General features: G+C 46.1%; 1 protein-coding gene across 2 annotated transcripts; it reads right to left on the reverse strand.

Annotated features, from left to right (window-relative positions):
* Positions 1-38252: 38252 nt before the first annotated feature.
* LOC144770390 (uncharacterized) lies at positions 38253-91220 on the reverse strand. Of its 2 annotated transcripts, none has more exons than XM_078654869.1 (3): positions 91089-91220; positions 75400-77705; positions 38253-38451 (listed from the first exon to the last, which is right to left on the reverse strand). In XM_078654869.1, the coding sequence occupies exon 2, from the start codon at positions 77619-77621 to the stop codon at positions 75426-75428; it is 2196 nt and encodes a 731-aa protein (XP_078510995.1). In that variant the 5' UTR covers positions 77622-77705; positions 91089-91220; the 3' UTR covers positions 38253-38451; positions 75400-75425. The 2 variants fall into 2 exon arrangements, with proteins under 2 accessions (XP_078510995.1, XP_078510996.1); XM_078654870.1 differs by having other exon boundaries at positions 91085-91216.
* Between the last annotated feature and the right edge of the window lie 52959 nt (positions 91221-144179).

Below are 144179 nucleotides of genomic sequence, written 5' to 3' on the forward strand. Positions count from 1 at the left end.
AGCTGCCCAAACCCCACCCCCAGTCCAGCAGACCATTGGCTATTCAGCTACCAGGCAAGTCGGAGCCCTCCTCTCACACCTGCCCAGGCCCCTGAAGGCCTTGCTGGGTGCACCCCAAATCATTCTCCTCCATCTTGTGAGTTGCAGCCCACATGTGCCCCAGATTGCTTTAAACAGAGTCCAGGAAGTGGTACGGAGACAGGCTAGTGCTGTCTCTTCCCAAGACAAAAAGTTGTTTAAAAACGATTTTCACTTTCTGTGTTTACTGTCTATGCCTGTGGTTGTTACAGTTAAAAATTGTAGTTTTATCCTGCCTGTAATTGCATTTTTTATCACCTGTGTTGTGTTTTAAATGTGTGGTTTTCCCTGCCCATGATTGCCTTCATTTAGTGTGTTGAATTGTGGGATTTGCAGTCCAACCTCTGTAGTTTGTCCCTCTAATTCCTTGGTGACAAATCTGTTTTCCCTCCAAATTTCTCCTTTGCTCTGTGCTTAGGCCTGTGTGCTCAAACAATGCACCCCCCGCCACCATTTTGTGTTCACAAGCCAGTGAGGCCAGCCCCCCTGCCCCCCCCTCCCTAGCTACAGGGATTTTCTACATCAGAGGGTGCTTCTGTGAGCTGTATTTACTGGGGCCTGTGCACTTCGTTTTTTGGCCAGCAGGGGGAGTAAAGCTTTATTCAAACAGTATTGTTAGATTTCGAGTTAGTGAAGCCTTTACCTGCTGAAGTCCAAAGTTGTGGATTGAGCCTGTCTGTCTCCTAGGAGAGTCTGAACAGGAGCAAGCAGCTGCCCAAACCCCACCCCCAGTCCAGCAGACCATTGGCTATTCAGCTACCAGGCAAGTCTGAGCCCTCCTCTCACACCTGCCCAGGCCCCTGAAGGCCTTGCTGGGTGCACCCCAAGTCATTCTCCTCCATCTTGTGAGTTGCAGCCCACATGTGCCCCAGATTGCTTTGAGCAGAGTCCAGGAAGTGGTAAGGAGACAGACTAGTGCTGTCTCTCCCCAAGACAAAAAGTTGTTTAAAAAACGATTTTCACTTTCTGTGTTTACTGTCTATGCCTGTGGTTGTTACAGTTAAAAATTGTAGTTTTATCCTGCCTGTAATTGCATTTTTTATCACCTGTGTTGTGTTTTAAATGTGTGGTTTTCCCTGCCCATGATTGCCTTCATTTAGTGTGTTGAATTGTGGGATTTGCAGTCCAACCTCTGTAGTTTGTCCCTCTAATTCCTTGGTGACAAATCTGTTTTCCCTCCAAATTTCTCCTTTGCTCTGTGCTTAGGCCTGTGTGCTCAAACAATGCACCCCCCGCCACCATTTTGTGTTCACAAGCCAGTGAGGCCAGCCCCCCTGACCCCCCCCCCTCCCTAGCTACAGGGATTTTCTACATCAGAGGGTGCTTCTGTGAGCTGTATTTACTGGGGCCTGTGCACTTCGTTTTTTGGCCAGCAGGGGGAGTAAAGCTTTATTCAAACAGTATTGTTAGATTTCGAGTTAGTGAAGCCTTTACCTGCTGAAGTCCAAAGTTGTGGATTGAGCCTGTCTGTCTCCTAGGAGATTCTGAACAGGAGCAAGCAGCTGCCCAAACCCCACCCCCAGTCCAGCAGACCATTGGCTATTCAGCTACCAGGCAAGTCTGAGCCCTCCTCTCACACCTGCCCAGGCCCCTGAAGGCCTTGCTGGGTGCACCCCAAATCATTCTCCTCCATCTTGTGAGTTGCAGCCCACATGTGCCCCAGATTGCTTTGAGCAGAGTCCAGGAAGTGGTAAGGAGACAGGCTAGTGCTGTCTCTTCCCAAGACAAAAAGTTGTTTAAAAACGATTTTCACTTTCTGTGTTTACTGTCTATGCCTGTGGTTGTTACAGTTAAAAATTGTAGTTTTATCCTGCCTGTAATTGCATTTTTTATCACCTGTGTTGTGTTTTAAATGTGTGGTTTTCCCTGCCCATGATTGCCTTCATTTAGTGTGTTGAATTGTGGGATTTGCAGTCCAACCTCTGTAGTTTGTCCATCTAATTCCTTGGTGACAACTCTGTTTTTCCCTCCAAATTTCTCCTTTGCTCTGTGCTTAGGCCTGTGTGCTCAAACAGTGCACCCCCCGCCACCATTTTGTGTTCACAAGCCAGTGAGGCCAGCCCCCCTGGCCCCCTCCTCCCTAGCTACAAGGATTTTCTACATCAGAGGGTGCTTCTGTGAGCTGTATTTACTGGGGCCTGTGCACTTCGTTTTTTGGCCAGCAGGGGGAGTAAAGCTTTATTCAAACAGTATTGTTAGATTTCGAGTTAGTGAAGCCTTTACCTGCTGAAGTCCAAAGTTGTGGATTGAGCCTGTCTGTCTCCTAGGAGATTCTGAACAGGAGCAAGCAGCTTCCAACTCCCTGGCCAGCAAACCTTGTCTGAGGTTGCTGGGACCTTATATGGTGTGCTGGTGGTTGGCACATGTGTACACTGATTGGTGGTTGTATCTGGTGTTTCTATTGGGTTAGGGTTAATGTCCTCATTGGTTGGGTATTTGAGGGTTCTGACTGGTTTCTCGGTCTGTGATTCATTCATTGCAGGGTTGGGACTAGGGCTAGGTTTCGGATTTCTATAGGAAGTAGGGACTAGGGCTTCCTATGTTATTGGTTGTTGGGAGTAGGGTGGGACTAGGGCTAGGGTTAGACCTTCAATTGGAAGTAGCTATTTAGTGCTTCTGGTGTGATTGGTTGTTGGACCAGGTGTCGCACTAAGAGTAGGGTTAGGCTTGCTATTGGAAGTAGGGACTAGGGCTACCTGTACCATTGGCTGCTTGGACTTGGATTGGGACTAGTGGTAGGGCTAGGGCCTTTACTGGACGTAGAGATCAGGGTTTTTGAACTGATTGGGTGCTTGGACTAGGGTTAAGATTGGCTGCAAGGTCCTGGTCTCCTATTGGTTTTAGAAGTTAGGGCTAATGTTGTGATTGGATAATGTTAGGGCTAGGGTTCCCATTGGCTGAAGGGGTCACCTGATTACTAGGGCTACAAAAAAGGCCAGGCTTAGGGCGTCTCTGCCCGGGCGTCGAGGCTAAGGGTGGAGAGGACAAGGGTAGTTGCCTGTAATGGTGGAGAGTACAAGGGTAGTTGCCTGTAAGGGTGGAGAGGACAAGGGTAGTTGCCTGTAAGGGTGGAGAGGACAAGGGTAGTTGCCTGTAAGGGTGGAGAGGACAAGGGTAGTTGCCTGTAAGGGTGGAGAGGACAAGTGTAGTTGCCTGTTTGGGCCTGTTCGAGACTGATCTGGACTAGGGACAGAAATGCTGCCCTTTTTCTCATTAAAAAAAAAAAAACCTTCACTCTTTTATCCCTCCACTATCCTTTTTTTCTATAAAAATTAACAGACCAACATGTTCACTTCTCAAATTCCATGTTCCATAGTCAACTATACTAATATACTGCCCCAATAACTGAATAACATATCTACTACTCAAATTACTTCATATTTATACTATACTAATTTTCAACCCTAATCCTTTATGGGTTCCGGAGTGGCGTGCTACTCGCCAAAAAGCGCTTCAACACCCATCAGGGGTAACAAGTGCTGTATGAATGCAAATCTTTCTTCTCCTTTTATCCATCCGCTATCCTTCTCACTCCAAGTAACAGACTAATATACACCACTGAAATTACCTCATATTTCATCTATCCTTCTGCTATAATTCCAAATCCAAATAACTGACTAACCTATCCACCACTTAAAATGTACTTGCATGTTTCACTATACTAATTCAACACTAATCCTCTGTGGGTCCCGGAGTAGCGTGCTACCCGCCGAAAAAGCGCTTCGACGCCTCGTCAGGGGTAGTAAGCGCTATATAAATGCAATTATAATACAATACAATACAATTAATCGGCAGCTCTCAAACAACAGTGAGACAAATAAGCTCTCACAGCCCAGTCAGTCCTTTTGGAAGTGTCTGAAGAGATTAATTTCACCTTGGATGATGACGGCAAAGCAGGCCTGGTTTTATTGGATCTCCTCGCCTCTTTTGATACAGTCCCACATTTCAAGCTACTTTCTGGCCGTCGGACACTGGCATTAAGGGATATGGCTTTAAAATGGCTAGCTTCCTTTCGCGAGGATAGACACTAAGAGGTACGGCTGCCACCTTTTTTCTCTAGTAAGAGTAAAGTCTTAGTGGGAGTGCCCCAGGGCTCGGCCCTTAGTCCAACCATGTTCAACATGTATTTGACACCTCTGGTCACCCTGGTTGTGTCCTTTGGGCCAAGATAGTATATTACACTAATTACACCCAGTTATACTTTACCTTTAAGAAAGATGACCCAATCATTTATGACGGCATTAAATCCAGTTTTTCTGCGGTCCTTCACTGGCTAGGTTTTATTCAACTCAAGTGCAACACAGACAAAACAGAGATTATTAGTTTCGGATACACTTCACCTTCTCCTTACACGCAAACTGAAGTAGTGAGGAATTTGAGTGTCAAGACTGACAAACGACTGACTTCACAAACCCAAGTAAATTCGGCATTTGTAACATGATTTGGTTTGCTGCGCACGGACAAAGTGTTTCTGCGAATCCTCTCCTTGCAGGTTAGGATCTCGGTTCTTCTGGCTCTGATGAGGTTTCGGCTGGATTACGCTAATGCCCTTCATGCAGGACTCCCACAATATCTACTGCAGAAACTACAAACTGTTCAGAACACTGCTGCTCACCTGGCCATACATCTACCAAGCGAGCCTCTAGCACTTCTCATCTGAAGAACTTGTATTGGCTTCCTGTCAGAAATAGGATCTTGTTTCAGACCTTGACCCTTATGCATAGGGCGCTGCCCCATTTTGATCCAGATTATCGATCTTCTAAAATCCATTTCTACTCTCCCTCTAGATTTCTGCGCTCTGCACATGGCCATCTGGCCAAACTTCAGAGGGTAAAACGAGCTAGATCAGAAGGGAGGTCCTTTTCCCTTCTAGGCCCTCAAGCTTGGAACAAATTGCCTGTGGAACTCCGCCAAGTGAATAATCATTTAGAAAGCAACTCAGGGATTGGCTTTTCACTCACTAATGAGTTCTTTCCTAATTTTTTTGACTCTTTATTTCCTTTTCAGCGCTGGAAACTCCTCAAAGTAGCCACACTTTAAAAATCCCTCCATTCATTCGTTCTAATCTGGCCCCCTTACTTCCTCCAGCCTGTACATCGTAGCAGACACTGACCAATTTTCACTGCTTGCACCAAATAGGTCACTTGACTTTGAAGACCCCACAAGCAATAGTAGCAGTGAATCCTCTGTAAGGAAGAAGAGGAAAGTTAAGTAAGGGCCTGCTCCCAGTCTGACAAAAAAAAGAGGGGACATAACCTTACACCTTAATGGCTCACATAAACCAAAGGGCTCAAGCTTGCACCAGTGAAATCCACCAATGGGCACCGCTAACAATCTGACAGACGAAGACCTAAATCCAACCTGGGATATTGTTCTGGCCAAGGTTGAATCTGTAGTGACTGCCCTAATTACTCCGTTGGCATCTAGGCTAAGCACCCTGGAGAGTGTGATCTCAGACTTATTCTCTGAACCTAATTCTTCATTGACATCTTTGGTAGCGATCTAAACACTTGCCTAGGTATCAACTAATACTTGGACCAATTCCAAAGAGTCAACCCATTCCTTGTATCAGAGTTCAGCACCCCCTATTGGTACTCGTACCCTTCCCAACGTTTCGGTGCAATCCGTAGGGGAGGTAGAGTGCACAACAATCCCAAATCGTGGCCAAGCCAGACACGGTCAGCAAGGGTGCGAGAGATCTGATGGTGGCGCTTCCCTTCCGTGTCCCCCTTAGACCACGACTCAGCACAATCCTCACTGTCCCAGTTTGAATTTACTATCCCCTGCCTGTTGCCCTTATGTGGTGGTTCTGGCTGGTGCACCATCTCTGTCTATCTGTAAGGAAGAGTCCTACCTTGAATTAAAAAATAAAGTTTATCACTGGCTAGCTCGGAATGCGGATTTTTCCATCTCTGAATATAATGACATTCTTCTAGTCAGGAGAGTGTGACAGATTGGCCGCCTGGCAAAATCAATCAAAGCGACAGTGTGGTGATTAATTGTAGACACCCAGCACTAGCTTTAAGCCAAAACAGATTCTTCCTGCTTCGCAACTTGGATGGAACTGACTGACCTTCAATGTTGGAGGAAGAAGGTGTGAAAATAGGAGCCACCAGTTCACATTAGTCTAGGCCACTGATTGTGGATGTTTCCCACCGTTTGTTGCCTGCAACTACCACTCCAATTAACTGTGGCGATTCCAGAGCTCCTGTGATTCGAGGTAGTTCTCACACTAAAATTGTTTAATGGAACCGTGCTGGACTAAAGAACAAGCTCTCATTCCCAGAGTAGGGCAAGTATATAGGTCGTTTTGCTATTTGTTTATTTCAGTAGACTTCGGCCATTATCCCCCTTTTTCACTCTGGGTATGTTAGTTTCGACCGTACTGCTTAATCTTCTGGGACAGGCCGGCCCTTGCGGGGACTTGCTATTTGGGTCAAAACTGCCTTGCAATGTGTGATCAAAGTTTGACCTTGTCTCCCCAGGTAATGTGTATTGTTCTCCATTTACCTTCAGGCGATTATTATAGCATCTATAATGTTTATTATAGGAATGTGGGTTCAAAGGCTAGTTTTCCAGCCATTGATTTGATTAATGCCCAATTGTTGTCACTCCCAGCTGGTCACTTTAGGATTATAGCAAGTGACTACAACTGTAGTTTTGAACCTCTAGGCCTTGATAGGGGAACTACAGGCGTTGGTGAGGGGCACATGGAGACGAGGTTTGGGCTATTCCAGCACTCACACCTCCCCCCCCATTCGGAAATGGTCTACTGATGCTCTCCAGCGTAATGCCTTCACCCTGAAGATTGGCCTGCGGGCGTGTAACGGGAGAACTTAGTCTGATATGGGATAGAAATATACATTTAAGGGCCAAGAGAGGTTGCGAACTGGCCAAATGGGAATCAATGTGAGCCGCAGTAAGAAACAAAGATCAACAGTTGTTCTGCCAACTATTGGCTGATAGGGGAGGGGAGACAGCCATAGAGACCTCTTGCAATATTTCTGCTACTGCCTGGGTTGGCCACTGCACACAGTTATATGCAGGTAGTATGGATAAGGACCATGCTAACCCTGTTGTGGCGGGGTCTTTTGTCTTCATGGAAGGGATAGCCCAACTAAGAACAATCCAGGTGGCAAGGATATTAGTTGTTGAGTCCCTCGGGCCAGTGGAGATTGTTGCTCTGGGGTGGGGCGTCAAAGGAAAGGTGGAGTGAATTCTCACAACAGACTGGCACTTTTAGGCCAGAGAATAGTGGTATCAGGCCCATAATCGCCAGTGAGGTCTTAGAATCGATCAACTAGATTATCCCAGGCAAAGCACCTGGGTTAGACAAGGTGCCAGGGGAACTATTTAAGGCTGATAAGGATATTTGGAGTACTTACTTTACCCTGATCTTTAATGCAATATTGAGAGGGTCTACTTGGCCCCCCCACGTGGGCTGGAGCAGAAATCATCTCGATTTTTAAGAAAGGCTTAAGATAGTTACCCTCCAACTATTGGCCTATTAGCCTGATTGATTCTTCTCAGAAACTCTTTAGCAGAATCTTGTTAGGTAACTCGCAAACCTGGATGGATGACATGGGATTGTTGACCCCTTGCAGGCAGGGTTTAGGGTGTGGACTAGTACCATAGACCAAGTGCTTCGCCTACAACTTATGGGGTCTTTGTGGACCTCCGATCAGCTTTTCACCTTGTGCCAAGGGATTGCCTGTGATAGGTCATGAATGACTGGGAGTGCCCAAGTATCTTATAGACGTCATCAGGAGGCTCCACTTAAACTATGCGAAGATCAGGTGTGGCTCCCTTGGGGAACTAACTTTACCTATTCCCATTATACGGAGTGTCAGACAAGGATGTGTCCTTGCTCAGACTGTTTTTGTTATACATAAATGACTTAGTGGCCCAGCTAGAGCTATGTAACCATGATGCCCCTAGCTTGGCTAACAGGAAGGTTCCGGCGCTTCTGTTTGCCGATGATACCCTGTTGGTTTCTAAATCTCCTATGGGTATCCAAAATCTATTAAATTAGTTTGGTGTGTTCTGTAGGCAGAGAGCCTTGGAAATTAACCTCTCCAGAACCAAGTATATAATATTCAATCTTTGCCCGTCACCTCGTTCCCATTCTGTGCTAAATGGTGTTCCCTTAGAGAGAGTCCACAAGTTTGAATATCTTGGGGCTATGCTCGGACAGCAATGTAGCTGGTTGCTGCAGATACAAAAGAATAGATTAAAACTGGAGCAGTATACTGGGGATGCAGCGAGGGCCATTCGAGTTGCTTCCCTACATCCTATTTTCCCCGTTTTGCAAATTTATATCTTGCAGGCCCTTGGAGCACCAATACATGGGGGGAATTCTGGAGCAATGCTATTGTTGGGAGTTGGAATTAGTGGAGAACAGGTTCCTTTGCTCCCTAATTAACCTCCTGTTAGCACCCCACTTGTTCCATTATGGCTATAGATGGACCATATATCCTTTGCCCACAAAGTTGCCCTGAGACCCCTGTTGTATTGGAGGCGGATATGAGCATCCACAAAATGATTGTGCTATCGGTTGGGTCTAGAAGAAATTCTGAATCTACCAAGCACTAAAGGATTCCATGGTTCCAGTTTATTAACCCCTTTCATGCTCATGACGAGCTGAGCTCGTCATGAGCTGCGCCGCTCGCATGCTCATGACGAGCTCAGCTCGTCATGTAATGTGGTGTTTTCAAAAACGCCGCACAGCGCAAAAAAAGCCGCCGCACGCATGCGGTTAAACAACGCCACACTGAAATAGTTTGTGAAAATGTATGGTCTGCCCTACAGAATGCCTGCGCATTATCATATTCCAGGCTCAAGGGAATTTATTGATGAGTGGGAGGGCTCACTCACTGCAGCCTTTCTGGAGTTCAAAGATACTTTTTGGGTTTCGCCTGCCGAAGGCTGCGCTCTGCGCAGCTTTTCGGCGCAGGCGAAATCCTTTGTTGTCAATAAGGACTTCGGGAACGTCCCCCGGCTCCCATTCGCTAGCTCCATAAATGGAGGCTAGCCATTGGGTGCCGGATCTGTCCGTCAAGGCCGGACCAGATTCGGGGGCGTTCCCGAGAATTTTTCTCTTTTTGCCACGTCATGCGGCGGTGGGCGGGGCTTTTTTTTTGGGCTCTTCGAGGTTGTTTGGGCCATTTGGCGGCCGACCGCCGACCGAGAAAGTCCAGGTGAGTGGTTCCTTTCCTGTCCCCCCTCCCGCTCTCCGTTCCTTTCCCGCCCCCACCCCCCCAACGTTCCTGCCCGCCTCCCCTCCCGTCCGTATGCCCGTTCCATTTTGTAAATGCTTGTTTATTTACTTTCTGAATAGTGCTGGTGATACGTAGGGTAAGGTCGTGTTTCTCCCCCCCCCACCCCGCTGTTCGTGTCCCCATGTCCCCCCCGCTGTTCGTGTCCCCATGTCCCCCCCCTCCGCCCCCGCTGTTCGTGTCCCCGTAGGTGCCCCCCCTCCCGTCCGTATGCCCGTTCCATTTTGTGGGAGATGAGCTACTTGTCTCTGTGATCAACCGTAAATTAGAGTTTTGCTTTTTTTTAATTGCGAATGGTTTAATTGAGCTTTTAGGCGCATCCTATGAACATACCATTCATTCTAGCAGAGGCCGCCGTCGCGCGACAGGATGCTTTTGCAAAGATGAATAACGCTAATAGCAGACGGCTCATTGCCGCCCATGCAGTCCTCGCGGCCTGTCTGCTCATCCGAAGATGGCTCGGGAGAGACCAAATGCCAGCAAGGAAGGGGGGTTCGACCCCCACCCAGACTCCAGTGATTCGGGAAGCATTAAACATGCTCCCCAGAAACAGATGCCACGTCCAGGACTCAAATGGGCAAGCAACTTGAAGGATCCTTTTAAAACCGCACGTGAAGCTTCCTGACCCATTGAGTGCAGTGGTACAGCCCAGTCTGGGGTGATATCCGAGGCTTTTCAGTGGCTGGCTGATGGTTTTTCTAGAAGGAGGGGGCCCTGCGCTGCTATCGTCCGCGGTAGAGAAAATGTAATCACCCTATACCGAAAATGTAAAGTTCAAACCATTTGAAATATTTATGACATATGCAGAAAACTATCACATTTTTTTATTATCGACTTTGCCGACATTAAGAAGATTACATTAAATTTAGAGATTCGTGGTTTCATTTCCAAGGGGTTTCATTTGCGGTTTGCTACGTAGGGTAAGGTCGTGTTTCCCTCCCCCCCCGCTGTTCGTGTCCCCATGTCCCCCCCGCTGTTCGTGTCCCCATGTCCCCCCCCGCCCCCGCTGTTCGTGTCCCCGTCCCCGTAGGTGCCCCCCCTCCCGTCCGTATGCCCGTTCCATTTTGTAAATGCTTGTTTATTTACTTTCTGAATAGTGCTGGTGATACGTAGGGTAAGGTCGTGTTCCCCCCCCCCGCTGTTCGTGTCCCCATGTCCCCCCCGCTGTTCGTGTCCCCATGTCCCCCCCCCCACCCCCGCTGTTCGTGTCCCCGTCCCCGTAGGTGCCCCCCCTCCCGTCCGTATGCCCGTTCCATTTTGTAAATGCTTGTTTATTTACTTTCTGAATAGTGCTGGTGATACGTAGGGTAAGGTCGTGTTTCCCCCCCCCGCTGTTCGTGTCCCCATGTCCCACCCGCTGTTCGTGTCCCCATGTCCCCCCCCCGCCCCCGCTGTTCGTGTCCCCGTCCCCGTAGGTGCTTGTTAAGAAATTGTCTGTGCATTTAGTCACTGATGTAGTCTGGTGTTGGATAATTTCGCTGTTAGCGCTAAACTTGCTCAGACGTCTTAATTGATCATATTGTTACGCAATTAGCCGGTGCACAATTCGCAAAGTTTGCTTTTGTGTAGTTACCTAGGAGGTTATTGATATCTTCATGTAACGACACGACACCCATAAAAAATGAAGGTTTTCATCTTGCGTTTTTAAAGGTGCGCACAGTTAGCCCCTGGGCCTCCCTAGGGGAGCCTGACAACCACCCAGGGTCTCATCCCCTGAAAGGATTTTGGGTATGCAAGACATTGCTGACAAAAGGCTTTGCGATAACCTCGGAGTGGGTGGCATTGGCTCCAACTGATGTATGAAGTGGTATCTGCAGCTTGGCCACTCTAACTGTGCAGTCGGTGCATGTGTGAAGTGTTAGCATAAGGCTAGATAAGGAGACGCAGCAAAATGTAATCCTGTCAGAGTGCTGGACTAAAGAACACACATCACCAGTCCATCTCATATCAGTTGTTTAACTCGGTTTGCCCTCGAGTTTCTTTGGTAATGTTAGAGAGGCTGATATGTGACTGTTAATACTGCAGCCGTCCTGGTGCACCTGAGCAAACAGCCGGAGTTCAGACCCCTTGAACCCAGGGATCAGTCTCTCCATACCTCAAACAATGTACAATCCTCACGGCCCCAAAGGCGCTGGTAATTATTAACAGAGGCCTACCTGTTTCTGTGGCAGGTCACTAAAGAAGGAAGGTAATAATCTATATATTTTTAAAACAAACAATCAGAAGTCTGGCTCGTCTTAACCGCCAAAAATTCATTTCTGCAGTCCCTGCATCCTGCCTGCAGCGCTGAGAAGAAAAACAAGTTAGCTGAAGAGGAGCTATCAATAGTGCAGCAGGTAAAGTGGTCCCGGGACCGAGGAGTGCTACCCAGTTTACTATCCAAGCAATGGGCAGAGAGGCCTATTTCCTGCCTGCACCAGGCCCCACGACACCTTGCTACGCCATTGCAGGTTAAGCGTTGACGGTGTGAATAAACATATTTAATTGTTTGTAGGTATATCTCATTTTTCTGTCAAGGATCCATACCAAGGCTGCCTGTCACCGTGTACACGTTTGAGAAGATGTTGGTTTCATCTCTCTTCTGTCTCTGCAGATATCTTATCTCGAATGTGCACAACTTTACATGAAATGTTCACCGTTGTTGTAGTTGTAGAGATTGCCATATAAAAGAATGGGCTCCTGTTCAGGTTGCCACACTAAATCCACACACGTTCTTCCAATGCAAAAACTATGTATATTGCTCCGAGTGGCAACTTTAGACCATCATTACAAGAATCTTGGTTAATTGTGCTTTGTGAGGTAATTGCTGTTTTTATTTATGATTTCTTTTAATGAGATCACACAAATCGCAATTCTAAGTTTCGGCAGCAATATCACTTGGTCAAGCCTGTCGACATTTGTTGGGTAAAAGGCCAAGTATTTAACAGAACATGTAGATGTTTGGTGACGTAAGCACCAGCAACTGCATTTTATTCCCCCAAAACTCTTAATTTTTTTTTTTTTTTTTTTTTTTTTTTTTTTTTGTAAGACCTTTATTCACAAAAAGCAAGTGACACAGCATGAGCCTACAACCCGGAGGCCGGCCCGCCATACCATATTGATTGTTCAAAACGTATATGTTCAGCGTTTCTTACACATATGTTTGTCGTAGGCCTCATAGCACGCTGACAGTCTGAGTCTTACATTTTACATGTCATAAACAGTAAAGGAACAACATTCCCCAACTTAAGACCTAACTGTATCCACATGCACACCCTATACAGTGAGTGAGATCGTGTCTCGATGTCCTTAGTGTAGCCCACGGTCGTCTCCAACTCTCATTCTAGACAGCACTCATTCCAGCACCCTCAGTGTATCCGCTAGTCTTCCCCGGTGTCCTGCAAGGAGTTCAGATAATTTGTTAAGAATCCCCACATGTCCTTGGGTTTCGAGTTAGCTGGTAAGTCCTCTTCGTATGTTTGGAGTCTATCTCGACATGTGGACATATCATGCAGCCACACTTTCGTGGTTGGTACCTTGCGGCTGTGCCAACATTGCGCCACCTGTCTTTTGGCTAACAACAAGGCGACGGCACAAAATTTCTTCTTCAGCGCCCTGAATTGTGGTATAATACCTAGTAGACAGATCTGCGGAGTGCATTTCACCTCATCCCCTAACATGATCGTGAGTGCGGCAGTAACCTCCGTCCAGTAATCAGCCACTCTCGCACACTGCCATGCCAGGTGTACAAAATCCGCACCTTCCCCATTACAACGCTTACATCTGTCTCCCTCCCGTAGCCCAAATTTATGCATTTTCACAGGAGTGTAATATGCTTGGTGTAAGAACTTGAAATGAATAATCCGCAGATTCCCATTTGGTGTCAGTATCTGTGTTAGTGCGCATGCGCTGCACCATTCTGTGTCTGACAATGGATTGTCCAAAAGCACATCCCATCTTGCCTTAGCCTTGTGTGTGTGCCCTGCTATATCAGTTTGTGCAGCAGTGTACAGTCGGGACACCAGGTGAGAGAGGTCTGCCGTAGTGATCAGCATTTGCAAAGGTGTTAGGGCGTCAGGTTCTGCTGGAAATGATGGGTAGTGTTCCCGCAATGCCCTCGTCAGTCTGTAGTATGTGAATCTAAACATGGGAGTCTGATTCTGAATATAGGCCAAGTCGGAAATGCCCAAAAATTTGCCTTCTTGAAACACATCAGACATTTTGTTGATCCCGACTTTGTGCAGTAGAGATATCCCCACTGTTTCGTTAGTGACCGACAAAGCCTGATGGTTCCGTAGGGGCATGTCCGGAGCATATAATGGGGTTTTGTGAGCCAATTGCCCCAGTTTGTGCCAGGCTTTGATTGTTGTGTCTACCGTGTTAATGTCTTTCGTGTGAAGCGGCGGTCGTTTGTGCGACAATATCTCAGATAGGGGGACAGGATGAGCATCCCCCTCCTCAATGGCCACGTGTGTGATAAAGGGAACCTCATGGAACCAATAGGCTGCATACTGTGCCTGAGCACAGAGGTAATACAGAAGAAAATCAGGCACCCCGAATCCGCCCTGTGCAATCGGGAGTGTTAGTGTCTGTAGATCAATCCGAGCTTGTTTACCTGCCCATATCAGCGTTAGAACCAGGGATTTTATGCGACGGAAGATCTCTGGGGGAGGTGTAATAGGTATGTTGTTAAAAAGGTACAATAACTTAGGCAGTATGTTCATTTTTACGATCGCTATACGATCAGCAATAGATAATGGTAAGTGAATCCATCTATGGACCTTGTCTTCAAGTTTGGAGAGGGCCACACCATAATTCGCGCGCAGCACTTCGTCAGGATCCCTGTGAAACATTACCCCTAGGTAGCGGATCGGGTCTCGTTGCCATTCTAGTGGGTAGTCCACTTCAAAAGAAACGGTGGCGTCAGTGAGAGGGATGAGTGAGGACTTGGACCAATTAATAGTTAATCCCGAGTGTCCCCCAAATCGGATATACTCCCGAAGCAGCGGGTTCAGATGCACCCCCGGATCCCGTACGTACAGCAGCATATCGTCTGCGTAGAGTGATATATGTAGCGGCCTGGAAACAAATTGCAATGCCGATTCCTTGTAATTTTGACGCACTATGCACGCTAGTGGTTCTAACGCCAACGCGAAGAGTAGAGGTGACAGGGGGCAGCCCTGCCTCGTACCTCGCCCAATATCGAAAGGGGCTGAAACATAGCCATTGATGCGGACCCTCGCACTCGGTGCAGTATACAGTAAGGTGATCCACTGGACAAATCTTTTAGGGAAACCCATTCTGTTGAGGATAAGTAACATATAACTCCATTCAATGGAATCGAACGCTTTCGCAGCGTCGAGTAGCACAGCCGCCGCCCTAACCGAGGGCTTCAGGTAATGTGCTAGCGCAAACAGGGATCTGGTATTGTGTGAGGTGGATCTAGTGGGAACGAATCCCGCTTGGTCCGGCAGCACTAGACGTGTCATCAGAGGGGTTAGCCTAACGGCTAGCAGTTTTGCGAGAATTTTCGAGTCCACGTTTATGAGGGATAGGGGTCTGTAGGAGTCGCAGTTCTCAGGATCCTTGGAAGGTTTGAGGAGTGCTATTATCATCGCCTCCCGCAGTGTTGGAGGGAGCGATCCGTTATCAAAGGAAGCACCATACATAGCCACCAAGTGTGGGGCAAGGATGTCAACAAATTTTTTATAAAATTCGGCTGTGTACCCGTCGGGGCCCGGCGCCTTGCCGTTGGGGAGTGAGGCGATTACCTCAGTGACTTCCTCTACTGTGATTGGCCGAGCCAGATATTCCCTGTGGGCATCCGACAGCCAGCCAATCGCCACATCATGTAAATACGCGTATGTTTCATCTGCCGTAGCTATGGGTCGAGATTGGTATAGCGCACTGTAGGAATCCACAAAGCATTGCACTATGTCCGTGGGTTGCGTACGGAGCATGCCATCCCCGGATGTGATACGGAGTATAGCCGATTGCCCCCGCCCTTCACAAATTTTACGCGCGAGCACCCTACCAGGTCTACCCCCTTCGCCAAAAGCCCTGGCTGTATGTTTGCGATCGAGGTAATTGAGTTCCGACGTCAGGAAGTCAGCATGTTCGGAGTGTAGTTCGCGCAATTTGGGTAATAGTAATACGTCCTGTGTTTGTTCGTACCGCAGTTCTAAATCCCTCATTTGGTTTTCGCAGCGGTGAATCTGGCTTCTGATGTCTTTAAGTATACCTATGGTGGTGCTAATGCAGACGCCTCTCAGAGTGGCCTTAAAGGCCTCCCATAGGAGACATGGGTCATCAGTAGTCTGTGCATTATCAGCAAAATAGTCTTTGATTGCCGTATTCACTGCGGTAGCATATATAGGGTCTGTGAGGGCCTGGGAGTTGAAACGCCATTGAAAGGGGGGGGGTGTGTAATGAGGGATATCCAGCTGCAATAGTACCGGGTTGTGGTCTGATAATGTGCGCGGAAGTACCTGCACCTTTCTCGCCCACAGAGCAACATCCTTGGACCCCAACCAATAGTCTAGTCTGGACCAGCTGTTGTGTAATGTTGTGATGTGTGTAGCGCCTGGGTCGTTCGTGTGGTGCAGTCTCCAGATATCCGCTAGCGCCAAGTCCTCTAACATGTGACCCACCATCTGTCTCGACTGTTTGTGGTGTTCTACAGATTGTGAAGAGCGGTCTAGGCCGTCCTGCAATGTCACATTCCAGTCTCCCCCGCATAGTATGTGCGTGCTCGCATGTGTCTGTAAGTGGCCCCAAACTTCACGGTAGAACTCCGGTGCATCAACATTTGGTCCGTATACATTAAGGAGAGTTATGTGTTGACCCCTCAGTGTACCCGTCACCAGCACATACCTGCCAGTGGGGTCCTGTAGTACGTGCTTCTCCTCAAAGGCGATCCCCTTCTTGAGCAATATTATCACCCCCCTTGAATAAGATGAGTATGAGGCTCTATAGGAGGAACTCGCCCATCTCGACCCCAATGTAGCGTGAGTGTTCGGCGCTAGATGTGACTCTTGCAGGAAAGCTACATCTATATTCCATCTAGTGAGGCTGGCAAATACCTGTCTAATTTTCTGAGGGCGCGAGAGACCCCGCACATTCCAAGTAAGAACGTTTAAACCGTGTCTGCCTGTGGTACTAGAACCTGTGTTCCTCAAATGACATAATACCACTCATACCTGTATTCTCCAAGAACACACCCGGAGCTAGACTCCATTCATCAAAGTCATCGTAAGTTACATTCACCACACCTTTCAGTGTATATCCGAATAACGTGTACATTTGTGATACTATCGGTCTTTCAAAACAGTCAACAACCCCCCCATCCCTCATCCCACCCACTCCAGCATACCCAACCTGCCGAAGCCATATCCCTTCAGAGCACATTCCCTTCAACCAATTAAACAACAACTTGGTGCTCATAGCATAACTCATGTCGGGTATTACCCTCATGGAGGACCGCCAGAGGCACAACTTTCACCCGGTGTACAGGTGCGGGCGATACTAGTATGAATCGGGATAGTCGCAGTGTGTGTGTCCATTAACCCTTTGGCCCTCCAACCCTTCCGCATCCCACTTTTAGACGCAGGCAGTGGAGCAGTAATACAGGAGATATAGCCATACGTAGCGATGAGCATGAACCCATGGATGGGATGTGACCTAGGAATGCTACATTAATACGCCCCCCACACATCTCCACTGTCCGGCTATATAGAGTACGATAATCAGCAACTTACAGACGCATTGCATTTTCATTTGTCCATGCCCTGCAATGTGAGATGTTACTCAACGTTCTAAGGTTTATCACCACCCACGACGTGCCAACTATCCTGAGGTGAAGCGTGGCAACAAGGCCCAGCCACGGGTAGCAGTTATTGTTCAGTGTAGGGGTGTAGTCCAGTCCTCGACAACCCCGCCCCCCCCCCTCCTGACCGATTTCCAGTGGCACATGGCAACGCATACTCCTCACCTCTGGTGGATTCGTAACCGGCCGCTTCTCGCAGTGCAGTAGTAGAACACAGCGGCCATCCGAGTGGAAGCCCTCGCCGCCGTATTGCGATGCATTCCTCATGCCGTATCAATCCGAGTCTCTATTCTGATCGTTTTGGGATGGCGATCTCGCCTCACGCTGTGCTGTCTTAACAAAGTCAAGGGCCGCTTTGGGTGTCGCCAGTATAACCGCACGTTCCTTCCATACTACTCGAAGGCGGGCAGGGTATAACATAGAGTATACAATATTCAACTCTCTCAGCTTTGCCTTCACTGTCGCGTATTCTTTGCGTGCTTGTTGAACAGCAACTGTGTGGTCGGGGTAGAACTCCAGAGTGTTGCCTTGGTGGGTGATTCTGCCCTTCTCCCTTGCAAGCCGGAGGATCGTGTCCCTGTCACGATAGTTGAGGATGCGCGCCACAATTGGTCTGGGTGTAGCACCGGGCGGCGGTTTGGGGCCTAGCGACCTGTGGGCTCTTTCCACAATGAAGATCTGCGACAGGGCTTCCGTCCCAAAGATATCCTTGCACAACCCCTCTACGTAGTGCTCCATACGGCCTGTGTTGGTCGATTCCGGCAGGCCCGCGATTCGCACGTTGTTACGCCTGGAGCGCGCTTCCAAATCCTCCTCCTTCGCTCTTATCACCTGTAGAATCCGTTCCATTCCGCTGCATTTCGTGGTGGACGTACGTGCCTCATCCTCTACAGCCGATAACCTCGTTTCGGCCTCATCCAGTCGTTCGCCATGTTTTTCTTGTCGAGCCGCCATACCATCCATCCTGCACGTCAGATTGTCCAATTTGCCATTAATATCTTGAAGATTTGATTGGATGGCCAAAAGAATCTTCTCCATGTTAGTGGTTGGCGGCGATTCTGAAGAGCCTCCGGGTTCTGCCAAATCCTCTGCAGGTTTCGACGCTCTCCTGTTGTCGAAAGTAAGTTTCTGCTGCTGCTTGTCCGGCTTCCCCATGATAGTGGCCGGTGATTGTACTTTCTTCCGTGCGGGTCCAGTCGCCCTCGTGACTCTGACCGGTGTCGCCGTGGTTCCCCGACAGCGAGAGCCCGCAGCAGCAAATGGGGACCGGTCTGCGTCCGTCCTGTGCACCACTCGTCGAATCTGCGCCAGAATGTGACGATGTTGAATTGCGTGTAGTCAGCGGCGGTCCAGGAGCAGCCCAACGTTGTCCGGGTAGCGTTGGTCACATTAGTGGGGTGCTCTGCTACGCCACCAGCCCCACAAATCACCTGCTAGCGCCCAGCGCAGAGGGAATCTACTTCTCAAGACGTGAGTGCGGGTGGGAACAGGGCGCTAGCGTGATGTCACCCCCAGACTCAGAAGCCACATGCTGGGGCGCTCTTTAGTCCTCCACTGAACATCGCAGGTCCGGCAGCGCGAGGAGCTCATCAGTAGCCCGCTAGCTTCATTACAAAGAGCCCGCCATTTCGTCAAGAGGCGCCGCCATCTTGTCAGGCATCCGGCCGGGGATAAGCTCTGCTCTGCCGGCGTTTTCACTGACAGCGGCACCTTAGAGCAGCAACGCTGAGTTGGGCAGTACTCGCTCACCTCCGGCTGTGAATTTCGGGCTATTCTGGCAGTCAGCCTCGAGCCCCGCGCTGTAGTCTCAGGCGACGTCGGTTGCTGGCGGCCATCTTGTCAGGCAGTCCCGGTCCTCTGCGCTGTAAAACGGAATATACCTTCACTGCGGGAGCGGACACCGCAGCAATACGGATCCGTTTACGCTCCCTGCCTTCCCATTTATTTTGGTATTCGCGTTGTGAGGGATGGTGGGTTTTTAGCGGCCATGGATCACATTGCGAGTGATCGCCCGGCGGAGCTGCATGTCAGGCAGCCATACCGCTGTGCGCCCCCTAGCGCCTCCCTCCCCAAAACTCTTAATTCGGTCATATTTATCATACCCGATACATTCCGATTCAGCAGAGTTAGATTTTATGAGGTGCAATAAATATCTCTATGGCCCTCGTTAGAAGCCGTCCAGTTCATTGCAAATGTATGGGAACTATGATTGCACCCGGCTTCTCTCTCTCACATTTACACTTCTCTAGGCGCAGGATACATGTATGCATATGTCTGTACTATTTTAGAAGCATTTGGAAGCACTGTTTTCTGGCTGTAAACACAGTGCTGGAATTGGCCGTGATTCATAGTTAACTTCCTACGACCCTCCCTATCCCTACACCCAATAACTCTATCCCTCCCTCGTCCTTGTATACCACGTCCACCATCCGTCCTTGGCGCCCCACCCCCCTCCCTACGACCCCCTCGTCCCTCCTTCACCCCATCTCTTTTTGCCCGCCATCCCCCATTCACAGCATAATCTGAAAAAGTGTGGGCAGAAGGTGAGGTGGGGAGCAAGAAGGGGGAAGGAAGCGAGAGAATCGGGTGCTAGAAAAGTTTACGCTATATAAAACTGCATTAAGTAAAGTAAATACTTGCACCCATTCACAGCATTATCTGAAAAAGTGTGGGCAGAAGGTGAGGTGGGGAGTTAGAAGGGGGAAGGAAGGGAGAGAATCGGGTGCTAGAAAAACTCGAGGAAGATTACTTCATATCATTTTTTACACCTCGGTTTATTTTATTTGAATTGTAACGGATCTTTGTGTAGAGTGCAGAGTAGTGAGTGTGCAGAGTAGTGAGTGTGCAGAGTAGTGAGTGTGCAGAGTAGTGAGTGTGCAGAGTAGTGAGTAGGGAGTGCTAGACAGTGCAGAGTGACTAGGGAGTGCTAGGGAGTGCAGAGTGACTAGGGAGTGCAGAGTGACTAGGGAGTGCTAGGGACTGCAGAGTGACTAGGGAGTGCTAGGGACTGCAGAGTGACTAGGGAGTGCTAGGGACTGCAGAGTGACTAGGGAGTGCTAGGGACTGCAGAGTGACTAGGGAGTGCAGAGTGACTAGGGAGTGCAGAGTGACTAGGGACTGCAAGGGAGTGCAGAGTGACTAGGGACTGCAGAGTGACTAGGGACTGCAGAGTGACTAGGGAGTGCTAGGGACTGCAGAGTGACTAGGGAGTGCTAGGGACTGCAGAGTGACTAGGGAGTGCTAGGGACTGCAGAGTGACTAGGGAGTGCTAGGGACTGCAGAGTGACTAGGGAGTGCTAGGGACTGCAGAGTGACTGCTAGGGAGTGCAGAGTGACTGCAGAGATTAAGCTAATGGCAATGTAAATGACAATGCCATTTATTTATCTGTTTTCAAAACCAACACATAAATACACATTTTGTCATTTACAATGCCAATAGCTCTAACTTTTCCAAAGGCGAAACCATTGCATTGTAAATGCTTGTTTAGGTTTTGCTAGCGCTGTGCTTGTGAAATCTATGGTTTTAATATAAACTTAAAAGGTGCTAACTTCCTGCCTCCTATCTTTTCTGACTTTTCACTGGTTCCTGTGTGTGCCACTTACTTTTCCTCCATTTCTATTGGCTGTAGCATAATTTCCTGCATTTACTGTCTGCTTCTTATCAGTTTCATGTAGCCGAAATACTGTTAACATCCGCTTTGGTGGAATTCTTTTTTAATAAAGTTTTACCTCTTTTTGCTGTTCTGTCCGTCAGCAGATTTATATAGCAACTGATGGACAGATTAAGTGATTTGCACAGAATCACAGGTGTGTGTGCCCCCGAGACTGGAACTCTGGCCACTCCACCACATCCTCTTCACTCCTGTGATACTTGTTTCCCTTTCCACTCTGTCAGCCTTTGTGAATAACATAATTACATTATTTACCCCACCTCATGACCCTTTCCCCAAAAATTTGCAGGCCACACAGAGACAGCATCTCCACAGATAATTCCTCACCACGGTGCAGATTTTTTAAGACAATCAGATGTCTGTGCGCCGTTTAAGCAAAAAAATTCTCTCCAAGACAAACTCTCCCAGTGTCACTTTAATTTTGATAAAGTGTGCGGTTTCCTCTAGCCTTAGTGTAGAGCGCAACCAATAAATGAGGTAAGGTTTTGAACACCTGCTGAGGTGGAACAATGTGCGTCTCTTTCAGAGGCGAGAAGTGACAAGCACAGAACAATCATCGTGACAAAGGTGTTCGACCCTTCAGCAATTATTTCAATGAGGTACAGAGAGAAAACCATTTAAGCTCCGTTTGCAGCTGTTTTTATTTTCAGCATTTATTATTAGTTCACAAGGCTTGCAACGCATCGCTGGTTATGCCCAGACGTGTACTGTGCCACTGGTGTCAAGCTATCCTGGCTGATGAGGGGTGAAACCCCTGAAACCGGTCCTAGTATACATGTTTCTGATCCAGGGTAGATCTGGCTTGGCAGTTCGGGCTGGACTGTTGCCATGAGGCACAGGGTCAAGACTGATTGCATATGGCCAGGTCTAAACTGGGTTGGCATGGTGAGCAAAATAATGATGGATTTAACCCAGATCTCTTGAGTGGGGGGGTCAATGTTTTGATTTGTTCTGCATTCCTTCCATCAATTGTGCGGCTTCTGCTTTCCAAGCCTCTATTTCAGCCCTGAGCCCCGCCCTCCGCAAAGCCTCAAAGTTATTTTTTATTGTGCGTGTTCAGTGGCACAAACCATGGCTTTCACGTTCGCTTCAGGCAAGATGCCTATTGCAGTTTAGCATTACTTTTTCTACTAATTGCATTACAATTGTGCTTAAACAGAACTAGCTATTCTTTTAAACATGATGTTTGTGTGAATTGATAAGCAGATGGGGCGTGGAGTACAAACAGGTCCTTAATGCTCTTGAAAGCATATTAGGCTTTTCATTAGTTAATTGTATATACGCATAGATGTAGTGTACAGTGAGCGTCACATGTGTGTTCTCGCTAATTAGCGATTGTGTAGCGCGGTTTATTAATTACAGGCAAAATTCATGCATTACCAATGCCGGCTATTGGAAGGCTACTTGGATGAGACTGAGCTGTTATTTGCGGTCACTTGATGTGAAATTTCGAATTGGGACCTTGCCACTGTGCACAGTTCCGGCGAAATGACAGCAACCTGGATCCAAGCCAGATTTGTTCTGTTCCTTTTCCGAGGCATTCGAATCTTTAGAGTATGTACTTATTGTTTAGCCCCACGCATCATGCATCTAGAAGGAAGTGGATCTTGCCTTTATGTCGCAATTTGGGCATTAGGGACTACAAGTCTGCGCTTAGGTTATCAAGAAATGATACATCACAACTGTCTCTGTGCTGCCTGCTGTTCACTCTCCAACATGTGTCGGATTCAGCAAAACAATATAATCTCCTGAATGAAGTGTTGGTTGATTTACCACTTTCAACCTGTATGAATTCTTGGTCAAAGGTGTTTTTTTATATTAGGTCGTATGTGCTTGGATGTTTTTGATGATATCAAATACAATTTATGAACTATGCTGCTACTGGGTGTATACTTTATTTTTTTGTAATTCACAATTGTTTTAAATTCTTCTGTGTTTTGAAAAATGTTTTGCACTTGTATTTGTCATTTGCCACATTGCCGAAATAAAAATGATGAAATATGCCATGACGTGGCCAGCGATGGCTGCATCATAGTGCTTATTTCCACCCACACTCTTTGACAATGTTGCCCTGCCTCCACCTTACACAAACACACACACACACACAAAAAGACACTGAGGAGACTAATAGCTCTATGCAAGGTGGCCTATTGACTTTGAAAATGCTCGTCTTCCTAACAGCAAAGCCTTCAGTGCTTTTGTTCATTTCATGCACTTTTTCCTTCCCTACAAATTCTTGCAGAACTATTGGGCAGAAATGTATCTATCCACACTTCTTCACTGGAGGGAAACCTGTTACGTCATAGGCATAGGCTTTAAGTCCCTCCCACTTCCTCAAACCCCCATTTAAACTCTACGCCCGGGCACCCAGTTCAAGGAACTCAAGGGTGCCTTTCCCATTGGGGCCTCGAAAAAGGAATCAGGCCAGAATCTTTGCTTATTCTCCTCTCCGGACTTGCTACTGAGCACCACGAACAGGCTGGTCACTCCTATGTGGACTTCGTGGCGTAAAATGACCTCCATTCGCCTGGCTCATTTAACTCTTCGTACTAAACTTATGTACAACAACAGACCATGCCATCTTTACCTCACCTTATCAGCAAGTAACTGCACGTGTGAAGGATTCCAATCTCTTCTACAGCCAAATCGCAGCAACATTAGGCATACCATGTTCCACCACACCATTCAAATTGTACACACCATGTACCATATCGGACAAACTAGAAATACCCTTTAAACCATACTATCCAATGGTGTGCGCAATAATCCAATGCAATCAGAGCACTTCATGACCAGATAGGAGGAGGGAATTTAAAATAACACATTAAGCGTGTCTAACATGAAAAAGTCACAATCAATGTAAATGTACTGTATTTCACTTATAAAGCTTTTAAAATTAAGAAACTAGGCTCAAAGCCTCACGTTTGTCATACACTGCATATTTATGGTTTCTCTCTCTGTGCAGCTTGAATTAAAATAGGATCCTCAGATATTTTTGGAAATGCTCTTGGTTCAAGCAGATTACGGTTCCATTCTGTTGTGATATAAGTTGTATTCTTCTTTATTTGTTCGTGACGTTCCTGAAAGAAGAAGCAGAGCTCGACTCTCTTGAAAAGGCCACTTCCTCTGGCTAACAGAGGTTGCATATGTCCAGTAAATACTTTATTTCAGTCAAAGACCATAAAAGCAGCATAAACTAAAAATCACATTAGATTAAAAAACAAACAATTCAGTAAATACATTCAAAGCTGAGATTTTCCAAAGGGACAAAGCCAGGATTATGCTTAGTGGTTCATCGAGTGATGGTGTACAACTGTAGCTAAAAGATATTACAGTCAACATTTTTACTCAGTGGTTGGATTCTGGTGTTTGAATAAGTATTCTAGTGCGAATGGGCCAGACTGATTTTAAAAATATGGCTACTGAGAAAACCTCACACGACCCTGTATCTGACCATCAGATGCGCAATGCTTGTTTGTATAGCATTATTCCAAGGCGTCTGCTCAAGGTAACAATCCAGTGTTTGGTATATGAGGGGCAAAAAAAAAAAAAAGAGTACTCGGGCATCTGTCTCCTAAACTGTGCCACATACCGAGCAGACAGCACTACAGTTTCTAGTACCTTCCTTCATTCATTCGTTTGTCTAGAAGGCCTCTCTGATCCCCTCTACAGAGGAGACAGATGCCCTCTAGGCATTGCCAAAGGTCTGGGGCCCCCAGTGCATGGAGTGATTCCCTGATGTAGCAAAGCCACAGCAAAATAGTGCCACTCCCTGGGGTTAAAAGAATACCCTTTAATCTATTTCTAAAACATTCCAGCTCTTAGACCAACCAGAATCTCAGCCAGTATAAAATTGGATTCAGTCTCAATAGGGCGTACGTTTAAATCCACTATATAACAAGCATTTGCAATGCAATAGGTCTCGTTTTAGGAAAGTTTGAGCTATTGGTATTGTAAATGACAAATTTTGTATTTATGTGTTGGTTTTGAAAATAGCTAAATTAATAGCTTTGTCATTTACAATTCCAATAGTTTTAACTTTGGCAAATATGACACCTATAGCATTTGTAATGCAATACATGTTGTATTTACGTGACTCAGATGTATTGATATTACAAATAGCAATGGCTTTTATCTTTTTTTTTTAATAATTAATACTTAAATGGTTTTTGAACTGGGTAGGCGGAGAACATGGCAGCCGCAGGCTAGTGCGGTGCGCGCGCTGAACGCCGAGCTCTGCACCACGGAGCTGCTCTTCCTCGTTCTGTCTCTTCCGAAGCCCTGATATGACGGAAATCACACTGCTCTTACCTGCTGGGGGTCCAGGCATGTAACCACGGTGCTGTGTGCATCTTTGTGTGAACATCGTGTCTCCGGAGCGTTTGCCTGCTCGTTTGCCTGAAGCCTGCGGTGGCCAGTGTCGGCTTGGCGTTCCTTCACTTCTCGGATGTGTCACGCTCCACGATCCCCTCCCAGCAGCTCTCCACCCCTCCAGGGCTTGTGGCACAGGGCAGCCGTGGAGCTACGTCGGGGGCGCTCGGCGAGGGGGCAGCAGAGAGGTAGGCTGGGCTGTGCAGGTTCAGGGGGGGCGGAGGTCCAGCTACTGCAGAAACAAGGTGGCGAATTCATTTTCCCTGTTCAAATTAGACGGGAGCAGGAGGCAACGACTGGAGGAGACTTAGTCTCAGTAATCGGAGAAAGGAGTTGGGAGGGGTCAATGTTTGCCCGGGGGCTCTTATGAACCAGAGGGGTGAGAAAGACAAGATAGACAAGGAAATCTCCCAGAGAGGGGGCAGTGCCAAAAATTTTAGCTCGGTAATAGGGAACCTGGAGAGGATACAAGGGGTCAGCAAAAGGCTACTACAAATCCCAGAATCCCCTATTTTAGGGACAGCTGCAGTAATTGACCCCTCTACATCCACTCTGACAGCAACTGAGCCCTTAACTTCTACTCTCAAAGATTTAGTGAAGGGGAAGGAGAAGCCAAACCAGAAATCTAAGCCAAAACCGAAAGGGAAGAGACATAAAAAACACGGTAATTCTGGTCCTCAGGGGGGCGCGAAAGCTCTGAACTCAGCATGTAACGCTGGGAAAGTAACTCCCTCTTTACGCTCTTTTTTCAAAGTACTGCCTCAGGTACTAGACTTGGCACCTGTTAATAATCTGGTTGAGAATGTCGATATAGGCACCCCCTCTGGTATTCTGCCTGCTAACAACACTGATTCGAACATCTATAGCCCCACCAGAGCCCCTGAAAATTCTGGTATATCCACTTTAGTCACTGTAATGGCTAATCCACTGTCCCCGTCGCCATCTAATACATTAGTAAACACCCTGGAGAATGACGGAGGCAAACTTCGATCCTTACAGGTGATCTACGAAGCTTAACAGTTCAGGAAGAAGAACGAGACAACCCTAATAATTTAACTAACACCGAGTCTGCATTGGAGGCTCTGGTTGCCTCGATTGCCTCAATGAGAGTTGAGATCCGCAACGACTTTTTGGTCTCTAAGGCTAACCAGAACGATATTCGGGCATCATGTGAAGCACTAGAGCGGAAAGTAGATGGCCTGGGAGAAAGAACAGAGGCACTTGAGAGCTCAGCTGGAGTAATGAAAGCTAATTTAGATGCAGCTGAGTCCAAGATTCAAACTCTACAGAGAGAAGGGGACGCAATGAAAGATAGACTGGAATCATTAGAGAATTACTCACGCAGAAACAACTTGTGCCTTTTGAAAATCCCGGAGGGAAAGGAATGTGGAGATCTCAAAGGTTTTACAGTTAAACTCCTGAAGGAATCCCTAAACCTCGAGGAGACAGTGGAGGAGTTGAATAAAGATATACAGAGAATCCATCGAGATCCTTTCCGACTAAACTCTGGCAGAACTAAACCCAGGAAAGTTCTTATAAATTTCCTGACTTACGCCTTAAAGGAGAAAATTCTGAATGTGGCACTCAATCTTAAAACTGTAAAAGGTCCTGATTTCCCTTTCGAAGTCCACTCTGATCTGTCCAAGACCACGCTTGACAGGCAGTGGGAGCTGGGCCAAAAGATGGACAAATTTAGAGCGGCTGGCGCAACAGTTCAGATGAGGTTCCCGGCGTTCTTACGTGTTCTGTATAGCAACAAGATGCATAATGTCAGATCCTCCTACGAGGCGGATGAACTTTTGGAAACTATCCGTAACCACTCTCAGGGTAAACTGTGACCAGAACCAGTAAGCCCCTTCTTTCTATTGCATTGCACCAGTACCACTGGAATCATAAAGGGGCAATATACAGGCTTATAAGGGCTACAGGAAGTTTTTAGGAAGGAAGGATGAGAATACACAGATAGGGGCATTTCTTCTACCACATTAAGAATAAAAAATTAAAAAGCAAATAAGTAAATAAATAAACAAATAAATAAACACATAAAAAAAAAAACATGAATAAACATAATAAAAGGAGAAAAAAAATGAAGCATTAGGTATAAGGCCCTGTACAGGAAAATACACAGGTAAATTCTTCTTTAGTTTCTGTAGGATGAGCACTTCGGGGTGAGGGAGGAGAAGGCGCAGTTGGCGCAAAGCCGGCCTAACATCTGGTCGGAGTAGGTATGGGAGGGTTCTCCAAGGGGGGGGGGCTGGAAGCTGGTGGGGGGTGGGGCACAAAAATTCAAAATAATCCTCAGAAGTCAGGTCCTCCAAGACTAGGCTCTTTAACAAATAAATTAATTGCCATAGGCAAGATAAATAAAGCTCAAAAAGGCAATAACTTCAATGCCGACAATAGAGAGTCAAACGCTAGGGAGGGTTGTGACAAATGACCTCAATCCAGTTTCTATCTTGGAATGTCAATGGTCTGCGCGTGCGAGGGAGAAGAGAACGTATCTTACAATATCTACGAGACTCCCCAGCGCAGATCATTGTCATCCAAGAATCACATCTTCTAAAAAGTGAGGCCAGCGAGATACTGAAAAAACAGAAGTGGATTGACAAATTCATCAGTACTGATCATAACGCCAATATAAGAGGAATTCTCTTAATTTGCAAAAAAGCTGCAAAGGTGCAGATCCTTAACTTCAACGAGGACAACAGTGGAAGATGGCTTTTAGTTAAGTTGTCTATTGATGGGTGGGTGTGTAACCTAGTTGGCTACTATGGTCCCAACATAGACGACCCATCCTTCTTAGAAATAGTCAGGAATAACTTAATGACCACCTCGGAACCTATAATATGGACAGGGGATTTCAATGTCATATTGAACCCTAAACTAGATAAATCCACCTATCACGGTAGACATAAAAGTCATCCCCCATCTAAAGCCAGGCAGTCTCTCAAAGGGATTATGGAGCAAATAGGCCTGGCAGACTTATGGAGAGAAAGGGCGGGCTCCAAACAAGGGGTATCTTTTAGGAACCTAAAATATAAACATACCTCAAGAATCGACTTTGCCTTGTTCAGTTATAGCCTTCAAAACTTTATATCCAGCATTAAGTATCTGCCCTCCCACTTATCTGACCACTCGGCACTCTTATTTACATTAAAACTCCCAGTTCAAGTCAAACATCCCTCTTGGTCATTCGACCGCACCATTTTACTGGAACCGGAGGAAGTGACATATTTAAAGATAGAAACAAGCGCATTCCTAGAAACAAACTTACGTTCAGCCTCTCTTGTTACAGTCTGGGAAGCTTTAAAAGCCTACCTGAGAGGTTGCATCACAAATAGAGCCTCGTATTTGAGGAAAGTCTATCTATCGAAAATTCAAAATCTCGAATTGGAATTAGAGAAAATCGAGCAGAGACTGGTGGTATCACCTGGGTCAATACACGATCAAAATAATCTCTCTGATCTGAGAAATCGGTTGGACAATATACTACAAGAGAGAGTAACTAAGAGGTGGGAGGCTAGCAAAATTTCAAATTTTGAATTCGGTGAAACAGCGGGCAAGATTTTGGCATGGAGGGTCAAAGCAGATCAGGCTAAAAGTCATATAAGAGGGATAAAGGCTGAAGGCGAAAATGACCTTAGAACATCAAATCAAGATATTAGTATCGCCTTTAAGGATTTTTTTGAGGAAATATACAGGGAAGATATCCCTGACAACCAACAGTTAAGAGATATATGGTTAAACCAGATTCCTTTACCATCCCTGTCACCCATACAACGTGATGGGATGGAGATGGACATCTCTGAAATAGAAGTAAGGAGGGTCATTCTGTCACTCAAACATGGTAAAGCTGCAGGTCCGGATGGACTTCCCGGGGAACTATACCGTGTCTTGGTTGACGAAATCGCCCCTACTTTAACGGTCCTCTTCAATGACAACTTGAGGGAGGGTTTCGAGCCTCCTCGATCATGGAGTGAGGCTACCATAGTATTGATTCCCAAATCTGGCAAAGACCCAACCCTATGTGGGTCATATCGCCCAATATCTCTATTGAACAGCGATTATAAGATCTTCACTTCCATCTTAGCATCTATAGTGGGCTCAGTAGTGGGGGAAATAATTCACCAGGACCAGAAGGGATTTATTAAAGGCCGCCAGCTTTCTGATCTAACGCACGACCTTGTGGGGGCAATTGACATCGCCTCAGCCTTCTCCCTCCCGCTGGCAACACGCACCTTAGACGCGGCTAAAGCCTTTGATAGGGTAAATTGGACCTACCTCAATGACGTGTTGAAGAAATTCAACTTCGGGGAGAGATTTTGTCGTACCATCAAACTTATGTACAATTCACCATCAGCCCGGCTCCTAATAAATGGTACATTGTCTGAGGCATTGGGGATTTCAAGAGGCACTAGGCAGGGTTGCCCGCTTTCCCCCCTCCTCTTCAATCTGTACATTGAACCGTTTGCAGAAGTCTTAAGACGAGATGTACTTATTCCATCTTTTAGGTTTGGAGAGTGGGAAAAGCGGGTAGCTCTTTATGCAGACGACATCCTAATCTTTACTTCAGACCCAGGGACAACATTCCCAGAGGTAACAAGGAGAGCCATAGAGTTTGGCCGTATCTCGGGCTATGAGATCAACCCAAGTAAAACCGAGATCATGACTTGGAACATTCCTGATTTACAGTTAACCGTAACCAACTCGATGAGCTATCTGGGTATTCGGATAGTCCATGACATCGACAAAATCGCCCAAGTCAATCTCGCGAGAGTCTCTAATGAACTCTTAAAATCTTGGTCTAGTATTACACTGACTGTCCTCGGCAAGATAAGTCTGATGAAGATGTCCATTCTTCCTAAATTCACTTTTATTTTTAGCACTATCCCTCTCGCTTTTGATAACGTGGCCTTGGAGAAATGCCAAAGAGAGATTAACTCTTTTGTATGGTGTTACAAATCGGCAAGAGTGGCATGGAAGAAACTGAGGAGGAGGGAAAAGGGGGGATTGTCTCTGCCTGATTTGCAGTATTATGCGTGGGCATTCCAACTGTCTTATTCAAGAATGCTCTTAAAAGTCCCAACTAATACATCTATAGGTCTCATGTTTAATGCGATGTTGACCGGAGCCGGTTTACCAACTTATGGCTATATGTTTAAATACGATGACCAGAAATACTTCAAAAAAGTTAAATTAAAAATTCTTATGTCCCAAGCGAAGACCTGGTTACATATAAGGAGGAAACTCGGATTGCCATATTACTCTAACTTTGCACCCATTTGGGAATCTCCGGGTTTGCCACTTTGTCTGGAAGACAGGCTGGCAATTCCGTTGAGAGAAGGAGGAATAGTAACATGGGGAGATCTGTTGGCAGGCGAATCATTGAGGCCTTGGGAGGAGCTACGGGACCAACTGGGCCCAGAGTTTGAGGTTTAAATTTCTACAACTAAACAGTTGGTTTAAAGCAATGAACAGGTCAGGGGCAACATTTGGGAAATGCAGCACCACTGAAGAGAAATTGGTAGGAAGACCAGGAGGGGGTAAAGAAGTCTCGCAGTGGTACTGGAGTCGGTTAGAAGAGATAGATGGAGATTTTATCCTCCCGGAACAGCTATGGGGCATAGAACTTGGGGCCCAGAGTATTGAAATCTGGCAGACATCCTGCACCCTGCTATATAAGTGTGTTAAACCAGCATGGCTTAGGCGTAACCATTTCTTTACGATACATCGAGCCTATTTTACCCCTCTAAAACTGTCTAAATTCATTCCAGGGAATGAATGCAATAAATGCAATTACATCGCAGCTTCAGACATTCACGTGTTTATAGACTGCCCTAACCTAGTGCAGTTCTGGAATGAGGTAAAAGAGACCCAGGATTCGATCCTTAACATCTCGATTTCTCTAACACTCCCCCTGATTATCTTCGGATGGGACAACAGCATAAAGGGCCATGCAAGGACATTTCTGTTTTATGCAATATTACTTGCAAGAAGAGAGATATGCAAGGTTTGGATTGAAAAAACACCACCAACATATGCAAACTGGCTAACATCTTTGTATACAACCTCTAAAACTGACATGTTGAGATCAGGTGGCTCACGTAACCGGGCGTTTTGGAACTATTTGGTTCAGTGGAAGCAATAACCGGGGTTTTTTTTTCCCCGGTCCAATGATTATGCCTTAGTAACTCCAAGAACTAGGCCCCCTCCATTTGGCTCCAAGGCTAGTTCATCTGGCGTAACACCAAGTTTGGAGTCACACCCCGTCCTCTCTTCAGGCCATCTACTGCCGAGGGTAACCAACCGCATTTTCAGGTGCAGCAGGAGGCTCGCACTCTGAGTTAACAAGTGCCTGGCAGTTGGAGGCTGAATAAGAGGAGGATCAGGCAAATGAGGATTAAAGAAAAAAATAATAATAAATTAATACTTAAATAAAAGTTATTGTAATTTATAATGGCAATAGCTTAAACTTTTGTAAATAACTTTTGTGAAGATTATGTTCAGTGTATTTTATTGTGACGAAAATCCAAGAACAGAAGTGAAATATTAACATCTTTTTGTGACATTTGTAATAAAGTTTGAAACATTGAGAGAACATATTTGAACCAGTTGTTGTTGAATGGTTGCACAGATTGATGCTGTGGTGACGCTGAGTGATGCTGTGGCGTTCAGTGATGCTGTGGTGACGCTGAGTGATGCTGTGGCGTTCAGTGATGCTGTGGCGTTCAGTGATGCTGTGGCGTTCAGTGATGCTGTGGCGTTCAGTGATGCTGTGGCGTTCAGTGATGCTGTGGCGTTCAGTGATGCTGTGGCGTTCAGTGATGCTGTGACAATCAGTGATGTTGTGGTGCCCCTGAGTGATGTTGTGGTGCCCCTGAGTGATGTTGTGGTGCCCCTGAGTGATGCTGTGGTGATGCGATAGATAGAGTGAGGGCGATGGAGTGAGGGCGGGCGAGAGATAGATAGATAGGGGGTGTAGATAGATAGGGGGTGTAGATAGATAGGGGGTGTAGATAGATAGGGGGTGTAGAGAGAGAGAGGGGGTGTAGAGAGAGAGGGGGTGTAGAGAGAGAGGGGGTGTAGAGAGAGAGGGGGTGTAGAGAGAGGGGGGTGTAGAGAGAGGGGGGTGTAGAGAGAGGGGGGAAAGAGGGGGGGTGCAGAGAGAGAGGGGGTGCAGAGAGAGAGGGGGTGTAGAGAGAGGGGGGTGGGGAGAGAGGGGGTGGGGAGAGAGGGGGTGGGGAGAGAGGGGGTGGGGAGAGAGGGGGTGTAGAGAGAGAGGGGGTGTAGAGAGCAGGGGGGTGTAGAGAGCAGGGGGGTGTAGAGAGCAGGGGGGGTGTAGAGAGCAAGGGGGTGTAGAGAGAGAGGGGGTGTAGAGAGAGAGGGGGTGTAGAGAGAGGGGGTGTAGAGAGAGGGGGTGTAGAGAGAGGGGGTGTAGAGAGAGGGGGTGTAGAGAGAGGGGGTGTAGAGAGAGGGGGTGTAGAGAGAGGGGGTGTAGAGAGGGGGGTGTAGAGAGGGGGGTGTAGAGAGGGGGGGTGTAGAGAGGGGTGGTGTAGAGAGGGGGGGTGTAGAGAGGGGGGGTGTAGAGAAGGGGGGTGTAGAGAAGGGGGGTGTAGAGAAGGGGGGTGTAGAGAAGGGGGGTGTAGAGAGGGGGGGTGTAGAGAGGGGGGGTGTAGAGAGGGGGGTGTAGAGAGGGGGGTGTAGAGAGGGGGGTGTAGAGAGGGGGGTGTAGAGAGAGGGGGTGTAGAGAGAGAGGGGGTGTAGAGAGAGAGGGGGTGTAGAGAGAGGGGGGTGTAGAGAGAGAGGGGGTGTAGAGAGAGAGGGGGTGTAGAGAGAGAGGGGGTGTAGAGAGAGAGGGGGTGTAGAGAGAGAGGGGGTAGAGAGAGAGAGGGGGTAGAGAGGAGTGTAGAGGGAGTTAAGGAGGTCCTTTATCTAAAGTGACTTATTCATTACACGTCCTTAATTTACCAAGAAAATGTGAGAATATGTCTTTACATTACCATACATTGAAAACGTCTTAAAGTATGTGCTTGCAACAAAGTCTAAACAGATCAGTGGCCTGTTTGCTCACACTACAGATTTTACGTTTAGTCCGGATCAAAAGCAGCTGGGGTGTTGTGTGTAAACACCAAGCTCTTGGCATTGCACGGAGGGGGGCGTGTGAGCGAATTTCTTTGAAGTGTGAGAATTCCTTTGAAGTGTGAGTGTAACAACAAGCTCTCGGAATTGCGTGGAGGGGGGCGGGTGATCGAATTTCTTTGAAGTGTGAGAATTCCTTTGAAGTGTGAGTGTGGAGAGAGGCTCACAGGCTGCCGTTCGATGTGCACGCGCCTACACACATGCACTGTAGGCAATCCGCCTGCTTGGTAGAATTTTTTAATGCCCTTTTACAAAAGTCTCACTGAGAACGCATGCGCGTTATCACAGCGAGACCTAAAAAAAACCGGGGTGGGAGTCTAAGTGCTGTTCTCAGAAACTTGTTTTCGGCAATACCAAACGGGTTAACATTGCTATAGCCCCATAGTTCAGAGCCACAGGTAGCATAGCTGCGGCTTGGCTCTCCAAATCTCCAACAGTGGGGACAAAGGATGAACACATGTGTTCCTATCAAAACTCAACGTGGTTAATTAGGAATCTACTCTTGGCGACCTGGCTGTTCCAAGAGCTGGTGTTGGAGAGGCAAATACCCAAATAATCAAAGTCTGAGACTCGCTCTAAATTGACTCCCCCTAGTCTAACTGTTCCTCGAAATTGTCCATGGGTGGATAGCCATGAATTTGATTTTATCAGCATTTATTGCTAGCCCATTAGTGGTACAAAATAAATCTTTCTAGCAATAATTACAGGCCTTTGGGGGTTTTTGACACCAGAAGGATGTCATCAGCGAATAGTAATGACGGGATTTTAACACCACCCAAGACCGGAGAGTCGTTTACGCACCACATTTGGAATTCAACCCATCTGTTAATAAAAAGAAGAAAAAGTGTTGGCGCAAGGACGCATCCTTGCCTTACACCCTTATCTACAGAAATATGATCAGTAAATTCACACTCTTGGCCCCATCTGACTTGGGCATAATTTCCAGAGTGCAGTCTCACAATTATTTCCAGTAGCGCAAGAGAGATTTTCATGTCCCTCAGGGCAGCCCAAAGTTTGTCTCCGGGAACCATATCGAAGGCAACTTTGAAGTCCACAAATGCTACGTAAAGGCTCCCTCCATTAAAGTCTATCATTTTCCACCTCAGCATCAAGAACCTAAAGACCTGATCAATGGTGCTTATTTTAGTGCTGAACACAGCCTGGAATGGGGACAGAATGTTATTGTCCTCCAGCCACATGTTAAGGTGGTTCAGGACTTGTTTGCAAAAGATCTTCTGGGCTAGATCTATCAGGCTTATTGGCCGGTAGTTAGCCGGGCTGCTCTCGCATCTTTCTTACTTTTAGGGACTATTATTGCTCCCTTCCAGGAGTCAGGGATGGGTGCACCTGCCGCGATGGAATTACAAACGTGGTTTAAATATGGTGCCCAGATTTCAGGTACGGATTTAAACAAGTCCCTGGGAATTCCATATTGCCCAGGAGCCTTACCAGATTTTAATTCAGGTTATGTTATGTTAATAGATTTGTAAAGTGCATGGCTGCTCCAGCAATGGCGCCTCCCAACGCTAGGCCCAGAAGCAACACTGCAGAGTGGAGACAGGGCACAGCAGCTAGACCGGGAGGAGTCAGGTTATTATGGTCTTTCTAAAAGCCACGTGATTCTGAATGCTCCTGATGGTCACAGCGAGGGTGTTCCAAAGGGCTGACGCCATCGCCCTAAAAAAAGCACCCACAAGCTCTTGCGACTCGGGGGTAGAGGTAGGGGGAGGGGTAAGGGCACATGCTAGGTGCAGGTCCATGGAGCGCAGCATATGGGGCCGTATATATGGCGAGAGAAGATCAGACAAGATAGGAGGAGCTTGGTGGGTGAAGACATTGTGCACGATACACAAGGTCTTGAAATGGATTCTCTTGTTCACCAGCAGCCAGTGTATTTTGGGAATGAGTTTTGACATTGAACAAAATTTAGGGTGAGCGAAGAGAGTACATGCTGCCTCATTTTGAACCCTCTGCCAATGCTGTATTCCAGATTTGTTTGCACCCAGAGACAGGGAATTGCAATAATCCAATCTGGACAAAATTGTAGACTGGATAATGATCTGGTGTGTTTGTGGGTCAACGGCTTAAGTCCGCGCAGAAGCCCAAAACAAACCCCTGCCACTGCTTTTGTTTGAGCTTCAAAGGAGAAGGCACTGCCAACCCATACGCCCAGGTTTTTCACAGCCTCCTTGGGTGAGGGTTCAGACCCAAGCACATCGGGCCACCACTGTTCTGCTCATAAACAAGTGTCTTTTCCCCAACAACAGAATTTCAGATTTGCTGGTATTAAGCTGCAGGCAATTTGCCGGCATCCAGTCCGCTACAGCCAGCATATTCTCATGAAATTTGATTAAGTTCTGGTTAGAATTTTTGGAAAAGGAAATTACCAGCGGAGTATCGTCAGTATAAGATACAAATGACAGTCCTCTGTTTTTGTCACCACAGCAAGGGGTTGTATATAGATATTAAAAAGCAGCGGGCTCAGCATCGATCCCTGCGGTACTCCATGATTGACAGCATATTCATGAGAGCAGTAAGAGGGTGCAGTAACCTGAAATGATCTGCCATCCAAAAATGATGTGACCCAGGCTAGTAAAGCACCTACAATACCCATTTCCTGCAAGCGCCACTGTAGGATCTTGTGAGACACCTTGTCAAACGCAGCGCTGAGGTAGAGTAGGATCAGGGCTGAGGTGTTTTCCTCATCTAAAGAGCTCCGTAGGTGTTCTGTGAGGAGTCCAGTATCTCGTTGGACTCTATGTATTTTATTAGCATGGAATTAACAAAGGATTCAGTGGCCTTAGCCAGTAAGGGGAGCCGAGAGATGGGGCGATAATTTTCAGGTTTAGATACGTCCAGAGGTCTCTTCAACAGCAGGGTAACTTTGGCATGCTTCCATGCAACAGGAACTGTAACCGAAGCCAGATAGATTAATCAACTCACAACACACAAGCAGAAGTAGTTCTTTGAATTCGTGAAACTAGTCAGGTTTCATAGGGTCAGCTGGGGAGCCAGATTGACTTTTATTGCAGAGGGTGCCTACCACTCCCAAAGATAATGACGGGAAGGAGAGTAATGAGCAAACTGTGGTGCTTGTCCCTTCCACACACCTTACACTGCCCCTCGTGATTAATAAGTTTTTATAAATGTTATGTACCTTGTTAATGAAATAGATGGCCAACTCGTCACACTGAGTATTTGAGATGATGGAAGGTTCGGCTACTGAGTTAGGTTTCTTCAGGTCATTAAGAAGGGAGAAGATGGTCTTCATAGGGTTACTACTATCTTTGATATTAGATGCAAAATAATCAGCCCTGAACTTCCGTATTAGCTTGTGATAAGCTGTGATGGATGCGCGATACTGTCCTTTTACGTCTGGATCGTAGGAGCATCTCAAAGCACTTTCTAAAACCGTGTCGTTTTTTTTCGCAAGGGTCAGCGACTCATTTAAACCAGGTGTTGGTCAGAGTTATTTTCCTGTGGGTAAGCTTAGCGAGATGCAGCTATCAAGGGCAAGTAGAAGCCAAGTCAGACAGATCATTCACTGCCTCTATGTTGGGGGGCAGCTGGGGCTTCTGTGCTAGCAAAAGGTCACTAAAATGGTCCACAACCAGTTTATGCCATGGGCATTTCATAGTAGGATGAGTACGAAACTGCTGTGGTTGACCATGACAGCATATAGACACAGAAATGAATGGACTGTTGAGTTTCTCTCAATGTGAAAACTATAGATTTGTTTGAGAGTCCGAGCCAGGACCCGGATGGATCTCAGCCCGGGTTTGGTTTGATCATTTGGCAAGGGCTCTTGGGTGGGTGCGTCCCACTCTGAGTAGGTTGGTTTACCCTTGGTATAAAGGGATTCAAAATGGGCCACCCAATCCATGGGCAAAATTTTGATTTCAGGTTTTTTTCGGTCCGTGTGGCTTTTAGGGCATCCTCCCAAATTACCGAGTCCCAGGTTGTTTTATTTCGACAGGTTTACCTGTTTATGACTGCCCCCAATAGTTAAAAGCAAGGGGAAGTGGTCACTCATATCTTTTCTCAACTCTCATGTCAATCAGTGCTGCCCAAGAATAAAGACGGAGAAAAAGTAATCAATAATATTTCTATAAAGAACCCTTCTGAAAGTAGGATGCCTCTTTAGGTCGGAGGGAGTACATTGCATATGTCATTTCACAAGTGCATTTGTTTGCTATACACTCGTTTTTAAGGGTAAAGGTTACTGCTATAATTATTCATGCAGGATGGTGTTCTTATTTTCCATGTGATGTGTTTTCTGTTTTACTATTGGATGCTGTGATGTATCTTTTGTTTCACACCATGGTAAGAGTTCAATTTCTCCATTTGAAAAGGTATAAAAACATGATGTATTTGGGATGTGAGGCTTCATCCTTTGGGACTCGTACATTCCTGATCAATCGAATTAGCACTTTCAGTGGTAAAAAGCGCCAGCAGCATGCAGCAACTGGCCAACAAGAAATCACTTTAGGAGTATGGGAAAAGCTACATAAACACCAATACATCTAAAAAGCACAAAACACATTGTTTTGCATGGGGGCAGTTAAAACTAGAACAAGTCACTTTTAGTAAAAGTGAACTGTGAATTCTGACCCAAGAACAGGTTCAGGAAAATACTCTGCGAGAACCTATACACATACTGGGCAAATATTAATATGCTATGAAGCTCACTGTGTACTGGATCTGGAACCTCAATGAGGTCAGGGGAAAAATACGGACTTGGGGCTTTTATTTGCTTTGTCATGTGCAATGAACAAGTGCTAGTTAAAAAAAATATATATATACTAATAGTGACGGCTGTTTCATTTTAAAACTGATCCAACCCTATAATACCCAACTGACCTTCAATTGTGTTTTCTGTAGTTCAATACTGAAAAAAAGAAAATACGAAGGATCTACAAGGTTTTAATAATGTATTTATTTGAAAACAGTTACTGGACACGTAAACAGCTCAGCCACCAGGCATTCCTGAGATCGTGTCGCTTAAACGGTCGGTGCATTATCAACTTCAGAAAGTATTGTGGTCTCCACACACACCCTGGTAAAGCAACAGTCTTCCACTCCTTTAGGTGTTTTGGCATCAATAATGCAGATTCTGTGGAGACATCACAAAACAAAGAGTAAGACTGCAAAGCAAGCAACAACTGGGAATAGTCATTTATCCCATGGTGCACATTCCCATTGGTAGCAGGAAAGAATAAGGGCTGGAGCAATTAAAGGCTAGCTTTAAAGGTTGATGGGCCCCACCTCCATCTTCAGCTCCTGGGGAATTATGACAACAGACAGAGGGGCAAAATAAATAGAAAGCATGGGAAAGAAATAGACAGGAAAAATAAACAGAAGGGAGTGGAGGCTCGTTTGAATTTTTTTCCATGGCTGATTTTGGTTTCCAAACTGTCCCAGTGAGAAGGTACAAAACATCAGAGGCAAATTATTACCCAACACGCACTGACTTCACGCACTGACTTCAAGCCCCCCTTTTAACCCCACACATTCTTTTTAATTCACCAACCACAAAACCATTTCAATTGCACCTCAAAGGACATGGAATGCATATGCGCCGGTCATTGGACTACACAAATATGACGAATAACATGCTATATTTCAAGTGAATGGGCTATAGCTGGTGGAAGGCAAATAATGTGATGCTGCATGGATCAGGAGAACAAACTTCTAGGGCACTTGGAAAATAGCTGAAAGAGTTAACACGTTGGAAATAGTAAGTTCTTACTCTGCAGTATGGAGGAGTCGGGTCTAAAGCTGAATCTTACATAGTAAAACCTTATAAAAGGCATCATTCCTTAAATAGGTCATAGAAGTCATTGAAGAGGATAGCCTATGGATAGCAGGGTCACAGAATGAATCATTTAAACAATACAAACCAGATACATGGTACCTGATAGAAACAGTAGTGCCTTACTGTAAGAACACCTCCCCGTGGGATAGCAGGTGGTGGCCCTCCAAGCTCAGACCGACCCCCACACCACGCCCGCAACCTCTGCATAATCCTCGACATCTAACTCACCAGGAAGTGCCAAATCAACACAGACCCCTCCTCGAACTTCCACACCCTTCACATGCTCTGGAAAATCTTCAAATACATCCCGGTCAACACCAGGAAAACCATCACCTAAGCCCTCATCAATAGCTGTCTCGACTACAGGAACACTCTGTCAGAATCACCACACAACTCCTCAAGAGACTCCAGGCCATACAGTACACAGCAGCTAGACTCCGCCTCAATCTCCCCAAAAGCACCCACAAAACACGCCCCACCTCAGAACCTCCACTGACTCCCCATCCAGAAGAGATGCCGGTTCAAGCTCCTAACACACACCTACCAAACTCTACACAACTAGGACCCAGCCTACATCGACCACCGTGTGAAATTCCGCTAACCGGCCAAACACATGCGCTCCACCTCGCAGCGGAGGCCGTGCCATCTCCTTTCTCGCCACGAAAGCCTGGAACAATCTGCCATTTCACCTACGAACATCTCCCTCGCTGGAGAACTCAAGACCTTGGCTTTTCAAATGAGGCCGTCCATACCTCAGTACCCAGATACCCTCAGGGAGGAGCAGCGCTTTACAACAGTGAGTGATTGATTGTAAGCGTTGACTGATGCTTATGGATGTATGAGGTTACAACGCATACTTTTACCACGCCTACCATTACCACGCAATTTTTACAACGCAGAATCCATTACAACGAAGTACCATTACCACGCATGTATTTACAACGCATATACTTTTACAACGCATACAATTACAACGTAAGTATTGGTAAGTATATAATATTTTTTACAATTTAATTTAATTAAAATTAATATAATGTAATTTAATTTAATCAATTTAATTTAATGTAATTTAAATTTAATTATATTTAATTTTTACCCTGTACCCTTTTACCCAAAAACTCAAAACTGACCCTGAACCCTAAAAATACCCCTTTGCCCAAAAACTCAAAACTGACCCTAAACCCTAAAAATACCCCTTTACCCAAAAACTGACCCTGAACCCTAAAAATACCCCTTTACCCAAAAAACTGAAAACTGACCCTGAACCCTAAAAATACCCTTTTACCCAAAAACTGAAAACTGACCCTAAAAATACCCCTTTACCCAAAAACTGAAAACTGACCCTGAACCCTAAAAATACCCCTTTACCCAAAAACTGAAAACTGACCCTGAACCCTAAAAATACCCCTTTACCCAAAAACTGAAAACTGACCCTGAACCCTAAAAAGACCCCTTTACCCAAAAAACTGAAAACTGACCCTGAACCCTAAAAATACCCTTTTACCCAAAAACTGAAAACTGACCCTGAACCCTAAAAATACCCCTTTACCCAAAAACCCAAATAATATTTTTAATAAAATAATATACTTACCAATACTTACGTTGTAATGGTATGCGTTGTAAAAGTACCTGCGTTGTAAATACATGTGTGGTAATGGTATGCGTTGTAATGGATCCTGCGTTGTAAAAAATGCGTGGTAATGGTAGGTCGTTGTAAAAGTTGCGTTGTAAAGGTTGTATACCCTGGCTTATGCACCGATCATGGTTGGTAAGGATTTGCAGGAGAAGTCATTCTGTAATGCTTTCCACAAACAGGCTCCTGAAAACATTTTCCTTTTGCAAATGATTACAATGACGTGTTTGTGTATGGTTCTTCATACCACACTTTTGCTTTTTCCAAGCATTGTAAATAACAGGATTTATTATTACCCAGTTTAGAGGACGGATGAGCAAAATGAAAATGTGGCTCACTTACTGGTGAGAATCCATGGAAAAGGTTCAGTTAATTGTCTCTCCTGCTTTTGCCTTGGCACCACCATATTTAAATGAATTCCAACAGAACTGTGTGTTGTACCTAAACCTGGTTTCCTAGCACATTGCGTTTTGTGTCAAAGGCCAGATTCTTCCCAGAACTATTGGACAAGCACCTCTGCCATTAATTCTAATCTGCCATTACAATTCTGCCAAGCCTGACAAAGTATGCTTATCTGAATTATTAGTCACAACTCACTATAGGCTAATATCATTGGCATTGAGGCTCTGCATCTCTAGCACAGAGGTCATGTTTCCACACTAAAGTGTTTTACATGGAAACCCATATTACAGACTATCTATAAAAGCTGGCCAGAGAAGGCTAATGCAGCACAGTAACTGCGCAGGTGTTACGACAAGGTTAAACAAAGGTCCATGGTAGATTCAGGTCATATTTTCAGGTTATCCACATAACATCGCCACTGTAGTTACCTCCACCCCCTCCAGAAACCCTCAGCAGAGACAAAGATCCTAGGCAACTACTGTGGGCAAAAGTACTGGACGAGATGATAAATCCCTTGTCGCCCACCTCCTCAACACCAACCAATTCAGATTTACGCACACCACCGTAAAGAAACCACCCTCCTTGCCCCCCAAAAAAGACATTGAAATGATCATGGACAGAGAGGATACTGCAGCCCGCAGATGTTTCCACAGCCTTCTACACAGTCTCTTAACTAACAACTGCACAAAGCCGGCACCCAAGGTACAGCACTTTGCTGGGTTTGCTCCTTCCTGATAGACCGCACCCAGTCGGTCAGGCTAGCCCCCTTCACCTCAGATGCCATAAATTTGATCTGCAGAGTTTCACAAGGACACTCACTTAGCTCCACTCTGTTTAACACCTCCACAACCTAACTCGTCAGCATCATACACCCCCAAGGAATCCACATTATATCCTATGCTGAAGATACCCAGCGCATACTTTCCTCTTCTGACAAGACACCAAACACATGGACCAATTTCTACACCTCCATAATGGAAGTCACCAGATGGATGACAACCAACTGCCTCAATCTCAACACAGAAAAGACCCCAACTGCTGGCCTAACGAACACAGACACAAACCCCTCCCAGCAAACCACACACAGAACCTCTGAATAGTAGAGTAGAACCTTGGAATAGACCACTGACTCACCATGATCAGCCAAGCAAATGCAGTTTCCATTTCCTGCTGCCCCACACTCAAAAAGTTCTTAAAATGGCTCACCATCAACGCTTTCACAACTCATCGCTGGACTGCAACAACAAATTATGCTGGAATCAACGTTCAGTTGACCAGAAGACTCCAGACCATACAAAACTCTGTGGCCAGGCTCTCCCTCAACCTCTAACCCCTCATTTACATCTCCGTCCAACAACCAAATACTCTTAAAACATGCACACATGCAAAGCCTTAGACAACATTGGCCCCAAGTACCTCAACATTTACATAAATTTAACAAATGTACTAGACACCACTGCTCAACCGGACTCCTACTGACTAACTCCCTCCTACACAGAGACAGACAGACAGAGATTCGGCAGTCATGACTTCTACCTCACACCTAAAACCTGGGATGACCTGCCCTGAACATCTGAGACACCCCTCTTCAGTTGTTTGATTACGCAAAATACTGAAAACCTGGCTCTTCAGCTAGCCCCAACCAGAATTAGGCCTATATAATGCCTACTTCAGCGCTAGGATTCCCTCCTGGGTGGGATGTGCACTATGCAAATGCATATAGCATAACAAAATCTACAATGAACTATTTGGAAATGAATTACATAGTCAACAATTATCCAGACAATCTGCTATGGTGCCCCTCATTCGAGAGATGTGTAGTTTTCTATTGATATGCCTTCAGTAGGTATTTTGGTGTCAATGAAGCATAGTGGGTCGAAAAGAGAGTGAGTGAGATTTTTTTTTCAAGCTGCGCCACCTGACCTCATACTGGCCCGAGTGTATTTTACTTTAAACATCTCTAGCCGAGTCCTCCTTTTGTGCCTTTAATGCTGTTTAGGGCTCAGCCCATCTCTAGGTGGCACGCTTTGCCAGGGTCGCTTTAGCTATTTCTGTATCAGGTCAAGTTACCTCTGAGTGGTGAGCTCCGTGAGGACACCTGGTGGGGATTTGTAGAGTCACCTCAGTGTGTTGCTTAGAATGGCTAGGGTGATATATGGTGACCCAAATGCCTCCTTTTGCTGTGGGTTGCTCGGATAGAGCAAAAGATTTTGTTAGGTGGTTCAATGGACATAGTGAGGCATATAGCAGTAGGATGATCGGTAAAAGCAGAAATAATATGGTGGAAGCCCTCATACAAATGTGTTGTATGGGGCTGGAAGATTTGATAAAGCCGGGTGTTCAAGCAGTCTTGTATTCAGAGTTGCACTAGGACACCCGAGAGGTCTGTGGAGCGAATAGCAGCCCCAGTGATAACATACTCACCCCTTCCACACACCCCACTGTTTAAAGTAAGAAAAACAAGTGAGGACTCATTGGGTGGTTCAGGAGGATAGATGAAGAGAGTAGCCAGAAAGCTGCAGAGTATAACAGGGGCTAAGCAGGACACCAGGTCATAGGCTGTTGAGGTTTTACCTGCTGTTGGGTCATTGCTGTGGGGAGAGCAAAGCAGAGCTTCTAGTGCGTAGTGATGGCCAACAAGTGGTGCCACAGTTGAGAAGTGTGCTACTGCGGCAGCAGCACAGGAAGGCCTTTAATGTTCATTTTAGTGAACAGAGGGTGAGGATGTAGCAGAAGCAGTTTATGAAGGGGAGTAAGGAGAGAGAAGACTTATCAAGGATGATGTGACAGGCAGTAATGCTAGCAGAGGATGTTGAATGCATAGACAGGGGGGAATGTTGAGAGAAGGAGAAATGGGGGAGGGGAACATTATTTAGTGATGGCTAAAGGATGTCCAAGTAAAAGGACAGGTAACCACCTTGTGTGGAAGGAAACTGGGTGGTGTGGTAGCTGTGTTGACCTCTTCAGTTATAGCTAAAGGGGATCGGTGTTAGGGGCATGTCTGCTAGCAGCCTGGTGACTTAGATGGCATCCACTGGGCAGGATGGTAGTACTTGGTAGGATATGAGGCAGTTACAGTGCCAGGCAGGCTGGGACACTCGAAGACTGCATTGGGTGGGAAGGTGCTCTGTAGAGATTTTGTAGCCGACTTCTCAAATTTTAAGTGGAGGACAGGAGGAAGGCCATCACAGGATACTGTCAAAAGGTGGGTACAACATTTTTCTCAATTGAAGGGGATGCAAGGAGCCTATTTTATTACAGGGTTCAAGAGACACAGGTTTCATGCAAAGAAAGGAAGTTATGAAGGGGTACACAAAGGCAGCTGCAGGTTGGGTAACAGAAAGAGCCTACACTGAAACAATGTATTATTTTTGTGCAGATGGGGGCGTGGAGAGAAGCATATGGGTTGGGAGAGGTCTGGTGGTTTTTGAGGTAGAGGGGCATTTTAATGGTGGCAAGTACATGTTGGATAGATGAGTGGGTATTGGACATGAGTCAGTGGGCAATAACGATAAGAAAGAAGTGGAAGAGTATGTTATTGACAAATGTAGTGATGGTGTCAAGAATGGTGAAGAGAGAAGGAAGAAAGAAACGTTTGGATAAGCCCAAGAAGTTGCCACATACGCTGGTTACTAATTTATTCGGTACGCATTTAATGGCAGTGACAAAAGAGAATTTGTAAAGAGGAACATATGGAAGACATTAAGCTGTTGCACAGGGAAGTGGGGAGAAGGGAAGGGTTTATAAAGAGGGGTTACCCAGGTGCCCTTAGTTGCCTATTAAGATTGGCTTTTGGACTGCAGTATCTTTGATATACGCTAGAGTGTACTGTGAGAAATTTCTACCAAGAGGTGTGGGATTGTTTAAATATATCACCCTCATTCGTGAGTCACAGATTATATTCTGGGGTATGATTTGGGTATGTTATAAGGAGGAGGTTGATTCGGGTTACCAGAGATTCAGAGAGAAAATGGGAAGAGCTTTATACAGACTTGTGGTTACAGTGGATGGCGCCACCTAGGCCTGCAACAACGACTTACGTTGCAAGTGGGCTGTCTGTGTTGTATCAGACCTTAGAGGACGGCCCACCCCAAGCATGTCTGGTTGTTGGGTGGTGTGTCAAAAGGCCAGTTTCTGCAAGAGGCAGCGCTTTGGGTATACAACAGGAGTGGGGCTTTTAACAGGGACAAGTGCATATTTAGACAGGAATGGGTGAAATACAGTTCAAAACATCCAGTTACCCAGTGATTCAGTCATGTTGGTGGTGGTGCCAAGGTATGCAAGGGTTAAAGTGGCAGCCAAAGCAAGGTATGAGATGGGTTTTGCATGGCTCAATGAGAAAAGTCTTGTACAGCATGTAAAATTCATGTACCGCAGTACTGGGTGAGTTTAATCCAAACATCAAGGAGAGGGAAGAGGGAGAGAATTTAGGACCAGCTGATGAACACCCAAATGTGTTGGTAGGAAGTTGCGCAAAGTAGGTTAAAGAAGGGAAAATGGAAGGCCCTTTTGAATGCTGACCTTTGAGGATGTAATAATTTGTCCAATAGTTGTGATTACAAAAAATGCAAAGGGGGAGTTTGATCTGATTCAGTATTTGTCATGGCAGAAAGGCCAGTCAGTTATTGATTTAACTTCTGAGAAGTGGAGATTCATGCACTTTCCTACAGTGGCAATCATTAGATTTGCAGAGCAAGGGACCTGGATGGCTAAGTGGAATCTCAAATCCGCCTTGCGTTTGTCATTCGTGCACCAGAATCATTGGTTGTTGGGTTTGCAGTTTCAGGTGCAGATTTATGTACAAAAAGATTTGCCTATGGGTGATTTGATTTCCTGTTCATTGTTTGAGAGATTTAGCATATTCTTGCAATGGGTGTTCACATTTCCAACTGGTTTCACAACAATTACACATTACTTGGATGATTCTTCTTTACTGGTACAAGCATGTAGTCTCCTGGGGGGGTTTAAAGGCAATTTAGTTTTTGATTCAGGAATTAGGGATTCCCATGATTCCAGAACCGACTGAGGATCGGACTACAACATTTTGTAGAATTGAGATGTATACAGTTTGGTTGGAAGTGAAACAATAAAAAGTTTTTGAAGGTTTATTGGTGTGCAAGAAAGTGAAAGTCCCCACGTTATTCACACGATGTATTATTGGCCTAACAAGTTTTCTAGGCCAGTGTGATAATGATGCACCCAGGCTGGCAAACAGGAGGGTTCCTGCCTTCATGTTTGCCAACAATACTTTACTCCTCTCTAAATCACCAATGGGTTTCCAAAAATTGCTGGATCATTTCGAGTGTTTATGCAAGCAGAATTTGGAGATTATTGTGGGACATCATTCGACTGTGTGCGCACGTTCTTGCATTTGGGTATTACCCAGTGTAGATTAAAAATGCAACAAGCAGTTGGAGGAATAACTAAATTGTAGCTAAGCTCACAGTTCCAAGCTATTTTGCTGGCAAATCAAATCTACAACCATCAGGCCTTTGGGACAGCAGAGCTGTGGGGGCACGTGGATGCGACTCCTCTAGTCACAGTAGAAAATAGATGTATGCGCCAGTTGGTAGATGCACCAATAAGCATCTACCTGCTCCCACTCAGGATGGACCTTGGGCTTAGAATGCTCTCTGAAAAGATTGGTCTGCATCCCATACTATACTGGAGGAGAATTTGGGCTACTCCAGAGCTGTGTTACTATCGCCAGGGCTTAGAGTAAATATTATGCCTCTCTGGTTTGTGTGATATACCCTGGCTGAAATATGTGAAAGCTACACTGATAGGGTAAGAAAGCGGATAGAATGCCCTGGTGAGGCTGGTGCGATTCCTACAACACAAATCAAATCAGGCTACTGGGAACATAAAGAGGATCATGTACATGCTCAGACGAAATTCAGCTCACTAGCTGATGCATTTCTCACAGTTAAGGGCTCCTTCTCAAAGGAGGACATTCTGAATGAGATAGAGCCATCATTAGCCAGACGTCTTTATTTGCAACTTCGGTACAGGACATTGCCCCTCCATTCTTTTACGGCAAAATGGGCACGAGCACCCAAGGTTAAGGATTGGTGGTGCTCATCAAGTCGATACTGGATGGGAATGTGGAGAGTCAGGCAAAAATGTGTGCTTTCTCTGGGAAATAAGCCTCCAGTGATTTATCCAATGTGCCATATGTTTATCTTTTGTTTTAATATTTATAGTTAGAGTTTCAGAAGACACAAACTTGAATGTTCGTATGAAGTTTTACATCATTTTGAACAGGCTTTAATGATGTCAATTGCGGACAGATTTTCAAGGGAATTTTAAGGTCTTGAAAGATTGTACCCAGAGATTCTTAAGGGAACTAAAACGCCTCGACAGATTGCTCTTTTACATAGTTGTATGTAATGATTTGTTTTATGTACTTTTATGGCCATTGTACCAAAATAAAGATTTTTGAAATGATAGCAACGCTGATGCAGATTCTGTTGGGTCACCTATATATTTTTTTCTTTTTGCCTTATTCGCCTCTGACCCCAGCTTACAAGTGATGTGCAGTTTGCCACTGTCACTTACTATGTTGAGGTAGGGTTTTTATAGATGGGGTACTGCCCCAACCTTGTTCGCCCGCCTACCAGTGGCTCCCCGACTATCTACCAGTTTCGCTGACCTCTAGTTGTTAAGGAGAGGGTGGTCGTACTCTCCCCTGATCTTAAGGGACAAGTATTGTAGCTGGCGTTCCGCCTTAGATCACCGTTATCTATGCCCCCGTGATATCGGCAGAGTCCAGCACAAACTGAGAGTATCCAATAAGGCTTAATCATAGGACAAAAGGGGATTTGGTAGACAAAAAAGGTGGTGTAGAGTACTAATCATAATGGTCACCTACATTTAGCATATAGTCTGTTCAGAGTAGGAAGGTCCTTTTGTAGGACACTGGGTTTGGCATAGTCATGAACATGTCTACCACATCAAAATGTTAGGCTTTCAGCAGGGTTAACGGCACACTTGAGTGTCCTTTTTGAACATTTCAATGGCATGACTGTTACATTTGGGAGAAGAAGCAGAATGGAAAGTGCAATTGTTTTTCAGATGTGGAAGTATGATCTGGTTTTGCAACCGTCTAGTAATCTAGTAAGGAAAGTGGTGTGCAGAGCAATGGACAGAGGATCAGGAAACGGGTGACTTTTTACAATCCCGGTAGAAACTTAAGATCGTCACACCAACATCTGATTAGATTTAAGGCAAACATGTGAGAATCTTAACTTACACCAACTAGTACTACAGCCAACCCATCAAGGAGGGGGCACGTCTTAGATCTCCTGTTTGCTAATCAGACCGAGACTGAGGTAGTTTATATTCTGCCTCAAAGTTGGACTGACCACTCTCTAATTCACTTTACATGGCGGCTGCCAGCTGAACGGCCGTGGCTCGGCTCCCCTCGTGAGATGTCTTTTTAGTTAGTTTTGCTGTTCCTGCTATGTAATGCATAAGAAGGTATCGCTCGAAAATCGTTTGAAAATCTGGTAAACCCCCATAACCCCCCCCCCCATTACCTGTTATGCTGTTGGAGCGTGTTGTGTCAGATCCTGGACCCCCGTACAGCGAGGAGAGTAGTCTGGGCGGAGAAGGAGACGGCAGTTGCGGCCGGCGCTGGGTGGAAGCAGCTCGAGCGCGAAGGAGACGCTACTCGGCTCTCTTCCTGTTCCAGGTCGCGGGAGGCAGCGACGGAGGTAGCGTTGGCCTGTCTGCAAATGCGGCGGAGGCAGCGGAGTGAGTTTTTGCTCTGCCCTCGCAGCGGACGCCAGCACCGAGGTAGGGAGTCGCCATTCTTTTCTCTCCATCAGAGGCCATATTGTGGGGAGGACCTGCAGGAGGGGGAGGACCTGCAGGAGAGTGCGGACCCTGGAGAAATCTACTGTGCTTGAAGAAAGGGGGGTGAGTCTTAGAGGCTTCGGACAGATGGATGGATGCAGAGGGAAGGTTTAGTATTGGTAGTTTTGCTGGACTGGACGGTCCTAGAAGCACGAAGTGGCACTGCCAAAGGAGGTCCTGGCCTTTAAAGACAATAGGTATGCCCTCCGTGCCAGGTCAGTTTTTGATCCTTTAAACGAAAAACCGGTCTACCTTCCACGTGTCTCCCCCCACACCCCCCCTGTTTCAGAAGTAAGGGTTTGCACCAGACGAGGCAAAACCAAAGGGTGCAACGCTTATGAAGGCGTTGTGTCTAAAATCAAAAAGGGAGATATTGCTGGTAAAAGAAAAGGAAAGGGTAAGAAGGGATCTCCTCCTAAGATAAAAGTTACCCCTTCACTTTAAACTTTTTATAAAGTTATGTCTACCAGTACCATCTCAACAACCCCCACCCAACCAAAACATGTAGGTGATACCGTAGAAAATGTAAGTCAGGGGGGTCCTAATACTGCCAATATCATAAGTCCAGCAAATGAAGAGGCGAGGGATCAGCAAGTAGCTACATCCCCGATAATGATACATTCAGCTGTAAATCTATCAAATAAATATTCAGTTTCGGCAAGCAACAACCCAGGAAGTTCCTCTATGGAGCTGTTTGGTGCTGGTAATTTAGAACAACTAGGAGCTGTAGAGGATAATGGTACTACCAATAATGGTGTAGCAGATATAACAAGAAAATCTGATGCAGCTTCCTCCACTCTGGCGGATATACTTTTGGCAATGAAGGATGAAATAGCCTGCAGATTTACAGTCTCCGAAAATAATCATGCAGAGATGACCAGTAGATTCCTAACCTCAGAGGCCAACCAGGCAGCAATTTAGGCCTCCTGTGAAATACTAACAAAAAGATTAGATGAAGTCACATTAAGAACTGAGACCATGGAGAAAGAAATCCCGAAGATAAAGGACTCTATGCGATCAACCGAAGTGGAGGTAGCCAAATTATCGGCTCAGAATAGAGAATTAAAAGAGGACATTGAAAGCTTAGAAAATCATTCTCGGCGGAATAACGTAAGGCTTTTAAACGTTCCTGAAGAATTGGAGGGGTCTGATCTTAAGGGGTTTGTAATTTCTTTGTTAAAAGGGGCAGTCCTGAAAGAAGCGCGAGAAGTGGACCTAGTACATGAAATCCAAAGGGTGCATCGTGATTCCTTCAGAAGCTAAGCAAAAACCAAGGAAGATTTTGGTCAATTTTCTAACGTACTCAGTTAAAGAGCAGATCCTGTCCTCCACCCTAAAAGAAGGTTCCAACTCTTTCAATAGTTCTAATCCCTTCTCCTTTCAAATTAGATCAGATATTTCTCATGTAACCACTACTAGACAGTGGAAGTTGGGGAAAAAGGCTGGAAGAGCTGAATAGTATGGGGGCCAAGACACAGCTGACTTCCCTGCACTGCTTTGTGTGATGTGGAACAATCGCATGTACCAGATAAAATCAGGCGAGGAAGCTGATGCCCTCATTGTAAAGATTAAGGAGGAGCAGGGGGTTAAAAAGTGAAAAAGCTTTTGACTGTATTGTACAGGTACTAGCAGGAACTCAGTAAAATTAGGATTTTGCATCTCGGGGGAAGGAGGAGCCAAATAGGCTTTGACTTTTGGAAGGGAGGGTTCCTCAAGGGAAGAGGGGGCATAGGCACAGGGGGTGCGGGGAAGGGGGCGAGGGAAGGCACACAGGTGGGGAGCATCGAGTAAAAAAAAAAAAAAAAAATCTCATCTCACCTTAGTTTGTAAAGCATCATGCCAAGATGAGGAGTTAGCCATACAGGTAGATTGGGAAGATGGCAGGAGTCTAAGGGATAGAAGGACCATCTTTACCTCTTGGAACGTGAATGGATTGAGGTGCCCTCGGAGGCAAAGGCTAATCCTTAAATATCTGGAATTATCCACTGCCCACGTTTGTTTATTGCAAGAGACACATCTGAGAAAGTTACAAATGGGGGTGGGGTCGCACACTACTCAGACACCGGCGGTGTCGCCCCTAAGGACTCTGGTCAATGTAGTAAAGTGTTCGCGATGCATCATCTTTCGATCTTCTGCCATCTTCGCTGTCTTCGCCATCCCTGGACACGTGTTTCGGGGTATTACCCCTCATCAGCAGGGATAGGCCGTGTACTGGGGTTGCCGATGGCTGCCAATATCTGCCAGGTATAGTACCACTCAGGCGCGGGATCCCAGGCTCGTCAGCCCGCTGCTCAAGGGAGCTTTAAAGTACAAATGGGGGTGGGGTCGCACACTACTCACACACCGGCGGTGTCGCCCCTAAGGACTCTGGTCAATGTAGTAAAGTGTTCGCGATGCATCATCTTTCGATCTTCTGCTATCTTCGCTGTCTTCGCCATCCCTGGGATCCCGCACCTACGCGCCCGAGTGGTACTATACCTGGCAGATATTGGCAGCCATCGGCAACCCCAGTACACGGCCTATCCCTGCTGATGAGGGGTAACACCCCGAAACACGTGTCCAGAGATGGCGAAGATAGCAGAAGATCGAAAGATGATGCATCGCGAACACTTTACTACATTGACCAGAGTCCTTAGGGGCGACACCGCCGGTGTGTGAGTAGTGTGCGACCCCACCCCCATTTGTAACTTTAAAGCTCCCGTGAGCAGTGGGCTGACGAGCCTGGGATCCCGCACCTACGCGCCTGAGTGGTACTATACCTGGCAGATATTGGCAGCCATCGGCAACCCCAGTACACGGCCTAACCCTGCTGATGAGGGGTAATACCCCGAAACACGTGTCCAGAGATGGCGAAGACAGCGAAGATAGCAGAAGATCGAAAGATGATGCATCGCAAACACTTTACTACATTGACCAGAGTCCTTAGGGGCGACACCGCCGGTGTGTGAGTAGTGTGCGACCCCACCCCCATTTGTAACTTTAAAGCTCCCGTGAGCAGTGGGCTGACGAGCCTGGGATCCCGCACCTACGCGCCTGAGTGGTACTATACCTGGCAGATATTGGCAGCCATCGGCAACCCCAGTACACGGCCTATCCCTGCTGATGAGGGGTAATACCCCGAAACACGTGTCCAGGGATGGCGAAGACAGCGAAGAAAGCAGAAGATCGAAAGATGATGCATCGCGAACACTTTACTACATTGACCAGAGTCCTTAGGCGCGACACCGCCGGTGTGTGAGTAGTGTGCGACCCCACCCCCATTTGTAACATCTGAGAAAGTTGTTGTTACATTTTTTCCAAAGTCCCTTGGATAAAATGTTTCAGAGTGTCGCATCAGACGTCTCATAGCAGGGGGTGGCAATACTGGTAAATCATGGCGCATTATGCTCCATTAAAAAAAACACAGACTCCTCTGGGAGGTGGTTAGTGGCTCAAATTACATTAAATAACACTGACTTAGTGTGTGCCTCGTTTTATTGGTCCTAATATTGACGATTCAACCTATATACTTAAGCTGCAATCACATGCACGCCGCAGCCACATCTCCGGACACCTGAGAGACCTGCACTAGCTCCCGGTCAACAAGAGAATCACCTTCCGGCTCCTCACCCACGCACACAAAGCCCTACACAACCAAGGCCCAGGATACATCAACAGCCGCCTCAACTTCTACGCTCCCAAACGCCAGCTTCGATCGACCAGCCACGCCCTCGCCGCCGTCCCTCGCATCCGAAGAGCCACCACAGGAGGAAGGTCCTTCTCCTACCTGGCCGCCAAGACTTGGAACTCCCTTCCGACCCACCTACGCCTGACCCAAGACCACCTCGCCTTCAGGAAGCAACTCAAGACCTGGCTGTTCGAGCAGTAGCGGACCCCCCCAGCGCCTTGAGACCCTCCGGGTGAGTAGTGCGCTATATAAATGCTTTGATTGATTGATTGATTGAATACGGACATTGGAGCCACCTCCTTATATTTTAGGTGGGGATTTTAATGTCCTATTGGACCCCTCAAAAGACAGTTCTAATATGAGCCATTATATAGGTGCCCCAAAGGTATGTCGCGTATTATTAAACCTGATCCAAGATTTAGATCTGACCGATGTATGGAGAGCTCTGAAGGGCAAACAACAGGGCTTTACGTTTTATAGTAAGAAATACCGTCACTCCTCTAGGATCGATTATGTCTTTACTGATAGACAGTTCTCGAATGACAGAGGGGATTACCGTTATGCCAAGCCACCTTTCAGACCATGCACCATTGCAGTTTATTTTTCAGAATAAAGGGTTGCAGTTAGTCAAGATGGACGCTAAATAGGGCCATGCTTCTCGACCCTGAAGTTAATGAGACTATGAAGTCTTTCACTTTAGAATTTTTTTCCCTTAAATATGGGATCTTCAACTATGGATTTTATATGGGATGCATACAAGGCATGCCTAAGGGGGAGGCTACAGGGCATCATATGCTCCAAGAATAGGACAGAGGCCGGGGTACTAAAAAATATTGAGGAAAGAATAAGTCAGTTAGAGAAGGACAGAAATGCCTTAAACAATGGGGGACTCAGAGCATCTTTCGCAAGTTCTGCAGGACCTGGACGAGGCACAACAGGAGTATAGAGGAAAATTGGATGCAAGGTGTAGAGCGCAATGGGACGCTAGAAATATGCAAAATTTTGAGTATGGGGAAAAAGCAGGAGCTTTACTGGCATGGAAAGCCAGAGTTGACCGTACCAGAAACGACATTAAAGATCTGATCGTAAATGGTAATGGAGAGACATCAAGTAAAAATGAGGACATGCAAACCTGCCTTCTTTCGCTGTTCTCAGACCTCTATTAAGAGGATTTGGCTCCATCCCCGTGTTCCATCTGCTCATGGTTGAGCAATAAACTGCTGCCCTCTTTTACCGAGGAGGGTAGGAACAGCTTAGATGCTCCTATTACTTTGGAGGAAATCACAGAGCAGATTAAAAAATCTAAGAATAAAAAAGCTGCTGGCTCGGTATATAAGCATCTTGCAGAAGAGGGGTCTCCCGTTTTGGGCACTATTTTTAGGTCTCGCGACCTATCGATGCGCGTCAGCGCATCGAGCGGAGCGAGAATTCAAGACGGCAAAATCCTCGTGAAACTAAGGGCTTTCAGCTGGCGTTTTGTTTACGTTCACGTGAACCACGTGACAGCAAGCTCCTTCGTGCACGAGCTTGCCTGAGCCTTCTGCCTATCAGCCTGCCAGTTCTCCTCCCCTAATTATTCACTTCACTCCCACATCAAAGCCTCAGCCTCCCTCCCCCCGTCCCGCCCCCCGCTTCACGGCCAGGCCATCTGTTCCCTGCCAGACCTCGCCACCAATTTGCTGCCTGCAGTCAGAGCTTGTTGAATTTATTTTTTTCTTCTCACTATCCGCCTGCTTAGCAGTGAATAATTGCTTATCCGAGTGCTGTAACTGTTTAGATCGATAACATTTTAAATTACTGGTGCACTAATCACACGCTACGCCCTTCTCCAACCAACGAGACACATTCTCTGAGCAACTTTATAATAATTCCCTCAAACAAACATGCAATGGAATGAATAGGGCGGCAATAAGAAATGTGTTAAAAAGGCGAAACAGTTTTTTTACGTTCCTTTCGCATGATGGGAGCACCACACCTAAAGACAGTAGCCATCCAGCCAGCCCACCCACCCCCACCACCAATTAAACACGGACTTGTTAGGCCGGCCTTATAGCTTCCGTCTGCATGTTTTTACTATGAACACTTTCTGGCAACATGTGAACTGCACCGAGGCCAGTTTTCAGGGTCGCATAACGTCATATTTCAAAACACGAAGGCACCTGTAAGTGCCCCCGTTCCAAATACATTGGGTATAATCAACACAACGCCCGACCCAACAGCTTGTCGAGACAGAAATGACGCACCCTTTTCACACTCAGCAACTTGCAAATAAGTGCACATCTGAATTAAACTGCAAGTCGACGGTGGCAGCCCGTTACAGTACAAACGCACAATGGCCAGCAATGAAATATTCATTCTTGAGAAAACTACATGCGCTGTGTTCACCACTCTGTACCATGCCGGATGCAGTTAAAGGGGAGACAGCCAGCAAAGATCTTCAGGGCGTTTTTTTTCCTTTTCTTCTGCAGCTGTAATTTGCCAGCCGTGAATTTGAGATGACTTCCGACATTCTACGTAGTTAAGAATCATTTTAGCTGTCATGTCGTGTTAATGTGGAAAAAAGCATTAACGGCATTGTGATGCAGCATTGCCGGGCATACTCGGCGAGCACCGGTCAAGAATTTCCTCTCAAAGGCAGAGGCACGATTTCGCATACTCCAAGAGCAGATATTGCTAACAGCCACTAGCATTTCAATCCATTTTGTAAGAAGAGAAACTGGACACTACCAATCATTTAAAACACATAGTGCCTTCTCTATAGGTAATTAAAAACAACAAGCATTGGCATTGCCAATAGGTCTCGCTTGTGGGACCTTATAAGTATTTAGTTTTGCAGCACAATATCCTTGTTGCATAATCGGATATTGTGCTGCAAAACTAAATACTTATAAGGTCCCACAAGCGAGACCTATTGGCAATGCCAATGCTTGTTTATTCTGTATACTGTCTTGCTGGTAGAGTACCCAACTCGTGGAAGGAGGCAACAATCGTTCTGATTTCAAATCCAGGCACGGATCCTTTAAGGGCAGATTCATATCGGTTAATCTCCCTGCTAAATGCCGATTATAAGATCTCTATGAGCATTTTCTCCCCTTTGGGAGATTGGAAAAATTGGTTCCCAAGCTGATACATACAGATAAGGTTTTGTGGCTGGAAGGTGCATCCAGGAGCAGACATCTGTTAATAGGCAATATAGATCTAGCCATTCAGAGATCTGAACCCTTGGCCGTAGTCGCATTAGACGCAGCCAAGGCGTTCGATAGTCTGCTGGGTATACCTTTGGGAGGTTTCGGAGGTAATGGGATTCGGTCCCATATTCATTCAAACCGTATGAAATTGCTATCAGGGAGCCTCTGCGCGGATTCTCTTAAACGGTCTATTAACACCAAGTATTAATATCCAGGGAGGAATTAGGCAGGGGTGTCCTATCTCCCCTCTTTTATTTAATATCTATATAGAACCCTTGGCGCAAGCTATAAGGTTAAATGAATCAATCTGCCCCTATAGGTCTGAACATTATAGCTCTAAATTAGCTCTGTATGCAGATGACCTAATATTATATACAAGCGACCCGGAGGTGGCAATTCCCCGTTTTTTTGTTTTTTTTGGGTTGAGTGTCTATGTCAGGCTATGAGGTTAATAGATTAAAAACAGAGCTTATGTTTCGGAATTTGGAGCAGTGGAGGGGACCAGTTAGTACAGAGTTTAGATATCTGGGGATTTATATTGTTAAAGATCTGGAAACAATTCCTCAGATTAATCTAAACAGAGTGACCAAAGAAATAGACCGTCTTTTTAGTAGATGGAGAAATCTCCCCTTAACCATTTACGGGAAAATCAATCTGGTAAAGATGGTCATTCTTCCAAAGCCTTCCTATCTATCTATTTAGCACTATACCTCTAACCTTCTCGAAAAAGAGCATTAGTAAGGTACAGAGCAAGATTGGGAGCTTTGTGTGGGAGGACAAGGGGGTCCGACTGGCATGGAAAAAACTCAGACGTAGACTAATCGAAGGTGGGATGGCCGTTCCTGACATCGGCCTGTAAGCAGTAGCACTTCAGTTTAAGAGCATCCGGATGCTACTTGTGAAACCCGATGAGTCAGCCCGGGGTAGGCTGCTGGGAGAGATGGGGAGCGCTGAAGGAGGAGGAGGAGGAGGCGAGGCTTTTTTGTACAAGTTTGGGTCCCCCACATTCTTTAAACGAGTACGCCTGAAGGTTTTGAGGGCAGCTCTGGAATTGTGGCACAGGGCGAGACTCAGTTGGGGGGGATAGGCTACTATTCGGACCTCGCACCCGTCTGGGAATCCCCCGGAAATCCGGAGTGCCTGAGAGACAGTCTGGCATTGCCTATAAAGAGGGCAGGTATTAACACCTAGATCGATCTGGCAGATTCCGAAGGAGTACACCCCTGGGAATATCTGAGAGCTAAGATAGGTATAGGACTATCCAGATTTAAATACTTACAGCTAGTGTCTTGGTATGATGCAGATAGGGTGGAAGTAAGGGGAAATGGGGTGATTGAGAGGCTGTGTCAATCTGCTCTCCCAATCAAGAAGGAAATCTCGATATGGTATCACCACCTACTAGAAGCTGAAGGTCTAGAGAGATTCCTTCCTTAGAGGCGGTGTGGAACCGAACCCCCTTCGAATCCTCAGTAGAGTCCCTTTTTGAGCTATTATTAAAGACACTATATAAGTATATAAAACCTGCTTGCCTGAAAAAGAATAATTTTTTTGTCATTAATAGACTATTATACCCCTGCAAGGATAACCAAGTTCGCTTTAGTACTTCCTCCTAAATGTTCAAGATGTCACACACTTCTAGCTAATGACCTCCACGTCTTTGAGTGTTCAGAATTCGAATCCTTCTGGAAAGAGGTGGGGGACTCACTTCAGGACATTTTTAAAACCAGGATTGATGTTAATCTTCCCTTAGTCTTATTCGGAGATGATGGTTTCTTCTTCAAGACAGCCTCTCAGTTGCACAGAGGTCTTTTTGTTATATAGGATTCTGTTGGTGCGGAGAGAGATCTGTAAGAAATGGAAAGATCCCCTCCCACCAAAAAGAGAGGACTGGCTTTAAGCCTCATTTGCTATGGCCTGGCTAGAATATGAAGGCGTAGAGGATAAGTCATTAAACATCTGGCATCCTTTTATGAGCGGGACGCAGCCTAAGATTAATCTAGCTGGTCTTATGATTACACCAAGTCCCGTACAAAAGGGGATGGGTCGGGTGACCCAAGCGTGTGTGGTAAGCAGAGAGGCCCTCAGTTCGTGAAAACAGCTTCATAAGATCCGCAGAGGCTTAAAACGTGAGATGAGGATCTAAAAAAATAAAGAATTACGATACCCAGGTTGGAGGATAATAACAACCGGTCGGTGACCTATCAAAATGGAAGAGAGTGGGCCAAGTTAGTAAAAAACAGGATATAGTCGACATTCCCGAACCAGAATCTTTTTTCCCCTACTGTCTCTGTGGAAAAAATTATCAAACATACTGTAATTACATAGCTGGAACCCATGACCTATTAGTTTCAGTAAAAAGACAAAAGAATAGGAAAAAAAAGCCTCAGCCCCTTGGTATAATGAGGAGCTGAAATTACTGCTGATAACATGTAAGAAGGCTGAGAGAAAATGGAGAAGGTCATACTCAGAGCTGGATACGAAAGAACTGAAATGGCCCGATACAAGGAGTCTATCTCTTGGTCAAAAGCAGGCTTTTATGCCAAATCCGTTTTGCAAGCACCAAACAGCGCAAAAGCCCGTACAAGCAACACGGTGATTGCATCGTAAAAACTTTGCGATGAGATTGCTTGAAGAAATAATTACTAAAATTGTTGGAGATCTTCATCCCAGCAACACCAGTGGCCAGGAAGATTCACCTTGGAAGTCAGGTGAAGAATCCCAGGTAGATTCTTCCCTGGAGTACTTTCAAGCTCTTATGGAGGATTCCTTTAATAACCTCGCCCAAAGTGTTTCCTAAGGCTCTCCTTTAGACCCTCTCCCACACAGAATTTGGAAGGAATTTGGGCAAGAAACCCTCCCCTGGATACGGCAGATTTGCTGTCAGTCCTTGGAAGATGGAGTGGTACCAGAGGTATGGATGTAGGTAGTAGTGACCCCCTGCTCAAGAAATCCTCTCTGGACCCTACAATTTAAGCAAATTTTAGATCTTATTCCTTCCTGCCATATCCGATTAAAAGCTTAGAAAATGCAGTTAGCAAAACTTTGTCATGCTATCTTGAGGATAATCGTCTGCTGGATTGGGACCAGTTCGGTTTTCGTCCAGGACGGTGTACTGAGACAGCTTTTGCAACCGTAAAGGACAATCAACGAATGGGCGCCGACAATGGGAATTCCACTGTTCTAGTGTTACTGGACATGTCGGCCGCATTAGACACGGTGAGCCATACAGTACTGCTGGAAAGACTGAAAAATATAGGGGTGAAAGATGGGCCTTGCAGTGGCTGCAATCCTATCTGACAGGGAGACAACAGGCTGTGACCATGACACCGTTCACTTGTAGTAAGTCTCCAGTGCACCAGAGGGTGCCGCATGGCTCTGCGATTAGCCCTATTCTTTTTAATATCTTTCTGCGCCCTCTGTTCCCCATTATTAAATCCTTCGGAATTGACCTGGTCAACTATGCTGATGGCACCCAATTGGTGTTCTCCCTGGAAGGGAAATAAGCGGGGTCCATGGATACGTTCCAGGAATGTATGCGCCAGACTGCTAGCTGGCTCAGGAAAAATTCCTTGCAATTCAATGGGGGAAAAACAGAGGTGGTATTCTGCTCCACTACCAGAATGTCTCAACATCTACCGCTGGAGTTCAAGCTTGCCCTAGAGGATGAACCCCTGGTTCCGGTCAAAACGGTGCTTAGTTTGGGGGTCGTGGTGGATGATAATCTCCAAATGGAGTCACAGGCTAACAAAATAGCTAGTGCCCGTTTTTCCCTGATGCGCATGCTATGGCAGATTCTTCTGTTACTGCCTAGGGATACTCGATCTCTTGTAGTGAGGAGTATTATTCTGAGCAGACTGGACTACTGCAACCCCCTGTATTTGGGAGCACCACAATCTTGCAGGGATTGCAGAGTCCAGTCTATGGCAGCAAAGCTGGTGTTAAATAGGCAGCATCGGTCCTCTACGGCATTGGCCTTGAGAGATCTTCATTGGCTGCCCATTAAGGAAAGAGTCTGTTTTAAACTCTTTGTGTTGTGTTTAGAGTAGTCCATGACTTGGGCCCAGTCCCATTGCAGGAGAAATTTACCAGGTATAAGCCCAAGATGCAGCTTTGCTCCTCTAGTGCAAATCTGCTAATGACTACCAGATTTTAGAAATCCAGGATGGGGGGGGGGGGGGCAGACCTTTTGGTGTGGCTGCTGCACACCTATGGAATGAGTTGCTCCAGCAGATCAGGCAGGCCAATTCTCTGACCTGCTTTAGGAAGAGTCTGAAAACCTGGCTGTTTCCCTGGGTTAAACACTAGGCCTTCCCACTGATAAATTGGTCTGTTCCTGTGGTGGCTATCTTCCATGTCTAAGCTACAGGATGCCCGTAGGGTGACAGTGCGCTATATAAGTTTTCAATACAATACAATTACTGTGCCCAAATTCGCTTGCTCTCGCAGAGGGGGCTGCACCTTTCAGGTGTAGGTGGCTCGCAATTGGAATGGGATGCCAATAACACTCAGACAGACTACCCACCTATTGTTCTTTAGGAAACAACTTAAAACCTGGCTGTTTCAACAATAATCTATCGGTCGAGTCTGCCCTGGAAGCCGGTTCTCGCACGTACTGCCTTAGCACCGGGACACTCTGTTGAGTAGCTGCGTGCTCTACAAGTATTAAATAACATAACAATAACAAGAGCAATGCATTTGGGATTTTTTTTTCCCACTGTAGGTGGTGTTGGCTTGGTGACAAGTATTTCAAGCATAGAAATGTGACTTTTAATGCAGATAGATACTATGGCAGTGGTGGTGGAAATTGTAAACCGGCAGTCTCAGAGATGTGCGAATTTCGCAGCTATTGCGTTTCTTCGAGTTTGGTTGCTTGCAATACAATATTATCTTTCACGTGCATCATGTGTCAGAGGTTAACAATGATGCTGCAGCCGTGTTCTTATTCGCTGAGTGGATGTTTCATGGTCCAGCTCCAGAAGCAGACATTTTCAAGATGCTGTTCCACAGGAGCTCTGGGAAACAGGCAATGAGGGGGATGCGGCAGATTGAACATTTGTTGGTACCATGTGGCAGAAGGTATTGTAGACAAGCGTTACTTGAATTCATGGCTAGCTGTGCAAGGTAAGGATGGTGAGCTGGGGGCAGTTAAAAAAGTGCAGGGAAGAGATTGCTGCCTTCATCATATTAACCCCTTGCGTGCTACCTCCCTAGTGCTGCCGTTGGCCAACGGCCGATGCAGCCCCGCCCACTCTTCAGAATGCCCGCACCGCTTAAGGCGTTACTGATCGAAAAAGGTTTTTCCAATGATAATAACAGCAGGTAGGAAGACAGACATAGCCAAACAGCAAGTTCTTTTGAGGCTAGAAGCTTTTGGCGGGCAAGATTGGGAAGAGACTTTTGGAAGCTGGGTAACAGTCACCAGGTGTCTCACCTTTGACTCTGCCCCCACATTCTATGTCGCTGCTCACAATGATCACTGGGTCATTAAAATACGCTTTGCTGTAGATTTGCTTTTCGCATTATGCTGGTCTTAGCTGTACACTGTGGCATTTAGGTCTTCCTCATTATTTGGACAGGCGTAGCATTAGTCCATTGAGGCAAAACGTGGTGGTAAAAGAGGATGCAACTGAGGTGTGGCTGGAGAAGAGAGAAAAAATATCTAAATAAATCAAACAGATCACATAGAAGGTAGGTTTAGTTGCACGTCTGTAGGATAAGTTTGAATTTCCAGTCAGGTTCTGCCACCGTTTTTTGAAGATGAATTTAGGTTTCAACACTTGGGTTTATATATACAAATGGTACCCAAATATCAGGTTCTTTGAGTTTTACATTGGGTTGTTGCTAAGTTGGGTGTGCTAGTGGGAGGCTGGAAAACCTATGCAGAATTACAGCAGTTTGGCACACACTGTTAGGATTTGGGTAGAAACAGAATTGGTTCTCAGCAGAGCAACTACAAAGGGTGGGCGGGTGGAAGTGGGGCTGCTACAAGAGATATCAGACCAGTATGGGAGCTTGACATGCACTAGCTTCTTGTTGTTGCATTAATGCAAAGGAATTCACTACGGTCTGGATTTTCAGCCAATCAGTTTTTAAATAGGCTGTCAGACTGGCGGAGCTGTGCGGTTTTGGGAAGACCTTGGGTTTTTGCAGATTCTCTGGTTCAAGCATAATGGTGACGGGGTGGGTTAGGAGATAGGGTCTCCTTCTCCTGATGTTGGCAGATATATTTAAAAGGAGGGGGAGAGTGCCCCGACACCGTAGCAATAAATCTTGCTAAGAATTATCTTGTTCTGTTGCAGCAGACAGAGACACAGACAGGTGAAACTTTTGTGAGCTAGCATGACCATAGTTGGGCAGAGCAAACACCTTGCAGGATTTACTTAGCCTGAGGGAAAAACACTTAGTCCATCGATAAGGCCAACCTTAACATGAATAAGGAAATGTGGGGATTTAACAGGGAAGGATGGGATTTAGAGGATCAGGCATTAGTAGCAGCATTTTGACATGTTCAGTATTTCCAGGAAGACTGGGTGCATCTTTTTTGGGGAATGGAACTTCATTTGTTGGAACTGAAGAAAAGAAAGAAGTTGTGTTGCTAAGGGGAAAAGTTAGATGTTCAGTGAAAGTAAACTGGAGAGAGATTTGCTAGTAGGTAGGGGGGGAACAAAACACCTCAGAAGAGGACTTTTTTGAGTGGCAGAATTTGGTGTTCACTACCTTGGATCTCACTACTGAGCGAACAGGTGGATTAACTTGATGCGGGTAAGGAGTTTGACGGATGTGAGAAGAACGAGATACGATTTTAAAAAGAGCAGAAATTGCGAGCAGAAATTGCAAACAAAAGAAACGCAGGAAGGAGGACGGAGTCGAGAGAGGTAAAGTCTGATTGCAGTTATGGGATGGGAAGTTTTAGACTGCATTACGTCACACTAGAAGTTTCATGGGACATAAGGGTGGAGATTTTAGTGAGAAAAACTATCTGTTTAAAGGAGGTTGTATACAGTCTGTCCAGTTTTGGGCCAAGGTGTTTTTAGTAACATGCTCAATGCCCTATGAGCAGATTTCCGATTCCGGAGCAGAGTGGAACGCAGGAAGAGCGGAGCGGAGAGGAGCTGGTGGCTGGTTTCTCAGATTGCTGGATTGCGGCTAGTGGGGGCAGTTCTCGGTTTGTCTCAGTTCTGTGGAGTCGCTGGGATTTTGAGGTGCGCGAGGACCGTGAGAGCATTGGGTGAGGAGCGTGTGGTGGCGGACGCCGTGCCCCTGCTCCCTTCTGTTCTTGGCAGCGCTTTGTCCCCGACGACCCAGCTGACCTTGAGCCAAGCCGACCTGTCCTGACCTGGTAAAAGGAATTGCGCCGTGTACAACGAGGCAGTGTACGGTGCCCGGTGCTGAGAAGTGGAATAGCGGGAAGGATGACTCTAACACTTAGGTCCTGCCCGGTCCTGCTGAAGCAGCGGATTGGCGGTAGACCGGGGGGTTAACTGTGAGGAGTGGAGCTTAGCAGAGCCAGAGCAACCAGTAAACCGGTAAATAAAGGAGGTATGTTCTGATTAACAGTTATTAACAGCCATTGCCACTAATACTGAGGAAAACACGGAACACCGAACAGTTATTGCTCCTCCCCTCCCCATGCCCCCGCGGAAGCGGTTCGGTGGTCTCTCACTACTTGAGTTCGAGACAGAGCGCAGCTCGCGGTGTGGCTCAGGGGTATTGTGAGGAGGGGCGGGTGGCTTGACTGCGGCAGAGCTGTGCAACCAATGCTTTAATTAACCCACTGCTTGTTCTACTCCGGGTTGGGATAGCTGCCTTTCATTGAAAAGCTACAGTGGAGCTTGGAGGAGGACGATGATATCAAGTCGGTTTACTACCTAGAACTAACCTCGGATTATTCTCGCATCCCTCCCATTGGTTTAGAACTGGGATTATTTACATTGTGATGTACATTAGAAATTTATAAAGTAATAATTGGCTCCAAATACAAACAAACTAGGCAGTACAACTAGTTTGGCCACACACGCCCTCCGGACACAAACACCTCAGAGACACCGCAAAAGGAGCAAAGGAAAAGACCAAAAAAGAGCCAAAATCCCCAAAAACAAAATAGAGGACAAAACTGAATACAAATCCAGGGGCAGGCGGAAGCATTTTTACTTCAGTCACTGCGGCAGGTTAATACCAGGTCTGTGCTGTGGTGCAGTAGAAAACTGACTGACATATTCAAGAGCAAAAACGCGCACTCTATACAAATTATGAAGTCAGGATGTGAGAGAGCAACACTTCCATTAACAAAAAGGAAAAAGAAATCCCAAAGATCAACTGCAAAAAACAACAAAGCAAATTCAGAGGGTACGGCACAGCCTTTAATCGCACCAGTGTACAGAATGTTTGCAAAATCAATCAGCATACCAAATAAGTTTAACTTTTTAATAGATTCTGCGGACGCAATGTTATCCCATCAAGATGAGCGGAAAGGATGGGATCACTGGTTACCAGCGCCAATCCCATCATCTATTCAAGCAGGGGCTTGAAACTCGAAGAATGATCAAATTAATTTAGAGTCCACAATTTTAACTGGGCCCCAGCAGGTCCAAGAACATAAAGAACAAATGGACCAATCATGGGGGTCTATCAAGGACCAGGACCTTCTGATGAACGGAGACCTCTCACTACAACGGGACAAACATTCTACTGAAACTCCTGCTAAATAAATGCTACAAAATTCTCAAGAGCAATTTCATCATCACTAGAGCCCAACAACCAATTGAGGTAGATGTAAAAATCAACAAGCCCTCCTCAAACCCCACACAACACGTGGATCAACATGTGGATATAATTGTAATGGATACCAAAACACAAACACCAACCTATACAGTACCGTCACCTAGCACACAAAACATCGTAACAAACGAGGGACCAGGAGGGAAAAATCAAGATGGAGAGGGAGCTGAAGCCCACAGTAGGCTGGTTCAAAAGTCGGAACATACGTTTCCAAATAGTAAAGATAACATACTAATTCACCCAATTCATCTAACAGTCGAAAGTGAAGCTTTTCCCACTAACACCCCGGCAAGGGTCAACATCGGCCAAAATACTGATATTTCACACCCAGAAGCAACTATAGACGCAGGAACAATATGGGATATTTTCTTTAAAACATCTCAACTTACACTGGAAGCACTGAATTACCAATCCAATAAGATAAATGTCCAAGTGGACTTGCTTAACAACAATATCAGGGATTGATCAAAAATTAGCTAACTTGAACAAGCTGATAACACGAGCCCAAGAATATGCAACCTCCTTAAACACAGACTGAGCCTGTGGGCCAACAATTGACAAATTGGTATCAATCCCATAAATGCTTACTACCCTTATTGAGGATCTAAAATTACAATCAGCTCAAACAGTACGTAATAGAATAATAGTGACAAATAAGCAAATCACCCAAGAAAACATCACAAAAAAGGACTGTACAAATTTAATCACAAACAGACTTGGAACCAATAACCACTAATCAAACAATAGAAACTAGAGGAATCCCTGATAAGGAAAAGAACCAGGAAATTCCAAACAGTAACACGGATTCAAAGTTTTCACGGCTTACGAAGAAAAACCAAAAAAAACAATTAAAGCGCCAAAAGTCTACACAAATTAGAAGGAGCAGGGGTCAGTCCACGCATGTCTCTACAGAGGTTACAATTAATTCCCCTCCAAATCAGGAATGGCGAGTATCAAATAAACTATACCCAAAAACAAAATAAATCCTCGGGTTTAGGCGTTCATATAGAAAAGGTTACATCAAACCCACCAGTGTTTCAGGAATTAATATCCACTGAAAACGGTGGAGCAACAAAGAAAATTGTACAAATAATAAATGAAAAACTGTTGGGGATAAAATGGAATACAGGTTGCTTAAGGAAACAATGGGCGAAGGATTAAAAATAAATAAATAAATAAATAAATCAAAAAGCTGTGTTCACTAACACTGACAATGCACTAGGCGAGACACAGTGCAAAGAACCACACCCTGAACCTCTGTCAGGCACAACACCAACCTCAATCCTCGCTAGAAATAGGTGTAAAACAATTCTTCAACCGCAGTCCAAATCGAAGGGGAGACGGGATACACTGAACAGGGGGAACTTACTACGGCTCCTTCAACAAATAACCAAACAGTCTCACATAAAAAGTGAGGATATACTTTGTGTTCAATTTGAACCAAAAGACGAAGACATCAGTAAAGAAGACACCATAGTGACCTGTCTAAACCAACATACGTCTGAAGCTGTGCTTAGAGAAAAAAAGATATTTTTAAAAGTTGGGGTATTGGTGTAAGTGCACCAGAACAAGAAAAGTACCATTCAATTCTACTGGAGCCGGTAAACACAACAAACCGTACAACGATCGTGAAAGAGCACCCATAAGGGATACTGCGAGGCACATCAAAAATACATTTGGACAAAAACTATAAGAAATTAACCATATCAGTTAGGAGACAGGAGGATATGACCATAAGTAGGATTGTAAAAGACGATGGGCTACTGAAAATGCAAAGGAACAAATCAATTTAATAGGATAAGCCGAGAGTTACAAAGAGCCACTATTCATTCCTGATGTCCAAGTGGTCACATTAGACACCCTATGGAATCAACAAGGGCCGCTTACCGCAAAACCGATATCAGAAACGTCCAGTGCACCCTACATTAATCACAAATCCCTTTCCAACCTCAGAATCATCTCTTGGAATGTGGCAGGAATACGTAAAGCTCTTAAACACGAAACAGCCAAAAAAAACTGCAGGAAGGAGACATCGTATGCCTACAAGACACCTGGGCCCACAGATTATGTACACCTAGAAGGCTATGCTGGTTATCATAAACTAGCAACCAAACACAATCGGTTTGGTAGACTTTCGGGTGGTATCTCGATTTACGTAAAACATCTAAAACAGATAACAGTAAAAAGGGTAAAAATTGAGTCAGATGTGTTACAGGCACTCTTAATAGATGGAGAAAGGGACAGAGATGATAGTGCCCCAATCCCAGTTATAAACCTATATCTAAACGCATATCGAATGCTACTAAAAATATTATAACCTTAATAACCTTAATAAAGAAAATTTTACATTCTAATGTGCTATCGGCCAAAGTGATTGTAGGAGACTTTAATCTGCACCACCTGGGAACATATAAGAATGACAGGTTGGGTCTAACCATCAACGAAAGAGTTTGATTCCTTTTTGCAAAATTATGACTTAAAGTGCGCCAGTGAAACTTGGAAACCTCTGGATTCCAAGCACTCTGGTACTTCCACATTTAAGAACTGTTCCACAATTGATTACATATTTCTATACAGCCTACTCATTCATAAAATTGTCAACTTTTAAGTTAAAATACACGAAACTAGCAGCCACAAAATTGTTGCAGATGGAACTAAACTCTAGCATTACACAGAGGGAACAAGCAGCTGTGGTATCCCACTCAACAGGGATTGGAGAACATACATTAGTTAGAAGGCTAAAATGGAACAAGCATCAGGCAAGGCTGCTTTAATGCAAGAAAAAAAAGAAAAACAAGAGTGCAAAGATAAGCATCCTGGAAATCAACCTAGTATGGAACATTGGACAAGGTGGACTGGAGCTCCAAAAACTATACTAGTCAACAACCATAAAGTCACCCCACATGGAACTACAATGTACACCTCACGACTTAGACATAACAACATAAAACTAACCCCAATAATACATAAGCTAAAGAGGGCAAAAAGAGTACACAAAATTGCAGGAACCCAAGAAACAAGGGAGAGGTGTAAAGACTTATCTAAAAAGCTCAGATATCTGCTATGGTCACTTAAACAAGATAAAATAGAGAAAGATCGGGTAATAATACACGATCTCTCAAAACCACACAACACCAGCTTTGGCAATTCATAGCAAACCTGGAGAAAGTTAAAGTAGATAGGCGTAACTCTGTACATGCAGATGCTTGGCTAAGACACGTCGCTACAATCTATATTGAAAAAGCTGTCTCCATAGACCCTGACAGCTCTGAGGTCCGTCCCTCGTATAGTGCAGATACAGACGAGGAGGCCCAAGTGGAAATCATGGGTAAAGATAAAGATTGTACCGCAGTCAAACAGGTAATAAAAAGGATAAGAAAAGATGGAGCACCCGGGCCCCACGGTCTTCCAGGAGCTATCTATAGAGAAGATCCAGTATATTGGGGAAAAATGTTATCGAAACGGTTCATCGAATGTAGACTGAAAGCAAAAGTGCCTAACTCATGGCGAGGGTCTTTTTTACATCCAATTTTCAGGAGAGGAGACAACACAGACCCAAAATTTTTTAGATTCATTGCCCTCTTGGACATTGAAGGAAAAGCCTACGCTAGCAACTTACTGAATTAATTAAATAGATGGATTAAAGAGAACGAAATCGTCCCCCACTATGAAAACCGGATTTCGTAAAGGCTGATCCACAACTGATAACATTGTGGCCATGTCGTACTTAAGCCAGGAAGCAAACTGCAAAAATAATGAATCGTTCTTTGCATGCTTAGTTGACTACTTAGCTGCCTTTGATGGGGTGCAAATATTACAATATGCAGACAACTTAGTGGTAATGGACCACACAAAAATCAGGCTACAAAGGGGCCTAGACACACTCAATAAGTATAATGAAAGAAATGAGCTTATAATAAACGCTCAACACGAAAGTAGTTACTTTTCGGTCATTTTCTATAAAAAACTTTACTGAAATGGTATGTGGGCAAAGAAATCATCACTATGATCGTACAACTACCTCGGGTGCTGGCTAAGTGAAACGGGTAAAGCAACACTGCATCTGCACAAAATGAAGGCCAGAGCACAGTCAACAACTTTTTCCCTATGCAAACTAAATGAGTTAATGCATAGGCCAACGACAGCCCCTATCAGAAAAGTAATACAAGCAAAAATGAGGGCGCCTGCAGGTTATGCACAGCAGGCATTTCCAGGCAAAATGGAAGCAATGTTGGACAAAGCAAAATGCCTGGCCTACAAACACATTTTCAAACTTCTTAAATACACTCGCAACAGCCTAATTCGTTTGGAAATCGGACGGAGGTAAAGAATGCCTGGGAATGCACGCAAAGTACTACTATCAAGTTTTAACAGCCCCAGCCGGAAGTTTAAAGAGCATGCTGAAGCCAATCTATGGAGGGTCAATCAACCCGCGGCAAGGTTACATGGAAAAAGCAGTGGAAATGTTGGGTTTGGCAATTGAAAACTGGCATGAAGGGTCGATAAATTATCTGGCCATTTAAAAAAAAAATCAATTAATGAACAATATTTCCAACTGTAGCGGAACATGTAACAGGAAGAGGTCCACCAGGGCTGTTATCAAATGCAGGGCATAAAATCCAACCCTATTTTAATCAAGCCCTGGGAAGGAAAGCACTCAAAAACATATGGGCCAGATTAGTGCCCCTCCCAATTAAAGAATAAAACCCTGGCTGAAAGTCCCTTGAAAACAAAATCAGATGTAGAATTTGCAACTTCAAAAATGAATCTCTGCTACACTTGATTTGTTGCTATACCGGTATGCTTCAGCCCAGTCAGAACCTTTTAAAAGAAATATGGCTGCGTAACGGCGTTCGGACAGTAAAAGAAGCCGTCTCGGTACTCTTTTCCTGCACTCTACCGTCAGACTTGGCCAGGTTTGGGAGATACATGGCCGAGCTCCGACTCAGGCTTATGGAAGAATGAGGGGCCAGGCAATATGAAAGTCAATCTGGTTTATTAAATAATTTGTCTCCAGGAACCAGCTTGTGAAGACGTCATTTTAACTATTAAATTTTAGAACTCTCATGAAATTTTGCAAAAATGTTGAACTAGCAAGCTCTCGTCGTTTTACTAATGTGTACATTTATCTTTTTATTATGTTTTGATAGTGCTCTATGTAAACGCTTTTTTTTTCTCTTCTCTTTATTCTATGAATACTTTTTTAAGCAATGGTTGTTCCAACTTTCCTTTTAATTGTATGTAAGCTGTGTTGCAAATGGTTTTAAGTAACTGTGCAATATAAATAAAAACATGCATTCATTCAAAATGTGATAATCACCAGTTTAAGCCTTTTTCCACATCACCCATGTTCACTGCATCAGTATCTGCATTAGCTCCCAGTTCAGATTCACACTGAAAGAGGTTTGTGACTGCGAGCTGGAAACAGGAATCGCAGTAAGTAACTGCAGTAAATTAGTCAGTCATATTTGAGAGATATATATGAGAGCTACTCAGCAGTGAATGATGCAATACTAATATTCATAGCTCAGTCAAGCCACTAACAAAAATACACGAGATATGGGGAGATGTTGAAAATGTGTGGGTAGCAAGATCATGAATAGATTGGGAATAAGGAAGATGCCTGCACAGATGAAGCTGCCCTTGCACATTAGTGCCAATCAGTAATAACAGAAGTGTTCAGGTCGGACAGAAAGCCCGGTAAGAACAAATAGAAGGGGAAAGCCCACAAACATCACCTTGTTCACGTCAAGGAGCATGCATCAAAACCCGTTGAGACAATTATCACTTCTCAGGGACGCCGGCTGGGGGTTTTGGGCAAAAGACAACAATTTTATCTCTCCTCCTGATAAATTAACAACGGGTACACAGACATTGGCCACCCTGGAAGCCAAAGTGTAAACATTTGACACAAAAAGGGGTTACACATGAAAATGGCAAAGTTGAACATGAGCTGAAGGCAGTGATAAAGGAAACGGGCAAGGACAGACAATGGATTAGTTGAAGAATAAGGTTTAACTTTAAAAAGCTGAGTTCCCAGATTCTCTATGAGGAATGAACAAACATTTTAGATCAGAGTGCATCAGTCCCACATTGCCAGGTTCTACAATGTCAAAAAAGAGCGAGTACAGAAATAAGATTTCACCATCACATGAAGAGTTTAGTATCATGGTAAAGTCCGAATACCAAAACTTCTTTTAAGTACACAAACAATTTTCCTGGACTGGCCCTCCTGAAACAGAAGGGTAGAAGCTCGAACAAGACTAAAAGGATTATAGCTAAAGATAGCAGGCGGACCTGTTGCAGCCAGGAACAGAGTTACAAAAAGGAAAAAAATAGATATTCTGGGGAAATTAGGGCATGGGAAATTAATTGAAAAAGATGCAAGGAGCATAACACACAACATGGGATAGCGAACCCTAACATGGGATTAAATCTAAGCCTAGAAACTGGCAAAAAGGTACCTCGCCCATTGTTCTTAAAAACAAATTGAACATAGTATTGCCAGCAAAGTATGACGCCCAGAACATGTAACTTAAAAAGTAGAGCTAGTATCGCTTCTAGTTTAAGTCTGTTGGCTTTCAATTCTCCAAGTGTTTTTATAATATTGCATTTGGAGACAGGTTTATACCTTTCATAGAACAATCTTCCAAAACTCACAAATTAAGAACAGAATATCTTGTAATGATTATAGAGTTTTAGTTTATAAAATGTTTTCACTTGGCAACAGTATAGAAAATTCTGCTCTCCTAAAAAGGTGGAAACTGATCTAATTTCATTATGCACAGTCTTTGGGGTGAGCAAGTGCATAAATCACCATGGTTCTTGTGCATAAGCACAAGCGGTGATAAATGCAAACACAAAAAGTACAACATATTCACATTTATTTACAAAAATGCTAAATTACACCCTTAGTCCTCAGTTAGACCACTGCCTGCATCCATTGGAGTGTTCTAAAATACACTACAATAAATATCAAGAATCAATGACCATAAAAGAGAAAGTGTGGAGCATCGTTCCGCTACAACATAAATCCGAAGACAAGGGTCTGGCTGCAAAAGCAGGACATGCAGACCTGGCTGCGCTTACATTTCACAGGTTGCCTCTGAATAAAGGCAGTGTGATCAAGCTGGGGGAGTAGTGGAACTTTCTGCAGTAGCTGGGTATAAGGAAACCAAAATCTTATGCACTCACCAAGTCATTGAAAGTGAATTCCCAACTATGGTTATGTTTTGTAGTAATGGAGCCCCTTTAGCATTCTAGGAGATGAACATCCTTGAAAACTCTCCCATTAAAGATCGATAATTCCACTGGAAGTAAGACAGCACTTCTTAGAATGACAATGGTATAGGTTTACAGGTTCCCAATCCCGTACATCTAAACTCATCACAGCGAATGTCTGAGCTGGTTTAAAGTTGCTTTGACACAACGTAACAAGAGGCCCCACCTCAGACCTGATGTGATTGCTTCAGAATATAAATATATATGTAAATATTGTAAAGACAGCATAATGGATTTTGGTCCCCACATTGGGAATGAGTCTGGAATCTTTACAGAAAATACATTATTTAGCTAGAGTTGGAGGTTTAGGGCTAGTAACTGCAGTGGAACTGGATGCCACATCATTGGAACTGTTAATGGAGCTAGAATTATTCAGTTCTTATAAATTGATGAATTACTTTAGAAACTACTACAACATTGAGCTATGCATACTAAGAAACATTCAGATGAGATCAATACAGAAATATTTTAAGGATTATACCATTGGCAAGAAGACGGAGTGACTTCAGCTGCATTCAAATAACGTTTTGATGACGTTTAATTTCACACATGCAATTTCGATGGGGTTTTTGCGAGTGTTCACAAACTTTGCCCACATAGCAATAGTAACCACTCACAAACAAGCTAGAGTACCTGTTTTTATAACTGCTGTATTTTTGGACTGATTGTGTTATTATATGAAGGTTGATATTTTTGTAACAAATGGTTTTGGAACTATGAGACTTATTAGCGTCCTCCTGAAGGCCAAAACACAATTATACTTAATGGTTGAAACATCTTTTTGAATGAACATTTTCAAAACTTGATTACCTAAATTGATGCAATGTATTTTGAGGCCCCTTTTTTTTTTAATCTGTTTTTAAATTCACTATTTAAGATGGTGGTTGGATTATAAGATACAGTAATAGTGTTTGGATCATGGCAAGTTGTGAAAAATAAGAGGTCAAGATCTGACAATGGATGTAACTCATAATGGAATAAGCGTTGTGATCAGTATATAAGCACACACCTCAGGAATCATTTAGAGGTTGTGCAAATTTAACAAAACTAGGATGTTTGTCTTGATATCATAATGCAGTGTACAAAGTACTTCTTGTAAATTTTGAATATTTATTTAGGACACAAATACCTATTATTATCCCACAGGACGAAGGATAACATTCACCTCTTTGTTGTTACATTTTCTAAGCATATACACTACCCTCTGAAAGAACGGCAAAGCTGGGCCCCTAAGTGTCAAGGTGGGCAGGGCATAGGGCACTACAACCAAAATATAATAAACATGGATTGACTTACACTGGACCACTCATATGTTCAAGGGAACCCTCGGACGGTCATTGTATAACAATTGGAAGGTGTCTAACGATAGCAAGCAAGGGAACTGTTCTAAATACTAGAATATTGATGCTACACATAAGCCATTTATGGATTAAGGGTCTAAAATGTTTTCATTTAAGTGCATAAAGAAAAAGTATATGTAATACTGTTTTAAAACAAATGATATTTGTCTTACTGGCGGAGGGCAACACGCATGACTGGACGTTTTAAAGAGGCAGTTGTAGAACCTAAACAATAGTACTTTGCCGTCTCTTCTAATACCCTCAACACAAAGTCAAATGGATGGTGGTACAGAGAGGAACCGAAGAGAAAAGGAATACACATGATAGCAATATAGTGCTCTTCCCCTAAAAAAAAAACTGTTTTGTCGGACGAAGTTATGTATTACTGGTAATCACAACGCCTTACCTTCTGACTCCAAGGCATGTGTTTTGAAGGAGTAGAAAATGAGAAAAAAAGGAGGGCAAAGGACCCAGTGACACAGTTACAGAGCAATCTTCTAAAACTAGTCCTAGGATGTACTCAAATGCAAACACCTCTTATGGTAAACAGAGTTCCTGGCTCTTTTAAGCAGAGCTCTGCCCTTTTTAGATATCTAAACCACCAGATATCTGGGTGTTGACATCTATTGGTAGATGTTTGTCACTCAAACCTAAGTTTATCACCTTCAAAAAAGGCAAACAGCTTACCATCTTCAAAGCTTCTGAAATTTATGGATTTGCCATTTCCTTTAACAGATATTCACAAATAATGAAAATATCTGTTTTACCTTATTATGTGAGATCAAAGTGGTAGACTACTAGAAGTTCAGAGTATCTGCACATTGAACTTGAACACTGTGGTTGTGATGCATTGGTCATCACACAGGATATATATGTGAATGTCGAAGTATAAACGAAGAGCAGTTCACAAGTTAACGGAACCTGTGTTATAAGGCATTAGAAAGGAAAGTCAAATACCCTGCTGCCCACTCAGAATTCTCGAGAGAATGGATTGCGAATTTGCACATTAAAAGTTAATTTGGTCTTTCAAACCGATTAATATGTTTTGGGAATTTTACCTCAAAATAACAAGAATTAATGTTTTGAAACAGAGGCTGTTACAATCGCCCCTAACTTCGCAGCCACTGCTTTGCTACCGATTTCGGTCTTCGAAACGGAGCGTTCATTTACTTTCCTGATGAGGTATATTAATCCAGACAGCAGAGCCTCTTCCACAACTCAGTTATTCTACAGAATGAGAAGACATGAGTATGGTTTATCTGCTGCTGGTAGGCAGCGTTATTAAGTCATAAAAGGCATACAGTAAGTTGGGTAAAGCAATTACCTAAACGTCAGGTGCAGGAAACATACTCAAGGTTTGCAACCTGCCGTCCGAACAAATCACATTATTAGCATATATTTATCTTGATGGTGTTCGACGCGGTCTGTGTATTTTTAGGTGTGTTGTGTTAAAGTATCCTATAGACGAAGTTCCCAATTGACAGAGTTTCTACAGGGGACAGCATTGTCTGGATATACAACATCTAATATGGGATTGTAGTTTCTGACGTACAGTTGTGCAATTTCATAATTTATCGGGTGAGCTAGCAGAAAGATATTAGGTGGTTTCAATGAAGAAATGATTACCTACTTCTATAGGTTTTCAGTCTACTGTAATATGTTCACCTTTGTAAATACATTCTCTGAAAACCTTCAATTTGTCGGAATGATCCCAGTTACCAAGTCTTTGTCATAAATGACTTGCACTTAATTTCTTGTTCAAAGCCATAGTGAAATTGGATCAACTTTCGCATTTCTGCACCAAACATCGATATCGCTGTTCCCAGAACAAGGCCGAGTGTAGACTGTAAACAAAAGTTTGAAAGGGATTCTAAAGATAAATGGGTACACAAATGCTCCACTACAAACATGCCCAACTCTACATTCAGTTCCTCTGAGCACTACAGCTGGCCACTTACCAGACTATATCAGAAGCAGAAATTAACCAGAAGAGGGCTGCTGCTCTCACCTGGTACAATCATGTAATAACCACCTTACGTCCACTCACAACGAGATGCAACTAACGGGTTGATAAGAAGTTTTAGTAGCTGGCCAACCTACCCCTGTTACGGATTATGGGACCTTCTTTATCCGAGAAGTTGATGAACAGTCTTCATGTGCCGGCCCACCCTGCGTTTCTCCAGGAAGGTCTTCCCACATAGTGTACATTTGTGAGGCCGTTCTCTGAAGTGAACACGTTTGTGTTTGGAGAAGTTGGAGGAGTTATTGAATCGTTTCTGGCATACTTCACATTGGAAGGGCTTCTCACCAGTGTGGATACGCTGGTGGGTGGACAGGGCTGAAGACTGAGTGAAGGCCTTGCCACACACCCTGCAGACAAAGGGCCGCTCCCCTGTGTGGACCCGCAAGTGTTCTTTCAAGTCAGTTGCCCTCTTGAAACGCTTTGGGCAGACAAAGCAAATGTACGGTTTATATTCTGCAATGGGATTTTGGGGAACAACAAGGCACATTTTATTTGGAGGCATTTCATTCTGTTTCAAACATTCAAATGTTTGGTTGGCTATTCTTTCCTGCTCAGTCACAGACACTGCCGGTTTGGGTACAGAGCTACTTTCCTTAGTAACTAAAGACTCTTCAATGTTTTTCAGAGTACAGGTAGTATCCGCCTGGTAGTTTCCTCTGCAAGCACTTGCTACAACTTCTCCATAAAGTCCTATGAGCACCCCTTGTAAACTGCAATCTCTCCTGTCCGACAACTCTGCAGCTTTGCCATCATCTGTGGCTGGTACATTTTCCTGACGTAAGGAAGGGCATTTCAATAACTGCCTATTGTCAACTGTTGAATGCATTGTTCTGTTTTTTTGGCCATCCCAAGTACTCAAATTCTTCTTTCTTAGTTGTGATGCATTAATACCATCTATGTTTTTCAGTCCAAGAGAATTAATAAGCTTTTGCTGTAACAAGATCTCTTTACTCGTGTTAGGGATAACAAGACTTAGGCTGTGTTCCTTTGCACCATAAGGTACTAGTTTGTAATCCACTTGAGGTTGATGGTATCCAGCCTCTCTTTGAGATTCAATAGGTTTTCTTAAGAACACCAGTGGCTTCCCTTCTGATCCTAAAGCATCAAGTTGTTCTTCGACAGCATTCATTAGGTGGGTTGTGTTTGCGTGGTCCATGAAGGAGGCATCATCCACATTAGATGCATCATGGGAGGCCTTTTTTCCTACCACGTCACCTACTTCCTCAACTCGCTCACTTTTTAGCAGTAGGTCAACACTGTTCAGCGCACCCTCCTGGCCTGCTAAATCTGTAGTCTGTTCTATGGGCAGTTCAATTCCGTTTATATACCTCAGAGGTTGCGTCTGTGGAATTGGTACCCTTGCCTCCACAAACGTGTTTTCCAGAACGTTTTTAAACACGTGGATACGCTGATGCTTCTTGAAGTTGGAAGAGTTGTTGAAGCTCTTGCCACATGTTTCGCAGCAGAAAGGGCGCTCGCCGGTATGGATGCGCATATGGCCAGTCAGCACAGAGGACTGAGTGAAGTTCTTCCCACAAATCCCACACACATAGGGACGCACACCAGTGTGGATCCGCTCATGGTCCCGCAGATCAGAGCCACGTTTGAAACATTTTGCACAGAAAGAACATGTGTATGGCTTCTCAGACAGATACTGGTCCTCATCCTCAGTCTTGATTTCCATTTTGCAGTCTGTTCCATGACCACTGTGCTCCTTCCGTCCGTGAAGCTGCCTATGCTTGAAGAAGATGGAAGCATCATTGAAGGATATATCACATATGTCACATTTGTACGGTTTTTCACCCGTGTGAGTGCGTTTGTGAGTGACTAAGGAGGATGACTGGGTAAAAGACTTGTCACAATAGTGACACCTGTACGGCCGCTCCCCAGTATGGACATTGTAATGGTCTTTTAAATTGGATGTACATTGAAACCGACGGCTGCAAATCTGGCACTGGAAGCGGCTCTTGGTTCCATGCATGTGCTCATGGAACATAAGTTCAGAAACATACTGAAATGTCTCAAAGCAGACCGGGCACTGGAGATCACCTTCCAATATAGGAGACACTGGTTGGACAACAGATTCTTCCAACTCCTCTTTGACCTTTACCATCTTGATATCATGGGCTTCCAATTTTTCATGAAAATTAGTTGCTGCTTTATTTTCATATTTTAAACTTAGCCCTTGGTGCATCCCATGTTTTTCGTGTCTTGGCAGACGCAGCACGTGCTTGGGGAGGCTAACAGGACAAAGCTCTAACTTAGTCTCCTTTTCTTCCACGGTTCTGTGGGCGAACATAGCAAACGGAGTCGATGCAATCACTCTGCGTCCACTCCAGCCTCTAGAGCTCCTTACAGAGTGACAATGTGTTTTCTGCTACATCTGGTTTCAACAGAAAGAGAATAGAAAAGGTGTTTAATAAACATGCAGCTTAAAAAATAATATGGTATCCAACTTTACTCTTAATCTACAGCACAGGGGACCTGTATTGCAGGATTCTTTTTATTGTACCAAAAGTGATTCCATCATGACCAATTAAACACTTCTAGATCACAAAATGTATTATTGAAATCAAGCCCAAGCATTCCAAATTCATACATGAATCATTCAATAGTCCTTGGTGAGGGGGATTCCTTTTAGAGCCCAGAAGTTCCTAGTTAAACCTTCCTCCTGGTTTATATTTCCTTGTTTTAAAGAAATCCTCTCCTCCCAGCCATTTCTCAAAATCATCAACTATGATCTCAGTTACAGCAGCCTTTAAATTAAACATGCAACTCCAGCTTGAATTACAACTAAAGCCTCCACCCCCGAAATTAACTTAAAGTTATTCTTCAGGTGAGCATGCATCAGCATTCCTGACTATTTGCATATTTTGGTTGAAGGGGATAGGGGAGATGGCGTCTCAAGAGGACCAGGTAGTCAAACACTACTTTGCCGTTTACCCTTTTTTCTCAGTGTAAAAACTCTGCATGGTGGTCCCTCATCTATGGATGCCTGGGACAATAGCAGATGTAAGCATGGGAAAAAACCAGAGACATCTCATCAAACATGGCTTACCCAGATCCAACTCTCCCATGCGCTGCTAGCCCTGACGCGGTTTTGTCTCTTTGTGCTTTGTTTGTGCTTTTCTCCTCTTGACTTGTTCACCTCACTGTGCTTTTCTCCTCATTTGTTCATCGCTTTGATTGTGCTTTTCTCCAGCTGACCCCCATTTCTCCTGTTTTCTCCTCTTTGCTATGTTTTTTTATCCTGTCTCTATTGTTTCTCACTCCCGCTCGTTTACCGATCATTACTGACCATTTTTACCGCTTCCTATCAAGCCCCACCCAGCACTCCTCCCTCCTCCCAGGACCTACTTAAGAGGACGCTGCAGCGCGGCTACACCACCGGTGTGCCAAAGGCAAGCCCATCTGCACCCGTCTGTGTCTGGAACCCGCCCAGCGCCAGGACCCCTGGCCCACCCTCAAATATGACTACTCTGTTCTCCGCACCCTGAACACCAGGCGCATCAGCAATCACTGCTGTCATGGCGTACTGCACTCTATGCCAGGAGCATTTTCCTGCACCAGATGCACCTCCTCCTGCACCAGCACAACCACCATTACATTGCAGAGCACCACACCAACCTCTTACCACTCAACATCAGAAGCGACCCACTGACTACATTGCCTACTCCTCAATACACACTCTATTTGAAAGCACACCATTGAGTTATGGGTCGCATCCCTATCCTCGCACCAGATATAGTCTTCCTCACCGAGACCTAGCTCAACTCTGCATCCACCCCAGCCATCGCTACAGCGATTCCAGACAGATATAAAATCACTCACCAGGACTGCACAAAGAAGCTGGGAAGATGAATACCCATTACCACAAAGAGACCATACAGTGCACCACCACTACCACCAACTCAATGGAACACCTCAACTTCAAGCTCCATACAGGCAACAAGACAAGCATCAGAGGCAACCTTGCTTAACCAAACTCCCAGGCCTACGCTCCAGTTTCTGCAAGACCATCGTAGACTTCATTGCGCCCCTCGCCCTGGACTCCAAGGACTACATCTTCCTCAGCAACCTCAACTTACACCTTGACGACAACACTATCACCCACCCCCTCGACGTTATGAGCAGCCTAGGACTGACAAAAATCATATGCGATCCCACACACGAGGACACCTGCTGGATCCCATTTTAACCTCCAGTACGTGTATCAAATAGATCCATGCCACAAACCTCACATGGACCGACCACTCCATCACCCACTTTAGCATCTCCAGCCACTGCACCATCACCCAAAAGATGGCCAGCCCCGGCTCCCCGCACCAGGATAAAACCTGGGGGCGCGAGGTCAGAAAGCGGCAATTGGGAAGGGGTACAGGCCAATGGTGTCCCCTTTCGCCTTTATTGTTCGCCCTGGCCATAGAGCCCTTCGCGGTCCGGGTCAGGACTGACATGGAACAGTGGGGAATTAGAGTGAGTGACACAAGTCATTATTTCCCTATATGCGGACGACGCCCTGTTTTATTCGGCTTCTCCCTGGGACGCACTGCCAGTACTGCTGCACCAGCTAGACAGGTTTGGAGAGGTCTCTGGATTACGACTTAACCGCGGTAATCCCTGATCTTTCCGTTGGCGGGACTGGCCTCAGTGCACCTGGGGGATCTACCAGACCTCGGGCTGTGCTGGGAACAGACAGGGTTACCTTGGGATACAGGGGGCCCCGACGGACAAACAGGCGCTAGCCCGGAATGTAGACCGCATAATTACGTCTCTACAGCAGTCTGTGACATTTTGGAACACTCTTGCACTCTCATTGATGGGCAGGCTGGCCATCTCTAAGATGGTGATGCTTCCAAGGACACTATACGTGCTCCAGAACTCACTATGTCCGTTGCTGCCACGAGTTTTCAAAACTCTCAACATGTTACTCACGTCCCTGCTCTGGGTGGGCCGGCGCAGTAGGGTAGCTCTCAACACTATCAGCAGCTATGAGGAGGGCGGTCTGGAAGCTCCACGCTTCGACCTATATTATTACGCGGCCCATCTACAACATGCGGCACGTTGGCTCACAGACACAGACAATTGGGAGAAAAGCCTTCTCACTGACAGGGTAGACACCCAGACGCAGCAGGAAGCACTGATGCGGGGCAGGGGGTCAGACACATCTCTTCCCTATACTGTGCGACACACAGCCGGTATATGGCAACGGTGTGTTGAGAAGGTCTTAAGAAGGGCACCCTTTCACAGGAAGCTCACGATCTGGATACTGGCCCCCTTCATAGACATACATGTCCTTTCAACCTTGGAGGGAGGGTAGATGTGAAGTTCTTGCCGACCTTTTTCTCCAACGAGACCTTCATCAATTACGAACAGGCGGAAGAGCCAATGGACAGGGCCAATTCTTACACTTCCGGGGAATTCAGGATGTGGTGAAAATCACCTGGCCTCAGTACCCGGACATTCCACCACCGACGCACACCCTAGATATCCTACTTTCATGCAGTACAGGTCGCAAATTGATTTCTCTCCTCTACAAAGCTATTAAACAGGATTCCACCCCTCCGGTACTGCCATCTCTGGCTGCCTGGGAGAAGGATCTCACTACCCAGCTGAAAGAGACAATGGGCACGCATAGGCTCTCTCACACGCACGGTTTCCTGCAACGCCAGGTTTAAGTTGACGCACTTTAACTTATTACATCACACCTATCTAACCCCGGTATCCCTGAAACGCATCTAGTGACAGGGGAGATAGATGCCCTAGATGTGCCGCAGAGAAAGCGTGCTTTTTACACTTGGCATGGGATTGTCCAATGGTCAGGCAGTTTTGGGTGGGGGTGGTGGGAAGGATTGTTGCAGTCAGAGGCCTTCAGATGATGCCTGAACCCTTGCATTGTTTACTTGCATTAGTCCGGAAGCCCAAGAAAAATAAACTCCCATATAAGCTCCTAGAATTAATGCTGGTGCTCACTAGGTGCAGGGTAGCTATAACTTGGATGGGGCAAAGGGCCCCAGAAGTGCCCATCTGGCTCAAAGATGTCCGTCAATGGTCCCTGGCCAAAGAAGCCCACATGAAACTCACCCGAAGGGACGAGAAGCTGTAAGAAGACCTAATGGCTTCACGTGACATGTGTACCTCTGGGCTGGCGGAGGGGGAGCCCTACTCGCATGATACAACTGACAGTGACGAGAGTGGGTTAGATATAGACAGTGGGTCTAATCCCAGCGGGGAGCGAGAGGGCCGATCCCGGTAATGTAAGCATTGGAATTGAGTGCCATGTCCGGTTTCCTTCCTCACTGTACTATACTTGCAAATGATTTTCTTTCCCCATTGTACCTTCCCTCCTGATGCTGTCTTCTGCACTACGTGCCATTAATAATGTCAAGTATGGGGGAGGAGCTACGCTAGCAATCAAGATGGCCGTGTAAGCTCCCGGCTCCTCCGACTTCCGCCAGCAGCTCGAATATCCTGTTATTAATCCTGAACTCGCACCAGATTCCCGTGGTCATGAAGTTTTTCTGCTTCTAAAAGTGCAATCCCGAGTTTACTATCTTATCGGACGACGATGATACACCGTGTTTCTATTCTCAGCCTAACAATGTGTGGAAGCCGGGGCCTCGATTTCTAGCCTATCCGGGTTAGAGTTGATCAACATCAGCCGCGGGACCTGGACTGAGCCCGGTCTCCCGAAGTGTGCTGTCAATTGTTGATTTTTGGTGACGATACGGTGTACGGTCTACACTGAGGACACACTAGCATGCCGCACCGTCTGCCGTGGTCGGGGGTCCGGCGCCCGGAGACCCGGTTACCTTCCCGGGGTGGACGGGCTGGGGCCCTCGCTAACGGCGAAGGTGTCGATTTTGCAGTAAGAGGAGCGCCCACTGTTACATCGGATTTGCGTGGCCTGTTACCCCGGAGTAGCCGGCCTCCGGGGTTCAAGTCCTGCTCTATCGCTTACTGAGAGGGGATGGGGCGGACGGAAGGCACGCCATCGCTGCAGGCCGTCCTGGCCGCCATTGGGGCGCTCCATTCGCACACCATCGCTGTGCTCCGGACACTGATTGTGAAAGTGGATGGGACCTTGGGACCGGACGACGATTCTTCGTCAAGTTTTCAGCTAGCTGTGGTACCAGTGGTGCACTGTACGCCTGAGATAGAGGACCCCGTGCGGAACCCGGATTTAATGAGCTTTGTCGGTTCCCAATTAACAATCAGCAAGCCCGTGATTATCGCTAGCGTCCTCTGCTCGATCCTGCTGCCGCCTAATACATATATTGACGGTCTTCTGTGCAGTAACAAGTTCATCAGTGACTATTGGAGATACTCGCAATTCTTGGACACCTTTCCTTGCTCGATTAGAGGACATCGTGAACTTTTATCCTGTTTTCGATCCTGCAACACTGACATGAACTTTGATGAACGCTTTGCCTTTTCCAGCAAGATGGCGGTTCGAGTGAAAAAGTTTCTTACGAAAGACCGTACTGGCCAGGGCTGAACTTGACTGCTTGGGTTTGACAAAATAGCTTTCTTACATGCCGGGATTGTGCCTATAATGTGACAGGAGTTGGGTGGTTATTTGCTAAACTCTCCCGATTGGTCTGTATATTTTGCTGAATATTGTTCGACTATGCCTCGGGGTGGTCGCTTCTGGCGGGAGGTATGGGAGACCGGGGGTGTATTTGCTTTCTCTTCCTCCACTCTATCTTCTCTCCTTCTTTTAGGGCAAGTTCTTGGGCGACAGGCACGCTGCTAGTGGGGTTAGGCCGTAGCCATTGCAGGGGTGCAGGGTGGGGGGGTTTATTTTGCCTTTGTTTTGTTCTATGGCTCCTTTTTTTCTTTTCTTTTTCCTTTTCACGAGAGGTGGGCTGTTTATCCTTCACTGATTCTTTATTCATTTGGGTGTCTACACTGGCTTTAATTATCCTATATCATTGAGGACGGGGTCTTGCGGTTGGGATTGTTTTAGATTGTCTACTATAATGGTTCATCCTTTTTCTCCAATATGCGTAATCAAGATGACGTCATATGTTTCTCGTTGCATTGAGTATTTGCCTGAATAATTCCCCCACCTGTCCCTGTTCTGTATTTTATAGTATGACACCTGATATCTGTAATGCCTCCTCTTGCTTTATTACTATAATAAAAAATATATAAAAAAAAAATATGTCAAGTATATGCCTACATACGCTGATCTAAGGCCAACTTGTTTTTTTTGTATTTGCAATATGTAAACTGAAAAATAAAGTTTAAAAAAAAGAGATGGCCAGCGCTCCCCCATCGCAGCTGGAGCAAAGTTTATGAGACCCGTTGAATGGATACCCTCAACACCTCCAACCCAGCCACCACCACCAGCCTGGAACAGGAAATGAAGAACTTTAATGCCTGGATCACCAACTGCACAGACAGCTTTGCCCCCATCAAGAGCAACAAAAAACAGAAGATCCTCCAAAATGGTCAGCTGGCACTCCCAAGAACTCAGAACATCAAAAAAATGACAGCAAATAGCTGGAGAGAAGATGGTGCACCAGCAAGGAAACCCCCGACAAGGCAGCCGACGAGGTAGCCTTCAAGGCCTCCCTCAAAATCTACCACCACTTGCTGAGGTAAATAAAGAAGACAGCCCTAGCCACATGCTTCGAAACCAGCACCAATAACAGCAAGGAACTTTTCAAAATCATTAAGGAGTTGTCCAACCCAGCTGCCAGCAACCCAGCTGCCAGCAAAAACAACATCACACACTCACAAGAGTTCTGCGACAACCTCGCCGATTACTCCCATGACAAGATCGCAACCATATACAGAAACTTCTAACCCCAACCAACACCAATGGATTTCCTTGACTGTTACATCCTTCCTGCAACAGACATGAACCACAGACTGACCACTTGGAACCAGCTCTCTACCCAGGACACTGCTTCCATCATGAACTCTATCCATTCAGGAGCTCCCACAGACTGATGCCTGCACCACATCTTCAGCCTCAGAAACCAAAGAATCAGCCAGGAACTCACCACCCTGCTCAACACCTCAATCACCACTGCAACATTTCCTGATGACTGGAAACCCACCAAAGTCAGACCACTACTCAAACCCTCCGCCAATCCCAGTGAACTCAAAAACTAGAGGCCAATCTCATTGCTTTCATTCCCAGCCAAGGTACTGGAAAAAGACTACCAACAGGCAACTGACACACCTACACCTCCCAAACCGGTATCCTTAGCAATCACAGAACCTAGACCGCCCTGCTCACAGCCACTAACGACATCCAAACCCTCCTCGACCAAGGAGACAGCAGCTATTATCCTTCTTGACCTCTCAGCAGCCTTCCAACACTGTATCCCACCACACGCTAATTAAAGACTACACCACATTTGCAGCAAAGGTTTCGCACTAAGATGGATCACCGCCTTCCACAATGGAAGGAGGCAGAGGGTCCGCCTACCACCTTTCACCTCCAAACCCAAGGTTATCGTATGTGGGGTCCCCCAGGGCTCTTCCCTCAACCCTACGCTCTTCCAACGCATAAATGGCTCCACTGGCTAATATAGTCAGATCCAATGATCTCAACATAAAATCCTACGCAGGCGACATCCAACTCATCCTCTCACTCATCGATGATCCTACCATCACCAGGACCAACTTCCACAGATGCATGACAAGTGTTGATAACTGAATGAAGAACAACTGCTTGAAGCTGAACACAGACAAGACGGAACACTGATCTTAGGCAGCAACCCATGGAACAACTCCTGGAGACCCCAGATCTGGGACCTGTACCCGGAAACATCAGCGATAACAAGCTCACCATGAAATAACAGTTCAACGCGGTCTCCTCCGCCTGCTTCCTCACTCTGCGCATGCTAAGGAAGATCTTCAAATGACTACTCCTGCACACAATGCCGTGACACAGGCCCTTAACACCTCCTGACTGGACTATGGCATCGTCCTCTATGTAGGAATCACTGCACACCTCCTACAGACTTCAAACCATTCAGCCAGACTCATCCTCGACCTCCTCTGATGAACCCACATCACACCCCATCTCAGGCAACTCCACTGGCTCCACGTACAGAAAAGATGCCAATTCAAGCTGCTGACCCATGCACACACAACTCTACACAACCAAGACCCGCCTACATTAATCAATGCCTGAACTATTACCAACCATCGATAAGCTTACCTCTTATCGCCTTATAACTTGCCCACATACCTGGCATCCACAAAGCAGAAGTGGCGAACGCTCCTTCTCCTACATCGCTACAAATGCCTGGAACAGCCTCCCCATGCAGCTCTGGACCGTCACTTCAATTCCGACGGGCCCTCAAGACCCAGCTGTTCGAATTAAGCTTCCGGGGCCTGCACATGCTATATACCCTATCGGGTGATTAGCAGCGCTATAAAAATCCTGATTGATTGATGCCTAACGGATGGATTTCCCCACAGAGAGATTTATTTATTTATTCTTTTGAAATGTTATATACAGCGGACTTTACATTTGGTTAACAAATATCAACTTTTGTGAGAAACCCATAGAAACATTTAAAAACACATTTATCTAGTCAAGTTGGAATACACACTGACCAAAAAAAAAAAAATAATAATGTGAATCAGAAAACAAGTAATTTCATAGAGACAATGATGGGCTTCCCTGGTGAGGTGATTAATTAGACTTATTAGCAATGTGTAATTTGCTAGGAAGAGATTGGGTAATTTTTGAGCAAGGCGTATGGATTTAAAGATCTCAGCAGTGGCAAGTCAGCACTGCAGTGCGAGTTTATAGTGAAATTCAATCAGTAGCATAAGAATTATTTAATTCCTTTCTTGTATTTTGGGATTTCCAGCACAAGTTGTTTGTCTCTGGGATTTCAGTTTCGTACTAGGATGTTCTGTTTCTTTACTAGTTAGGTTGGGGCGTTATGTCAGGATTTATAGGTTATGAACACCATCCTGAGTAAGAAGCGTTTCCCCATTGGAAGAGAGCCAGAGATCTTGGTTAGATATTGGGTTTTTGTTATTTTACAAATTTTTCATTAAGGCATTGATCCACATAAGGAAGATTTTGTAAGGACTGTCCACATTTAGTGGAAACAATAGAAACAATCCAAGAGTACCTCTTTATGTGTTCAAAGCCAACATTGCAAAGACCTGCTAAACTCATGGACAAAATACCAGAGCCTTCACAGTTCCTCTGCTCTTTCCCGCAGCAGACAGTGCCTTTAAAATCATAGAAGAGTGGGTATGAGGAGACCAGCACTAAAACCTAATGTTAGAATAGAGGCATCTTCAATATCAGGAACAAAACAATTGTTTCCAACTTTTGAGGGCATCCTGGGCAAATGGCATTGTCCCAAGCCCACTTACACATGTCATCACCGTGCCCTTCTTGAAAAAACGAAGAGCAGACTCATGATTATTGACCTTAGTGGTCATCCCGCCCACCTTCCACAACCTAGCAAGATCTAGAAAGGAGGAACAAAGCCTGTTACAATAAACAAATCTTCCAGCTGCAAAATTAACAGTTGCGGTTCAGAGACATAAGCAATGTTAGAATACAGGAACTTTAGAGGTAATAGCCTCAGCGAAGGGTGGCAATCCACTTTAAGACTCCTCAAACTCTGAGATGCATACAATATGGTACTCCTCAAAAGACAGAAATAATGTGACTAAGAATGCAGAATGGATTTAAAATAGGTCTGTTTCTTCCTCCCCAACCTAAGCCACATAGCACCAATTGGTTCTATGGAATTGTCATTAGGTAGGAGGCCATGAGAAGTGGGCTAGTCAGCAAATAAATGGGCACATCAGAGCCAAAGTAAGCAGGGGTCTGGCATGACCCAAGCATTTATAAAAAGTAAGTGTTTACTTACAGAAATTCAGAAAGAATATGCCTCCACCCAGAATACCATGGATGATCCATTGAGTGAACAAATAACACTGAATAAACGTTTACTATTATTAATATCCATGTAGATCCATTATTTTCGTTTTAATATATGGATTTTGCAATCCCTGTAAAAACCGGTCTCTAATTCCTTTTATAATAGGCGACTTGTGACGCACCCAGTCACCTATTATCAAGAAAGAACATAACCACTCAACTGTATTAACCTATCAGTTTGGTTCTGACATCAGAATACCTGCTTCTAAGAGGGAAGGCAGGTCAGGTCATGTAACATAATTAAAGCAACTGTCTAAAGAAGGAATCGGAAGCATGGTTTTAATCGGTTCTGTGTTTCTGGCAGTACAGTGATAAGCAGAAAGGAGATATTTATGGCAACATGTTAATATTTTGTACTCCTTAGGTAATTATGGAATAGTAATCTTTCTAATGCGCTTTTTTTCTTTCAATTATGAAACTGATTCTATTATCTTTTTGCAACAATTATCCAACAGCTTTTTTGATGTGTTTAATTTTGCACTAGAGATTTCCTTATTATTCTTTAGGTTTGCAAACATGCTCTTTTATTCCTATGAAAGAGCTACTATGCACCAAGGATTTAAGACGTTTCTGGGAAAGGTGATTCAGTGATCGCATATTATAAGAAATAAAGTACCCCCTGCCGTATGTAAGGATATTGAAAGCCATGTCAGCGTTCCGTAAACTTATAAAGTAACTCTGCCTTTGGTCTCCTTTCTCCATGCGGTCACGAGGCTCCTCGTTGACTTGTAACATCTTTATAATGTACAGCAGAGGGTACTTTATCCTACACTTTTGAAAAGTAATTTGACATATATAACCTTGAACCCTATTAGCGTATTTTTAAGAACGGAGAATACGTATTCCCAAAAGCTCCAGCTCTAGAAAATAACTATTGCAATCATCAATTTGCCACAAACCGTGGAAGGGCAGAATCGACAGAGGATGGGTTTAGCTGCATCACTTCTCTTCGTTGTCTTGGCATTTTCTACAATTAGGAAAGAAGAGGTTTTATAAACTTTTTCCAGTTGTTTTTTTTTTGTTGTAAACTGCTTCACGCGAGAGAATCGGCTCCAATGGCAATAAACGCTTCTCCCTCTCACATCTCACAATCCCTAGCCCCTCCACAACACTTTACCAGAACACGTCTTTATTTATCTACGCTGCACTTCATCCCTACACGCAACCCAACAGAGGACACTAAATCCAGACACATTTCCCGGAGAATGACCTAAAAACCTTGGCCCAATCGCAAGTTCTCTCTAGACTTGACTATTGTAATTCTCTTCTGACTGGCTTTCCCAAATCTCACCTCTCCCCCCTCAAATCCGTCCTCCATTCGGCAGCTCGCTTCGTTTCAGGGTCCAAACGAAGTGACCACATCACTCCTATCCTGTCTTGTCTTCTCTCCGATGGCTTCCCATCGAGGCTAGAGCTATCTACAAAACAGCGTGCATCACCCACAAAGCTTTGCACTCTTCCTCCCCTCACTATCTGGCGAATAAACTTAAACTGTCGGGAGGCTCAAGACCTTCTCGGAATGCGGAAAAGTTCCTTTTTGAACCCCTCTCCTTCAAAAGAGAAAAATGGTTGGCACAATCGTTCTCAGGTAATGCGGTGAGAACCTGGAACTCGCTTCCTCCTTCGCTCCGTGCCGTCACTTCCATCCAGATCTTCAAAGCGGACCTCAAATCTCTTTTAGTCCAAAGACACTTTCAGAACTAATTCCCTCCTTTTCAGACCCCGCCAGGAAGTGCTTTAGTCATTGTAAATTTGTCACATATGTTTATATTTATGCTTGTACATCCTGTGCTTGCTGCGTTTGAAATTGTGTTCCTTTTGCCTGCGTTGTTTTGATTCTATGGCCTGCTATTGTTCGCCAGGAAGTTCTTTAGTCATTGTAAAATTTGTCATATTTATTCTTACTTTTGCTTGTACAGTCTGTTCATGCTGTGCTTGAGATGGTGTGCCTTTTGCCTGCGTAGCTTCGACTCTATGGCATGCTATTTTTGTTTGTTCTATTCCTGCAACAGTTCTCTTATGTAACGTAACTGGTTCTATTGTACAGTGCTCTGACACCTTCGGGTAAAGTCCGCGCTTTATAAAAATGCATTAAATAAATGCCCAGCGTACACTCTATCCCAGCCATTCAGACATATCTAGTATACCGCAAACCGCTCCACCCAGGTCAAACAGGATTACTTTAGAAGCCATCCCAGAGTCATTGGAGGATCATCCAACTACCTTAGAAGTCATTTACACATCATCAGACATCATCAAGCTCTTGAAGTCATCAGCAAGCTGCAGAAGCTCAGCCTGAGGATTTGAGGATGACTTGAAAATGATTATCTGATGACTCTAGTGGGTGTCATTATTGGTGATGATTAAAGGATGACTTGAAAAGGAGTACCTGATGACTATAGTAGGTGTCATTATTCATGATGATTTAAGGAGGACGTGAAAATTAGTATCTGCTGACTTCAGAGGTGTCATTATTCCTGATCTGAGGATGACTTGTAAATGACTCTCCGATAACTTTACAAGATGACATTGTTCCTGATGACTTTGGGGTGATTTGAAAATAAGCATCTGAATACTTCAAAGGTACTATTGTGTTTTCAATAAGATGTTTTTGCGTCTGGTGATTTTAACAAGAATTGTTTGTCTATTTAAAGAGCACGTCCACCACTTTGGTTTCAGTTCTCCAGAAAAATGCAAACTGTTGGATGATTGCACAATGAATTGCAGATAAACGTCTGACCTCCTGCAGCTGGGAGCCCCACAACCCAAACACACCCTGAACCCCCAAATTAACCCTTGCACCCCAAAACTCAAACACACCCTGAACCCCAATATTAACCCTTGCACCCCAAAACCCAAACACACCCTGAACCCCAATATTAACCCTGGCACCCCAAAACCCAAACACACCCTGAACCCCCAAATTAACCCTTGCACCCCAAAACCCAAACACACCCTAAACCCTAAAATCAACCCTGGCACCCCAAAATCCAAACACACCCTAAACCCTAAAATTAACCCTGACACCCCAAAAGCCAAACACACCCTGAACCCCCAAATTAACCCTTGCACCCCAAACACACCCTAAACCCTAAAATTAACCCTGGCACCCCAAAACCCAAACACACCCTAAACACTAAAATTAACCCTGGCACCCCAAAACCCAAACACACCCTGAACCCCCAAATTAACCCTTGCACCCCAAACCCAAACACACCCTAAACCCTAATATTAACCCTTGTACTCTAAAACCCAAACACACCCTAACACTAACCCTGGCACCCCAAAACCCAAACACAACCTGAACGCCCAAATTAACCCTTGCACCCCAAAACCCAAACACACCCTAAACCCTAATATTAACCCTTGTACCCTAAAACCCAAACACACCCTAAACCCTAAAATTAACCCTCGCACCCCAAACCTAAACATGCTCTAAACCCTTAAATTACACCTGGCCCCCCACAACACAAACCCACCCTCAACCCTAAAATGACCATGTACGCCCTAAAATCCAAAAGCCCTACAAACCCCCAAACTTTTTATGAATGCGGAATGCCGGGAGGCGCTGCTGTGATATGATACTTTCTGTACCCCCAGGCTGCACTTCCTTCATAGAGTATTTCCATAAACACATAGTTTAGTGGAATCCGATTGTTAGATTCTTTAAACAACTGCGGACAGACCTGCTCATGGCCCGAGGAATAGGTCTTGCAAAGGAAAACAAGCGTTGTCGTCATGGTGACTGCCGAATTCACTCCATCACAATACTAAAATACATTTTTAAAAAGCAGCTGCCTCGAACACAATGCCAAAATCACCTACTGTAAACCATCAGTCTGCCGGCTGGCTGGGACTCGAACCGCAGATCCTCAATGCAGAGCAGCTCGCTCACCTTTTCTTCCTTTAGCAAAAGTCTACGCACATCCGGGAGCGCCGGAAGTGACGTCATTGTTCTGCGGCAAGAACGAAGACTGGCGTGAGTGCAATGGCCATTAAAGGGACAGATGGATTGGCATCGGTCTCTTTATTTTTCCAACTCCACTTCCTTCGTCGATTCCAGCGTATACTCAGGTAAGTGCTGCAGCTGTTAAAAAAGAGCAGCATCGATCCTCCGCTCTCGGTCCCAGCTGCTCAATTTCCGTCCCAGACCAGCTTCCTCATTTTTCGGAAAGCACGAGTTTTCATTAAGGGGGCAAATTCAGACGCAGCTCCCTGCATGTGTGTGCTTCGTACGTGTTATAATGAATTCCTGCGTTGCAATGTGTGTGTATTATGTGTGTTTGATGTTTGTCTGTATCAGCCTGCCTGCTTGTTTAATATGCACCTTTTGTGTTTGAGCATGTGTATTTTTGTGTATTTTTGTGTATGTGTGACGTAGTGCGTGCCTGTGTAAGTTGTGGAAAATTGCAAAAAGCCTAAAAAATGTGTTTTACAGCAAGTTCTTCGCCGTAAGGAAAAATAAATTACTGCCCGGATATTGTAGGTCCCATGTTGGTTCCAAGTGCACCTGCGTGTATTCAAGATTCTCGACCAAATGGAACAGTTTTCGATCTACTGAAAAGTTGTCAATCAAAGAAGGCTAAACACATTTATTTATGTGAATATTGTATATTGTTGAGCATTACTTGTGTCCTTGCAACTTGTAGTGAGCCTTCATTACTAAATGAATGTGTGCTCTATTGTTGAATCCTGGTCACGTTCCCCAAGCTGTGTAGTGTGCAGAGCAGCACATCTTCTAAAACACTGGCAGTTTTCATGGATGCGTTTCAAAGCATAAGGATAAATGCTTCAAATAACTTAGCCGTTGTAATGCTGGTTCTTTATTTTGTTTGCTATTTGTGTAATTGAAAGGCCTGGTTGCCTGTGGCGATTGAGGTTTACGCCCTATTTAGGAAACGTAGTCCGACGCATTCCAACATCTTGCAATATCTACTTTCGCAAAAAAGGCTATCATTCTGGTTTCGTTCCATGTGCATGCAATGTTTTTAACTCGTTTGTATATATTATTGAGACCGGGCCAATTACGTATTCCCTGTTTGCGCTAATTTACCTTGACCGCTAAGATCTCTGTAAAAATGAAGCCGGTCTTGTTACATCTGCCACTATCGATCCCAGCCATATATTATCCAGTTACAACCTGACCTACTGCTAAAGTACTGAGGCAGAGGGATCGAGCCCTGAGATAAATCACATTAATATTTCCTATTTTCTCTCTCTCTCTCTCTCTCTCTCTCTCTCTCTCTCTCTCTCTCTCTCTCTCTCTCTCTCTCTCTCTCTCTCTCTCTCTCTCTCTCTCTCTCTCTCTCTCTCTCTCTCGCCTTCTCTTTCTCTCTCTCTCTCTCTCGCCTTCTCTCTCTCTCTCTCTCTCTCTCTCGCCTTCTCTTTCTCTCTCTCTCTCTCGCCTTCTTTCTCTCTCTCTCTCTCTCTCTCGCCTTCTTTCTCTCTCTCTCTCTCTCTCTCGCCTTCTCTTTCTCTCTCTCTCTCTCGCCTTCTTTCTCTCTCTCTCTCGCCTTCTTTCTCTCTCTCTCTCTCTCGCCTTCTTTCTCTCTCTCTCTCTCTCGCCTTCTTTCTCTCTCTCTCTCTCTCGCCTTCTCTCTCTATTTCGCCTTCTCTTTCGCCCTCTCGCCTTCTCTCTCTCTCTCCTTCTCTCGTTCGCCTTCTCTCTCTCGCTCGCCTTCTCTTTCTCTCTCGCCTTCTCTTTCTCTCTCGCCTTCTCTTTCTCTCTCGCCTTCTCTTTCTCTCTCGCCTTCTCTTTCTCTCTCGCCTTCTCTCTTTCTCTCTCGCCTTCTCTTTCTCTCTCGCCTTCTCTCTTTCTCTCTCGCCTTCTCTCTTTCTCTCTCGCCTTCTCTCTTTCTCTCTCGCCTTCTCTCTTTCTCTCTCGCCTTCTCTCTTTCTCTCTCGCCTTCTCTCTTTCTCTCTCGCCTTCTCTTTCTCTCTCGCCTTCTCGCCTTCTCTCTTTCTCTCTCGCCTTCTCTCTCGCCTTCTCGCCTTCTCTCTCTCTTTCTCGCCTTCTCTCTCTCACCTTCTCTTTCTCCCCCTCTCTCTCTCGCCTTCTCTTTCTCCCCCCCCCCCCCCCCCCCCCCTTGCGCGCTCTCTCCCTTCTCGCATTCAACTGCCTCGGATCATGTGTTAAATATTTATAAGGTGGAAGCACGCACAAGTTGCAGTAACGCGTGCCTTCCCCATTGATTGAGATCTTATAAGAGGTTTCCCCATGCCCTCTTCTCGTTTGAACTGCGGGTACTGCATGTGTCAACGAGGTATGGGATCCCTTATGTTAAATTGCATCTCTTACCAAACTTCCAAACACCTCTGGCAAAACACTTATAAGGTCCCCGAGGGAATGGCTATGCCAATGCTTTTGCTTTATGTATTTGCCATTGTAATGCCTTTTGTTTCATTTATAAAGCCATTACATATTGCACAATTAACATACAATACTACTAGCAAAGCTAATATCTTTAGCTTAATAAAAGGTGAAACCTATTGCATTTTTAACGCTTGTCCTTTCATGTTGGGGTGCCGGTGGGCAGAGGGTTGCAAAAAACACAGTTGATGGACAGAATGTAGAACAATGTCATACATTCACCCCAGTACAAGGATCTGGGCCTAAATCCATCGTTTTTTGCACTCCACACCACCCTGGATTAGACACTGGCTATATGCAAATCAGCTCTGACCCTGTGCCTCATGGGAACAGTCCAGTCCGAACTACCAAGCCATGTCTTTTCCAGACCGGAATCAAGCATCCAAGGACCGGTTTCTGGCTATCAGCCTTCATCAGCCTGGATAGCTTGACTCCAGTGGTGTGGAGAGCCTGGGACTCACGTCTGAGCATACCCAGCCCACTTGGGGTGAAAATTGCAAAAAACACAGTTGATGGACAGAATGTAGAACAATGTCATACATTCACCCCAGTACAAGGATCTGGGCCTAAATCCATCGTTTTTTGCACTCCACACCACCCTGGATTAGACTCTGGCTATATGCAAATCAGCTCTGACCCTGTGCCTCCCTGTGGGCAGAGGGTAGCAGGCATCTGACTCTCTATGCATCTGCGGGGATAGGTAACTTGATTTCCCGTCACAAACCCCAGTGTGAAAGTTCACTTATTGATAGTTCTTCTATTTCTCTCATAATGCCTCTACTTTGCTATTACTATTTGTCCTGAGCAGCAAGACCTAAGCATACACTCTGGCTCTCCAAAAATAAAGTTGATATTAGGTAATTTCCTCAATGGCCTTCAGTGCATGCCCAAACACTTCTTTGTAGTCCACAATCTAGGCATATTAGATAGAAATTGCACCAGGTCAGTGTACTTTTTGGGGTGCTTTTCTCCAATTAAATCTGTTTAATCAGTTTGATATGCTTTGTATTTTACCTCTGAAACTTAAACCACACACAAACTAATTCCTGATTTTTATATCTAGCAGGACATAATCATGGCTTCATTCAACGTCCTGTTTTTCACTTGCGATCATTCTGTGTGTGTTCGAAAAGATGGTGACTTCCTGCTTTTGGACAATCCCGGGGAAGTTCTTTGTAGATGAAGCTGGTTGGCCAATCACCGAAGAGAGAGATTTTAAAGCTATGATTCTGTTCCAATCATCTGGTAAGCACAATAAGTAAACCTTTATAATAAGTTTGCAACGGCAGGATAACGGTACAAATTACCAACCTGTTTCAGTAAAACCTACATTTGTGATTAATTAATCCAATAATGGACAGTAAAAATGAACATGCATGTCCCCACATATGCCTTGGATTGCTCTCCAGAGACAAATGTAACACTTATGAAAAGGACTGAAACGTTTAGCTTGTGGCACTACTATAAGGCAGCTATTTTTGGATAAACTATTTTCAGGAGGTTCAAGTTCAGGCTTACAATGTGTACTGTCTATTAAGGAAAACTTACTTACTTGGTTATGGATAGATTGTACATTTGTCCTTTATTATCAATACCTCTTTATTTATATATTATGGCTAGAGCGTGAAGATATATTGCAAGTGGTCAATGTGTTCTTTTCTGTTTTGAAGTTTATATGTAAATATATATTTTTTTCTCTTGCTTTTTTTTTAGTGAAGAAACAATGTCTAATGATTCAGGATATTTTTCAAGAGATAATTGCAAGCTATTCTGGCACAACAGAGGGTCTAAAACAGGTGTTACTTCAAAGGGCACTGGAGAAAAAGCAGATGTTAATGGACTGTGGCAATCGGGGAAGCGCTGGTAGACTTAAGAGGGTGTTACGCGAACTACAAGAGGAAGAAATTGCAGAGAAAAGAGGCAAGGACAAAAAAGCCAAGCAGAGTGGACTGGATTATATAAGAGTTGGTAACAAAGCTCATGCTGAAAGCACAACTTCTCAGCCTGGTGATGCAAGTTCGTGGATGAATTTGCAGAAACTTGAAAACATGGCCCTTTTAGCAGGGATGGCTAGTGTCCTTCATCAAAAATCCACAACTAAAAATGACGCATCAGACCGTGAAAATGAACTTGTCTTGGAGTCCCCGCTTAAATCCAAATATCAAGGACAAAAACATGCCTCCCTTTCACCACGTCATCCTAGAGTAATCAACACTCATTCTGAAAATATAATGGGGCCATTCTGATGTAATCAATAGCCATCCTGAAGCTGTCATAGGATCATCCAGGAATAATCCACACTCATCCAGAAATTGTCATGGGATCATTCCAGAGTAATCCACTTCCATCCTGGAGCGGTTATAGGATCATCCTGGAATAATTGACAGTCATCCTTAAATTAGCTAGAACCCATCCTGGAGTAATTCTCCCTCATCCTGAAGTTGTCAATTAGTATTCGTGGAGTTGTAAAAGGTAATCACTCCCTGCCAGTAGAAATCATCAGAACACCATCCTACTGTAGTTTTTGTGATGAGTCTAGGCACAACAGAGGGTCTAAAACATTTACATTTTTTGTCCTACAGGCATACTTCAGGATGGCTTGAGATGTCTTCCCCAGATAATTGCAGGAATAGCCTGACTAATCATCAGATGAGTCCAGAATGACTCCAGGATGATCTTCCCTTTTGACATGGGGCATGCAATTTGCTTTCCACCAGTTACATTTATAATGAGATAATTCCGAAAATTAAACGGAGTTCCCATTTGAAGATTACCACGGCATGCCATGAAGTGGATCCTATCACAAAACGCCACTTAATATCGTTCTAATTGTAGGTAAAGTGCCTTCGCCATGATTTTTCCATGACCTGCGTGCGGTATCTTCCCTCCCCCATGCACCTTCGAGCCATCGCTCCCTACCTCACCTGTCTTGGTGCACCACCGGGTCAGCCCCGGTGTCTCCTCCCGGATCCATGCGGCTAGTCACCTGACAACTTTGAGATAACTCAGTGCAGATCCTCTACATAGGGGCAGCCATATTCAGCCGCCCATCCCCCCCCACCCCCCTAAGGTAGGCCGCCCCTTTAAGTCTTAAAGGGATGGTGCGTTTAGCAACTGTTATGACAAACGTCGCTGCCATCTTGGGTCTGGTGGAAAGAGCTTCAAATAATGAAATTACCTATCTTTAGCATAGTTTAAGACGGGTACTCCGAGCGCAGTGTTTCGAACTGATTTATGTATAGCTTCCGTCCTTTGATGCAATTGTATCTCTTCAAAGGCAAGGTAAACGTTATCCAAATGTGGTTTTACCACAAATGTTAAATTTTGCAGAAACAGTCGCATGTGGAAATAGGGATCATACATGCTAACAATTTATTTTAAAAGTAGGATGTTTTGAAAACAAAAAAAGGGAATAGACATTTCTTGAAGTCGAGGAAATTTTGGGAGGGAGACATGTAGAATAAAGTCATTTGTGAGCTAAAAAATCTGGAAGCTTCCGCCAGATTCGGGTCTTTTTGTATGTACAGGGAGCTACTGTGATGTTGAGCGGACCACCCAAAATGCTTGCTTCTGCAGGTACACACCTTAAACACAATCAATATCACTGGCTCAGAGCGGATCAGCTTCGATTATTTATCCTATCCCCTTGGACGTGCCAGGCCGAGGGTTGCAGGCCGTGTCACTACGCATATAGTAGAGCCCGAGTGGCTCAGTACATCCCTTCCCACTTATAGTGAGCAGCTCGTACTGAATTAGCATGGTCCCAAAGTCGTTGATTGGGTTAGAGCCCCAGGTTAGAGCGCTGGGCTGCCCCCTAGGGTTTGTTCACATTAGGAGGGTATCAGGTCAGTGTCCTGGATTTTGGCAATGATGATCCGGGACTGGGGTTAGGCCGATACCGGGGCCCAGCGTCAGGAATGCCCCCTTTTCCTTCCCTCCGGGTTCCCTGGCTGTGGCAGGAGCACCTCCCTTTCCTTCACCACTGACTGGGCTGTCAGACGGCCACTTTCCTGAACCACAAGATATTTTCGAGAGACCGTCTCTTCTCTTCGGTGGGTAGATGTCAGAGTTCCTTGGAGCTCACCCACTGCCCATTTCCCCCCTCGTAAATGGTGTTGGGAATTTCCATCCTGGATGTCTGTCCCTGATTAGGACTTGGGGCCAGATGTACGACGGATTTTTGCATGTGCAAATTGCTTTTAGACCCGTTTGTGCAAATGGCTTTTAGACCCGTTTGCGCATTCAAAAAACCTGTGGCCCATGTACTAACTCTATTTTGCTTGTTGCAAAATAAATAGGGACTCGCAAAATAGGGTTAGCGATTCGTTATTAGGAAGGGATTTTCTGAGGGCATCCCTTCCAAATAGCGAGTCTGAACCCTATGTAAGGATGTTTTACGACTGCAATTGCGGTTGCAAAACACTCGCAGTTTACCACCCTCTTCAAGAGGGTGATAAACCATTTGCAAACAGGAAGGGATCCCCAGGGGACCACTTCCCCTTGTAAATGGGTACACAAACATTTTTTCAGAGCAGGCAGTGGTCCCAGGGACCACTACCTGCCCTTAAAAAAATAAAACCAAAACGTTTCATTTGTATTTTTTTAAACGCATCGCATTTTTCTTTAAGAAAAACTGGCTGCATTTAAAAAAACTACTTTATTTTAAAGCAGTCCCAGACATGGAGGTCTGCTGACCCCAGCAGGCCACCATCGCTGGGAGTGCCAGCCATTCCCAATGGGGTCTCAAATTGCGATACCCTCATTAATATGCCTGAGGCATGCAATTTGGGGCCCATATTGGGAATAGCAAACAGTGTCTCAGACACTGTTGTACATTGGCAATTGTGACTCCCAATTCGGCGCAATTTGCGACTCACAATTGCCAATGGTTGTACATCTCACCCTTGGTCCCCAACTGCCATGTCAAAACCTTAGGACCGCTTAGCCTAGTTGATTTTCTCGTTGGTTTTCTTCCTGCGCTCTTAAGTGCCAATGGGGTTGAAACTGTGCAGACCCCATCGGGATGCTATCCCTGAGCAGCCTTCCCAGCATCACAGAGGGGGTAGCACAGTGATTAGTGAGTGTGATGTGATGTGTTTCTGTACATGTGCAGCAAGTAGTAGAGACACCATTTCAGGTTGAAATAAGGTCTCCAGACCCTTATGAGGATTGAAAGATGATTTATTGAAGAATCAACTGGCCCACGACACGGCACGTCCTGTTCAACTGAATCCCAACCGGGCAACTGCTCGAATGGGAATCCATAAGAACACACATGCAATGAAGGTGGTGCATAATCAAATACTAACATGTTTATACATCAACAGGCGTGCCGAGCGAGCCTGCTTGGCCTGAGCATACTTCATGTGGCATTTAACATACTGTTAGGGTATCAGTTGTTGAAACAAAACCATGGTACATCCATTTAGAGTGATAGTCTATAAGTACTATCGTATATCTCATGGATTCTGGTAATGAGGAAAAAGGACCTGAAAAATGGAATCCTATTTTTTCCCAAGCCTGATCTGGAAATGGAGTGGGAAACAATGGAGCTTGTCAGACAACAAACATTCAGGGCAGCGGTCAATCAAAGACTTAACTTGGGACCCCAAAGTTGGCCACCAATAATGTTTTGTTTTTCATGCTTGTCTTGGTACTTACTAAATGACCATCATGAGCTTGAGCTACAATGATAGTACATAGCTTTGAAGGTGGTACGAAAAGATCTACTCTAAGCAAAATGTGTTTTACAGGGACAGTTCATCAGTGACCTGAGCGAAAAAAAATTCCACTCCCCTTGAAGATTCCTTATCTTAGGCCATCCCTTGACTGTTTATTCTATACCTTTATTCAAAATAGTGTCTTCCTCAAAAGACTTGACCCAGTCTTGCTCGCTTACTATTGATTTGTAATCAGAAATGGCATCAACCAAAGCCACACATTCCACTTCATCTAACAAAGATAGATCCTCCTTACACTCGAGCGGCATGCATGACAAGCAATCTGCACCGAAAGTATTCCCACCTGGGATGTAACTAATGGTGAAATTATATTCTTGCAAAAAATGTGTAAAATTATCATGGACCAGTGAACAAGAAGTTTGTTTTAAGTCAATTAAAACTGAACTCTCTTCTGCCAATGTTCTCACTCCATTTGATACCAAACGTTTGTCAATTTTAATGGTTGACGCTAGTGGAATTGGTCTGGGTGCTGTACTTTTCCAACGGCATGGGAATGAGGAAAAGACCATTGCTTTTGCCTCCAGGCCTTTAACTATGTCAGAATCCAATTATTCCGTAATTGAACGTGAGGCTCTTGCTGCTGTGTGGGGCACCTATTATTTCAGGACATACTTATGGGGCACTCGGTTCGTGTTGCGTTCTGATCACAAACCCTTAGTAAATATTTTGGCTCCTGGTGGTACTAGCAAGGGCTCACCCAGATTGGCACGGTTGGCATCACGTCTACAAGACTTTCAGTTTGATATGCAGTTTTTTCAAGGTTGGAAAAATATTCAGGCTGACTGTTTGTCTCGGTTGCCCATTCAGTCCAGTGTGAGTGAGACGTCATTGTCAGCATCTCTGGATGACTGTGCGATTGCTTTTACACAGGATGTTTTGTTTCTTTGTGCTGAGTCATTCTCGCTTGATGAGTGGTCTAAGGGAATGGAAACTGATGTTGTTTTAAATCAGGTTGTGAATCTCATCATTAAGGGGTCAAGAAGGGAGAGTGCTGTTGAGCCCTCCGTCAGGCCCTACACTAGGGTCCTGGATGAGTTGTCTCTTTCAGACAACAATGTATTGATGCGAGGTGACAGGTTTATTCCTCCTTTTTCACTCAGGAAAAAAATACTTGATATAGCTCATGAGGGACATCTAGGCCAGACTCTCACCCAACGAAGAGTTAAAGAGAATTTTTGGTGGCCCTCCATTGATGCTGTGGAGTGTGTGGTGCAGTGTTGTTTTTGTAAAGAGGGTGAGAAACGCTTGAAAGTGATTGGTTCTCAGAATGAAGGTAATATATCTTTTGAGAATTTTCCTTGGCACACAGTGTCTAGATTTTATTGGGCCTATGAATGAGTTGCCGTTCAGTCAGCGTTTTGCTATAGTAATCATTGACTGTTTTTCAAAGTGGCTCACGGTTCGGTTTGTCAAAGATATCAATACTGACTCTACTATCAACTTTTTGAGAAGTGTGTTTTTGGATGAGGGTTTTCCTTCTGTGTTAATAACGGACAATGGCACACAATTAACCTCTGTGAAAATAGTTTCATTCTTAAAAGAGTGTGGGATTCGTCATCATCGAACCAGTTTATATAACCCACAAAGTAATGGAATGTGTGAGAGGGTCAATAGGTTAATTAAGGGGATAATACAGATGTCTGTTGAGTTTGGTTGTTTTTCTAACGATAAGGTTCAAGAACTTGTTTGGGCCTATCGTTCAACTCCCCACAAACATGACTGTAAGTCTCCTTTTGAATTGATGCGTGGTTGTACTCATGTAACTAAGTTAACACCTTCTTGGTTAAGGAATCAGGACAAGGTTTCCCCAGTGAAGTCTTCTTTGGATGGCTCTTCTTCATCAATTTGTGTGGGGGACTTGGTCAAAGTGAAGCCGGGGAGGTTTTCTAAGGGTCTCTCGAAGTTTAGAGGTTCTTTTTCTGTAAAGCGTGTTTTTCCTCATTGTGTTCTTCTTGACAATGGTGAGTGGTGGAATTTCAGAAGGGTAGCTTTGTACAAGAGGCTGGGCAATATGGATGTGAAGACTGCTACTCTACCTTCTTCTGTTTCCTCCAGTAATGGTTACATGTTATCTGCCCAGTGGGACTTGAATTCTTGTTCTCAAACCAGTGTAAGGGGGGAGGTAGGTAGTGGTGATACTTCTTCTTCTTCCTTTTCCGGGAGTGATGTCTCTATGCCTACACCTTCATGCTCTGGTGACACTGTCACTTCTTCTACACCTTTGTTTTCCAATGAAACTATCTCTGCAAATGAATTTACTTCTAGAAATGTTAGATTTCGTCGTCCACCTGTACATCTCAATGATTATGTTCAATAGTTTTATTTGCATTTTTACTTTATGGAATTAAGGGAGGGAGATATGTTGTAAATAGCTTCATTGTGTTTAGTCTGTCTTCACTGTTACTTACCTGGAACTTTAGTATTTTCCTGATGTTATAATTCTAGTTAAGAATTCCACCTTGGTCAGTTGGTGCTTGGCCAGATGGTGTTATGCTGTTTATCCTGTGCTGCGAATAAACTTGTACCTGACAAGTCTCTTCCTGCTTGAATCCTCGTTCATTCTTTACTACACTTGCACTTTTCTAATTATACAGTAATACCGTTATCAAATAAAGTGACCAATACCTGCCAGTGGATTTTATTGTGTACATCAAGACCTTTGGCAAAAGTTAAAATATTGTCTTGATACGCCTGCACACCAATCATGTTCCCAAACAAGTTGTCCATGAGCTATTGGAACAGGCTGGCGGCAGATGTCAATCCAAAGAGAAGTCTGAGATATTTGTATACTCCGTAAGGGATAACAAAAGTGGTTCGCTCTTGCGACTCAGGGTACAGTGCAACCTGGTGATATGCCGACCTCAGGTCATTGGTGGACAACAAATAGGCCCCACCTATGCTGGCCAGTAAACTTGTATTTTAGGCAAAGGGTGGCAATCCACTATAATATTTGTGTTGAGTGCGCGCAAGTCAGCACATAATCTGATATCACCAGTCCTTTTGCGTATAACGACTATGGGAGCCACCCACTGAGAGGAATCAGTGGTTTGTATAATTCCTTGATTGACCAACTCATCAAGATTGTTTTTCAACTCTTCTCTGGTGCTCAAAGGGACGGGGTGAATCTTGTGTGCGACAGGTTGTGCATTGGGGACTAATTTAATCTTGTGTTCAAAACCTTGAATCCTACCCACACATTTTGAAAATAAATGTTTGAAGTCTGCAAGAAAGGAATCAATTGATTCTTGGGTACAATTATTAATGTGTGAGATGGGTATTTTTAGGCATTGCCCCCAGAACCTCTGGATTGTCTGAACCAGGAACTAACAATATGGCCATTCTAGCCAAAATATGCCACCCCACTATGTTTCTACTATTGACAGCCACATATACTTTGGTGACGATGTCCCTACCAAGGCACAAACATTTTGCTTTAAAATAGCCCAGGATATCTATATGTTGCTCACCAAAAGCTTTTGGATTAACATCTGTTGGAGAAAGTAAGAAGTCAGAACTCCAAGTTCATATAATGTAGAGTCACGTAAAATAGTTATGGGCAACCCTAAATCGGCCATAACGCTCAACCTTGTACTGTCAACCATAATTTCACATAATGGACCTTTAGAAGGCAGTTCTATTGTATTACATTCTAATGTTGGGATAACATTGTTAAGTGAGGAAGCACAATCTACTACATCTACATTTCTTACTTTTGCAACAGGTTTCGCACTTCTGCACACATTGGAAATTACTGAATTGTTTGCAAAGAATACATTTCTTACAGATGGCGGTACCGTTAGGAAAATTACTAAGGTGAGTTTTAGACCCACACCTGCAGCAATAGCCAACAAACCTTTTGTTAAATGTGTGAAATGGGTATTTTAGGCATTTTCCCCAGAACCACTGGATTGTCTGAACCAGGAACTAACAATATGGCCTTTCCAGCCAAAACCTGCCACCCCACTATGTTTCTACCATTAACAGCCACATATACTTTGGTGACTATGTCCCTACCAAGGTACAAAACCTTTGCTTTAAAATAGTCCAGCATATCTATATCTTGCTCACTGAAAGCTTTTGGATTAACATCTGTTGAGAAAGTAAGAAGTTAGAACTCCAATATTCGTAAAATGTAGAGTCACGTAAAATAGTTATGGGCGACCCCAAATCGGCCATAACACTGAACCTTGTACTATCAACCATAATTTCACATAATGGACCTTTAGAAGGCAATTCTATTGTTTTACATTCTGATGCTACTCAGTTCGGTTTCAGACCCCGCCACTCCACGGAATCGGCTCTGCTTATGGCTGTTGAGACCATCAGACAGGGAGTGGACGAGGGCCAAACCATTGCCCTGATCCTCCTGGATCTGAGCGCAGCATTCGACACTGTAGCACACTACACCTTGCTACAGTGTCTGAATGAGGGTGGGATCTCTGGTGCTGCGCTGAAATGGATCCAATCCTTCCTGACTGATCGGGGTTTCCAGGTTAGGCAGGGGGACTGTTACTCCAGTGTGATTAGTTTGGGTCAGGGCGTACCGCAGGGTTCGTCCCTGAGCCCAACTCTATTCAATCTGTACGTCTCTCCGGTAGCAACTATAGTTGAGCGCTATGGGCTGCGTATTGTGTCCTACACAGATGACACGCAGCTGGTCATCTCCCTATCGCGTGCGCCCGGTCTTGCTGCAGCCAGCTTCAGAGCTTGTATGCAGGAGCTCGCTCCTGGATGTCGACCAACTGCCTGAGGCTAAATGGCAGCAAGACAGAGGTGCTCGTGGTGGGGGGAGGCCCGACTGTGTGGTCATCTGCGTGGTGGCCTTCCTGTCTGGGTCCGGTTCCCACGCCATGTCAGCAAGCAAAAAATTTGGGCATATGGCTCGATGCTACAGGCAGCAGGAGAGAGGGTCTGGAGCAGGGAGGAGCAAGTCTACAGGCAGAGGATAATGCTATTTCAACTAACTGAGCCAGAGATATTGCAAAGGTACAGGCTACAACCCCACACCGTCCTGGACTTGATCAGGGACCTGCACCTACTGTTGGAGCACCCAACCCCAAGGGCGCACACAATCCCACCCCATTTGCAGGTGCTCTGTCGCCTACACCTGCTTGCATCTGGGAGTTACCAGAGTGTGATTGCTGCAGTAGGTGGGGTGTCCCAGAGCTGCCTGTCCCGTTTCTTCAGGAAGTTCCTAGAGGCCATGATGCAGAGAATGCATCATTACATCAGCTTCCCTGAAAATCATGCGGAACTGCTCAAGACCAAGACTGACTTTTATTAAATTGCACATTTCCCACATGTCATCGGCTGTATTGATGGCACCCACATCCCAATATGCCCACCTGCTGCCACAGAGTACATTTACAGAAACAGGAAGTCAACCCAAACAATCAATGTACAGGTAATCTGTGATGCCAAGTACATTATCACGGACATAGTGGCCAAGTTCCCAGGAAGTACCCACGACTCCTACATCTTTCAGAACAGTGGGATCTACACACGCCTGACAGCGGGGGAATTTGGCGAAGGATACCTGTTGGGTAAAACACTGTGTGACACTCCCTTGATAGATATTGCAGATGTATGTGTATGTGTGCATGTGAGTAATGGCTTTCTCATTTACAAATAGGGGATAGTGCATATGCGTCCGCTCTTTCATCCTGACACCCTACCTCAACTCTTCAACCCCCAGCCAGAGACGATACAACGTGGCACACAAATCAACAAGGAACATTGTGGAGCGCACCTTTGGGCTGTTAAAAAGCAGGTTCCGCTGCCTCCACAAAAGTGGAGGGGCACGGCAGTACTCATCCATTATCTGCTGTAAGATGATTGCAACTTGTGCAATGTTGCACAACCTTAATACTAAGAAGGGCACCGAGGTGGAATTGAGCGACTATGAGGACCATGATGATGAACATGCACTGCCTGAACCCAACACAGCAGGAGTTGCGACACCAACAGATGGCAGACACAGACGGGCAGAGATCACACGCAACTACTTTTAAGTAAAGAGACACCGACAGGTGGAGTATGCACCCAACGTAGTTTAATATTTGGCACTACGCAGGTACTCAAAAGTACAAATGTGCAACACAAATGTAATCCATTCAATAATGGTAGTCCTGAGTCACTTCCCCATTTACTGTACAAGTCATTTCCGCACACGCCTACCAGTGCCAGATGTAAGTGGTTGGCTCTCTTCACTGGGTGTTTGGGCTGTTGGCTCACCATGGCGCCTGCTGCTCCTCCGTGTCTCAACAACAAGGGGGATTGTCATGCTGCTCCTACTGGTGCTTTCCTCACTTTCCGGTACATCCAGAGCTGCAGTTTGTGCTGTCAGTGCATTAATCAGCACCTCTACAGCACTGGTCACCCTAGCAATGCCCCTAGACACCTCATTGCTGTTGTGTGTGAGTCCCTCTTGCATATTGATGCATCGTCTGCATAGCAGGGAAGTGGCTGTGGCTAGGCGGTTCATTGCCTTACTTTGTTGCTGCGCATGCTGCCTCTCCTTGCGCCTTGCTGACATGTCCTGGTCCAGTTTACTGCACAGAAGCTGCACTGATTGTGTCATGTCCCGCATCCCTGCAGCCATCTCCTTGCTCACATCAACCAGTTCTCTGATGCCCTTTCCCTATGTCTTCCACATTTGTGTTCAGGGTCCTCATCTGGCGTTGCACAGACTGGATGTCCTTCCCCTGCATCCTTTGAATCTTGACTAACCCTGGGCGTAGTGGGGCTCCACGGAGCTACGCGAAGTGGGCGCAAAACTATGCCCACCCGCGCACTCCGCGTAGCCCCACTCCGCGCCGCCGCCTCCCTCCCAAAATACTGAAATAAAAGGATAGAAAGCGTTTAAAAACACTTACCTTGTCTGCCGCGTCCCCGGGGCTCCCTCTCGCCGTCCCGCGATTCGCGCCGCCACCGATTCGGATACTATTGCGCGGGCGCCCGCGCATTCCTCATGAGAAATGCGCATGCGCGGCCGCCCGCGCATGCGCATTAGTATCCGAAATGGCGGCGCGAATCGAGGGACGGCGAGAGGGAGCCCCGGGGACGCGGCGGACAAGGTAAGTGTTTTTAAAAGCTTTTTATCCGTTTTTTAAAAATATATAGGGAGGGAGGCGGGTGGCGGCCGGCTACGCACCGTCTGCGGAGCGCGCGTAGTGCCGCCTGGCTACGCCCGCTGCGCAAAATGCGTAGGAGACGGCACCACGTGCACTCTTGCTCGTTTTTAGGTCTCGCGACCTATCGGAGCGAGAATTCAAGCGGCGAAAACATCATGAAACCACCAGCTTTTTGCTGGCGTTTTCATGCAGTTCATGTGAACCACGTGTTAAAACATGAACGCGCATCAGCCTCCCTCCATTTGCCGCAGAGCACATCAAAGGGCTTCGCCCAGCGTGCGCTCTGCGGCTTCTCGGCTTCTCCTCCCCTAATTACGCCGCACACAGCCTTCCTTGCATTTCTCCTCCCCCTCCCCAGCCAGCTTCCCCCAGGCCGTGTTCCCTCATCCCTCGCACCCCCTCCTGTTTTTTTCTTTACTTGTGAGCCTATTTTGGTTTTCCGTGTATTTTGTTTGGTTTCCCTTTCGTCCCTTTCGTTTCTTTTTTATTTTACCCAACTTCACACTACAAAGAAACAAACAATCACAGACGTCATAATTGTTAGCAAGATGCAAGCAGAAGTACCCAACTCCGAGTTCACTACTTTAGTCCTCAGGACACCAAGCAGCGGCCACTTATCTACACCTCGAGCGCACGCATAGCTAACTATCTATACGTCATATACCTTGCAACGTTATTCATTCCCACAAAAGCACTCTGGGCTTGCATAGTCGATTTCATAATCAAGTTCCTTCTTCTAAATGCGCACAGAACGACATGAGTCACCACCCCCAAGCTATCCCCTTTAATTTGGACTTTGAAAGCAGTCCCTCTAGCACTCGGACATGGGGCAACTGCGGACGATTAAAAAGGGATCGGCCCACAGTGCAAGATGAATGCTGAAACGACAAGCCAGGCCCCGGAGGATCAGCAGATGAAGAGCCACGAGGCATCTGTCAGCCATCTTCCGAGTTCCTCGGTCTACCGGTGCGGGGCCACCCCACGGTACTGATGGGAATGACAGGCAGGCCGTGGGCGCAGGGGCTCACTCAAGCGAGGGGTACAAGGAGGGAGCCGTCACACAACCCCAAGCAGCTGATGGGGGGGATGGCACGCAAGGGCTGATGTAGAAGCAACCTAGATCAGGGAGTGGTAGACCCTAACACAGGCTATAAGGAAATGGTCCTCAGGTCATACCACCTCTTTTTCGGGTCATCTATGTCCCTTGGAGTCACTCCTACAGCATTCACCTTTGCTTGTATTTCCAGCCAAAACTTCCGTTTGGCAGATTCAGCCATAGATAGGGACAGCTTGCCAAACTATTTCTGGTGTTCCTTCACCACCTCCTCCACGAGGAACTGCAGCTCCATGGTGCTAAATTTAATTTGCCTCTTCCTCTCTGGCTGTTCCTTTTTACTGGTGTTTGCCATTTTCAAAGTTTTAAAGCACAAACGTTTTCCTGTGGCTCAGGGACTCAGCTCAGCTCTCACAGCCTCTCCAGAAGCTTCTAATTACTTGCAGCTGCCTGTGTAGCCACTTCCTGGTGGTAGCACCTGATTGGCTGCCTACTTAAGTTTCACTTTTATTTGCTTTCGGTAAATACCGAATGGCAGATTCCGAATTTTACCGAATCGGTAAAAAATACAGAATTTTTAACCTACATTGCATTTACTGATTCTGAAATACCGAATCGGTAAAATTCAGTATTTTAGAGTCGGTAAATTGCAATTACCTTCATCTAGCCCCAAGCTCCTTAACCAAAAATCGACACTTTTCCTTGGACAGTCATACCTTTAGCGCTCAAGATAATTAGAACTGTCAAGTACAGCTATATGTTCCATGACACTACTTTCAAATACAAGAATATCACCCTGAAACGCTTGCACACCCTTGACGCCTTTAAATAAAGAGTCCATCAACTTTTGAAAAACACTAGCCGCAGAAGCTAAACCAAATGACAATCTTAATAACGTAAAAGTGTCAAAGGGTGCAACAAACGTAATCAGTTCCTGCGATCTAGGAGTTAGTACTATCTGATGGTATGCTGACTTGAGGTCGATAATAGAAAAGAAGGTGGCATCACCAATTTCTATTAACATTTCCTGAATTTTAAGTAAAGGATGGCAATCCACAACAAGCGACCTCAAGTCTGCACATAAACACAAATTTCCAATTTTTTCTTGGTCAAACCTATAGCCTTAACCCATTCAGATGAATCAACAGATTGAATTATGCCATTGTTACATGTTTCGTCTAAAAGTGTCCTCCACTGATCTCTGACACTTAAGTGGAGCAGACCTGACCTTTCCACACAGGAACAGCATTAGATTTGAGGTTAATGATATGAACTACACCTTTAACACAACCCACTCTTTCTTCAAAACACTTTTGTGTTTCACAAGAATGTCAGTGATATCACAAGCACACTTCTCATCAGACAATTTATGCAAGAGGTTGATCACTTCCCGGTTTAAGAATGGCACCTAACGTAGCTAAATCCTGCCAACCCACCAGGTAGCGACCTTTTTATGCAAAATATATTTTGGTAACAATCTTGCGACAAAGAAAACTTAATTGTTCCATAAAATAACCTAACATCGCAATATCATGTTCCTCCAAAATCTTTAGGATGTACATCTGTGTAAAACAATGACCTACTAAAAATGAAATATCCGACAAAATTGTGATAGGCGAACCAGAGTCTGCCATTATCTCCAAATCAATATCACCAAGAAGTGCGACACCAAATGGAGCCCTGAAAGAAGAAAAGGTACAATTCAAATTATCATGAACAGTTATCACAAGATTGTCCTCTCGGAACTCCTCAGGTGCTGACTGAGCATTAACCCTGACTAACAGATTAGAGATTCTACTATACGATCTGCATGCCCTTTGAAAATGTCCCTGTTAGAATTGGGGGTCTCTAGTTGGCAGAGGTAGGTACCTTTGACCAAATAGGGACCCTTGCTTCTAGTCAGGGTAAGAGGCTACACTTCTAAAATAACCCCTGCTCACCCCCTTGGTAGCTTGGCACGAGCAGACAGGATTATCTCAGAGGCAGTGTGTAGACAGGCTTATCTCAGAGGCAGTATGTAAAGCATTTGTGAACACATACAGTATTAGTCAAAACACTACAAATGGACACCACACCAGTTTAGAAGAATAAGTAATCTTTATCAGACTTAACACAAGACCAATCAACAAAAATCCACAATGCTGTACTCCAAATAAGTCTTTAAAATGGTAGAAATAGCTTAGTTCACTTTAGATTGTAAATGCAACACTTTACTCTCAGAGTACCTGGGATGCGTAATGCAAAACGAACAAAAGGGTCGCAGGTAAGGTGATGCTCCATTCCTTACACTCAGGGGAGTGGATGCGTCGGTTCCTTACTGCTGCGCTGGGGAGTATAGGCTCGCTTCCTTACTGTGTGGGGAGTTGATGCGCCGGTTTCTTACTGCGATCCGATGCAATGACGCTCCGGTGCGATTTGACAAAAAAATGGCGACCTGGTTACAGTGCGACAACGTAGATGCAATGCATGCCCAACCGCTGTGTGGCAACTCGATGAACTTCTGAGCCGCGACTGGCCCTGCGACTTGCTTCTCCGGTGATGCAACGTCAACCTCTGCGGCGGCGACACGTTTCTTTGGTGATGCGCGCGCTTTGGTGATGTGAAGATGACAGTGGCAGCAGCGGCACACTCCTTCGGCGATGCGACAGCAACTGCTGGGCAGCAACACGCTTCTCTTCTTTGAGTCGCGCTTCCAGCACCCAGCGACACAGTCTCTTGGAAGGCCCAGCACAACAGCAGGCACTTCTATTCCCAGCAAGGGAATTCAGGTGGGAGCTGGTGGTGAATTCTTGTATCCCTGAGACTACAGGCAGGAGGAAGCACAGGTCAATCCCTTGGAGATTCTTCTTCAAGATGATGTAAGCTCACTCAGTCCTTTTTCTCCTTTCTTTGGCAATGAAGCAACCACTGCAGGCCAACCCCCAAACACACAGCACAGGGGTAGTCTCCGCCTTCAGCTTCTCCGGTTCTTCTCTTTAGCAAAGGGTCGTCTTGATTCCCTGAAGAGATCTAAAGTTCTGGGGTCTGGGTCCCCCTTTTTATACTCATAAACCCTTTGTCTCTGAAGGCAGAAAGTGTCTGTACCTATTCCAAACCAGTTTTGGGTGTATTCTGCCAGTGCACAACTTCTTCTTCTTCACCACTCCTCATGCAGATAGGTCTAGTCAGCATTGTGGAGACACCCCAGCCCCTGTCGCTCACAAACCAGACATGGAATACACAACCTAGCAGAGGCAGGCTTGGATGGTTAGGCAAGAAAATACCTACTTCCTAAAAGTGGTATTTTCAAATACAGAATGTTAGAACCAACTTCACTAAAAGATGTATTTTATCATTCTGAGTTCAGGCATACTAAACTTGAATTTCTACCTAGTTCCCTGAGTCAGTTAGGATTATAGGATGTTATAATCAAACTGCCCATTCTCGCCTATGGGAACAGGTAGCCTTGCAATAGTGAAAAACAAAATTGGCTGTAATTCAATATCAGGACATGCCACACACATCAGGGCATGTCCTACCTTTTACATACAATGCACCCTGCCCTTGGGCCTACCTTAGGGGTGACTAACATTTAGAAAAGGGAAGGTTTAGGGACTGGCAATTGTTTGCACTTGCCAAGTCAACATGGCAGTCACAGGCTGCACACAGACTCTGCAATGGCAGGCCTGAGTCATAGGTTACAAGCTGCTCCGGTGGGTGGCATGCTGCAAGCCCACCAGCAGCATTTGATTTACAGGCCCTGGGCACACGCGGTGCACTGTACTAGGGTCTGACAAGTAAACCAAATAAGCCAATCATGGAGTCACTAATCCATTACAATATTTTACATTAGGAAGCGCTTGCACTTTGGCACTGATTAGCAGTGGCTAAGTGCCCAAAGCATCTAGACCAGCAAAAACACAGGAGGCAACAGCAAAAAAAAATGGAAGGGAGGCCCGCGCCAATGGTTCCAGGTCTAACACATGTCCCCTCTGTGAGAAGTTAGCCTGGTATATGATTTCCACTATTCTAGTGGGCACCTTGCACCAGTCTAAACGACCCTTATTGATGGTGGTTGTAAAGTCAACCTTATAGACAAGCTATCCTAGTGGTAGCATGGACCAGCAGTCTTAGGCTCAAACTTCAGAGAGCATGTGAAGCCAGCTGTTTTACCATATATAATCTCTTGAATACCAAATGAAAGGACACCACACAAGGTATATATCAAATATATATGTATTTATTTCTAACACAACCCCTCTGAACTCTTTATGAGGTCAGAGATCGAAATACATCACAAGTTACTCATTGAGTATACTATAAGTTGCACAAATACAATTCTGCCCTAGGGGCCTCACGAACCATATACTAAGTAAGTGGTATAAGGACCACTTCAGGAATAGTGAATATGCCTAGGGATTCACTGGGGCTACACTACAGAACCAAAGGTTAGGAAGTAGGAGACCCACGGGCGACGCGTGCAGTGTGGGAACACAGTCGCGAGTTACCATAGAGTTACAATGGGAACGTAAAAGTTACAAAGTAGTTGATTAAGGACATTTCCGGATGGACTACGGTAAAACCCTTTTAAACTAGGACACTTTGAGAGTCAACACCCACGGGAGAACCGGAGTACTCGAGTTACCTCACCCAGGGAAGCCGGGTGCATAGGTGTCTTTTCGTGTCGGGTTTTGTCGCTATTTCCTATGGAGAGCTGCAAAGAAGTGCTGCAGGCGACCAGGAGAAAAGTGTCCGGGTGGATCCAAGGGTGGATCGAAGATGTGAAGAACCTGAAAGCAGAGGGGACAGAGTCTGGGTCACTAGCCAGTGACCAGGAAGGAACCAGGCGATGTCGAGATGCAATCAGGTGAAGAGGTGAAGTTGTCTCTGAAGCCACGAGGACAAGGAGGCGTTGACGATGACCAGGAGCTGGATACGAGCTTTCCCTTGAAGGATCTAGTTGACTGCGGTGTCGGTATCCGGATTGGGCCCAACAAGCCTTGGCAAACGCAATCCACGCAGGAAGGGAAGATGGGCTTCAGTTCAGACCAGCAAGGTCTGGGGAGCTTCTCCTTTGCAGGGAAGTTGGAGCAAGCCTGGAGCAACCAGGAAAGCGGTGTAGTTTCAAAAGAAAGTCTTCGGAGGGCTAACTAGCCAACGGGCTAGCAACCGGGAAGATGCGTCGAGCTGAAATGCAAGGGCAGGCCACACGCGGCACTCGTGGAGTGTGGAGGGCTGAGCTTTGGTGCAAATGGTGCTCGCGTCTAGGGCTTCTCAAACCCCAATGCACAACTGCAAGGGTGCCTTGGTAGTTGCACTGTTTAGAAAAGTGCAGGTAGTCCAGGGTGTCCAGTCCCACGTCTCTCGTGTCCGCCACGGGTCTCAGCTTTGCTGTGAATGTGGTTCGGATTCGGAGAAGTCTAGAAGTCCAGTTCCTGAGTCATTGAGTCTATGGGTTGCGGCAGGAGCGTCGACAAAGCAAACCAGCAAGTTACTGGTAGTGCCTGTTTGCACAGGGTGGTCACTCCTTGACCACAAGGGAGATGTCTTCAGTCTTCTAGTCGGTATAGAAAGTCGAAGGTCCAAGAGTTTCATTTCAGAGTTTCAGTCCAGGATAATCTAATGTCTCTAGACACAGCTCCTATCTTTATACTGATTTTAGGGGCTGGATTACCTGCTAGGTCCCTCCTATGGGTGGACCCTGAGAAGGGGGTGGTTACACCCCTCTCCCTTTGTCTAGTTCTGCGCCAGAGCGGGGCTGGAGTGCAACAGCAACTGGTTTGAACCGGGCTATTCGTGGAGCACCTTGTGTGCCACAGGCAGTGTCTGGAAAAGCATCTTTCCATTCAACCCACCCTGCCCCAATACACTACAGGCTGTCTGGGGAGGTGCTAGCACCTCCCTCGACAGGAAACCTATTGTCCAAGCCTCCCTTGCTGGAGTTTCGTCCAGCTGCAGGAGGTTTAAATTTAACCGGGTATAGCAGTAACTACATGTCTTCTCCCTCTAGAAGGGTGGAATGATTGGCGGGGGATAGTATTCCAAAGTGTTTGACACCTTACACAACATGTTTTGATAAAGCCAAACCAAAGTTAGCATTAACCGCGAGGATTATAATGCACTTAAGAGTATATGGTATGGCTATATCATAGAACAGCTATAAGGACATGGTTCCGAAAGCTGCAGAGGGGCTCAGCTCATGCTAGGGTACCCTCTCACATAAAACCAAGCACTCTGCCTCCAGGATTGTTAAGGCCTGCCATAGGAGTAGCTTATAGGTTACTATGTGTCTATATATAAGGGAGATGTAGATATACTATATCTAAGTATGGGGTGAGTACTCCACCATACCCAAGCTGAGTGATCAGCCTGTGGTGTCAGTTTGGATGGCCAGCCAGGGGTGGCATAATACATGCTGCAGCCCCTGGTAGGCCTTGGATGCACATATGCCCTGGTTACCTATGGTACACTATACAGGGGCTCTCAAAGGTGACCCAATACCCAATCAGGCATGTACCTAAAGTACATGGTATCAATTTAGAGAGAGAACAGCTGGGCTGTGGGTCTGATTAGCAGGCCCACAGCCACACTAAAGTCGAAAAACCAGAGAATCACAGCAAAAAGTGGGGGTGACCATAGGAAGCAGACCCTACTCTCCTACACCTGAAAATGTGGGGGGAACTACCTTACCTCTTGGGAGTTCTCATCACTAAGGCGGAAAAATCTGGACAGACCATCATCATTGGCGTGTTCTGTACCAGGGCGGTGTACCACTTTGAAGTCCATCACCTCAACAGCTTTGGATTCTCACCCCTCATCTGCATCAACCATCTGAGGGGCCTGTGGTCTGGCTGAACCCGGAAGTGAGTCCCAAACAAGTATGATCTCAACTTCTTCAGTGCCCAGACCACAGCAAATGCCTCGCGCTCAATCCCACTCCACCTCTGTTCCTGGGGAAGTAACCTACTGATGAAGGCTACAGGTTGGTCTAGGCCTTCCTCATTTATCTGTGAAAGAACAGCCCCTACACCATGGTCTGAATCGTCTGTTTGGACAATAAACTCTTTTGAGAAGTTGGGTGCCAGGAGCAAGGGTGCTATGCACATGGCAGTCTTCAGTCCAGTTCACTTTCTTGGGCTGCTTCCTGGAAGTCAGCTCTGTCAAGGGTGCAACAATTCTGCCATACCCCTTGACAAGCCTCCTGTAGTACCCAGTGAGTCCTAAAATGGCTCTAACTTCTGCCTGGGTCTTGGGGGGTACCCAAGCCAGGATGATCTCAATCTTTGGCTGTAGGGCGCCACCTGGCCGCTCCCAACCTTGTCCCAAGTACATCACAGAACCCTGCCCGATCTGGCACTTACTCGCCTTGAATGTGAGGCCTGCTCTCCGAGCGCCATCAACATATCCCAAAGGTGGCGCAGATGTTCTTCCCAACTGGTCCTGAACACTGCAATGTCATCCAGGTAGGCGGCACTGAAATCTTCCAGTCCAGCCAACACCTGGTTGACCAACCTCTGAAAGGTGCCAGGGGCATTCTTCATTCCAAAGGGCATAACCCGGAATTGGTAGTGCCCATGTGGTGTGGAGAATGCTGACCTCTCCTTTGCCCCATCAGCCAAGGCGATCTTCCAGTACCCAGACGTAAAATCAAACGTGCTGAGGTACCGGGCAGCCCCTAACCGATCAATGAGCTCATCAGCTCTGGGGATGGGTTGCGCATCAGTCCTGGTGACTAAATTGAGTCCTCGGTAGTCCACACAGAACCGGAGTTCGGGCGTGGCACCAAGTGCGGCAACCTTTGGGACCAAGACCACTGGGCTGTTAGAGGACTCAGTCACCCCCAATGCAAAACTCTTGGAGACCTCCTCCTTGATGCAAGCTCTCACCCTGTCAGTCACTCTGTACGTTTTGTTCTTAACAGGAGGACTGTCCCCAGTGTCAACATCGTGGACGCACCAGTCAGTGACACTAGGGGTCAGGGAACTGTCCCACCAGTTGGCGACAGTTCTCCTGCTGCTCAGGAGTCAGGGAGTTAGAGAGGTTTCCACCCTCCAATGACCCATCTTGCTCCTTGACACACAGGAGGTCAGGAAGAGGCTGTCTCCTCTTCCATACCAGCATCTGTGGCTAGGAGCATGCCCACTTCGGACCTCTCCAAGTGGGGCTTCAGGCCATTGACATGCAGGACCCGCAAAGGGTTGCTGGCGGATCGCAAGTCCACCAAGTAGGTGACATCACTCTTGCGCTCCACCACCTCAAAGGGTCTGGTCCACTTATCTTGGAGCGCACAGGGCTCCACTGGGGCCATGAACCACACTTTCTGACCAGGCTGAAGCTCAATCAGAGTGGCATTCTGATCGTACCACCGCTTCATCTGCTCCTGGCTGGCTTCCAGATTTGCCTGAGCGAGTTGCCTGAAACGGTGGGTTTGGTTTCTGAAGGCCAGCATGTAGCTATATACATCCTGGGGAGATTTCCTGGGAGCTTCCTCCCAGCCTTCCTTCACCGAACTCAGGGGTCCTTTTACCGGGTGTCCATAGAGAAGTTCAAAGGGGCTGAACCCTAGGGACTTCTGTGGCACCTCTCGGTAAGCAAAGAGAAGGCATGGCAAGAGGACGTCCCACTTATGCCTCATGGGTTCCTCAAGACCCGTAATCATGCCTTTAAGGGTCCGGTTGAATCTCTCAACCAGCCCATTATCTTGGGGGGTGTTAAGGAGTGGTGAACTTGTATGTTACACCGCACTCCTGCCACAGGGACGTCATATACTTGGAAATGAAGTTTGTATCCCGGTCTGACACCACCTCTCTGGGGAACCGTACGCCGGAGAAAAGCCCCATCAATGCACGACCCACCACGGGGGCCGTCACTGACTGGAGAGGGATGGCTTCCTGTTACTGGGTGACATGGTCTACCAAGACCAGGATGAACCTGTTGCCCATGGCTGTCTTGGAATTCAGAGGCCCCACAATGTCAATGTCCACCCTTTCAAAGGGTGCGCTGACCACAGGGAATGGCTGGAGTGGAGCCTTGTGCTTCCTCGCACTCTTTCCACTTGCCTGGCAGGTCTGGCAGGTCCTGCAATGAGTGTCTGAACTCTTGGGCATTTGAGGCCAATAAAAGTGGGTGACAAGCCTTTGAAAGATCTTGTCCTGACCCAAATATCCTGCCAAAGGCACATCATGAGCCAGGCCCAGTAGGAAGGCTCTGAAGCGCTGGGGTACCCCAGAACATGGGCTGACCCATGCTCAGCAATCTTAGTCTCACTATACAGGAGACTATTCTCCCAGTAGATCCAATGTGATCCAGACTGATTACCTGCTGCCTGGTTTGTGGCATGTTGCCGCAAACCCACAAGAGAAGGGCACTTGTTCTGCTCCTCACAGAACTCTTCCCTGGAGGGGCCTCCTTCTTGCTGCCAATGGGACAGCTCAGGCAGGTCTCCCAGTTCAGCATTCTGCTCCCCTGTAGGTTCCAGAGCATCACCCTTGAGATCTGCCTCCTCCCGGACCATGGGAACTTCAGGGGCCAGTTTCTCTCACCCCCTATCTCTTCTCTTTAAGGCAGGTACCTGGGCCACTATATCAGGCTCTAGGTCCTCTTGAACATGCTTACTGGGTGCCTTGGACCGTGTGGTCACACACGCCCACACAGGCAGACCCAACATCTCCAAATGAGCACTTCGCTCCACCTTAGCCCAAGGGGAGTTCTCCAAATCGTTACCCAACAGACAGTCAACAGGCATGGCAGGCCTCACAGCTACTTAAAGAGTACCAGAGACCCCCCACTCAAAGGGAACCTGTGCCACCTTGCAGTGGCTCTCTGTGTTGTCAGCAGCAACAACTGGGTAAAATGCATTGGGGACCACCTGCTATTCAGACACCAGCCGACAACTGACAGCTGTCACACTGGCTCCGGTGTCTCTAAGAGCCTCCACTCTATGGCCATTGATGGTCACCCACTGCCTGTACTTTATAGTGTTAACAGGCAGCTTGGTCCTGGGGACCACCTCACAGTCTCCTAAAGAGACAAGGGACATCTCTGCGGGACCCCACCCACCTTGGTCACCAATCTCCTCCCCCAGGGCTACACTAGCCATCTGCCGGTGTGGTGCACTCATGGGTGCGGTTTTCCCATACAGGGGACATCTAGCATCATAAGAACAGTGGCCCTCTTGACCGCACTTGAAGCATGTCTTAGGCCCCCTCTGAAAAGGCTTGTCTTGTCTGTGGAAGTCCTTGCCTTCTTCTCAGGGCGAGGCTAGGAATCCTTCCCTTGGTTCCCTTGGGGATTACTTTGGGGCCCTTTCTGGAACTCCCTCTGTTTACCCTTGTCCCCCCACTCCTCTGCTGGGGAACCCTGCCCACCTTTGGCGAAGTCTTCCACATGACCCTTGTGGACCCGGGTGCTCACCCAGTGGTCCGCTTCCTCAGCAAGCTTCCTAGGATTAGCCAGCTTACTATCAATCGGGTGCTGGCGTAGCTCTGGAAACAATTATTGGCCAGTGCTCCCACGCAAACAAATCATAGAGTGACTCAAAATTATCCACTTTGCTACCCTTCACCCAACCATCCAATTCCTAAACCTTTGTCTGTACAACTCTGAGGTCAAACCATACCTGGACATTAGGACTCCCTTCATTTTTTTTTTGTTTGAATATGTTTATTATATTTTGTCATTATACAACAGTACACATATGCAAGCATAGCAAGTAAAAGACGCTGTTACTTAAGTCATGAAGTCCCAGAGTTTGTAGACCATCCCCCCCACACAGAAGCATGGCGGGAAGGAGCAAACTATATCGGTGCACAGGTAGACCGCATAACAAAGTGGGAATGCAATAGCTGTTGTGTATTACATTTACGTTCAGTAATGGCAGTGCCCAGTAGCGGCGTAAAAGAACTGCTGCATTGTGTCTGCATACCTTAGACTCATTTCGTATAGCGCTCAAAGCATACCAAGACCGGAGTAACAGAGCTAGTATCGACATTGGCAACATCTTACACATTTCAAAATTTGCATTAGAAAACTATTAACTATACCAAACAATTCCAGATATATAGGAAACCATAAACCAGGTGGTGTCTGTCATTAGACATGGGTGTGTGTGTGGAGCTGGAGGTGCGGAGAGGAGTGTCATTCAAATGTGTCATAACAACAGAAATGTAATATTCGTAGGAGTCTGCACCCGTGCAGCGGGGTGCGAGGGAAGTGCCGCGGAGAGGGGGGGGGGGCAGGGAGGAGGGAGAAAGAGGAGGGGGGGGGAAGGGAGGAGGGAGAAAGAGGAGGGGGGGAAGGCTGGGAGCAAGAGGAACATTGGATGCGTCACAGGTAAATATGGTGTAAACACTCACTCAATACCATTCCGCAGGCACTCTCGGTGGTAGGCCACCAGGACACCATCCCACTCCAACGCAATAGGGTACATCCGGAGACCCGCCGTCTCCTCCCGGTGCAATGCCACGCTCTCAGCTCTCGCCCAAGCATCCAGCGAGCGACGCCACTGCACCGCTTGGGGGGGCAGACCATGTTTCCAACGCCTGGTAATGAGACGTTTCGCCGTTATCAGGCCCAGATCCCAAAATCTCACTTGGACTCTTGTCTGCTTCGTCCTTTTAAATAGCCCCAACAGACAAGCTTCCCATGTGTGTGGTAAGGTACCTCCCGTCGCCCCCGCCAAGACAGTCGACACTGCGGTCCAATATGGCTGTAGTAGATTGCAGGACCAGAGGACATGTAGGAACTGTGCGTCCACTAGCCCGCATTTAGGGCATCCTGTCGTGAGTCCAAAGTAGCGATTAATGTTATCCGGGGACAGGTACGCTCGATGGAGCACATAGTACTGTATGATCTTGAAGAGCGCATTACGTGGGACATATAGAGCTCCAGTTAGCACCCCCGCCCACTCCTTGTCTGTCCAGTCCCGTCCTCTATCAGCCGCCCATTTATCACGTAGGCGCTGAGGGGAGAATTGAGTGTGCGTGTGCAACGCTTGGGCAATCCAATGTACAAGGTGAGAGCCATGTCCCATCACGTGTAAGTATTGAATGAGTAGGTGTATTGGCGGTTCCTCCGTCAGCGGTCCCCAGGCATTCGTCAGCGTGTGTAGCAGCTTCGCATATGTCAGGAACTGTCCTGCCGGCAGTCCAGTGCTGGCTGTCAGTGCCTCGAAAGGGAGCAACGCACCCTCCTCGAACAGGTCGCCCAAGCTCTCCAAGTCTGCCGCTCCCCAGCTGTCCAGCAGAGGCGCCGCAAGCATCCCGGATCCCCAAGGCGTGCCCAGCAATGGTAGGTTAGGCGCGTATGGTGTCACCGCAGCAGTGAGTTTCAGGCTTCTTAAGAAGCATCTTCTCGCCACCTCAAGGTGGAGTTGGGTTTGAACAGGCGGCTTAGCCAAAGGGTGAAACAACGCATGCACCTTCGGAACCGTCAGGATAGTCGTCATCGTGGCCGTATCACACAAGTTACGTCCACTCAGCCAGTAGGCTACCCATTGCAGCTGTGCAGCCAGGTAATACAACTCGTGATTGGGAACCGACAGCCCACCACTATCTGCCGCGGCATATAGGGTTTTTAAAGCTACCCTGGGGCGACCTTTGTTCCAAATCAGTCGCCTATGTATAGTCTCTAGCTTGCGAAAGGTGCGAACCGGCACATATACCTGCAGGTTCGCATAATAGTACAGTAGCCGAGGCAAAACAACCGCTTTCGCCAGGGCAATACGGCTGGGCACACTCAGCGGGAGAGTATTCCAGAAGGAAACCTGCGCCGTAATCGAAGAAATCGCTCTCGTAAGGTTGCCTTCCAGGAGGTCCGCGGGGTTACGGTACACATGGACTCCTAGATAACGGAACACTGTGGGGTACCAGAGGAGCCGCTCGCCCATTACCATGACGTCGCACTCCGGTACATCTGCTGCAAAAGAGTACACCCCCGACTTTGCCCAATTGACGCGCAACCCCGACATTTCACCAAAGCTGCTGAAAATGTCCGTGAGCGCTCGAGGGAAGCAGGTCAGGTCCCTGACATAGAGTAATAGATCATCGGCATAAAGCGACACCGAATGCATCCCATCCATCAACGGGATCCCCCAATTCTGGCCAGAAGTGCGCAATTGCGCCGCCAGTGGCTCCATCATGAGCGCAAAAATCAGGGGGGAGAGGGGACATCCCTGTCTCGTGCCCCTGCGGAGACGAATCCGATCTGAGAAAAGCTTGTTCGTTCGAACCCGCACCACTGGTGCAGAGTAAAGGAGTTCCACCAGGTGGAGGTAGGCTGCGCCCAGCCCAAATTTCTCCAGCACCAGCGCTAGGTAGGGCCACTCCACGGAATCGAACGCCTTTTCGAGATCAAGGATCACGCACCCCGAATGGGGCCACTGGGTCACCGCCAGATTCTGTACCCTATTGTAAGACGTGCTGCGGGTAGGGACAAACCCGTTTTGGTCCGCGTGCACTAGGGTCGGGCCCAGTGGTGCCAGCCTCTGGGCCAACGCTGATGCCAGAATTTTATAGTCCGTGTTAAGGAGGGCAAGTGGCCTGTACGACCCCATATGCATATGCAATGCATCCTTGCCTGGTTTCAAGAGGGAGATCACATTGGCTTCGTTGAGGGACGAAGGAAGTACTGCATCCCGTACCGCCGCCCCATACACACGCAACAGTTCGGGAATGAGAATGGTGGAATACGCCTTATAAAACTCCGCCGGTAGACCATCAGGCCCGGGGGACTTACCATTCGAAAGGGAGTATATTACAGCTCGGATTTCTTCTGCAGTGAACGGCGCACCCAATTCCTCACTCTGCGCATTAGTGGCCGTCGGCAATAGGACGCCTGATAAATACTCAGCAATCTCCACTGCGGTGACCCTCAGGCGAGTACAATACAAGGATCTGTAGTGACTCGAGAATGCCTCGTGGATGGCCCTCTGAGTGTAGACTACCTCCCCCTGTGTAGTGCAGATCGACATCACCGGCAACGCTTGGGCGTCTCTCCTGACCAGCCAGGACAGAAGCTTGCCAGCTTTATCACCAGCATGATGCACGTCTAACCCAACATCCAGGACACAATTATAGTCGCCCCCCAGTAGAAGCGGTACCCCTGGCCATGCCGCAATCGCCGCCGATAAGTGTGTGAGGAAGCGTCCGTGGTCGACATTGGGAGCGTAAATAGATGCCCGGGCAATGTGTTGACCGTCTAGGTTGCCCTGAAGGAAAACATATCTGCCGTCCTTATCAATGTTGCTATGTGTCATGGCAAAAGGGTCCCCCGGGCGAATCCATATGAGAGCCCCACGCGTGAAGGCCGAGTAACCTGTAGCATATATTTGCCCCCTCCAGCGTCGGCGCAGTGTATGTGTCTCCGGTTCCGTCAGGTGTGTCTCTTGCAATAGCGCTATCTGCACCTGGTGCCGCTTGAGGTACGAGTACACCTGATAGCGACGTGAGGGGGTGTGCATACCGCGTACATTCCAAGTGCAAAATTTAACCACAGCCATTACTACATTTCTTCCCCTCCACCCAGCGCCCCCACCCACCCGCTGCACCACAAACTATGACCCACCATTGTAGATCGACACAGAACATCACACACTGTGCCCAGTAAATCGCATCAGCTCTCCTGCACACATTAGGGGGAGGGGAACATTGCACCAGACCTGTAACAGCAAAAAACATAATAACAATGCCAAAAGGTCGACTGCAAACCATGCCGTCGTCCATACGCTCTAATGAGCACTAACTGTTCGTGAGTTCTATAAGAAAGAAGGGGGGGTTCACTAAGCACGAATTTTAAATGCACTTATGATACATACAGTACTGTCATGGGCTCTCCACCCATGCCACAGGCGTCCAATATCACACAGCCCAGCGTCTGTAGAGGTGCACTGGTCCAGGCATCAATAAGGCGGCAATGATCCCGCAGCCGCTGCAGACAGGTCACATGTGAAGACGTACCACCGTGGGGTAGCACAGCCACATCCCCCGTTGAGACCCTCAAGAAACAAGGCCCCCAGTACTCATGGGCCAACAGTCCGCCCAGCAATCAGGGCCAGTATGTCCGAAGCCAGACTTCTACCCTGTGTCTATCAGGACAACATCAGAGTCATTCCGGACTACAATAATTTCAGGGGCACTTAAGTCGCAGGAAAGCGTCGTACTCCTCATTGTAGCTGTCAGTGAGCCTGTAACAGTCTTAATTCAGTAAATCAGCTGTCTGTGGTGTGACATCCGGGAGTTCAACTGATACCTGTGAGTCCGGCAGGCCATATATATATTCATCATCACTCCCCACGGCACTAGGACTGGCACCCTCGGCCAGGGCGTCCGGTTGCGAACCGCTAATTTCCACCACTCTACGGATAGCTTCCTGCTGCTCCTCGTTGCGGTGCTCAGGGGTAGGGCCAATGTTCGCCTCAGGATGCACCGAGCGCACCGTCGAGTGTCGTCTGCGCCTGCTACGTCGAACACCTCCTCCACGACGGGATCTCATGGGTGGGCCACCCTGATCCGGGACAACTCCAGAGTCCAGCCAGGTCTCAGCAGCCTCCGGGGTGTTGAAGAAGTACGTTTTATCCTGTGCTACAACTCGTAGGCGGGCAGGGAATAATAGGGAGTATTTGAGTGCCATGCGGCGGAGTCGCTGCTTGACGTCCAGAAAAGAGTGCCGCTGTACCTGAATTGTATAGTCCGGGAAGAACATAATTGTGGCGTTGTCCACCCTGACCTCCCCTAACTTCCTGACCTCCCGCAGGACAGTGTCCCGATCTCTATAGTTCAGCACTCGGATGAGCATGGGCCGAGGATTGGAGCCCTCAGGGGGGGGGGGTTTAGAGGGCACGCGGCGAGCGCGCTCTATCACAAAGTGTTGCGAGAGGGTACCCTCCGGGAGAATGTCCCTGATCCACCTCTCCACGTGTTCCGGCGCCTCCCGGGGCTCCCACCGTTCCGGCAGACCCACGATGCGGATGTTGTTCCGTCTTGCCCGCCCTTCCGCGTCTTCCGCTCGATCCTCCAGGAAATCCACCCTGTTGAGGAGATTCTGTACGTGCTTATCCATCTGGGATATTTTGGGCGTCGGGTCCGTTACCGTGGTCTCCAGCGCCGTCGTCCTCTCGGATAGTTTTTTATGGTCTGCTCGGAGATGCGTCATGTTTATGGCCACGCTATCAATTTTAGACTCCAGAGAGGCGCAGGTTTGTTGCATCGATTCCTCAAGCCGTTCCATGGCCGCCAGCATTGTGTCCAGCTTGGAGGCAGTGTGATCCGTCTCCACCTGCTTCGCCATTTTTCCCTTCGCCTGTGTGTTGCCTGTCACAGCTCCCCCCGACATGAGCAGTCGCGACGTGGCCTGCTGGTCGAGCAATGTAAAGAGACCCACTGCAGCATAAGGGGCGCAGGGCTCGGTGGAAGGGGGACGGTGCAGAGCAGGCCCAAGCAGTCAAGACAGGTACACCCTCAGGGCCACATAGATCCCCCGATGGTCTCGTGAATATCACTGTCCCACTCAAGTAGTCCGTAGCTATGATAGCACGCTGCGCGCGTGAGCAAGCGCCGTGGGCAGGGCAAGATGCGGGCAAGGTCCGTTGCTACCCCCACTCAACGGCGCGACAGGGCAGGGTCCAGCTGCCAGGACAAATCAGGGCCAGCGGCACGCCGCCAGGGGTACCTCCGCAGCAGGCCAAGCCTTCAGGTGTCTTCCGGGTAGCACGAGCTCTCAGCCCCCTCCCCTGTGCTGGTCGCAACAAGGGCTTAACAAGACATCACAAGCACTGGAAGTCAATGGGGGGCAGGGGGGGAGTGCCGCGACTCACCAGCCTTCTCATCTCGCTCAGGTCCGGCCCACACAACACCTTAGTACCTCCGAGTTGCCAGTGTCCACTGCTCGCCACCGTCGCCACGTAGGGTCCCCAGTTGGTGTCGCGCCGGTCTCGCTCGTCCCCAGTGTCCCACGCCGGCGCCAGCTCCAGCACGCAGGCCTCACCCCCAGTCCCGGACAGTCTCTCCTCGTAGCGACTAATGTCCCAGGCGTCCAGCCCTGCACCACATTACTAGCAGGTCCGTGGGGGCAGGGGGGCTGATTAGGCGTTTCTCACCGTGTTTCCCCCAGTTCGCCGCCTGCAATCGACTACCACCTTCAGCTCTGGGCCCGCAAAGTAGGCCGCATCCCCGGGCTCAGTTGGGTACTAAAGCCGGCATCAGGGGCCACCGGCCTCCGGGTCCGTCGATGGTGGGCCGGGACGGCCAACACCCGGGCAGCCAGGAAGGCACCCCGATGGGGCCCTCAGAGAAGCCTCCGGCCGCACCACTGGGTCGCTGCAGCGAGGGGGGGGGGGCCACTGCCACACAGACCCGGGCACCGGGGAACCACAATCCAGCAGGGCCGGTCCCGTTCCGCCGCACCAAGTTCAATAGCGGCTCCCTCGGGGAAGACAAAGGGCAGGTCCCACGGCGCCCAGCCGCTGCCAGGGGGCACAAAACAGCAGTTCGCTCCGGTGGGCCCAGAGGGCCGGCTGGATCCCCGGTCTCGCCCAGCTCCGCACGCCACTCCGCAGCGAGGGCCAGTCAGGCAGGGAGCGCTCGTCGTCACCAGAACGGCCCCGAGCAAGTCAGCCTTTCCAAACTCCGGCAGTCAGCAGGGAAGTTCTTGATAGGCACTCGACAGTAGTCGCAAGGTGTGGCGGGCAAAAACTACGGATAAATGGCCTGTGGCAGGGGAGTCTCTCTCGGAGCTCTACCCAGGCACGTCTGTCGCCATTGCGCGCTTAGCCACGCCCCCCATTAGGACTCCCTTCATGTGGGTACAGGACACCTGCTCCTCTGTAGGTAAATCTAACAATGTGTCCCGCCCATCAGCAAAATAACGATTGATTACTCCCAGATCTGTGACGGGGTGTGAATGTTTTGCCATTGTGCAGCATTCCGTCCATCATCTTGTGTGTTTTGCTGTTCACCCTATGTGGGAAGGGTATGCCCAGACGTGGGACCGGTGCTCACTAAGCCAATGGAGTCAAGCTATCCTGGCTGAAGACGGCTTATAGCCAGAAACCGGTCCTAGGATGCTTGATTCCGGTCCAGGAAAGACATGGCTTGGCAGTTCGGTCTGGACTGTTCCCATGAGGCACAGGGTCAAGACTGATCTGCATATGGCCATGTCTGAACTGGGGTGTCTTGGTGAGCAAAATAACAATTGATTAAACCCAGATCTGTGACTGGGGGTGAATGTTTTGCCATTGTGCAACATTCTGTCCATCATCTTGTGTGTTTTTCTGTTCACCCTATGTGGGAAGGGTATGCCCAGACGTGGGTCCCATGCTCACTAAGCCACTGGAGTCAAGCTATCCTGGCTGAAGACAGCTGATACCCAGAAACCGGTCCTAGGATGCTTGATTCCGGTCCAGGAAAGACTTGACAGTTCGGTCTGGACTGTTCCCATGAGGCACAGGGTCAAGACTGATTTGCATATGGCCATGTCTGAGGGTGGCTTGGTGAACAAAATAACGATGGATTAAACCCATATCTGTGACTGGGGGTGACTGTTTTGCCATTGTGCAACATTCCGTCCATCATCTTGTGTGTTTTGCTCATCACTAACAAAGCGGCCCACAACCCCGCTCCCCAATCCTTCTCAGGGACCCGGTGGGCCAACATTGCAGCTTCATAAGCCTTAAACCATTGACGAATATCCTCATGTTTGTGGAAATCCTAAACTACTTCCTTGGGGATGTAGGCCCTTGCTTCTACAGGCACTGGTGGTGTGCTGCCACCAGAGGCAGAAACCTCTAAACTTTTAGCTTTGAGTTCCAATTCCCTCAACACTCTCTCATGTTCAAGATGCATTTTCTTTTCCTGTAAGGCTAACTTCTTCATTTCTAATTCCATCCCAATATGTTGAGCTTGGCTAGCTCCTACTTGTGCACTCTCTCCTTCTCCCTGTCCTCCAGCTCTCCTGAGGACAGGACCTTGGAAGAAACACTGCTGCCCGCCCTGGAAGGTACTTTTTCCCTGGTTGGGCCCAATGGCCCCTTAAGCTGCCCATCTAAATTCTCTGCCTCCTCCACCAGCTCTTCAGGATGCTCACTGGCATTCCTAGATTCTACCCAGGCCCTCAGCTCCTTTCCTGGTGAGGCCTTTCACAGAGATTCTAAATTTCTTGCACAGAGCCTTGAGGTTTTGCACATTGTAGGTATCAATCCTCTCCTCTTCCAATTCAATGTCAACAGATGCAATGGAAGTTCTCAAGAATCAAAAATAAAAATGTCTACCAAAATGTATGTGGTCACGTTATGGTCTGAACTCACTAGTAGTGTACACTAATCACTGTATATGAGTCACAAATGCAAGTCCAAATCCGCACCGCTGACCACCAAAGTTAGGATTGGGGGTCTCTAGTTGGCAGAGATAGGTACCTTTGACCAAATAAGGACCCTTGCTTCTAGTCAGGGTAAGAGGCTACACTTCTAAAATAACCCCTGCTCACCCCCTTGGTAGCTTGGCATGATCAGACTAGCTTATCTCAGAGGCAGTGTGTAAAGCTTTTGTGAGCACATACAGTAATGCAGTGAACACACAACAAATGGACACCACACCAGTTTAGAAAAATAAGTAATCTTTACTAGACTTAACACAAGACCAAACGACATAAATCCACAATACTGTACTCCAAATAAGTCTTTAAAATGGTAGAAATAGCTTAGTTTACTTTAGATTGTAAATGCGACATTTTAGTCTCGCAGTACCTGGGATGCGTAACGCAAAACGAACAAAAGGGTCGCAGGGAACATGATGCTCCGTTTCTTACACTCAGGGGAGTGGATGCGTCGGTTCCTTACTGCTGCGCTGGGGAGTTGAGACTCGCTTCCTTACTGTGTGGGGAGTTGACGCACCGGTTTTTTACTGCGATCCGATGACGCTCCGGTGCGACGCGACAAACAAATGGAGACTTGGTTATGGTGCGACAACGCAAATGCGATGCTCGAATGCCCGTCAGCCTTGCAGCAACTCGATGAACTTCTGAGCCGCGACAGGCCCTGCGACACGCTTCTCCGGTGATGCAACGACGACCTCTGCGGCGGAGTCACGCTTCTCCGGTGATGCGACGCGCTTTTGTGATGTGAAGGCGACAGCGGCGGCATGCTTCTTCGGCGATGCAATAGCAACTGCTGCGGCGGCGACGTGCTTCTCTTCATTGAGTCGCGCTTCCAGCTCCCAGTGACACGCATTATCTTGGAAGGCCCAGCACAACAGCAGGCACTTCAATTCCCGGCAAGGGAATTCAAGGGGGAGCTGGTGGTGAAGTCTTGTATCCCTGAGACCTCAGACAGGAGGCAAGCACAGTTCAAGCCCTTGTAGATTCTTCTTCAAGATGATGAAAGCACACTCAGTCCTTTCTTTGGCAATGAAGCAATGACTGTAGGTCAACCCCTAAACACACAGCACAGAGGTAGTCTCCTCCTTCCGCTTCTCTGGTTCTTCTCCTCAGCAAAGGGTTGTCTTGATTCCCAGAAGTGATCTAAAGTTCTGGGGTCTGGGTCCCCCTTTTAATACTCATAAATCCTATGTCTCTGAAGGCAGAGAGTGTCTGTACCTAGTCCAAACCAGTTCTGGGTGCATTCTGCCAGTGCACAACTTCCTTTGTCAGTGTGGGCCAGGGTCATCAGACACACCTCCGGGGGTGGAGCCAGCATTGTGGAAGGCAGGCACAGCCCTATTCAGGCCCAGGTGCTACTCTTCCCACCACTCCTCATGCAGATAGGTCTATTCAGCCTTGTGCTGACTCACACTACTGTCTCCTGGAGCCACCCCAGCCCCTGTCGCTCACAAACCAGACATGGAATACACAACCTAGCAGATGCATGCTTGGATGGTTAGGCAAGAAAATACCTATTTCCTAAAAGTGGTATTTTCAAACACAGAATGTTAAAACCAACTTCACTAAACGATCTATTTTATCATTCTGAGTTCAGGCATGAATTTCTACCTAGTTCCCTGAGTCAGTTAGGATTATAAGATGTTATAATCAAATGGCCCATTCTGGTCTATGGGAACAGGTAGACTTGCAATAGTGTAAAACCAAATTGGCTGTAATTCACAATCAGGACATGCCACACAAATCAGGGCATGTCCTACCTTTTACATACAATGCACCCCTGCCTTTGGGCCTACCTCAGGGGTGACTAACATGTAGAAAAGGGAAGGTTTGGGGACTAGCAAATGTGTGCACTTGCCAAGTCGACATGGTAGCCCTAGGCTGCACACAGGCTCTGCAATGGCAGGTCTGAGCCATAGGTTACAAGCGGCTCCGGTGGTTGGCACGAACAGTGCAGCAAGACCACCAGCTGCTTTGATTTACAGGCGCTGGGCACACGCGGTGCACTGTACTAGGGTCTGACAAGTAAACCAAATAAGCCAATCATGGAGTCACTAATCCATTGCAATACTTTACAATAGGGAGTACTTGCACTTTGACACTGATTAGCAGTGGCAAAGTGTTCAAAGCATCTAGACCAGCAAATCATAGCAAAAACACAGGAGGCAACAGCAAAATAAAATGGAAGAAAACCCAGGCCAATGGTGTCAGGTCTAACAGTTCAATTTTTCCTGCACTTGTTGGATCTTTGGTTGATGGTAGGACAACTAGGATTGTTTCCAATATGGTGTTTATAATCACATCAATAACAACTGAGCCTTCTTGGAGTAAGCATGTTGATTTTAGTTTTACCATTCTGCCAACTTTGATTAGTAATGTCACAAACCGGACCACTGTTAAAATCAGATCCTGAAATTACTTTAGTGAAAATTGTTGAGCGTTCAATACATTTCGCAATATAAATAGCTTAATTGAGTGTGGGATTCCTGCAAGCACGCAACCGTTCCTGTATTTTCTTGCTACAACAGTGAAAAATAAATTGATCACGTAAATATGTATCAAAATTCACACTTGGCTGCTAAAATGCGCAAATATTTTAAATGTATCCCTCAATCGTTTCATCAACCAGTTTTTTTCAATTAAAGAAACTGTGCCTTTCTATCATAATGTTAGGTTGATCCGAAAACCTCTTTTCCAATCTCTTAATGGCCTCGGTATATTCATCCTAAGGTATAAATTGTCCAGTGGGAGGCTCAGAGTCTGGAAGATTGTCAAAAATCTCTTGGCCCTCATTACCAAACAAACCAAATAACAAAAATGTCTTCCTTTCATCAAAATAACATTTTCCATCAATAGCCACAAAGTAATTTTCAAAAGATCTAAACCATTAGTGCCATTTAAGTGCAGGTTGGCCATGGTTGTTGAAGGAAAAGCAACATTTGCAAGGGATGTCCAAAAAAAGCCATGTCTCACAAAATATTTTTTTGAAAAGAATCACCCACCTTATGGCAATACAAAGTCAAATGTCAAACTTCACTTTGGATAAAAATAGACTTTGAGTAAAATTCACTTAGGAAATTCGCGTTGAAAGAAGTCTGGAATTTAGATGCTTCCCTGAATCCTTTAAAACATGTAGATGTTTATTTATTTAAAGTTTTGTATAGCGTGAACATGACCCAAACGTGTATCAGAGCGCTTTACATATGGGTTACGGAAGACATAGGTAAGTAGATGTGGGAGAACAATAGAGAAATATACATCAAGTACATAATGACATATTAGCTGTGGGAGAAAAATAGAGAAATATACAGCAAGTACATCATGACCAATTAGCCGGCGAACAATGAGTCCGTATCATATGCCAGGTAGACGATTGTCCAAAAAGAGTGGAGTCCAAAATGAGAAAAGCTTTTAGTTCACCGCAGTGCTCAGGAGAAGAGCTTTCACTTCTGTTTTGAAGGCAAATGTTGAACGAATCAGTCTTGTTTCCACCGGTAGGGAGTTCCAGATTTTTGGGGCAATACCAGAGAATGAACAATTGCAGGTTTTCATTTGTTAGGCTTGAGCAGCAATGTGCTGGTGCTCCTTGAGGGACGGGAGCCGCCAGATAGTTCGAGCTTATTTGTCAGGTAAAGAGGAGTGTTGAAGTGTATTACTCTGTGGGTCCTACATCCAATTTTTAACTGGATCCTTGACTGAAACGGATGCCAATTTAGCGATTTCAGATCTGAGAGATGTGGTTAGCTTTCTTGGAACCAGTGATGAGTCTAGTCACAGCATTCAGAGATGCTCTGAGGGGGGCTAAACTGAGTTAAGGTAGCCCGCATAGAGTGGCACTGCCGTATTCTAGTCTTGAGATGACTAGTGCTTGCACTGCAGAATTGAAGTCTTCTTGGGGAAGGTAGGGTTTGAGTTTTCTTAGTATGCTCAGATGGAAGTTCGCTCCTTTGATAGATGCTATGATGCGGTCTTGCATGTTTAGGTTTTTATCTAGTACAAGACTAGATACTGAGCAGAAAGTAAAAATCCCAATTTAATATGGCAGCACGACAGAATAACAGTGCCCACGGCTGAACAAAGGAGTTACTAGGTAACGCTGGTACTGAAATTGACACCATAGGAGATCAGCGCGTAAAATGTTGCAGGAGGTTACTAAGTAACGCTGATGCTATGACAACTGCATACCGTGAAAGTGTGTTCAGCTGCAGCGCGCTATCGGGTACCAACTGCGTTTAAACAATAACAAACAAAATGCGCAGTCCTTACTACAGCTCCAAATATCCATAACACTCGCTACAAAGTACAAAATCTGCTGCAATGGAATTTACCAAACAAATGTTGAAGAAGGCTTGTCCACAAAATGCTTCGGTGGGCTGCTGTGACGTGAAGAAAAACAACCTTGAGGGAAACACAGGTTCGCCAGTCTTCACCAATAGAATATTGTATCCAATGAGCATGCTAAGCAATTCACGGTCTTCAAGGTTTTATTTTTGTCATGAAATTAATAGCCCACGAAGAGCAAGTAGGAGCCATAGATCTTTCTGCCATCCAGTAAGTGGAATACAATGTGGAATGCCTCACAGAACACACCAAGAACTATAGCAACAGACCACAGTGGTGCTCAATTAACAGTATAAAAACGATCAGTAACAGCATTAATGTCATTTAAAAACTAGTAAGATATACATGCTACATTTAATACAATATATATATACCCCTTAGTGTAAAAGCATACAATACAACACAGCCTCACCTTCTGGATCGCGGTCATGGTCAGTAAGTCCATGACAGGATATCTGTAGTACCCATCCACCACTACCATGGTGAGCCAACCATTAGGTAAACTCTCAAAGTCAAGACTAGCTTTGGTTCATAGTGCCTCAGCAGCCTCTTCCTTGGCTATGGGCGCTGTAGGGCTTGACCCTTCCTTAAGCTGGCATGACAGCAGCTCCTCACCGCCTCCTCTATGAGTGTGTCCAGCCCTATCAACCACACCTTCTCGCAAATGCGGGATTTGGGTATTTTCTACTCCTTGGCTGTTGCCATGAGCCAGCTTGATTGTCCCCTGTGGCACCTAGTTTGTCCCCGACTCTCCAGACCTCGGACAACATGGCTTCGTCAGCCGGTTCCCACTGGTAAGTGTACTGAATGAGCATCTTCCACATGTTATTCAATAAAGCTTCCACCACCCTCTAAAGTCAATTATCCTTCATTGTTGGTCTTTGGATGTCAGACAGGGTAATCCCTTGGAGGCAAGCACCGTGAATTATCATTTGTATGTATTCTTCTGATGTATTTCAAGTTCCTTTGCTCTCTGTCCGGGCCAGACAGGTGTTGAGATGGAAGGTCTTAGCTCAAGAGTTTTACACCACGACTGCCCACCTTTAGGTCCACGGAGGCAGATGTACAAATAAGCTGACCTGGGGTTCGTGATCTGTGATCGATTAAAACACTTTTCCATGCAGGTCCAAATGAAAATGGTTGCACCATCACTTGATGGCCAGCCCTCCCTTTCAGTTTGCAAGTAACACTCCTTGGTGGCTATGTGAGGCAAGCTGCAAAAGCCATTAGAGTCCACAGTCCAGGCTCTGGCTCTTGTATTAGGGCTTGCCCCAGTCACACAGGACTGACATCCAGAAGGAGTTCTGTGGACTTTTACGAGTTGAAGTACGCCATCATCGGATTGATCAGTAGGGCATTTTTTATGTTGTTTTGTCTCTTCCGGAGCACCCAGCTCCCACTTGGCCACTGTCTTGCTAAGGGCATGCAGGGGTTCTGATAATGTTGCTAGTTTCTGTAGAAATCTCCCGCAGTATGTCACCATCCTAAGAAAACGGTGAACTTCTGTGGCATTTTGTGGGGCCAGTACATTATTGATGGCCTCTGATTTCCCTGGAACTACACGCAGTCCGTCCTTTGAGAGGAAATACTAAAGTAATTCAATATGGGACTCAAAGAATGAGCATTTTCCCCCCTGTGCAGGGTGAGACCATATTTGCTGAGGCACTGCAGTGTGTCCCGAAGGAAGTGATGATGGTTTGCAAGGGTTGCTGAATATATGAGAATGTAATTGCTTATATTTTGGACCCCCTCTAGTCCCAAAATTGTTTCTCGGATGGTGTTGTGGAACATTTCGGCTGTTGAGATCCCAAAATTCAACCTCTTGTAGCACTATTGCCCCAGGTGGGTTGAAAATGTGGTGATGTATCTTGTCAGCATGGAGCACAATAAGTGGGCGCTTGCATGGCAGGCAGGACGGCGGCACACACCCCTGAGAGAGCTGAGCTGGACAGGTAGTACAGTGCAGCTCTAGTGTGTCAAGCCTGGTGCCGGTCTTTGCAGAGGAGCCACCAAGTAGGGCGATTAAGGTCAGACTCAGGGTTGGATGTTCATAAGGTGCTCTGCTCACGTCGTTAGTGTTTTGATGAGTGGCCCGGCCTACTGTATCTGTGCGCTGCAGCAGGAACACATACCACACAACGTACATCACTCTTTGGACTAGCCCTGAGCGGCACAGCTCCCGTTTATTAATCCCTTCGGCTCCGCCCAGCCAGGGGCTGCATGCTGTGATCACTCTGCATAGGGAATAGCCCAAGAGGCTCATTATAGCAACACATTTGTACCATTTGCTCCGGGGTCTAAGTGACCCCTCTGGTCTCTAGTGTTTGTGAATGCTGGGACTATGTTTGACGACCATCATTCTTGTTAGAATTAGAACATTCAAATGTTGATGGCTCCATTGATGACAATGAAGTTGCTTGTGTCTAACAGTTATCGGTATACATCTTCTGCTCCAACATTCCAATGCTTATGTTTTGTTCCTGTTTAACACTAGTGGAATAGTCTTTGCCACTTTCACCGGCTTGACACTGCCTTCGCCTCCTCCTGTAAGCCATTTATTAACAGAGATCTTTTCTGGTTACCCCTTACTATTTAAGCCAATCTGTTCCAATAAGTCAATCTAGTTTAAACACTGAAAATTTTAAACCCCCTTGAATGCTTAATTTCTCTGTCCTCTACACCTTTACCCTGGTTGGCTTATTATATGTAATCAATTAATTTATGAATGTTCTCACATTTCCCTTTTTTTAAATGTGATACTCTGTTATAGCACTTGTAAGAATTGTTTCCCCTTTTCTTCCCCCTTCTCCCTTCCTACCCTTCTTACCCTCTTCACCCCTATAAAAATTTAAAATAGCTTTTGTTGTTCTAAATAGTACTAGCCATATTTACATTTATGTTACCTATTGCTCATTTAAATTTTGTTTCACTACGTTATGTTATGTTATGTTAGGAGAGCTTGTATAGCACATAGCTTCCCCAGTCATGGGGCTTCCCAGCACTGAGCCCGTAACAGAGGTACATCAACTATGTACACCAAAAGGAAACGGTTAAGGAGTAAAGCTAGTTAGTAAAAAAAAGCCAGGTCTTGAGCAGTTTTCTAAAGTGCCAATGGTTCTGGCTTTTCATGATAGAAAGAAGTTGTTTGTTCCACAAAATAGGGGCTAAAGCTCGGAAAGAGCAGCTTCCTTCTCTTGCCTTCTTGACTCGAGAAACAATGGGCAAGTTAAGCTTGGCCAATTAGAGCAGTCTGGATTTTAGATAAGGTTATATAAGATTGTTAAGGATGGGAGCCCCCTGGGAGTGAAGAATCTTGTGGGCTATGCACAGTGTCTTAAAGTGTACTTGCTTGTCCACAGTGAGCCAGTACAGCTGATGGAGAAGCCAGAGGCGGAGCAAAATTTTGGGAGGGAAAAGAGCAACCTTGTCACTGCATTTTGGGCAATCTGAAGTCTTTTCATGGCTGCTTTATTTTCGCTCATAGGTATATGACATTACAGTAATCGAGGAGGGGCAGAATTAGAGCTTGGATTATGGTCTGGCTGGTGTGAGGGTAGAAAAAGCCAAGGATGAGTTTAAGGCTTCTCAGGAGACCAAAACAGGTACCAGTCAGTGGTTTGGCTTGGGCCTCGAAGGCAAGAGTATCGTCCATCCATACTCCCAGGTTTTTAATAACTGGTATGGGCTTGGGGGTGGCTGGCCTCCAGTGGTCTCCCCAGGAGTGAGAGTGATTACCTAACAAAAGAATTTCAGTCTTGTTGGCATTTAATATCAAGCAGTTTTTATTCATCAATGTATCATTCCTTTCCGAAAATTGCCCATGTCTTGCTTTGCGTTCTTAGAGAGTGAAAGAATCAGCTGGGTATCGTCGGCATACGATACCAACGCAAGCCCAAATGATTTTTCTGCCTATGCAAGTGGTTGGATATAGATGTTAAGCAAGGTAGGGCTCAGAGAAGAACCGTGGGGACTCCATAGTGCAAGGATTGCTGGTGGGATACAAAAGGAGGAGAGATTACCTGAAAAGAGCACTGCCTCAAAAAAGAGGAGGACCAGGTCAGAGCTGACCCTCGTATTTTGATGTTATATAAGCGCTGTAGTAGTGTTTTATGTGTGACCGTGTCGAACAAGGCGCTTCAGTCTAGCAGGATTAAGGCCGATGACCTGCTCTCATCCAGCGTACTGCAGAGTTTCTCTGTTACTGCTAAAATGGCAGATTCTATACTGTGGACAGGCCTAAAGCCATTTTGAGATATATCCAGAATATGGTGTTCTTCCAGAAACCCTGACAGAATGCTATTGACATGTTTCTCCATTACCTTGGCCAGGAAAGGTAAAAGGGAGATGGGGCGATAATTTTCCGGCTGGTGGGATCCACAGAGGGTTTTTTAAGCAAGGGAATTACTTTGGCATGCTTCCATGAGCAAGTCACTCAGGCAGATGTTAAAGAAAGATTAATTGTTTCTACGAAGGATGGGAATAAAAGATTCAGAAGTTTTAGAAAGAGCTGTGGTCTGATGGGGTCATTGGGAGAGCCTTATTTAACTTGGCTGCAAAGGCTTGTAAAGAGGACAAGCTGAGGAGAGGTAGAGTACTCAGTGAGGCTTAGGACTGATGTTCTCTGATGAAGCACTACAGTCCAACAGATCAGAAGTCATGTTAGGTAAAAAATGAAAGTACATTTCCTCAGTTTTGCCCTTAAAATAGTCTGCTAGCTTGTCTCATTGTTCGTTTGAGGCTTCTATATGTTTACCTGATAGAACTGGCTTCAATAGGCTGTTGACTAAATTGAAAAGTTCTTCGGCAGGGTTGTTGCTGTAACGGATATTAGCAAGAAACAGAAAGGTAGTAGTGTTCCCTGACAGGGAAATGTCTGCACGTTCGTTAGACAATCTAAGGTAAAAAAGTAGAGAAAGATTGAAATATAGGTATCCTACTTGGAGTATTCAGTACGGGTGCTTAATTTGCCCTAAACACCTACTACCTAACGGTGTTGTCAGCACACCTAGATGTGCATCCAGTACAAGAAAAGAAATAGGGCTTTTACAGCACACCACTTATCATTATTCAGTCATATGCTTGTATGTCACATCTGTGTGTATGAATAACCCCGTTAACTCAACTTTAGAGACAGTTTCAACAATAATAATCCAAAATAGAAAATCCAGAACAGTCAGTCGTCTTACTGTTAGGTAGCCTTTATTCCAAAACGAGTATTTCCGTAAATAAAACTCCCAGCACACGACTTACAGACACTTGTTACGTCTTTTCAAAAGACTTTTTCAAGGCTGGAATGTCACGATATACACTAATAAATAAACTGTACACATATATACATTTATACAGGACAACATAAATATTTACATTATTTTACACGTAGTTCTGTTGTACAAATTGTATTAGTGAACAATACTAATCTATATGTAAACACATATATATATTATGAGATAAACCACATAACACATATGACAATATCACACCTTAACTTAAGAAAGGGCCTAAACGTTAATATATACATATCGTCATGGAATCTTTGTTGAGAACACAGAAGGTATTTTAAAAACAACACAGGATGCCCAAGTGAAATCAAGAGTTGTGAAAAATGATGAATAAACTCTTGAGTATATAGTTGAGGTAGAGAGCATCAAGGTAATGATATACACCCGAACGAACCAAAAAATAAAAACACCTACGAAGTTGGTGAAAAATGTCGAATAAACAAATAACCCATCATAAAAATAGTACGTATCATCATAGAGATCAGGACCATGTAGGGACCAAGCCTGGTCACACATACATCGAAACAGAGGGCATGATTTGTACTGTATGTGATAATAACAATATTCTGAACTAGATTAGGGGTTGGTCAGCAGGAAGTCGATCTACTGCGACTACATGCACTTGACAACAGTCTTAGCCTGTATTACACTGACATTTTCCTGTTCTTCACTTTCTATCTCTTATCTGTTGCATACCTAACACTTGTATTGGGTGCTTTTGGACAAAGGTTTGGTCCATGTGATGGTTGTGTCTGGATGAGTCCTGGCGCCATCATGTGTCTTTTACCCTATTGTGGACATCCATAAAGTTACTTAATGGGGAATCAACGGGTGGTGAACTAGTATTTCTTTTGATATCGGCAATCGAGATACAACATATTATTGGCTCACATAGTTCAAGGCTTCTGTTTTAATTACATTGGAATGTATTGGCGTCACACCTTTATCCAACTGTGTTCGCACTATAGAACTCCTCCTGAGTTGGGAATTCCAACATGGCCGCCAGGTTAGATGCGGTCTAGGGGAAAATATCAATTGCTGAATACTTTTATTTTATTTATTTATTTATTTTAAAGGTTTTATATAGCGCTGGCTGGACCCAAGAGTATCAGAGCACTTTACAAGTTACATATTAGATTCAGTTAAAATATAGCATTTGAGTACTTGAAATAATAAAATGGACAATTAGCACATGTGGTGGAGAATTTGGAAGGTGCAAAACATGGAAGATCAAGGTTAAACAGCAGATCGAAGATAATAGAGAGGGAGTGATGGGATAGAACAGTATAAGGCACAGTGGGAGTAGAATATTAGGGTCAGAGTAAAATTAGGAGCCCCAGTATTTGTTAAGAAGGAGCAGCTCGAGATCTTTTTTGAAGCAGGGGTAGGAGGGGTTACAGTGTAGCTCTTTAGGGAGAGCATTCCAGACAGAGGGTGCATTTCCAGAGAAAGAGCGAGATTGTATAGTTTTGTTTTTTAGTAGAGGAGGGACAAGGATAAGAGCGTTTGTGCTCCTCTGTGGTCTGGTGCAGCCCGCTTTGTGGAGTTCATCGGAGAGGTAAGATGGGGAATTTTGATGGAGGGCTTTGTGGGTAATGCAAGCAGTTTTATAGGTGGTTCTGCCTTCAATCGGGAACCATTTGAGATCCTTGAGAATGGGGGAGATGTGGTCAAGTTGTTTGCAGCCAGTGATCAGTCTGGCAGCAAGGTTGAGAACGGATTTGATAGGGGCAAGCTGGACTTTAGGAGTTCCTGCACAAGTGGCATTACTGTAATCAATTCTGGATAGTACCAATGATTGCACTACCATTTTAAAGTCATCGGTTGGGATGAAGGGTTTGATTTTTTTGAGGTGCTGCAGTATGAAGAGAGCACCTTTGGTTGAGTTTTTTATGTGGGGGGTGAGGCTGAGGTTCTGATCAATGCTGATGCCGTGGGATTTGACAGAGTTAGAGACGGAGAGAGAGCAATTGAGGGCTTTGATGTCAGAGATCCAGTGAAGAATGGGGAGCGGGTTGCTTTTGGGAGAGAAAAGAATGATTTCAGGTTTTTTAGGGTTAAGTTTGAGGTGGTTTTGATGGAATCATAGTTGGATCTTAGACAAGGTATCGTTGAGATGTAGGACGTCGGCATGGGATTTGATCTTATAGTAAAGTTGGGTGTCGTCGGCATAGAGGTGGTAACCGGTTTTCGCTTGTTTGAGGATGAGGGTGAGGGGTTCCATGAAGAGGCTGAATAGGGTGGGAGAGGTAATGGAGCCCTGGGGGACGCCCATGGTGACAGGAAGAGGGTTGGAAAGGCAACTGCTGATTTTATTTGTTGTGTTCTATGTTGAAAGAAGGAAGTGAACCACTTAAGAACAGTTCAGTCAAAGCCGAAACTGACTTTGAGTGTGTAGGGCAGCATGGTTAACAGTATCAAAGGCAGCGGAGAGATCAAGAAGAATGAGACGGGAGGCTTCACCTTTGTCTAGGGAACGATGGATGTCGTCAGTGATGTTGAGCATGGCTGTTTCAGTGCTACAGCCCTTTCGGAAACCTGATTGAGAGGCATTTAAGAGGTTGAATGAGTTGATGTGATTATCCAGCTGGCGCAGGGCCCATTTTTCCAGGACCTTAGATAAAAAGGAAGGTTAGAGATAGGGCGTAGGTTATTTAAGTCATTTGGATCGGCTGAAGTGTTTTTAATAATGGGGGTAATTTGACCTATTTGGAGGGATGCAGGAGCCATACCGGTGGCTAGGGAGGAGTTGATGATGGAGGTCCAATATGGGGCGATGATGTGTTTTAGATCTAGAGCTAGATGGGCCGGGATAGGATCTCTGGTATGTGAGGAAGGTTTTAACTTGGAGATAATGCTAAGGATATCATTCTTCAGAAATAGGACTGATGTTAATCCAGGAAGCATTGTTCTTTAGCTGGGGATCATTCTGGAGGGGTACCGCGAAGGTTGAGTTGAGCAGCGTCTGGGGGGGGGATACAAGGAGAAAGTTAGGGAGCGGAGGAAGGTTATATGGGGCGGTGGAACGGCGAAGGATAGGTCAATCTTGATTTTGTCTAAGAAGAAGCTAGTGATTTCCTCACATCTTTCAACTGAAACCGGAAGATTGGAGGGGGGCTGAAGTAGTTTGGTTTTTAACAATGTTAAATAGTTCTCTCGGTCGATTTTTTTTGCCCGGTCAAGTTGAGAGCAGAAGAAGGTTGCCTTTTCGTTAAAGATATTTTTTTTGTAGCTGGCCCTAGCGGCACTGAGGTAGTAAGATTAGAGGAGGAGGGCTGTTGCCTCCAAGTGCGTTCGGACTGTCTGAGAGCTCGCCTTTCATTGTTAAGGTCGGCGTTGAACCAGGATTTGGTTGGTTTGCTTTTTCGTAGTTTGAGTTTGGCTGGAGCGATTTGGTCCAGGACCTCGGCGATGGATCTGTTGTAATGTTCTGTAAGGTCATTAGTGCTGTGGGGGAGAGGAGTAAGTCGTAGGTGGGCTTTAATTTTATTCTCTAGCTCACCCGGGGGGATAAGGTGAAGATTTCTGGTTAGTTTCATTTGTTTAGTTGTTTTAGAAAGGGGGGGACATGGAGTTGTTGATCATGAAGAGGATGAGGTGGTGATCGGACCAGTCAATGGGGATAATGTTGGAGAGAACAGCCAGGTCCTTGTTGGTGATGACCGCATCAAGGGTGGCACCTTTGTTGTGTGTTGGAGAATTGCAAAGTTCTGATATCAGGTAGGTCATTAATAAGGTTGAACGAGGGGTAATCAGTTTTATTCCAGTGGAGGTTGAAGTCCCCCTGGAAGAGGTTACAAGAGTTGGTGACAACTGATTGGATATGAAGGTCGGATAATTCTTCGACAAAGGAGAGAGGATCGCCAGGCGGGTGGTAAATATTATGCAACCGAATCGGGGGGTAGCCCTGAATAGTGAGATCAGCACTCAGATATTCAAAAGTAGATAGGTCAGGGTGCGGGACAGGTGTGAGTAGAAGTTCATCTTTATAAATTATGGCGAGGCCCCCACCAATTTTGATAAGCCTATCTTTTCTGAGGATGGAATAACCTGGGGGTGCGAGAAGATCTAGGATAGAGGTGGAGTGGTCATTGAGCCATGTTTCCGTCAGAAATGCGATGTCGATGCTTTCACTGAGTATGGTCTCCACGATTTCCGTAGCATGGCAGGAAGATGAGCGGCAGTTGACCAGCATGCAGTTGAGGGGTTTGTAGTCAGTCATTTTAATGGGGGAACAGGAGTGAATGGTGGTGAGTTGTTTAGGAGGTCTGGGCGAAGCAGGGGAGGGCGGGATCCTACTTGTTCCAAGGATCACAGGGATAGATGAATGAGGTGAGAGAGAATTTGTAGTCAGTGTGGAGACGAGGTGGTTAGAATTGAGGTCAGGAAGGACAGGGGGACATGGTTCAAGAAATGGGGTGGGAGGATGCCCCAGGAAATGGTCGAGAGTGTGGGGGAAATGGAATGAATACCGGGGGACTATCTGTGAACCGCCAGGCGAGGCTTTAACCCCGAGGGTAGTCCATGATGGTAGAGAGACTTGCCAATATGTTTGGGTTCGGAACTGGGGGGGATGGGGAGGGAGGGGAGGATGAGGAGAGTGGGGATTTCGGAAGCAGGGACGTGAACAATATTGAATGACTTTGTACTGTACACGGTGTCTTAAGAATGTATTCTGTCGAACTGTATTCTGTTTAATATTACAATGGAGATGACTGTAGTTAATGGATGTATGTACAATCCTGGAACTGGAATGAAAAAAAAAAGTAAAAAAAAAAGAAAGAAAAAAAAAGAAATGGGGTGGTGTGCTATGGCGTTCACTGCAGGGCGACTCGGATGAGGAGTTTTTGATAGGGGGGTAGCCCCTTGGATGAGGGGTGCAGGGTTCGTTGGTATGAAGTCCTGGGGGTAGGTGTGACGGGAGAGATTCATTGAGGCAACGTGAGTTACCTGGTGGGGAGTTGAACGGCAGTTGGTCAACGTGCAGTTAAGGGGTTTGGGGTCAGTCGTTTTTGTGGGGGAACAGGGGTGGATAGTGGTGAGTTGTTGTGGAGGTCTGGGTGAAGCAGGGATAGATGAATGAGGTGGGAGAGACTTTGTGGTCAGCGTGGAGGCGAGGTGGTTTAACTTGAAGCCAGGGAGAACAGGGGAGGGGAGATGGTTCAAGAAGAGGGGTGGTACGCTAGAGCAGTTACTGCTGGGCGAAACGGGTGAGGAGATTACGGTAAGGGGAGTAGCCCCATGATTGTGGGGTGATGGAGTAACTCTGACTATTGAGGTGGGAGAGGTCTCGTCACTTATACAACTTTAAGCCAATTTGTTTTGACATCAGAAGGATACATTGGCTACACGTCATTGTCGTGTTCCGTCTGACCGCGGCATATACTTTTGATGACAACTACATGTGACTATTGGGTCGAGAAAGTCTTTGTTGATTATGCTAATTTCCAGCCCTTTTCTAAGTCTGTATGAGCATACTTTTGCTGTAAAGCGCTATGCTCCTTAGCTGTATTTTACGTGATTCCGGACCAATACTAGTTGCCCTTCAGACTTTCACTCACTTCGGAGTCACGTGACCGGCAGGGCAGGAGAGTTTTCTCCATTTAACCAGCGTTATGGCGTTTGTACGTTGTACTCGGTGTTGGAGGGACTTACGTTTTACTGCGGGCTACGCTACCCAGGAGGTAAGTGAAATACGGCAGAGTTGCTGAGGACGTCTGTTTGTTATTCTTAGCTTTACTGTTGTGTACCGTATTTTCCGGCGTATAAGACGACCCGGCGTATAAGACGACCCCCTACTTTGCTTGATAAAATGTAGGTTTCATGCTATACTCGCCGTATAAGACTACCCCCACTTACTCGCATCCAAGATCAGCCCCTCGCTGATTTTGTTGGGGCCGTGGCATAGTTTTGTTTTCTAATCCGAGGATGTGTGTGGTCGCACATCTTTAGTTGTGACAAGGCTCCTTGCATTCTATGACTTAGAGGTACCGTAAGTACGTCCACACTACTTGTGATTGTGAATACTCGATCTGGCTCTTAGCACGAAACCTGATCGCTACTTGGCATGTCTTTTTATTTACTGAAGTGCCTCTTAGCACGAAACCTGATCGCTACTTGGCATGTCTTTTAATTTACTGAAGTGCCCGGCAGCCATGGCTGTATGGTATCTAAGTTAGATGCACAGTTGCTGCGAGTCTCTGAATGGAGCTATCACGAGCAAGTGATCACTACCAATCAGCCCCTCGCCAAACAATGCCTTGTGGAATGGAAAAAAAAACACGTGTTCTGATGCAGAAGCAGTCTGACACCTTCAGGAGTAGTCCGCGCTATTGAAAAACCCATAAAAACAAACGGTCTAATTTGGCATCTGGCGTATAAGACGACCCCCGACTTTCCAAAACATTTTCAGGGGTTCAAAAGTCGTCTTATACGCCGGAAAATACGGTATATCACTTCTGGGGACTCATACAGGGTTAACTGTTTTGATTGTTTTTTAGGTCTTTACTTATCATGGTTTGACCGATGCTAGTGGTGCTGTGCGTCTGGAAGGTTATACTTTTGACATCTTATTGAGCCGGCCCGAGTACATTACATTGGGCATTATTGCATTACTGGTGAGTAGTTTTGCTTAGGGGTCTTATGTGAAGCTTAGACACAACTTTGATATGCTGTTGTTCTTATCTACTATGATTTATTGGGTCACCGACCTGACTTTGAGAAAAGATTGTTTTGAATTCCACCACGGATCGTGAGATTGGAACATATCTGTTCCATCATTAGCAGTTACAGCTTATCCACTGGTGAGTGCGCGAGGGCTCATAGGTTCATACCGATCAAGATCTTATGATGTATGGAACGATATGCGATTGCAGTCTCTTAAATTTCTCTAATTCTCTAGGCAACTGAACTGACCATTTCAGTACCAGATTGTCACTCGTCCATCGGGGTGCTTTTCATGGAATATTAGGACTATACAATACTATTGGGGTAAGTGTAATGTGCTTGACTGGCCTTTTTGAATCCCTACCCTTATAGGATACTCTACCAAGGGTATGGGAGTCACAGGGTTACATCAAGCGCGACAGATAGTTAGGTGGGACACAGCGCTACTTGGGCAATATCAACCAGTCACATGTATGACAGATTTAGGCATGGCTGCTATTCTGGGGCATTATCAGCGGATCTGGCTGAATCCTAATCATGGTACTTCCTGTCAAGAATTTCCAAAAGTGGCTTTATCAAGCCAGCAGTGCCAGTATGTTTTGTTATTATGATCTGCCACCTTGGATAGCTGGATTGTGTTTACTATTATGATTCCATATCTTATGGAGTCCGATAGACTGCAGTTACAAGGTGGTGATCTCATGAGTTTCGTTGTAAGTATGACCAGGCTTGGTCCCTACATGGTCCTGATCTCTATGATACGTACTATTTTTATGGTGGGTTATTTGTTTATTTGACATTTTTCACCAACTTCGTAGGTGTTTTTATCTTTTGGTTCGTTCGGGTGTATAACATCAAGGGCGAACCTTGACCTGTGTTCAGGCCAGGACGCTCCCCCACCGCTCCAGCGTCCCCTGCTGGTGCCGTGTCCCTGTCCGCTGCCCCTCGCTGCTGCTGGGAAGTCGAGGCCCTCCACCACCTGCAGGCT

Source organism: Lissotriton helveticus, chromosome 7, assembly GCF_964261635.1.
Source record: "Lissotriton helveticus chromosome 7, aLisHel1.1, whole genome shotgun sequence".
NCBI classification, from domain to species: Eukaryota; Metazoa; Chordata; class Amphibia; order Caudata; family Salamandridae; genus Lissotriton; species Lissotriton helveticus.

Coding starts and splice junctions, on each gene's coding strand:
- LOC144770390 (XM_078654869.1), bottom strand. CDS start 77,621: ATGTTCGCCCACAGAACCGTGGAAGAAAAGGAGACTAAGTTAGAGCTT.